Source organism: Lemur catta, chromosome 23, assembly GCF_020740605.2.
Source record: "Lemur catta isolate mLemCat1 chromosome 23, mLemCat1.pri, whole genome shotgun sequence".
NCBI classification, from domain to species: domain Eukaryota; kingdom Metazoa; phylum Chordata; class Mammalia; order Primates; family Lemuridae; genus Lemur; species Lemur catta.
In genome coordinates this window covers 7,506,547-7,650,725 of record NC_059150.1, presented here as the reverse complement: position 1 = coordinate 7,650,725, position 144,179 = coordinate 7,506,547, and the positions used below count along the sequence as shown (strand labels likewise).

The following is a 144,179-nucleotide window of genomic DNA, read 5'->3' as shown; positions in this document are numbered from 1 at the left end:
CAAAGATACATAAAATCAGCTGTTACAACAGATAGGAAACTTAGTCTGTCATATCCCAAACTGTAAACTTCCCAGAAGGTCTATAAATTCTAGCCATCTAACATATAATTTTAAGTGTTAATTCATAGCCATTTCAAGTTCCACAGACAGTATTACTGTTTCAAGTTCCACTGTTGGCAAATCAAAGGAAATAAAATCTATCTTCTTTGAGAAGTTTTAGAAAACAGTTTATGCATCAAAGTTAAATAATGCATGAAAATATTAATGGACCATTGTATCTAAACATATTTACTACCTCTGTTTGTAACCATTTATCTTTTAACATCATGGAGGTTTTCAGCCATTATAAGTTATAGGTAATAATTCCCCAGTATATTGTCCATCATACGTCTAACACGTGTACTTCTCCAAAACATTTAGATAAGAAGTAGCGTAAGTAATAAAATGTGGTCTTGTTCAGAGTGATTAGACATGTAGTTTTCCCCTAGGGATCGTTTTATAAGCCACTGCTACTTCTTCAACTGGTGGTTTTGAAAGCTTAACAGCAGTTATGAAGATTTGTTGATGTACTTTGTAGCACTTTGCAATAGCTACTATTAATATTAATAGCACAGGGGCCCCATGCAGACAGAAAGAGCCCAGTGCTGGGAAGCCTAGCTTGGACTAGACTTCACTTTCTATTAATATTTTAGCTTTTGGGCAGAGCAAAACTGCATAATCACACAAAGGCTTCAAGCCTTAGTAAAAGGTTTTACTGTTGTCCTTGGTTGCTTATTTCTCCCTTCTACTGCATAATTCATAATCATTCTGATGTTATATCACTCTCTCCTTTTAATGTTAGTTTCTTAGACATTTAAAAATTAACTCAATGGTCAGTAAATTTTGTCATGATTCTCTCACTTCTCTGATGCTTCCAGTGCGTCTCGTCAGAAGTCAGTTTGCAGTTTCCACATGCAATAATGTATTTCAGTTTCCTCCTAGCATAACATTTTTTTTCATGGCTAACTTGCCCTCAGTCCTTTTCTTCCTCTCAATATTCTGTGTCTGTATTTACCCCTGTACAAACTATTTTTGCCAGCATTAACATTTTATGGAAGAGAAAGTCTTGTAGAACTTTGAGAATTATTAAGGAGCTCAGTGTTTTTTGTTGTAATACTGATGAATTGAACAGATCACAGTGGGGTCTACAGCATTTGCCTCTCCAGGTGTTACAATCAGTGGTGGAAAATAAAGCTACCAGTATCCGGCTGACAGTTTCTTTTGAAAACATTGTGGCCACCACTTCTCCAGAGCAAGCCTTCTCAAAGGGACTTCTAATTTAATCTACCTCGAAATTCCACATTCATATTAAGTGTCATTCCGTTTATCTTCTGCTTATCTTTGCTTTTATGATTTTTGAAGGGGCTGTAACTTCTCAGAGGTTTTAAAAGCTGAGACTCCAAGAGAACTGGCCCACTCTGCTAACACACGCTGTTCACTTCTGTTGCTATCTGAGAGCCATGTTTCCATGGGTTTAGACACTGAAATAGGATTTATTTTTGAAAAAAATCATAGGCAAGGGCAATGGTATCCTTACATCGTAGTATCTGATATAGTTTGGATATTTCAAATCTCATGTTGAAATTTGATCCCCAATATCGGAGGTGGAGTTTAGTGGGAGATGTGCTGCCCACATGGTAGTGAGTGAGTTCTCCCTCAGTTGGTTCCCAAGAGCTGATTGTTAAAGAACCCGGCACCTCCTCCCCTGAGAGAGCTGGCCAGTGGGAGAGTCAGGAGAACATCAATCTGGGCAGAAATATAGACTAAAAATTTTCAGCCCAGAGAAGATAAGTGATGACTTCTCTTGTTAAGTGCACATACAGAGAGAAAAATGGAAGCACATAGAGTGTGTCTTGACTGATATCCTTTGTTCTATATGAAAGGAACTGTAGCAGAAGATGCTGTAGCTAGCTGTAGGTGACACTTAGCATTCACTTCTACACACCTCAAACTGTTTGCAGCAAACTCTGGGACCCTGTGCCTCACCATGGGACAATGTTGGGCCCATACAGGGCAAGTCAGACCTGCTGGACAGTCATGCCTCAGTAAGCAGTTCTCAGCTAATGACAGGTGTGGAGTTGGTGGGGAAATACCGCAACTTCTTTGTCCCTCTTTTGGGGTAAATTTGAGGTGGGTTCTTCAGTGTCCCTTGCAGTTGTCCAGTGAGGTGGCATGCCAGTCATTTTCAGTGGTCCTAACTGGCATGATAATGCACCTTTATTGGTCTCCTTCCCTTTCCTGTCTCACTTCCCTGGGCCTCTACTAGTATTTCCTGGAATCACTTCCCCTGTAGACTACTTGCATTCAGATCTGCTTCTGGGAGATCCCAAATCTAGATAGGGGAAGAAGCTTGTAAACGGCAATTTAGAAACTTGGAAAATTGAGATGTCTGTGACTTAGAGAAGCGTTTTTAAAATGAGACTGTCCTTAGTTGTTTGTGTTCAAACTGCGTAGGATTTTTATGGTGGAATCAGGACAACCCCAAAACTTCTGCTGAGCACAGACTGTGATAGGACCCTGGGAAGATGAAGAAGGAAGACTCCTCTTGGCAAAACTGGGCATACATGTGCACAGATTTCTTTCCTTGTGACTCTGACACCAACACAAAACCCATGTTCTAGATCTTGTCATTTTTCACAACTTTCCCCAACTATTAATAATTTGTAGTTTGAGAGCCAACTTTGTTGTCCCAGTCAACTGTTCTCGGTCCATTTTCTGATTTTATATTTTAAAAAATTTCACCATTGCTTCGTTTTTTGATAAGTTCATTACACAATTATAGTCTGTATTTTCTTTATGTGTTTTCTAGTCATGGATTACCATCCTGCTTAAAGATTTTATGGCATGGTAAAACTAGATTTGATTCATTAAATTCCTTCTACCAACCCCCTGAAATTTATATTATACATGGGTTGTCGTCTTTGGCCAAGGATTCGATTTAACTATTTAAAACAAATGTTTATTATTTGAATAACTTTACGAAAAAAAATTAGGCCCATAAACCACCCTTCTTAAAACAACAGCTACGTGTGTTCTGTGACCTTCTTAATCTAACTGCAAGAATAATTTCCCTATAGTTATAATAATAATACCTTATACCACTTTAGTATTTAAAATTACTTCTATATCAATTATTTATCAAAAAAATCTTTGATATATGTACTTTTTTCACTTATCTTAGGTCTTAAAATTTCTTCAATGTATTTCTAAAATCTTCATATGTATCACTTTAATATTCACATAATATCCTACTAAACATATTCCAAAATATACTTCATCATTTTCCCGACTTAACTGCAACTCCAGACTCTTATTCAAAAAGATTGAACGACAACTAGTTAAATGCTAGTGTTATAGCATTTCTGTAAACTCTTATTTTGTAATACCTGGTTTGTCCAATTTGAGAAGAGAACCAAAATTCTATTTTCCTTCTTACATGACCCCTCATATTCCCTCCTAGACACTAATTCACTTAAGGACTCTTCTAACCTTTATCCTAACTTTAAAAACTGTTCTATGACTTTAAATTATTTTTAGTGCCACTAGTGTGACACCATGGTGGTGGTAAAGGGGAAACCGATGCTTTCTGTCCAGGTACCATCTTCCTCCCTACAGCTCCCTTAGAAAACCACAGCATGTTCTATGCATCTAAATCTCTTTCTTTAGCGCACTGTCTGCTTCGTATACTAAGTTTCTGCTTCTCCTTATATTTCTTATGTTCTATTGATGATATAAACAGCACCTCAGTAAATACTGACCTAGAGATCTCAGATTAAATTTCCATCCCAATAGCCTGAATTTAGCCTCCAGTTCCTTTCTCCAGGTCCTTACCCTTGAATTACCACAACTGTTGATTCCCCACCACTGTCATCCTACATGCATGTTTTCTGCATGTGCCGTCCAGTGCTCATCGTCAGCACGGGCTATATTGACTGTGAGGTGCGTCTCCCGTCACCAGGCCTGCCTCTGCTTCTGTGGGGCTGCTTTTCCTTCCAGCGGTGTCTGAGGTACATGTTCTTGGAATTTCTTCTCCTATGTGCCTGAGCATGGAAGCTAAGGTTCTAGTCCCAGTTCTATCACTGTCTAAGGGAAAGACTTTGATCAATTCACATTCCTTGTCCATAGCTTCAGTTTCTCATTTATAAAAGGTGGGAGGGTTGAACTCTAAAATCCTTAAGAGCTGTTTCAGCTCTTGTGTTTTATGACTTTTATCTCTCTTCCTAAGCACTTTGAAAACTGATCTGTTGAAAATGGGCCTATAGCCTCGTCTGTAGGAACTCTGTCTGTATTTTCATTTTTATTTTTAAAAAGAATTTTATTCTCTGGAAGAGTTGAATAAATATATAACTTGAAGTTACTCTAAGATATATTCTTATCATAAACAGGGAAATACACACAAAATATTACCAGTGGTCAGTACTACTCACATTTCCAGAGAACTCATGGTTAAAATTAAGATTAAATAATTTCCTGCTATAATGACCATAAAGATACAAATGAATTTTATGCCTCTTAAAAATCACTCCTTAGATTACAGAACTATAGATCTTTAGATTATTCTATTAAACAATAAATTAAGTAGCATTTGAAAACATCTAGAGAGCAAAGAACATCTCTGACCAAAATTATTTGATTCCCAGAGTGCCGGATACTGCACTCTTGACTTAAAACGTTCTCAGTGCATTCTAACTGGAGCTGATGAGCTCCTCCTGAATCAGGTACTACTTGGGACCAACTATAAAATATTCAAAACTAAAGTCTCATTTTTTCTTTTTTTTTTCTTAGTTTCAGAATATTATGGGGGTACAAACATTTTGGTTACATAAATTGGTTTTGTACCATTTGAGTCAAAGTGTGCCCATCCCCCAGATAGTGTGCATTGTACCTGTTAGGTGTCAATTTACCCATCCCCTCCTTCCCCCTCCCACCTGCTTGATTTCCGATGAATGTTATTTCCATATGTGCACATAAGTGTTGATCAATTAGTTGCAATTTAATGGTGAGTATATGTCATGTTTGTTTTTCCATTCTTGTGATACTTCACTTAGAAGAATGGTCTCCAGTTCCCTCCAGGTTAATACAAGAGGTATTAGTTCACCATTTTTTATGGCTGAGTAGTACTCCATGGTATACTTTTACCACATTTTATTAATCCACTCACATATTGATGGGCACTTGGGTTGTTTCCACATCTTTGCAATTGTGAATTATGCTGCTATAAACATTCAAGTGCAGGCGTCTTTTTAATAGAATGTCTTTTTTTTCTTTGGGTAAATACCCAGCAGTGCAATTGCTGGATCAAATGGTAGTTCTCCTTTTAGTTCTTTGAGGTATCTCCATACTACTTTTTGTACATGTTATACTAGCAAACTCTGCCTTTATCCTGCTTTTTCAGTTCAGCAAGGAAACAAATTGCTCTTTAAGGCCCCGGTACCATATATTTGAGTACACACAGTGGAACCCGAATCCGGAAGTAGATAACAGATATCACAGAAGCAATTCTTGAGTGTTACTGGCTTATGTTCATGCTGACTAAAGGACTTTGTGTTTTGTGAAACTTTTAATCATAAGCAATTTTCTAATATGTTTTTTAAATGAGTGCTCATCAGAGAGTACAGTTGGACATCTGGACAAATAACCCTTTTCTCCCTTTTGGAAAACCCCTATATTGAACCAAGAAAGGCCGGTGTTTTCTCAGGATGATAAAAGGGGTATTATATTTGACCAGGGACTTCCATGATATCTGACAAACATCAATATTTTTTAGTAAATCTAGTGGAATAATTAGACAATAAACAAACTAGTGTTTGTTTTTGTTTCTAAATGCTTCCAAATCCTATTTTAGCTCATATTTTTAAGACATTCTTATAAATCAACTAAGGATAAATTAATAAAATATAAATTAAATCTTAACCTCACCGAATATTTTGTTAGGCCATTTGACCAATAGCATAATCTTTTATAAGCACTTGATATTATAGGGTTTCGATTTGGAATAGAACTTTAGAAATAATATGATTCAGTGATCTCTGAACATGGCTAGCCAGCACAATCACGCGGGAGCATGTTAAAGATACAGATTCCTGTGTCTGAACCCAGGCTAGATAACCTAGAAGCCTCTGGTAAAGGATCTAGAAGTTGTGTTTTTAATGATTTTCCAAGTGATTATTTTAATGTTGTCAGCTGTCAGCTTGGTACCAATATTTGAGAACTTTTGGGACCTTTAAACATTTCATTCCTCTGTCTTATGCAAGACACTCTGCTTTACCATTACCCACAAAGAGCTTTACGAGTTCCCTCTTGACTTGAAATTTGCTAAGGCAAATTTCTCCCTACATGTTTTGGCATGGAGACACAACTTGCCTACCTGTTCTTTTCAACCATTGTCCTTTACTGAGTCCTGCCACTTGGAACCACACAGAAGGAATCTAATGCTACTTCACTGTTTGACACCAGCTATAATGTCCCTCTCTTCTACTGGTCAAGTATTTTACTTCTTTAAATAATTATTATGTATTCAAGTTCTTATACCATTTTTTTCACTCACTGTTGGACACAACACATTTTGCTCATGCTCCTTCTGAATTGTGATGGACAAATCTGACCTCAACACAGTGCAAAGAGAAGGATGAGATTATCATTTCCCTGTTCCTGAACACCACACTTGCACTAACGTGGTCCAAAATGTCAGAAGTGATTTAGACAGTTTCATCCCAATCTTTCTCATATTGAGTTAATTACATCCAGGAGTTATTTTTCACATGTGCTGTTCTTAAGCCATTGTTAATATCTATATTGAACTTATACATTTGAACACTTGAAGATTTTTTAAAAATTAGCAAAGTAACAGTATTTAGTTGTATTTGTATTATAATATTTCTTCATGTTACATTTGGCCTAAAGTTTTCCTAGGTTAATATTATTTTGGGTTCTTATCTTTTCAACCAGCATGGTTATTCATCCCTATTTCATCTCGATCATAAATTTAATGCAAAAATTCTTCCAAGTCACTGAGAGGGCCAAAGTAAAGCTTCGATTTGGAGTGAACTATCAATTGCTAGGCATAATTATTTTGCAAAGATTAATGTAAAAATAAAATGAATTTAAGTGAAGCACAAACTCTGATCATGCATGTGCTTCCCAGCAGTGTTTCTGTAGTTGAACTGTATTTCTAAACATAGGGACTTTAAAGGGTTTAATTTCCTCCACTTGGAGTTGGTGAATTTTCTTACTATTTTAACCTAGCTACTCTCAGGTTGATCTGACTTACGTAATTATATTCACTTCCTCCTTTCCCCCATGGGTTTTGTCTTAAACTCTAGTCAGAGTTCCCATAGGAAATAGGAACCAAGGTACACTGCACTTGCTTTTCAATTCTTCTTTTAGGTTAAAGAATGTTTATGACAACTTTGAAAGTTGGTTTTAAGTCTTGGATGGTTTTTTGGTTAAAAAACAAGTAAATATTAGGAATAATCATATAATTTTAAATAAGATTAAATATATTGTCTTTAAACCAAATTTAAAAAGATTTCTACTTTGTGGCACTTAAAGAAGTGAGTAGTAGAAAGTTAGTTTTCAAACTCCTATAGAAATGTGAAGATACCACTTATAATCCCAATTTTTTTTCCATCCTATCTTATAAATCACTTTCAACTTTTTTCTCTTCTTTGGATCCTTCTTGCTATTTTTGTAGTTTTCATCATCATCACCTCTAACCCAGGCTTCTACAATAGCTTCCTACGTTATCTCTCTTTTTTTGTTTTTAAAACTGACATATGGAAGAGAACATAAGACAATAAGAAAACTTTGAAACTGATATCACAAATAATTATACCATTTTACAGTAGAGTCTATCATACAATTATATAATACTGTATAAAATTATTATTATCTCAGTGTTACTATTATAATAGAGAAATTATGAAATAGGTAGCCCCTTTTTAAAAGACAACCAGAAGGTAAAATAATAGAATTGTATTAATATTTTAAAATTATTCAAAATTCACAAATTAACTCCCAAGAAATGTACATTTTGGCTCCATTTGTTTATATATAGTTTGTGGCCCCTTCCTCTAGCACCCAAGTTGGTTCCACTGAGATGTCCAGATCCCAAAATTTGCACAGAGGAATTGAGAAATCAGAGGCAAATCAACTGAGGAATACTTCCCTAACTCTCAGAGCAATGGTTGCCATCCCTGACCAAGTGTCAGAATCACTTGGGAAACTTTTTTAATACACAAATTTTCATGTCCCACCTAAGAACATTGGAACAGGTTAACTGTGGGTAGCCTGAGAATTTATAAATTTAAAAAGGTCACCTGATGATTCTGATGATCAGCCAAGGTTGTGAACCACAGCCTTAGGAAATTCTGGTAAATGGGTAAAAAATTTAAATGCCATCAAGAGGAAGTATGCAACCCTAAATATAAATTTTTACAGGTGCTAGCAGTTGAAGATATGTAAATTAAGTCCATGGGAATGGATTCAGAGATTGAACATGCAAACTTATCCCTATGGATTTATTTTAATAGTATAAACCACAATGCCAAGGTTAAAAATTGATTGTAATTTTATATTGACATTGAAGAGTGAGGTTCAGATTTAGCATGGTTTCAAGTAGATACTTCCAACAAACTACTCCCTTGGTAACACTCTACACCTTGTTATATCCTAATATTGTACCATTTCCAAAATCACTAATTCAAACATCCGTTCTCTGTCCACAACCTCCTCTTCATTCAACTTTCTTATTCAAAGGTCAAACTACTTGACCTTTGTTTGATCTCATTTGGACTTTCTGTCCCCTTTACCCCTATTCTCCTAATCCATCTTCCCACTTTTTCTTCAGTCCTTGTTAATCAGTTTAGAGACTATACTACAAGTTCAATAGCCCTCTTGCTAATAGCGCAAACTCCTTTGCCTTTCTATGTCCTTATAACAAGTGTTTAGAAAGCCCAAAAACTTCATCAACCTTATTTTCTGCTCTCTTTATCTGCACACTGCCACAAAGTCACATAGTAGGTTGCACTGGTGGATAGAGTCAGGGTAACCCATTTCAAATAGGTCCTCAACCTTGCGTAGCAACTTTGCAATTGCTTTCCTCTTTTTAATTCACTTTCTCAGGGATTACTTTCTGCCTTCTTTATATTCCTCACCCTTCCAGCCATATCACCCCTTTCCTGCCTTCTCATCTGCTTCACTGAGAAGGTACATGCTCCCAATTTCCTACTATCAACCCTATGAACCTCCATCTGCACTCATCTTTTCCTTTTTCCACCCTGTCTCTACTCCTATTCAAAGTCAATCCTTTCATATGAGGTCTTGGATTCTATTCTTTCCTGATTTTTCAGAAACATTTCACTATCAAATAATTCCTCTTCCTTGCCTGTATTTTCAACTGCTTTCTAATATTGAATCATTCCCAGTGACATTTAAAAGTGCTAAAAAATGTTTCAAAAAGCTTCTTTCCCCCAATCTCTTCTCCTCAGGCCCTATTCTAGCTACCCTATTCTAGCATCCTTTTCTCCTCACTTTCAAAGTCAAACTTCTTAACCTCTTAAAAGAGTTATAGACGGCCCATTATTTTCAACACCTTTTACCTAATGTTTAACCTACTTTGATTTAGCCCCTGACTGTCTCACTAAGGTTAACAACCACCTCCATATAACCAGAGCCAATGGACATTCTTTAGTTTTTGGTAGAATTTGACGTTAACCACTCATTTCTTCTTGGAACAATTTGTTTGGTTGGCTTCCATGGATATCATTATCTACTGGTTTTCTACCTAGCTCTCTGGCCTCAATAAAATATTAGCAAACCAAATTCAAAAAAATAGTCCTCCTTGACCAAGTGGGCTTCATCGCCGGGATGCAAGAATGGTTCAATGTATGTAAATCAATAAATGTGATTAACCATATAAACAGAAGCAAAATAAAAGATCATATGATCATCTCACAGATGCAGAAAAAACATCCAACAAAATTCAGCACACTTTCATGATAAAAACCCTCAACAAACTAGGCAAAGAAAGAACATATCTCAAAATTATAAAAGCCGTATATGACAAACCCACAACCAGCATCATACTGGATGGGGAAAAGTTGAAAGCATTTCCACCAAGACCTGGAACATGATAAGAATGCCATCGTCACCACTTCTATTCAACATAGTGCTGGAAGCCCTAACCAGAGCAATCAAGCAAAAGAAAGAAATTAAGGGTATCCAAATCAGGAAAGAGGAAACCAAACTATTACTTTTTGCAGATGATATGACCTTATATCTAGAAAACCCCAAAGGTTCCACCTGGAATTGATAAGTAAATTTAGCAAAGTTTCAGGTTACAAAATCAATGTGCACATACCAGTTGCATTCCTATACATCAAAAACAGTCAAGCGCGATACATCTATATTTTATTCTAAACACTGCTTCTATCCATTTGTACTTTCTTTATCTTCTACAACCATATTCTGACCCACCAGCATCTGTAACTTGAAATAACTCACTAGCCTTTTAATTGATTTCCCTTGCATTTTTGTACCTCCCATTCTAATCCATTTTTTATACCACACCAAGAGTGATCTTTTCAAAATGGAATTCTTGTCTTGTTCTTCTTGGCTAAATAAATTCCTCATTGTTATTGAAGTAACAGAAAAAATGTCACCATCACCCCCTCACACACACACACTTTTACCAATCCCTGAAGCTTTAAAAATATTTAAAGTCTTTTCATTGTTTCTAAGTTATAGACCAAAATCCTTAACATCCTTAAAGTTCTTGGTTACAAGATGCTGCATTGTCTGGCCCTTGATTATCTTTCTAGCTCACCTTCTACCACTATCATCCTAGCTTTCTCTCCATTCTAAGTCATGCCTTGGGCTGCAATATTCTTTGCAATGGAGAGGTGATCCAGGTCCCTACAGACTAGAAAAAGAAGATTAGAGAGTTGATATAATCCTAAGTAGAATAGAAAAGATGTGTTTATGGCCCTGCCAGATGAAAGCAAATTGATTTTGGTGGTTTTTACTAATAGACACAGAGAAAAATATTGTCTGTACCAGGTATATAGCAGTTAGAAGAGACTGTGTTGATTGGCTCTATCAGTTGCAGTCAGACTTCCATTAATTTAATGTTAAGCCACTATCATTTACAGTCCGTTTATTTTCTGCATAGGCCAAACAGGTAAGTTGAATGAAAATGTTGTAGAAATCATCAGCTCTGAATCCTTCAGGTCTTTGATGGTTACACCAATCTCTGCAATTTCTCCAGGAAAGTGGCATTGCTTTTAGTTTACACTTTTAAGTAGAGGAAATTCTAAAGGTTTCCCCTTGTCCTTTCCTACTAGAAAAATACATGGAGCAGGGAAACAATCTGGGTATTGACTGGCCCTCAATACACTAATTAGGAAAACAGTATTTGGATTCTCCAAATTGTTATGTGTATTCCAACTATGCATTCTAGAATTGGAAAAGAGCCATTAACTGTGTTCAGGGACCACGTGAGCCCACTGAGTCAAAATTCTACTCATTGTTTATTTATCTGTCAAAGGGACAACCTTAATCCGTTAGCCAATGTCAAGTATATCTGTGGATCAACCATTCTGATTACCGCTTTGCCCTGGATGTTAATTACAATAACCACATCTATCTGGTCTCTGTTGAATAAGTGCTATCACTTGGACTTTACCGCTTCAAGATCCAATCATCTCTATTAAATTCAAAGAGGCCTTTTCAATGGCAGAATTTCTTGCCATCATCTCTGGCCTGCATAAAGAATCTAGTACAGTAGACTTAAAAAATCTGGAACTCCTTTCACCAATGTATTTCTCAAACTTTAGGGAAGGTTGTATCCTCTAGATTCCATGGAACACAATTAGGTGGAAGTTAAATAGCTTGAACAGATTTCACTTCAGAATTCCTATATCCCTTAATGTTTGAATAATAAGAAAAAAACCTTATATGTTTATTTTATCTATATAGTTACCATTTCTGGTGCTCTTCATTCCTTTATAGAGATCAGTATTTGCATCTAGTATTAATATTTTCCTTTTTCACAAAACCTTTCTTTAACTATGTCTTGTAATGTAAGTCTGCTGGTGACTAATTCAGTTTTTGTATATCTGAAAAATTCTTTATTTTGCTCTCATTTTTCAAAAATATTTGCACTTGAATTCTAGATTGGCAGGGTTTTTATTCACTATTTTAAAATGTTGCTTCACTGTCTTCTTGCTTGCACTGTGTCTGACAATAAATCTGCTTTCATCCATATCATTCTTCCTTTGTACATTAGTGTTTATCTCTGACTGCTTATCAGATTTTATTTTTTTAATTGTTTTTAAACAATTTGATTACAATGTGCCTCAGTTTAATTTTTTTCATGTTTCTTGTGCCTGGGGCTCATTGAGCTTCTTTGATCTGTGCATTATGGTTTTCATCAAATTAATAAAACTTTTGGCCATTATTTCTCCAATATGTTTTCCTGTTCTCCCGTCTTTCTCCTTATCTTTGAGGATTCCAATAACATGTATACTACTTGAAATTACCCCAGTGCTCACTGATGCTCTGACCTTTTTTTTTTCTTCTCTCTATATTTCATTTTGGATAGTTTCTACTACGATGTTTTCATGTTTACTAATTTTTTTCTGCATCTAATTTATTGTTAATCCTATCCAGTACAGTTTTCATTTTGGACATTGTAGTTTTCACCTCCAGAAGTTCAATTTAGGTCTTTTTTAAAATACCTTCCATACCTTTACTTATCTTTGTGAACATACACTGTTATTTGTTTTCCATCTCACAGGGATCACTGTCCCTCATTCTCTGATGTCCAATGTCTTCCAAATCATTGTTTCATACACTTTATTCATTTTTTTCTTTATTATAGGTGGAAGGATAAATCTAGTTCCTATTTCTCCATCTTTGCTGGAAGCAGAAATTTGCTTAATGGTTAGATACCTTTCTCTACAATATACCTAGAAGGTTCTGGCATCTCAATTTTATTCAGTGTAGACCATGTTTGAATCCAGGTTTTAGTCAACCAGTGGAGCAAAGTGTTAGAACCATTTCCAGTTATCTCAGCTAATACACCAAATCCGAATGTCTTGTTAGTGAACCTATGCCAAATCTGGAAAAAAATATAACATTATATTTCTTCCAAGCTGATTCAACATGGTTAAATTAAAATCCCTTTTCATATTTCCTAGATTTCTGAGAACATAAATTGGAAAAATCTTGAGATTCTTTTCATGCACATGATACTTCTTCCCAGATCACACATGTACCCAAGCCCAGGGAACTGGTAAAATTTGAAAATGGTTATAGGCTTAGAAGCAATGGGAACTGGTGAAGGTAGGTCTTGGTAAGGATCAGCATTCCCCTACAAGATAAACCACTCTGGGAAGTTCATTAAAGTTTCTTCAAAATGAAAGTATCTCATTGCAACTCTGTCATCCTTAGGATATAACTTTAGGTTTGGTTTTTCAGAAATTTTGGCCCTTTGGCTATAGCAGATAAAGATTTCTTTTGTGCCTTCAGAAAAGTTTTTGTTCTTTGTTCTCTTTAAATTGACGATTTAAAGTCTTGAGCTTATTTTTTTCTTCACATTCTCTGTACATTTAGAATTAATCAATAAACCATATAGTCCTTAGTCTCTTTTCACTTCCATTAAAATTAGCTGTATAGGCTGATGCAAAAATGAGAAATACACTTATTTCCTTCACTGTTGCAGAGAGTACAATGTTGTGCTTGTTCATAGAACTCCTAAACATGGACATTCGCCTTTGTCCAGTGTATGCCAAGTAGCTACAGTTTGTAGCAGAGCTACTTAGGTATTTTCTTGTGAATCATTACGACCTTGTTCCATCAATAAAGCCATTTAAGAATGTGCATTTTAAAATTGTCGCGGAGACTCTTGCCTGGACTTTGAAAAGCTAAATTCCACAGGATTTTGGAACCATAAATTAATACTTTGAGTTATAATATTCTGGTTTAGGTTAGGTTAGGTTAGATTTTGGTCTTGGTTGTATAATAAAAGTTCTCTAGTCACTGTAAAGTTTTTAATCTTTTGAGCTTATTAGAGATGGAACCATAAGTTCTGGCTAGAGCCAATGACTCAAGAACATTTTGGAAGTCTTATTACTAGGCAAAAATCTTAAAAAGGAAAATGTATTATTATAATTAGTAAACACTATGATAATGCCATGTAACTATCTATCCTAAAATTCAGTGTCTTATCAACCAGTATTTTTTCTCATGCTCTTGCTTCTGTAGGTTGACTCTATTTTGGCTGATCTATGATGGACTCAGCTGAGTGACTCAGTTTTAGGAGTTAGCTGGACTTGGCTCCAGTCTATGGATTGGATTCAAATCTGGTCCACATGTATTTCAGGGGACCAAGCTGAAGGTCAGTGGCTACCCACAGTGTTCTTTTTTCGTGGCAGACTATAAAAGTGCAAGAGGGCAAGCCCAGCTACAGAAGCACATTTAACATTCCTGATTGTATCAAATGTGCTGAAGTTCATTTGGCCAAAGCAAGTCACTTGGCCAAGCCCAACATCAATGGGGTAGGAGAAGAGAGTGTAAACTCACTCACAGTGAGAGTGTGCTGAATATTTGCTAAACTATTCTGGATCAAATAATTTCACTTCCAGAAATCTATCTTAGAGAAATAAGCAGAAGTGTGTTCACAAGTTATTAATCACTGTATTTGTAGCATGATAAAAACAAACAAAATGCTTAAATATCTAATAATAAGGTATAGTTAAAGTAGGTTGTAACTATGAAATATTATTATAGACATTCACAAAAAAATAAAGAAAATATTTATGAAATATTGAGAAGTGAAAAAAAGCAGCATGAAACAAGAATTAAAAAAAAAAGGCCATTCATTATAAAACCAAATTTCCCGATAGCTACTTCAGCATTTTAGAAAAATGACAGAATGACACAATTCTCCTTGGAAAAAACGGCTCTTTTGTTTAGGGAAATTTGATGAAGGAGTCTCTTTAGCTCCAGAAGACAAGGCCACAGGCCAGTCTAGATAGAGGGAGGTTTCGAAAAATCAGGAGCCAAATTGCTCAGCATGAGAAAGTAACAAGAGTTTTCAGTTCTTACCTTGGCAGTGTGAAAGATGGAAGGTCATAGCACTTGTTCTGGAAAGAGGGAAGCAGCACAAAGATGGTCAATTTTATGGGAACAGGCTGGGGACTACCTGGGGACTATCTGTAATGACAATAAATATCTACTAATTGCACAAGGACAGTTGGTCATAATTTTTAACTTTACATTCTATATATTTATATCATATGGTGTTTTTAAGTAGAAGAAAAGAGCATAATAGGTACTACAAATCAGATAACATTTGGATAAAATATAGATATTACTCCACCTATCCGTTTTGGAACTGAGGCCTGATTGGTTAACCAGTTGGTTGGATTTATACACTGGGTCAGTGCAGGTTAGTGAACTTGTGCAACAGTGAAACCTGCTATTCATTTTTAAATTGTTTTCCTATTTTTTTAAAAAAGTAATATTCCTCTGCTATTGCTAAACCTTCATAAGATGCTTTTAAAAAAAAAAAAACATAACCAGCAGCAATGTGGTTTTGGTGTTTTGGGGAATACAAGAGTGGGAGCTAGATAATACGAGAAAATGATAGCAGGTATAGGGGAGGGGTCAGATTGAGTTTGGGTAACCTAGAGCAACTATCCAATAAAACTTTCTGGAATGGCAGAATGTTCTAGATATGCACTGTCTAATATGATAGCCACTAGCCACACATGCCTACTGAAAATTTAAAATGTGGTTAGTGAGATTGAGAGATCAATTTTCCATTTTATTTAAATTTAACTAGCTTAAATTTAAATAACGATATGTAGCTTGTGGCTATGGTATTGGAGAGCATAGAGCATCTAGAGAAAGCCAGAAACAGTGGGTAAAAAATGAGTAATCAGAAGAATGTTAGAGAATGTTAGTGTGTTCTCTGTCATTTAGAAAACTCAAAAGTAATAAAGCGAGCCCTGGACTTCTGGCAATCCAATAAAATAGAAGCCTAAAATATTTTATTTGGTTATTTAAGAGAGGGTGACCCTAAAATGTTGAAAAACAAGTAACATATATATTCTACAAACTTAAAGTTATAAAGTACATGTCTGTGCTTACAGAAAAGATTGGAAGGATACATGTATATATATATGTATATATATATATATATCAAAATGTTAACTGTGGGTGGTGTGATTACAAATAATTTCTATTTTTCTTTACACTTACTGCATTTCTCAAATTTTCTCCCTGAGCATGTATACATTTTTATTTTTGTGTTTGCTTAAAAATCTGTTTATTTGTCTGGATATTTTGAAGTATTAATGACCTCCCTGCCCTACCCCCCATAATTTCCCCATTTCCTTCCCCAGTGAATTGTTCAGGTACCTGACTGTGACTGTGCTTCACTGTTTCTGGGAAGATGTGAGGTTGGTGAAAAAGCAGAAGTTATCTGCAAGATTTCCGGCCTTTTATTTGAGGTGTAAAGGTTTGCAAAATTTTTAAGAGAAATTGGGAGTTTGGATAAAACAGAAAGGGCTCAGTGAAACTTCATCCAGAGAACAAAATGATTCCTAGGGGTTGAGAGACAGGTTTGTGCATTTCAGAGTACGGGGGACCAGGAAGGGCTCTCTGGTAGTGCTGGGTCTACATGATCTTACAGAGAGTAGAATTTACAGGTGCTGAGTTTCCCTGACTTACAAGAATGTCCCACGTCTCAAGTGTGGTATGGAAGCCACAGACACCTGCCAACTCTGAAAGTGTCAATCAGCGGCACAGAGCATTTTAGTGGTAACCTTTGTGGACCAAGGGGCCAACCCCCAACACCCTGTGTAAGTCCCTTGGACTTGATACAACCTTGGGGTGAGTGTGGAGGGCACAAGAAGGAATGAAGTAGAATTTTCTACCATCTGGGCAGGAAGGATTTTAAAATTAAAAATTAAGATTAAAATTTAAGATTAATTTAAATTAATTTGCATATTTTTTAAAAGGATGTAGAGAAATTGGAGAGCTTATGTGTTGCTGATGGGAATGTAGAATGGTGCAGGTGTTGTGGGAAACGGTTTGGCAGTTCTTCAAAAAGGTAAGCACAGAATCACCATATAATTCAGCAATTCCACTTTTAGGTACATACTCAAAAGAATTGAAAGCAGCGAATCAATCGAACTGATACTTGAACACCAATGCTTACAGAAGCATTATTCACAATAGCCAAAATGGGGAAAGAACTCAAATTTCCATCAACAGATAATGGATTTGTAAAAAGTGATATATATGTATCATGGAATGTTATTTAGCCTTAAAAAAGAATGATATTCTGATAAATGCCACAACACGGATGAACCTTGAAAACAGGCTGAGTCAAACAAGCCAGGCAGAAAAGGACAAATATTATATGATTCCACTTAGTCAGTAGGAATAGACAACTTCATAGAGACAGACAGTAGGGGTAGGGGTTACCAGAGGCTGGAGGGAGTAAGGAACAGGCATTTCTTACTTAATGGGTACCATTTCTGTTTAGGATGACAAAAAAATCCTGGAAATGGATAGTGGTGATGGCTGTGCAACACAGTGAATGTAACTAATGCCATTGAATTGTATGCTTAAAGATGCTTAAAATGTTAAATTTTATGTAGTGTATATTTTACCATGATAAAAATATCTTAAAGAGAAGCATTAGATTGTTTTCGTCTTCCTAAGTTTTATTAAGCAGGTTCAGAACAGCCTTTAGTCTAGAGCTAATTTAGCCCCAGTACTAAGGCAATACCTTCTTAGGTTTCTACCTGTTATCCTGTGTGTTGTGAGGTCTTGCCACTCTCTCTGGTGACAACACAAATTATTCGCAGAATAGTTAAGCTTCAAGAACTTTCTGGCTGTGTCTTTCTGGTGATTGTATCTCTGGCCTCAAGTAATTTCATCTACATGTGTAGACAGTACTCATCCAAAAACTTGAGAACACCCCTCTGCAGGTCTCTGCCCAGCACCCTCCTCGCTGCTCCTCCTGCCCTGCAAATTCTAGCCAACTGGCCAGCACTGAATGCCAACCTCTGTCTCCAATCCTGTGCCGCCTCTTACACAATGTCTTTCTGAAGGTGACAGATTTCTGGAGCTCTTCCTGTCTGTCACTCTATTATGTATTCTCCCCAGAAAGTTCCTGCCACCTTAGACTGCCCAAACCTTATCTCTATCTCCTGAAGTCTAGGAACCCGCTTCGGTTGGCTTGGGCTTTCCCTCTCTCTGTTGTGATTCCAAATGTGTCTCCATGCAGAAAGCAGGGCGATTGTAGAGGTCAAAAAATTTGTTTCCTTTCTCTCAGGGATCATAGTTCTGTTCTGGCTGTTATGTAGTATATGAAAACAATCGCTTTATGTGTTTTATCCAGTTTGCTCGCTGTTTATGAGAGCAGGGAAAGTGGTACTATGCTACCTGGCTGCATGTGGAAGTGTGAATTACTTTTTAGAATTTCTGTTTCGTTCTTTTGAAAATATATCGGGTCCTTTTCATTATATCTTGCTCCCACATTATGGCTTCTCCTCCTTCCTTCTCTTTGAGCATTGTAAATATCCTTCATTTAAAGTATTTTCATATTTTTCTATCAGCTGTATTTCTTTGATGTGATTTCTTTAGTTCACTGTGCCCCACATCTCTCTCTTCCCTAGTTCTTTGTCTCCTCTTGTGGATTATAAATTTTTACAAGGAACTCGTCTCCAGGGGCGACTGTGTCCACAGGAATCAAGTGTCCTGGTTCGTGTGGGACAGGAGCACATTTGACTCTACCAGGGCCCCAGGGGTTTCAGTTTATATAAGAATTTAACAGTTGGGGTTTTCCATGCAGACAGGTTAATGCAAATTCAAACACCACTCTCAGAAAGGGTCAGAGGTGGGTTTCCTATTTCTTCCCCCCGACCCCAGCCGAGACTAGTTGGCAACCTTTGTTGCTGCCTCAGTGGCTTAGTGGGGAGGGTATTCTAATTTCCATATTACGGACTGGCTGTCGGATTGATTAAAGGGCCCATTTCTAGGTGCTGGTATTACCTGGGACCTTAGGTTCAAATTTACAACCCTGGTGTGTGTTAAAACCCCTTAGGGATTTACCCCATCCTGTTTCCTCCACAGGTCACTGGGTTCAGTTCTTACCCAGTACATTGACTTTGAATATTCTACTCATTTCCTTTAGCTAGGGATTTCTCTTTCTTAATTTTAATCTCAGCTATGTATTTTTTAATTTATAATTGACACATAATTATATATATTTTCAGCTATGCATTTTAAAACTTGATTGGGAATGGAAAGAATGGTTTGCAAAGAGGCAAAAGGAAACTCTTTTTTGAAGGAAATGATAGAAATGTTTATCATCTTCATGGTGATTTCAAAAGTATATACATATGTCACAAATTATCAAATTGTACAGTCTAAATGTGTACAGTTTATTTTATACCAATTGTACCTCAATACAGTTGTAAATAAAAATCAAAATAAGAACATCAATAAAAGAAAAACTTAATTGGGGTTTATTGTATCCAATGTTTCTAATTATTCTGTATGGACTGGGGAAGCTTCAAAAGTCGGCCCAGGAGTCTACCATATTGCTTAGATGTACATATAGTATATTAAGTACATGATACTGCCTCCCCAAGTCATACATTTTCCTGAATTGCAGATAGTTAACTTTTAATGAATGTATGATTTAAAATATGCTTTTTTCCCAAAAGAATTTTAGGTGTTAATATATGAATTTATTACCTTTTTATCTGATTATAAGGTAATTAATGGCAGGGAGCGTGTTATTTTAATTTGTACACTCCAGGACTCCTAATGGAACACCAGCCTAATACAGTAATGAATAAATATCTGTTGAAAAGAACACAAAAAGCCTTCTAAAACTGTATTAAGAACTTGTATTTATTAAGTTCGACTTCTTTAAAATGAAATTTAAGACAAAATCTCACCCTTATTATTTGACTCAAGATAATTGTTAAATATTTAAGGATGCAAATGATCTTTCAACTAGCAGCTATTTTTTATTTTCTCTACTGATCTGATAAGAAAATATATAATTGCACTAGGAAAAAACTCAATAAGAGTTTTGTCCCACCTCAAAGAAGCAATGCTTCCATTAGCTGGAGTGGAAGGTGATAAAATAGAACCAATCCTTTTCTATTTTATTTGCTTTAACTAAGTCATTCAGATATATAAAGAGGCATAGAGAATGATATAACAAATACCTGGCAACCAGCATGAGAAACACAACTTTACAAATGGAGGTGGAGGAGGAACGAGTGGTGTTCTCAGATGGTTGTCATTGCCCACTCAGGCAAGGCATCGCGGCCGGAGCCACAACAGAGTAAGATGCGGTGGTGGGAGCACCCTCCTGTGAGGAGCAGGTGGGAGCTAGTAGGTGCCTGACACGCTTCCCACCAGCTTGTGGCTCCAGAAGGGGTGGGTGTCTCCCTAAGGGCTTGTGTAGTGCTGGACTGAAGGGGTCTCTGGTTGACCTCCTAGCTGGAAACTTCCAGGAGTAGTTGGAAGCATTCCATACCTCCTTGCTTTGAGAAAATCCCTAGAGACCCCTAGCTGGAAATTTAGGCAATTGGATTGCCCCAGACTTCCCTGAAAAAGACGGGACTTCTTGTGGCCTTCTGCAAAGGCATGAATCATTTGGAAAACTTGGGACTCTAAAAATTTTTTTTGGGGGGGGGGCACAAAAAAATTAGGGGAGAACATGACACCAGTTTGAGAAAATTAAGGAATACAACAGGGAAATAATTCCTCTATCAGGCCCTTAGGGAACCTCCCTCCAAAAGGATTCAGGATCCCTGGAGGGCCAAGTAGTAAGGGGCGAGGGCAGGTCTTAGGAATAGCATGGCCCTAGCACAGGGCAGGACAGCCTTGTTGCCTAGTTGAGGACGGAGTGCAACATTCCATCGTGGGCAACTCCTCTTTCCGAGAGAGGGTCAGGAAGAGCACCTTAAAGAACAAAAACTCAAGCTGTATACTGAAAAATAGCTAAAAGAGTCCAAGGGTCTGTGATTTCCATGAAATTTTAAAACCTAGGTTAAAGTTTACTAAGAAAAAGAAAGAGGACCACCAGCAATGTAATGGCGATTCTCCAGGGGTAAAGACACCCCTGAAGTTGTCTATGTTTTTGACACTTGAAAAACCAAAGATTTAATACGTTGACAAACAACACGTTTAACCTAAAAGAAAGGTGAGATCCTTTCTTGGAAGAGCTTGTACCAAGCTGGCTTCAGTGATCTATACGGCAGACTTTTTGGCAAGGATCACTCATAGAATTGATGCATTTCCGTACCAGGGACTTTGAAACAGAGGTCAGCAGTTCATTTCCAGCTCTTGATTAAGTTATAGAATCAGCTTGCTAATGTTAGGAGAAACCTTTGAGATTCTCTATGTTAAACCATTAAATTCTCAGGAGAGGGAGTTAAGGTCCTGAGAGGTAGGTGCCTCACCCAGGAGCACACAAGCCAGGGACAGCTGGGACTGGAATCTGATTTCCTGACACCCAGCCTAATGTCTTTTCTAGCTACAACTCAAAAGCTCTTCTGGGCTGGGAAGCATGCTAAGCATTGGCCTATCTGTGAAATACGATTAAGACAGTATTGACCTCAGGTTAGGAAATCACTTGTCCGGACATAATGAAACCTTTCCCGGGGCAGGAAAAGATGTGCACCAGCTTAGACTTACTTATTGCCTATGGTGGGAAGGGAAGAAAGTCTAGGTTTCCAAAGTCAATTGTAGGCCTTATATTTATCCTAAAATAAAAATCCATGATTAGTTTTGAGTATGCCTGGTTAGGTTATTAGGGCCACAGTAATTCTGGTTCCCTTCTGTTGTCTGTGGTGGCTGAGAAGGAAGAAAGCGAGTATGAGATTAGCTCTTTGGGTTTTGCTTCCCATTGCTTTTAAAGGAATTCATGGATCCGGGGTGGGGAGTGTCAGGAGACAGAAGTTAAGAGAAATTGAGGTTGCGATGCAGCTGCTGTTTACACGGCGTGTATGTTCAGAATCCGGTCTTCTACAGACACACAGCAGGCACTTAGTGTACCACTGCACCTGGACCTGGAGACCACTTGTTAGATGTTATGTTCAGGTGTTATCAGACATAGGAGCAAAAAAAGATGTGACTCAGCTTTTATGTCTGTCTCCCATTCCTGTTGTCTCACACTTTTATACAAGTTAGAATCCCTTTGATGGGAATAGAGTGAAATGGGAAACGGAGGTAGAGGAGGAGGGGAAACAAAAATTTCCTTTAGGTATTACTCTTCCTTACCTGGGAAACGGAGGTAGAGGAGGAGGGGAAACAAAAATTTCCTTTAGGTATTACTCTTCCTTACAGCAGCCTCCAGCCCCAACATACACACTTCTTACACGTAACACCTTATACATACAGTCGGCAAACACAAATGTTTAGGTTGCTTCTCTTTGTTTTTCTTTTTTTTGCTAGTATTAACATATGTTTGTTGAACTGAACTGTGTAGCCTTTTCTCCTTGTTACTGTTCTAATTTACGGCGGAAGCCTTCACTTAGCAATGATTCATCCAGTAGTGTTTTAAGAAGATGGCCACAGCAAGGGAGTGAGAAGACAGAAAAATATATATTTAAATAGATTGTCTGTGTGTCAAGACTTTCAAATTTCTGGAGATTTTTTATTCTGATGGTCAGCTAAACTCAGCCTGATGTATATACTTTGATGAAGTATTTCTCTATCTGATTTCCCCATAAGCTTCTGTAACATTCAAGGATCTCATTATTATCTTTATTATGTAATTTTGCAATAATTTGTTTTGCTATTGGACTTAAGCATTTATACAAATATGAGCTCACTGCATTATAATTGCAAATGAAGGCAAGTCTTACAAAGAGCACTGAACTTGAAAGCAAGAATTCTAGGATAAATTTCCAGCTCTGCCATTTACCTGCTTATAAGGTCTCTTTGAACTACATTTTCTTCATCATAAGACAGAGACAATAAACACCTTCCCTATAGCCCTCATGGGGTTGTGGGAAGGGTTAAATGAAACATTATGTATAAATGCAGAAAGAAGTATAGATTTGTCAAGTGTTTATTGACATTGTTAAGATAAGAATGAAGACTCAAAGAGGTTCAGTTAGCAGATGAAGGAGAGTCATCACAAAAGTGTATGAATTTTATATATAGGACTCTTTATATTTAAGAGGGTCTGAAAGCTATAAATATTAATAAGTGTAGATAAGCCTCAGCTCTAAAGTTCAGGCAAAACTGATAAGATGCCAATATAGCTAATTGGATCCATAAATAAGCACCACCAGTTCCTTTAATACATATATTTTTAATTAGAATTTTAGTCAATAAGAAAAGACACTGTGATACTTCAAAAGATTGATGCTGCTGGCTGTGCATGGTGGCTCACACCTGTAATCCCAGCACTTTGGAGGGTGAAGCAGGAGGACTGCTTGAAGCCAGAAGTTCAAGACCAGCCTGGGGCCGAGCACGGTGGCTCACGCCTGTAATCCTAGCACTCTGGGAGGCTGAGGCAGGAGGATCGCTCGAGGTCAGGAGTTCAAGACCAGCCTGAGCAAGAGCAAGACCCCGTCTCTACTAAAAAAATAGAAAGAAATTACCCAGACAACTAAAAATATATATAAAAAATTAGCTGGGCATAGTGGCGCATGCCTGTAGTCCAGCTACTCGGGAGGCTGAGGCAATAGGATTGCTTGATCCCAAGAGTTTGATGTTGCTGTGAGCTAGGCTGATTCCACGGCACTCTACCCCAGGCAACAGAGTGAGACTTTGTCTCAAAAAATGAAAAATACCAGCCTGGGCAACATAGCAAGACCCCTCTCTACAGGAAAAAAAATTTAAAAATATGATGCTACTAACTTGAATTTAAGAAGATAAAATTGAAATAAAAGTTATCATCAGCAGAAAGTATTCTTTCTTCCCTGAATAACAACAGGATACATTGTGGTGACCCTGACAACATGTACCCAATAATAACCATAGTAACGCCTACGTATTCAGCACTTCGGATGTTTCTTACAGTTTAGAATATATTTCCACCACTAGATGGAGACATAACCATAAGTGGTTGAAGTCCACTGCTGTTTAAAAGAGGAAAAAAAACCCATCTCACCCTCCAATAATTGTATATGGAAAGGAGTACATTCATTAGCAATACAATATAACAACTTTCCTTGATATTTTAATATAATATACTTGTCTGAATTAGTAATATTTCAGAAATATGAAATTTTGTCCTGTATGAAGGTTTCAAGTATTTTCTAGATGCCATATCTATATATCTCAAACTCTGGAACTGGGCAGCAGAAGATAGTCGGTTAGGTATAAAAGCAAAATAAACTAAAACAGCAATGGGAAATTTTTTTCTCCCCCAGAATAAGCCTATTGTGGTTGTATCTGCTTTATCCGTTCTGCCTGAAATTCTGGGACCCTATTCACTCTACAGATTCAAGGCTATCTTCAAACTAGGGACAATTTCCTTTATTATTTCTATATTTATTGTCTACAATGAAAATGTTTTATGTTTATTATTATATACTTATAGATGTACATATGTATATGTAAATTTATATATATATCCTTTTATAGAATAGATATTATAAAAGTCAGATTTCTAGGTTGAACATTACATATATTTATTTAGGTGTTATCAGATACTGCCAGATTACTTTCCAATTACTTTCCCATTGTAGAAATTCACACGTCTACCACTGATGTGTATGTTTTACCAAAATCTTTTCAACATTGAATGTTTAAAATTTTGCCAATTTGATAAATAAAAACTAATGTATAATTTTTTATTTGCATGTCTCTGAATACCTGTGAGGTTGAACTTCTTTCCATATATTTATTATCTATATGTAATTTTCCCTCTGTACATGCCTATTCACGTTTTACCCAATTTTTAATTTGACTGTCTTCTCTTTTCAATTTGTAGACATCATTTTACATTGGATGTTAACCTGTTGTCTATCATTCACAAGTATTTTCTCTCTGGCTCACATCTACAGTGACTTTTGCCACATAACTTTTAATGTAATCAAGTCTTTTCCTTGTATTTTCTGGGTTTCTGTTATTGTTCAAGTTTATTCAATTGTTCTCAATTTTATCATATATATGCAATATATATGATAGAGAATAAAAGTCACATATGTGTATTTAAGTTTTAGACATTTAGTCTACCTGGATTTTCTTTATAGAATGGTGTTTGCAACAATCTTTTTTCCAGAATGATATACACTTATGATGGCCTCGTTTTTAAAATATGCCATTTTTTTCCTACTGAATTGAGATGTCAAGTTCATCCTCAATTAAATTTCCATATAGTGTTGGATCTGTTTTTGTACTGTATGTATGTCTCTCTACTGGTTTGTCTATTATAAAGTATATATTACTATCCTTTATGATGAATTTTACAGTTTGACGAAGTTTGTTTTAAACACTTAACAAAGATATAAACCAATGGCTAGTGTTAAAATTAATGACAGAACTCTCAAATTCAGTATAACCCCTGCACTTCTGATGGTAAAGATAAACAATTTTACTTATTGCTCTTTCTGAGGCAGCTGAAGTCATAAACCAAGATGACTCCTATCTTTCCTGAAACCTAAACACAACACAGTGCTTTTTGTTTTAATAATTTTTCCACAATGAACAGTTTTATTGTTTGGATTTGAATTTTTTTCCTACAGTAAATAATTCTGTTTTCTTGGCAGCAGTGGTGTATTGCCCCATTACAAATTACCTAAACTTAGCTGAAAGGCCTTTTTCTCTGAGTGGGACTTTCAAGAGGGGAAAGCTTGCGTTGGCTGCTTAATCCTGTGCTAGCCTGGATAAAATGTGTCCCCCCACCCCTCCTACAAAGACTCTTGGAACTACTGCTATGTAAAAGTCATTCTATGATTCATAACATATCTCCTAAAAGAATGGGCTTCCGATTCACTGTTTGAATCATTTTAGCCCTGGAGATCACACTTAATTTCCTATATCTGTTTTACCAAAAATATAAATTCTTGTAAGTCTTATTTTTGAGGAAGAGCTTTGAATTGTTCTTCTTTCTTGTTTTCAAAACATAAAACCCATAGCTTTATTTGATTCTTTGTTCAAACAGAAAATTGAGTCCTTGTCTCTTCTAAATTAACAATTGTCTGGGATTGCACGATTACACTGAGATGGGGTGTACACTGACAAACAGGGCAAGTTAACCTCCGTCCGTGGCTCAGAGGGACGACTGCCGGCTGTTGTCAGGCCCCAGCCTGCTCAGAGCAATATTGACCTGAGCCGTCTGGATTTGAGAGCATCTGCAGAGCCATCAAAATAAAGAGAAGCTAGCGGCGTCCCCGGGGCCGTTGCTAGATGTTACCGTGGTCGGATCCGTAGGATCCAGAATTTGCTTTTTCAATGACAGGAGGAAATCTCTACAGCTTTGAACTTAAGGGAGAATGACTAAATTCCAAAAATCTGCGTTTCTGGTTTGAGAGTTCTTTCTGTATGCAAACTCTGGGCCCAGCAGAGGGAGGGGTTTTTTTTTTGTCTGCAGTGTGAGTGACCGGCAGCAGCTGCGGGCCCAGCGGAGGGAAGTCTTGCTTTCACAGCGCTGGTGCCCAGCAGCGAGCGCGCCAGAGCCGCAGGCGAACCTCTGACCGCCTCGGAGTCTGTCCTCAGTACCAGCGCATCACCGCCCCCTGGTGGACACACACAAAGTGACAGCCTGTGCCCTTGAAGTTCGCTCAGCACAGTCATAGGAACCTCCGGGTCGAACCATCCACAAGGTTAGCAGCTACCTGCCCCGTCCTGGTACCTCTCTTTTTCCTGTCTTTTACTTGGACAAAAAAAGATGGCCATAGACTCCATTTTGCCCAAGCATTGGATGAAATTCTCTCGCTAAAGGTGATCAGTTCTTCCCCCTTAAATGAAAGCCCATGAATTAAAAGATGGGGAATGGGGAGTCCAAGTGAAGGTACCTCTGGCACCTCTAGATTATGGCACGTGAGGATGGAGAGGGTGGTAACAGCTGTCTTTTACCCCAGCGGTCCCCAACCTTTTTGGCACCAGGGACAAGTTTCATGGAGGACAACTTTTCCACGGACCGGGGGGTTGGGTAGGGGCACGGGGGAGGCAGGGCTCAGGCGGTGATGTGAGCGATGGGGAGCAGCTGTGAACACAGGCGAAGCTTCTCTGGTTTGCCCGCCGCTCACCGCCTGCTGTGCCTTCCCCCAGCAAGTTTCATGGAAGACAAGTTTTCCAAACACTGGAATGTGTTGGGGGTGGGTGGCAGAGATCTGCAGCCCGGTCCCTAACAGGCTGCGGACCGCCGGTCCAAGGACAGAGGGCTGGGGACCGCAGATGTACCCCGTGTGCCCCCTACTATGGCATGTGGGGCCGTTAATTCCTCCCCTAGCCCGTCCCGGCCGCCCATCCCCCACTGCTGGCTCCAGCCCGTGTGTCAGAGCTTTCTAGACTGTTGCTCCATAACACCCATATGCCCTTCCTCCCAATGCCCTGCCCGTGATCTGTGTAGGTGCAGTCCTGGATCCACTGTCGGCCACGCTGGCGGAGAAATGGACGTTCTTTGTGAGAACAGGTCTGCTCTTTCATTCCTCCCCCGGTCTGTCCCTCTGCTAGTGACAGTGTGTGGAAGGCAGGGACACAGTCCACACTAAAAGAAACCCCATTTTAGGAATGCAGTTATTACAGCCTAAAGAGTACAAGACACACTATAAATTCCAAATAATAAATTTGACAAGGAAAATGAAATATTACTTAGATTTTTCCTTCATGATAAATATTTGTGTTAATATTTGTGGTTATTATCAATGAAGCACGGTGACAACCTGTGAGAGTCATTGGAAGGGAGCCGGTGTTCATGGGTGACACGATAGATGATCAATGTCATGAGTAATGATATAATTAACAATAAATAAATGGCATTAGGGAACCACAAGGGCAAGAAAGTCTGTATCATTTCAACCGGTATAAACAGATTCTAAAGAGCCATAGCGTTGTAACAGCAGTGTTTTCATCTTTTCTGGTGGTAGGAGATATGAAATTACCCAGGAACAGCACGTTGTAGATGTTATTAATGTTTCTAATTCTTCACCCCTTCCATTCTATAGAATTATACCTGGACATCTTTTGCCAGGTGACTTTTTAGTACCTCCCATTATAGTAGGTGGAATATACTTCCCCACTTCATTGATCGTGGAACCCTTTGTCACAGAATGGTGTTTCATTTGTTTAGACCAGTCTATAAACATATAAAATGGTGCTGGAGTGAAATTCCCCAGCTCTGTTGGCCCAAGCAGGTTTATCTGTGGAATATCAATAGGGACTTAGGAATCCGGTGTTCTCTGCTTTATTCTTTATTCTTTATCTGTCTAAATGGAAGTTTATCAATTTTATTGATTTTTTTAGAAGACCCAACTTTGGGTTTTATTGATTTTCTCTATATTTTTCTATTTTCTGTTTCAATGATTTTTGTACTCATATTTATGACTTTACTAATTTTTAAAATGAATAATTTATTTTTATTTGCTTTCTTCTATTTGATTTTCAGAACTTTTTGATTTTAGAAGAGTACAAGTCAGCTATTTTGTAGATTATGCCTGAAATGTTGTTTTTTTTTCTGATGCTTCCTCTTAATTTGGTTCATACTATGCATTTTTGGCAGCAATACCACAGAAATGATGCTGAGTTCTTCTCACATTCTATCAGGAGGAACTAGATGTTATTTGTCCTATTATCAGCAATGTTAATTTTGATCACTTGGTTAAAATATCGTCTGTCAGATTTTTCCACTGCAAAGTTACTATTTGCGATTATTAATAATATTTTGTGGGGGAGGAAATTGGAGACTATGTAATTATCCTATTTCTCACCAGATTTTCACTAATTTGGAATCCAGTGATGATTCTTGCCTGAAATAATTATTGTGACGGTTGCCAAATGCTGACTTTCTCATTGCGCCATTCCTTCTACGTGTAGGTAAGTGGAACCTTGCTGTAAGGACTTTTCCTTCTTGTCATTCATTTATTCATTTATACCAGTATGAACTCAAATTCTTATTTTATTCTATGTTATAATCCATCACCATCATTATTTATTGGCTGTAATTGTCCCAGATTTGGTCAATGGGAGCTTGTCACCATCATTTTTTGAGCACTTACTTTTTTTGTGCAACACTTCATTTCTGGTACCAAAGATATTCCAGGCTTATCTTCTACTTTCATTGCCTCAGCCCTGGGATCAGCCACTTCTTCCAGATACCCTAATTTTCTTTTTTAATTTCAATAGATTTAGGGGGTACAAGTGTCTTTGGTTACCCAGATGAATTGTGTAATGCTGAAGTCAGGGATTTTAGTGTACCCTTCACCAGAATAGTGTACATGGTACCCGATAAGGTAGATTTTTGGCCCTCATCCCTCCCACCTTCCCCCTTCTTCATTTCCAGTGTCCATTACACCACTTTATTACCACATATACCCATCGTTTAGCTCCCACTTGTAAGAGAGAACATGTGGTATTTGTTTTTCTTTTATTGAGAAAGGTCTTTGGAAATCTGGATCCTTGTCAATGGTGAAATCATCATGGGTAATACCATGTTGTTGGATGGTTGGCAGGCAGTGAGCCAGGTTCCAAAGCCCTCAATAGATGTCGGTGAGTGACCAGAATGTAGGGAGATTGCAATAGTGACTGGAAGAGGAACAGTTGCTCTTTTAAAAGTGTGTGGGGAACTGAAATGGAAGTAGTGGCAATGAGGAGCAAGGAAACTACCACCTCCACCTCTCAACAATGAGTCACATGAAGTAAGAAAATAGACCAGCCACCACTGGAACAGGCTGCAAGGGAAGCGGTGCCTTCAGGGAAGAGGCTGTTTTTTGCTCAGGTAAGGAGGAGGAAACATTCAAGGCAGGTGGGTGGAAAATGAGGTATTTGTACATTGGCCATTAACAACAACAACAACAAAAGGCTAGAGTGTGATAAGACAAAAATATTAAAGTTCACGTGTTCCCAGAAATGAGAAATGTGATAGTGAGTTAAATATTATAAAAACCCAAATTTCTGGCCACGTGCAGTAGCTTACACCTGTAATCCCAGCACATTAGGAAGCCAAGAAGGGAGGATTGCTTGAGGCCAGGAGTTCAAGACCAGCCTGGGCAACATAGAGAGAACCTGTTTCTACAAAAACACAAAAACAAAACAAAAAATTCCTATTTCTGTGGTGAGGGAATATAATTTGCTACAGCATATAATCATCAGTCTCAAGAGGAAAAGCAATACAACCTTTGCAATCAAAGTATAATCTCCTAGGAAAGCTTACCTTGAGAAAAAATAAAACTGCTGAATCCCATGACAACAGGATACAGAATAAATATAAATCCTATAAGGAAGTCCCTTTGCCCCCAACATGCCTACTATTTAAATTATTATTTTCTTCAAGGAAACTGTTAAATATTATTTTAGCTGTTACCCTCATCTAAATAATAAGATGGAAAAGCTAACCAAGGTATTATATTGTTAAAGTTCAATATTTGCCAACATCTAAAACTCTTGCTATTATAAACCTGCATCCATTGATTCTAACTTTTAATTTGATCAAGATAGAATAAAAAATCTGGAGTTTATAACTTTTTCTTCTATGCTGAACACTCTGGCCCTCTCTCCAAGACTTTCCTAACTTTGATTGTGCTGCACTATGTGCCGTTCCCAATCCTGCCATGATAATTTCACCTACTGGTCCTTCCTCAATCAACTTCCTGTCTTGAATGTCTCCCTGCCTACCACTCATCCAGTTGGTTAACACAGCTTAAGCACTCACTGTATTCTGGACAGGTGTGCGTGAAAACTATAGCACTTAAAACTGCATTCCTTCTCTCACTATAAGTGTATAGTTTGGGCCTTCTTGTGGCAGACTATCAGCAACTTGAGGGAGACACTGTGTCGTAGTTCTCCTGGTAACTGCGGCACCTAGCATATGGTGACCTGCACATAGTAGGTGCTCAGATATTTTTCTGAATAGTTGAATTGGTGTTATCCTTGCTACCCCAAGAAGCACTAGGTTGTTACAGAATAGGCAGAGCAGGGCCATTGTATTTATGAATGAATGAATGAATGAATGAATAGGGGGATAGGTGCCTATTACTAGAACTTTCAGGAAAGTTCAAAGAATATTCTCATATTAGAAACTATTAGGAAATTATTATCAATCTTGTTGTGATGATTGTGTTTAAGGCAAAAAAAAGTCCTTACTTTTGGAAATGCATATTGAAGTATTTACAGTAGAATGCCACGAAGCATATAGAATCTAAGTACTTCAACAATTACAAAATACGTGAAGCAATATGATAAAATAAAGATTGTTAAATGTAGTTATAGTCTCTATAACCAGGATACAGGAAGTCCTGGGCTACAGAAAAAATATATTCCTGAGAACATCTATAAGCCTGAGTTGCATGTAACTTGGATCCCTGATGAACAGCACATATATGGTAATAATAATACTATACTGGCTCATATGTAGTAATAATAATACAGTGTAATACTGTAATAACAATAATCATACCCCTGTACTGTAATAAGTTACAGAAACTAGTGTGCTCTTTCTTTTAATTCCTACGCTAATGGGAATGTTATGCTTATTTTGATCTTCAAACCAAATCAATAATAACCTTTCCATTTCAATAGTTAATCCACTATGCTGCTTAGTAATAAATGATATTTTTCATTGGAACTCTGCTTTTCACATGTTCCATTATTCTCACTGTAGGGATTCTGGATGGCCGATGCCAGAGAAAGAAAGATGAGCAGAGTTGAAAGGGTTAAGCAAGGAGGCCTTATTGGCGTGGAAAGGACACTATGACCCAGGGTGCCTCCAGCAAGGCCAGAGGCTGCAATGGAGGAGGTTTAAGGTTAATCTCACCACGACCAGTAAGAAGATGGTGCACCTTGGCTGCGATCTTGGGAAGAGCCGCCCAAATTTAGACTCACCGTACAGGGTAAGTTGAGGAACCACCATGACCGGGAAACGGGGCCAACCTATTTGGAGGCGTTTGGTATTTTGCATGCCAGTATAACTTGTCCATGACCCCCGCTGCCCAGCGTTTGTTGTCCTCAAGTGTGACTGAGTTGTTATCAACAAAGAAAGTTAAGTCTGCTGTAGAGAGTGGCTTGTCTGATAGATTGGGTCTAGGGCATCTCTGAACAGGAGTGTGAGGACAGGGTCAGGCAGGGAATGGGAAGTAGAGTGGCAGGGTTAAGAGTTGGGGATTGAGATAGAGTAATGGTGGGATTTTTTTACAAATAAGAGATGGAATTCCTGTAGTCTAGACAGAGTGAGGAGGGCTAAAGAGTGGTGAGTTAGAATGTCTTGTAAACCGTTGGTGGAGAAAACATGTAAGTCCTGTCCCAGGGAGAGTTAAGGGCCTCCCTGGTGAGAGTAGTGGCCGCAGTTAAGGCACAGAGACAGGGCGGCCAGCCACGGACTGTGGTGTCCAGCTGTTTGGATAAGTAGACCACTGGGGTGGAAATGGGAGTAGGTCCCAGAGGTTGGGTGAGGATGCTGAGGGCCAAGCCCTGGCGCTCATCCATGTAGAGAGAAAAGGGTTTTTCAGGATGAGGGAGTCTTAGAGGAGGTGTTTGTAAGAGAGTGTTAAGAAGTTTTAGGAACACGTGGCAGACAGCCTGAGGGTTTAACAGAGGGCCAGCGGAGGCATTACTCACAGCCTCATAGAGGGATTTGGCAAGGAGAGAAAAGTTGGGGATCCAGTGTCGGAAGAAACCAATGAAGCCTAGGAAGGAGAGAGTTTATTCAGCAGTAGTGGGAGGCTGGAGATCACCAAGGGCTTGTTGGTGATCAACAGTCAGATGACGGGAGGAGGAAGTGAGAGACAGTCCGAGGAAGGCAAACAGTATGTTCAGATAACTGAACTTTAGCTGGTGATACCCGGTAGGCCTTAGAGGCAAGAAAGTTGAGAAGGGAGGCAGTCTGTGCATAACTATCAGGGTATGAGGGGCTGCAGAGTAATAAGCCATCTACATACTGAAGGACAGAGCTTGGTTGCAAAGGGCATTGGAGAAGATCTTGGGCAAGAGCCTGACCAAAGAGGTGGGGGCTGTCTCTGAACCCTTGGGGCAGGACAGTCCAGGTGAGCTGTCGAGATGTGTTTGTGTCAGGGTTCTCCCATGTAAAGGCAAAGAGATTGTAGTTGGCCAGGTCTAAAGGGATGGTAAAGAAGGCATCCTTGAGATCTAGGACAGAAAAGTGGGTAGTGGAGGGTGGAATGTGAGAAAGTAAAGTTGTAGGGATTAGGCACTAGAGGGCGTATGGGGATGACTGCCTCGTTAATGAGTCAAAGGTCCTGAACTAGCTGATAGGAGCCATTTGGCTTTTTTACTGGGAGAATGGGTGTGTTACAGGGGGAGTTGGTGGGGATTAAGAGTCCCTCACGCAGCAGACGTTTAATGATGGGCTTCAGACCTCTGCGGTGGGTCGGTGAGATAGGGAACTGTGGCCAGGAAGGGAAAGATGAAGGATCTTTAAGTCGAATGAGGATGGGGATATGGTGTGTGGCCACTACTGGGGTGGAGGTGGCTCAGACCTGAGGATTTACCAGATCTGGTGGGAGAGGGTATGTGGGACTTGACGAAGTGGGAGAGGCTGTGGGTGGAGATGAAAGGTCTGGAGAAAGAGAGAGGAGAAAAGGGCAGAGGTTTTGGAGGAAAAGTGGAGGGTGGTACCCAGTTTAGTTAACAAGTCTCTTCCCAGTAAAGGAGCAAGACAAGAGGGCATGATAAGGAAGGAATGAATGAGAGGCTGGTCTTCAATAAGACAAGTGGTAAGGGCCTGGTGAGGTTGGCCATCAATACCCGTGACCAATACCTGGGAAGGATAAGTGGGACCTGGAAAGGAAGGCAGGACAGAGTAGGTAGCCCCCATGTCAACCAAGAAGGACACTGACTTACCCGCTACCTTGATTGTTACCCTGGGCTCGACGAGGGTGATCGGGGTCACCAAGTCAGGGCTTTTTCAATCTTCAGCAGCCAAACCCAAGACCGTCAACAGCAAGTCTGGGGGTGGAAGGACTGACCCTCCGGACTTCTGTCCCAAGGGGAAGTCTCTCTTCCAGTGTCCCTCTTGACCGCAGGCCGGACAAGGTCTATGGGGTAGACATGGCTACAGGCATTTGTTGGCCCAGTGGCCTTCCTTACTGCACTTGAAGCAGGTGCCCGGTGGAGTACGGCTGGTCGCCTTGGACGAGGTCAATGGCTGCGCAGGCCCTGCTGGCCTCAGGGCTGCAACCAAGGCTTGGGCTTGCAGGTGTGCCTTTTGGCATACATGGAGGTCCTTTTGGGCCTCTGCCTGCTCATCTCGGGAATTAAAGACTTTAAATGCCATGTTCACCAGGTCCTGGACAGGGGTCTGAGGGCCTTCCTCTAGCTTTTTGAGTTTCTTCTGATATCAGAGGATGACTGGGTAATAAAAATGAGTGGCAAGGACAGTAGTCCCCGCAGGGGAAGCTGGATCGAGGCGGGCATATTGGACCAGAGCATCTGTGAGGTGGCTTAAGAAAGCTGCCGGGTTTTCATCAGGCCTTCGAGTAATTTCTCTTAGGTTTTTATAGTTAATAGCAAGGTGAGTAGCGGCCTGGAGGCCGGCAAGAACACACCATAACATGTGGTCTCACCGCTCTCTGCCCTCCTGGCCAGCTGGCATGTTGGGTTGGTACTCCCAGTCTGGCTCTCTGCGAGGGACAGCCCCAGCCCCCCGCTGGCATAGAGCGGCATGTGCCTGGGCTGCCGTCCAGACACGTTCTTTTTCATCTATTGTCAGGGCAGAGGAGAGGATGACAAAAATATCATGCCAAGTGAGATTGTAAGTCTGTGTCAGGTAGCAAAACTCTTTGGTGTAAGCTGTTGGGTCATTGGAAAAGGACCCCATTCGCTTTTCAATCTGAGAGAGGTGGGAAAGAGAGAAGGGGACATGAACATGCACGACTCTCTCAGCGCCTGCCACCTCTCACAAAGGACAGAGGTGAGACTGGTCGGAAGGGTTTGTATGAGAGCCAGTGTGTTGACTGACAGGGGATGTGGGCAGTGAGTGACCGCACGGAGCAGAGGGCCCGGGATATGGTGGTGGCCGGCGTGGTGGTGAGCGAAGGGAGTTGGGGGAATCAGAGAGCTGAAGGAGAAGGTCCAGGTGGAAGAGAGGGAGGCAGTGCAGGCCCTCATGGAAGGAGGATCTGTGCTGGGTGACAGGTTGCAGAGAGAGAAGGACGGGAGTGAAGTAAAAAGCAAGCCTGAACATAAGGTAGTTCCGACCATTTGCCATTTCTGTGACAGAAATTGTCTAAATCCTGGAGGATTTTAAAGTTGAAGGTCCCATTTTCAGGCCCATGTGAGTCATTTTTCAATTTGTACATCAGCCAGGCTGTATTGCAGTAAAGACTGGTCGCTTTGGCCGAATGTCCAAACCCAGACCTTTCAGATTGGCCAGGAGACACCCTAAAGGAGTCTCACCAGGAATTTTAGAAATTTGGCTGCCCATGGTACTGGACTCAGACCAGAAAAAGCGGAATGGATCCAGGATCCCAGTGGTGAGTATAAGCGGAGGGATGTCTCCACTCAGGTTACACTGCCACGAATGACTGTGAGTAGGGAAGAGAGAAATCAGGCATCCCCGAATTTCTCAAATCCCAGGCCAGAGCTGAGGGAGCAGCTCTGACGCAAGCTCTGCCATTTCCGAGAAGGGAGTGAATCCCGAGAAGAAACAGAGGTCTCTGAAAAAGAAGTCTGAGTTAGGCAAACACAGGGAGGACTCACCGTTGATGAGGAATTGAAGAGGGACCCGCCGGCAGTCGGCTGCAGTCCTGGTTCAAGCGTAGAGTCTGTTGGAGGGGTTGGCGTGGCCGCAGGCCAAACTGGCCCGGTGCGACCCAGACACCCCTCCTGGATTTCGGCACCAAATGTAAGGTTTCTGGATGGTTGGCGCCAGAGAAAGATGAGCAGAGTTGAAAGGGTTAAGCAAAGAGGCTTTATTGGGGCGCTCCAGGGTGAGGATAACGGGTCCCAAGGGAGGGACCCCCAGGTGAGGTTCCCAGGTCCCGGGAGAAACCAGGGAATCGGGAAGTCGCAGTCACCTGGGACCGAGGCAAAGGTATTTATATGTGGAGGGGGCTTGGTTTTTAGGTGCTCGTTCAAGTGGATTATCAAGTTCTCAGTAGGCAGGATGTCTTCAGGGTCGGGTAGACAGCGTGGGGGCTGGGTGTGCTGCCAGTCACAGGATGTGGCTGGGCTTGGTGAGGCCAGGTGCTTGTTCAAGCAGAAAAGTGGAGCTGACTCGCTGTTTAGGGCAGAAGGGTTTGTAGCAGAGGAGGGGGCTACACGGCACCCCACCAACCTTACACTCACTTTATCCTTTATAATTGTTGCCATAGTCAAGTGACTGAAGCCAAAGACTTTCCCAATGAATGGCGGCATCTGGCCTTTCTCCAAATGCTTATTTCTAATTTTATTACCACTGTAATAACCTTGCCCTTCGCTGCAGGCTCACTTGGACTTGCAACAGACATTAGCTTTGGAGACATGGTCAAAAGGGTAAACACAGACTCACAAAATTGAATAAAGAAGTTAAGGCAAAAGTGACGCTGTGCATGAGCGACCACATACACAACGAGACTGACCACTGGTGTAAAGACGCCGTGCCAATGGACCGCCTAAGCCATGCGGGTTTGTTGACATGAGCAGAAGAAAAGGGGTCCTGAATTATTAAATTATTAGGTCCTTAAATATGAAACATCCGATTTCGACTCAAAAGTTGAGTTTATTACATCTCAAACAAGAAGCAGTGCAATTAGTCAAAATATGCACCTAAGCTATCCACACAGTTTTGCCATCTTAACAGTAGCTTGTTTAAGCCAGCAGAAAAGAAGCCTGGAGAGCAAGTGGTGATGAAATTTTGAAGGGCGTTTTCCACTGCTTGTTAAGAATTGAGTACTTTTCCTTACAAGAAGTAGTCCAAATCCTGGAGGAAGTGGTAGTCAGTTGGTGCAAGGTCTGGTGACTATGGTGGATGACAGAGTTTCCAAGTCCAGCATCTGTAGTTTGAGCAGAGTTGTTTGTGGTCAAGCGTTGTCTCACAAGTGGATTGGCCTGTCTCTAGTGACCATTCTTGGCTGCTTAATCGCAAGCATCCTCATCACTGAGTCCAGCTGGTTGCAGTAGACATCTGTCGTAATCAACCGACCAGGTTTCATGAAGCTATAGTGGATAATACCAGTGCTGGACCACCAAACAGACACCATTAGCTTTTTCTGATGAATATTTGGTTTGGGACTGTGTTTCAGCACTTCATCTTTATCCAACCATTCTGCTGAATGCTTACGATTGCCAAAAATAATCCGTTTTTCATCACACTTAACAATACAGTGTAGAAATGGTTCACCTTTCTCGTGACAGCAAATAAAGGCAAGCTTTGAGATGATTTCCCTGCTGATGCTCATTTAATTCATGTGGAACCCATCTATGTAGCTTCTTTACTTTGCCCATTTGTTTCAAATGGCCCAATAGTGTTGAAATAGTAACATCAAACCTTGCTGCTAATTCACGCATAGGTTGAGATGGATTCACTTCCACTACAGCTTTCAGCTCATCATTATACCCCTTGGTCTCAGGTTGCCCACATGGCTCATTTTCAAGATTAAAATCACCAGAACAGAACTTCTCAAACCATCGATGTACTGTGCGTTCATTAGCCACATTCTTTCCAAACACTTTGGTGACATTTTGAGCTGTCTGTGCTACATCGGTTCCATGAGGGAAATCATATTTGTAAATAACACGAATTTTTCACTTATGCATGGTGCCAAAAAAATTGCTCTAAAAATAAATTTGACAGATAATTACAGGCCAAAACATGCATTTGTAAGAGTGAGGATGTACCTTCACAATAAAAATAAACAAGAAGTGTCAAAGTGAAATGTCAGAGATATCAACTATCAAACTTAGTACTTAAGGAAATCGGACATTTCATACTTAATAACCTAATATAGAATTATAAATTATCCTCATGGAGAGCCTTGGGAGCCTGTTCGTAAGTATGGAACACCGTTAAGTCAGGTCATCCGTAACCTGGGGACTGCCTGAATTCTAGTCCAATCTAATACTTAAAATGGAATTGGCAAGATGACAAGATTATATGAAGAACCTAGAAATTAATGTGATTGCCTTTAGGTAAATCAATAACATCAACACTCTAATAGGAGAGGATATTATGTGCTTGAGAAAGTGAATATAGTATAATTTAAAAATAACTGAAAATGATTCATACTAGGATAACCAAGGGACACTATTCTAAACTACTTATGGGAGGCAGGAAGCGAGTTATCTTATTTAGAAACCAAATATTCACATTTAAGAAAATAAATTTCAGGCCGGGCGCAGTGGCTTACGCCTGTAATCCTAGCACTCTGGGAGGGTGAGACAGGTGGATCACTCGAGGTCAGGAGTTCGAGACCAGCCTGAGCAAGAGCGAGACCCCGTCTCTACTAAAAATAGAAAGAAATTATCTGGACAACTAAAAATATATATAGAAAAAATAAGCTGGGCATGGTGGTGCATGCCTGTAGTCCCAGCTACTAGGGAGGCTGAGGCAGTAGGATCGCTTAAGCGCAGGAGTTTGAGGTTGCTGTGAGCTAGGCTGACGCCATGGCACTCAGTCTAGCCCAGGCAACAAAGCAAGACTCTGTCTCAAAAAAAAAAAAAAAAAAAAAAAAAAAAAAAGCAAATAAATTTCAAATACTACATGAGACCAAAAACTGTGATAAATTACTTATTTCTATTTGGGAAAATAAATTTTTCTTTACATATAAGTTTTCTTGTTTTACATGTAAAACCAGTATGTTTACTGATGGAAATAAATATAAATAAATTAATCTTAATGTTACAAAAGAATACAATTTACAATTTGGCTGTGGACATCTCACTTCAGAAATATAGAAGCTTTTCTTATGTTAATATTGTAACATCCCTGATACTTTTTTATTTTATTTCAGCTTATGGGGGTACAAAATTTCCAGTTATATATATTCCCTGATACTTTTAAAGAGATTAAGTCAAAGAAGATATCTTTACCAGGACTCATTTTCAAAAAAAAAAAAGAAGAAAAGATTGTAGCATATTCATGTTACACATAATGGGCTGTGTTTATACAACAAAGGAAGAATTAGTCTTTCATTCTATGCTCTTCCCTTGCCACCCCCAACACTCCTTGTTCATTAGCATGTTTTTCCTTCAAAATATTTTGCCAACCCATTCAGGCTCATTTTAATGGAATAAGGAAAGAAGAAAATGCCTTACAGCCAAGGATTATTTTATACTGTGGTTCAGCGCTCTTTGGCAACTTTGCTTAGAAGAGACTGGATTCAGCTTTTTGTTTATTTTTGATACCCTTAAATTTTTTTAATTTCTTTCTTAAGTAAAAATATTACACATCCATTGAAAAAAATCACTTATTTTCTTTTCTTCATGCTCCCATTCTAAGTATGAATAAATGTCTACACCTTGCTACACTTTTAGGAAAATAATCATTCTCAATTCTGTGAGTTGTTCTATTTTCAAGAGGCTTAAGTATGTTAAGTGTGTGATTCCAGGGTGGACTCCTTTCTCCTTGCTTTGTTGAGTTTCCTAATACATGTTAAAGACAATGATAACTTTCAAAAGGAAGAGGACTACTGCATTTATGGTATCCATTCCTGCAGACAGGTCTAAGTAATTAGAAATAATCAGTGTACTTGCGTGCACTTTCTTCTTAACTCTTCTTTGGCTAGGTCAGCTAGCCAGTGGTTACTAGCATCATAAGCAAAACTGTCAATGTTAAATATGTGTGCCCTGAAAAATAAATAAAGAGAAAAAGTTAAAGTTCTTGAAATTAATAGTGGTCAAGCTAGAATCAATTAAGATACATTCAGATTAAAAGTCAATGAATTCCTATTTAAGAGATATGTTAAAAATAGATAAATAAATAAAAATTGAAAAGTTAACGAAAACCCTCTGAAGACTACATGTGGAATAGAGGAAAGAGTCATTAAGAGACTTAGAAAGTTTTTAAGATACATTTACATCAAGCTATTTTTCTGTAATAATTTTGTACAAAGACATGAGATCTTTTAAGATCTATAAACATGACCTATATAAAAGATAACTTAACACATATTGTCATATTCCTCAAACACTGAAAACTCTAAAAGCCAACAAGCAAAAGGAGAAACGTATACAAGATAGGCCAAGCATCTCATGATGTGAACTGTCATAATGTAGGCATTCTTTGTAAGTTCTAATATATCAGCCCTCCCCCTCCCCCAAGTATTTGTGCCATTATAACATTATAATAAACTGAGTGCAAAGCACAGGATGAGATGATAAGCATACTGCTAACAAGTCCAGAACTGATGACGTGTCACAGTAATGAGAGATTTAATGTGTTAGTCATGCATTCAACAAAGAAGACATAGTTCTGGTAAGAGTAGAGATTTAAGCCTCTACTAGCCTTTAGAAGTCATAGAGAAACTCCAAGACAAATGTATTAGTGGATATTTTACAAGATACAAAAATGTGATTCTGTTAACCCACATATACCTTTTATAACTTACCAGAAGATCTTATTTCTGAGGCATCAACAGTCACACTTAAATTATAAAACATAACATTGAGTGTTTTGTTGTTCTTATGTATAAGAGCTGAATAGTAGAGAAGGAAAAAAAATAATTGAATTACATAATTTTAATTTCAATCAAAAAGCAAAATCAAGTATTAATAGCTGCTTACACTCTAATACCTAAACTAAAATTTATCATATAAATGCAATGCTTCTAAAATAAATAAATAAATCCTTTGCTAGATAAACACAAAGAATCACTAGATGAAGTTACATTCTCACTTTCACATTAATTAACTATATCCTTTGTCCTAATTAAGCGGAAATGTTTAATTAAATCAGTATGAGATCAAAAGGCTAACCAGACTTATATAAAGTTAACTCTTACCCTCAACACCTTATATTTCTAAAATAAGGCAACTAGAGTGTTTTTCATACGTACATGTAAAAGGCAAATTCTTTCTTAGACGTTTGCATGAATTTTCCTCTGACTCAGAAATAGAAAAGGTTTACTGCAAAATCCCAACAAGATAATTCAAAACAAATATAGTAGTCCCCTCATTCGTGGCTTCAGTCACTGGGGGCCAGGCGCACCCTGAAAATAGGTGAGCACAGTACAATAAGATATTTTGAGAGACAGACCACATTCACATAACCTTTATTACACTATTTGGTTATAATTGTTCCATTTTATTACTAGTTGCTATTAACTTCTTACTGTGCCTAATTTGTAAATTAAACTTTATATCATTGGTATGCATGTATAGGAAAAACACACATTATATACAGGGTCAGGTTCTATCTGTGGTTTCAGGCATCCACAGGGGTTCTTGGAACGTATGCCCTACAGTAAAGGGGGGATACAGTATTCTCCCTCCTTCTACATTCTAGCACTTTCTGTCCTATTAAAAGTATCATGGCCAATCACTTTACCAAAGTAGGTGAAGAAACTGACAGAAGCCAGAGAAGACCTGGCAAATCTCATTCCGCCCCTTCCTGACCCACAAAACCCGAAAGCACTAGCTTTGGTAAACTGGTAATACTCTATAAATCGGTAATTTATAATTTGATAAATCGATAATACTATCTCAAAAAGAGATCTGGAGCAAATGCAAAAATGTACATAAGATTGGTGGTTTAATTTTTTTTGGAGTGGTTTTGCTGAGGCATCTCTACCAACTTCACTCACTTCATGTGACTTAGAACTCTTGTTAGTTTTTGCTGGGCTCTAAACCACATTCCTAAAAAGTTTCTAAAAAATCTAGAGAAAAAGTTATCTCTTACTATATTTGCTATTGTAACATCTAGAATATTTTATTGGTATTAAACAAATACCTGTAAAAATTATTAACCACCACTCCTCCCCCTGGACCTAATGGTCAAATATTTTACTAAAAGACTGACCCATTTAGTGATTTAAAAAATATTTTCATACTGTAGCTTATACCAGGCTTAAGTAATATTATAAATTTAAGGAGAAAGGAAAGAGTGATAGGGGTGAAATAGCTCACATCATCCAAAGAATTAAAACAGGCAATTTAATAACAGCATTAAAATGTAGTTTTTCTTGTTAACTAATGAAAACAATGAACAGTCATGGGCAGCCTGGAAATAACTCAAGGTTGTATGAACTCCACAATTAGTGTTCTGAACAGTTAAATTGACAAAACAGAAGAGCGTCAATTTAAATGTTTGTTTGTTTACAGAATACATCAGAGCCAACCATGACATTTATACTTAACATAGGTAGATTCAATGCAGATTAGATATTTCAAAGAATACTGATTTCGTGTGTGTGTTGCTGTTTTAATATCTGAGTGCTTACTATGCGCCAATTAATGTTCTAAGCTCCTCACAGGTGGCAACTCATTGTATCCTTACTACAATCTCATGAGGTAGATACTATATTGCCTCCATTTTACAGATGGGAAAACTGAGGCACGAAGAGGTTCAATTGCTCACACTCTCATAGCTTCTTAATGGTAGACCCTGAATTCAAACTAAGCAGTCAGACACCAGAGCCTGCCTTCCCAATCACTGGGCTGTTTGGGCCTGGACTGCCATCTATTTATAAATATAACTCAGAAAAAGGCCTAATCACAGGCAATTTCACAATATGTTTGAGGCTGACATTCCTAGCTTTCTTTACTTCTGTATAACACAAAGACACTATGATAGATAATAGTGAGTAGAAAAAAGGGTGAGTTGGTTAGTAGATCACAAACTGAGACTTTGGCTTTCAAGTCACTTTCCTTTCAAATGTGGTTAGTGTTCTTGAATATAAAATATTCAAGTCTACTCATCCAGGATAGTAATTATAGGTATTAGCAATGAAGAGTCAGCATGTCAAAAAATGCAATAAAGCTAACAGAGTTATGTACTGATATTAGCATAAAATTTTACTGGAAAGAAGCTAAGAATAAAGTGTTAAAAATCATCAGAATATCTGCTCACCCTGTGTTTCCATAGTCCCATGCCTACACCTATGGCACCAATGATTACACCACCAGCAACAATTCCTTGACGGGGGAAACATATGGTAACACAGTTAATAGAAATATGAGCAATTACATATTTCATTACATTAGTATGTTATAGTTTCACATGACATACATATTGGTTCTGAAGTTCAAGAAAAAGTACAAGACATGAATTACATTTTGTATATGGCTTCCTTATGTCACAAGTGTGACAACAACACTGCGTGTTATTTGTCCTGTTTTCTTTGAAAGAAAAAGAAATGAAGTATTTAAAGTAAAGGGTGACAATGCTCAAATACAAATTTTTTTGCAGGTTTAAAGAATTCTAAAATGTTTTGACCCAACCATGCTCAATTTTAAATGTTCTGATCATTGATCATTCAGATATGATGATGGAATTATATCACTGTAGAACAGAAGGTATCATAAAGTTCACTCTCATTCCGTAGATGAGTAAACCACGTCTCAGAAAGATGGAAGTCACATATGTGGTGAATGGGAAGCCCACTTACTCAGCTCACAGTACAGGTGACAGATATGTAGGCATTTCCCCATCATAGAAAAGATGCCTGTACTACTATCATCTGACAGTTAGAGGGCAGCACAAGGTTCACCCATAAGGCATATCAGGAAGTTCTCTGAAGATCAATCTCTCTCAGCAGAATTAAATGGGGGAAAAAATCAAATACTTCCAAAGTTTGAAGATTATGTGTATCATTCACTTATATTGCAGTGTAATCACTAAAACAATTTTCTTGCAGTAGTTAACTTATCTTTAAAGTGAGAAAAGTAACCTGATTCACACCATAAATTAGTGAAATAAAGATAATTTTCAGATTTATATCTTACAAGTATAGGACCACAAAACAATGTTGCCATATGTCTGATTTAAGAAGGAAGGAGCTCCTTTTATTTTTAGCACAAGCTGGAATTACAAGGAACACTAAACAGAGTTTTCCTGAAAGTCACAGAGACTTCAAGAATTTCAAAGGAAAAAAATAAGTACTTCAAAGCTCCACTGAATGCCACTGAGCAGATGAGGCAATGCTCATCTATTAAACTCATCACTTTTGTGAACATTAAATCATTAAAACATAAAATTTTCATTTGGAATATGTTTATTTCTGCTTAAAATACAGAATGAGCAAAGTGAATTCCAACTGTTGCAATCCTTCAAGATAAATCTTTTCACTTACACGAAGTGCAAAGTGTAAAATAACCATAATAAATAACAGTAATAACAGTAATATTGTTATTATTGTTTTCAGTTTTACCATCTCTTGGCTCATTCATGCATGCATAGGATGGAGGACTTCAGCTTATAAGTACATATTTTAAGAATATGCATTTTTCTAAAAGTGTATTTTCTATTGGACATTACTTATTGGTATGCCAGTGTAGCTGTATTGCTGCTTAAAAACATTTCTCTTACCATCTTCTTTAAGAGTTTTTTAATCTTAATTCATAACATTAAATAATATACTTATGGACAAAAAACTGAACGAAATTCTAGAAGAAATTGCAAAACAGGTATGTCGCTGGCCTCATGGCTACAGCAACAGAATTTTTTAAAGGTAACTTCATTTCCAATTGCTAAGAAGCACTAGGAAAGGAGGAAGATGTAATCAAAGGAGGCACTCTGCCTTACTTGGGATAGGACAGAAATCTGGAAATGGTTGAGAAGTAGTTTATGATTAATTATAAAATACGTGAGGATAGAAACTGTATTGATAACTGTTTCTTTCTTGTGGTCCATTAGCCCCTGGAATGATGCACTGAGACAATGGGCACGTAATAATGACTAAGTGGTCAAATGATGTGAAGTTGTCCTAAAATTACCTTGGAACAGGAACATAATTGGGAATACACAGGAACATATCAAGTGCCTAATGGTGTCCACAAAACATGCTGATGAAATATATTTACCCGTTTTCCCCTAGGTACCATAAACACTGCATTTTGATAGTTTCCCTAAGATAGTTAAAAGATGATATTCTGGGGAGGGGCTTCAAGGTGGCTGACTAGATGCATCTGGTCCTCATCTCGTCCATGGAGAAGAACCAAACTAGCAAACAGATAATCACGCTTCGAAAAGATCAAACAGAGAACACTGGAATTCAACAAAGAAGTGACAGGAAGCACTGAAAGGAAGGAGAGAGAGGAAGTGAGGCAGCCTGCTCAGCTGGCATCAGCTGGGAACCGGGAGAGGCTCCCTAATGCGGGGAAAGGGTAAGGAAGGCTTTCCCCTTGTGGGACCGCTACTAGCCCAGCCACAGGAGGGCCCATCATTCCTCATGGGCCCTGAATCTAACACAGGGGGCTGCCTAGAGACTGCATGATGCTGTTGCTCCAGAGAGGGTGCTCACACTGAGTCCCACAAACCCCCAAGTCCTAAGCATTGCAGCACAGTACCTTTCTGAAAGCCCAGCCCCTGCCAGGCTGTGTCCTGCCCTGGGGCTGCTGCTGCCAGGCTGAAGCAGGAGCCACTGGTAGCAACCCCCATTGCCCCAGCAGAGCAACAGCTGGGCATTTTCATATACCCAAGGACAAATCCCACAGCCCACAGCCACAGTGGGCTGCTGTGGGGCAAAGGCATGAGCACACCAGATGCCCCCCAGCTGCTTGCCTGCAGCTGCTCCCACTGAAACCAACCCTGCCCTGCCCTGTAGCAGGGCTGCAGCACAGTGAAGGCTTGTCCTCACTTGAGTATTCTGCTGGTGGCCTGGGGATCATCCTGGTCCTTCCTACCACAGCCACTGCTTCCATGCGCCACCCAGCCTAGGCCCAGCCTAGCCGCAACCCCCTTGTACCCAAGCATACTGTCCAGGGGCTTGGGGATCACCCAGCCCAGTCTACGACTACTGACACCTAGGTTGGGCCCACTGAATCCACCACTGTCATCACAGCTGGCACCCATCCATACGTACCACCTTTGTACTTAGGGACTGGCCTGCTCAGCCCATCACAGCCAATGTGGAACACATGAGTCCTAAAGGGTTGCCCCACCTCTGCTACTGCCATTGCCCATGCCACGCCTGCTGCCCAGTGGCCCAAGAACCTGCCCAACCGACCAACCCACTGCTTCCATTACCAGTACTCAAGCAAGCTACTTGCAGGCCCAAGAATAGGCCCTCTAACACCAGTGCCAGCGTGCACTGCCCTGGGATGCAATGACAGGCACACTCAGCTCACTGCTGCCACCACTGAGGCTTGAAGGCTGGCCCACATGGCATTACAGATTACAGCAAAACTTCGCCACAGCCTCCACTAACAACCGCATCCTAAACCACCAAGAAAATCACAGACACCACTGACGCTATTTACAGCCGAAGATCACACAGAGACTACACTACTGCATGCACCCAGAATCAAACCCAAAGTGCCATAACCAACCAACACCGTACATTTACCTTCAGGAAAAAGTCCTCCCTTAAGACAAATTCAAAAAACTAGAATAAGTAACTGTTACACCAACTGTGCAGATGTCAACTTAAGGACACAGGAAACAGGAAAACAAGAAAATGACACACCAAGGGAACGTAATAATTCTCCAGTGATGGATCCCCATCGAAATGAAATTTACAAAATCCTAGAAGAAGAATTTAAAATATTGATATTAAAGAAGTTCAGTGAGATACAACACAATACTGAAAAATACAAGGAAATCAGAAGAACAATTCGGGGTAAGAATGATGAATTTACCAAAGAGATTGATATCATCAAACAACAAACAAACAAATTCTGGAACTAAAGAATTCATTGAATGAAATACAAAATACATTCAAAAGCTTCAATAAGAAATTACATCAAGCAAAAGAAATAATTTTAGAACTTGAAGATGGTCTATTAAAATAACCCAGTCAGATAAGAATAAAGAATAAGTTGTAAGTTTGAGTTACAACTAATGGACTAGTGAGCATTATAGGAGGGGAAAAGTCACGACTCAAATCATGGTTTGGGTGTGGCAAAGTCATAATATTTAACCAAAATATTTGTACCCCCATAATATCCTGAAATAAATAAATAAACAGAAAGAAAACAGAACTCTTTAAATTAGAGCTAGTATGTAAAAATTGATTCTAATGATTTTAACTATCATCTAATTGAATAATTTAAAGAACATACATAATTATTTCAATTCCTTTTATAATTTCCTGCCTATACAAAGTTTTGAATGATTTTATATGTTTTGCTGGGATCACAAATATTTTAAAATAAAAAATAAAAGAGTCCTATGTAGGATTGGGGAATCTTAGAAAATGAAAAAAAGGAATTCTGTAAAAGCTTAATGTTAAATCAATGAAAAGAGAATAAAATGAGATGGTGATTAAAAAAAAAAAAAGAATGACAAAGCCTAAGTGAACATACAGGACACCATAAATTTTCAGGGTCCCAGAAAGTGAAGAGAAAATGTTAAGGGTTACAAAACCTATTTAACAAAATAATATGTAAAAACTTCCTAAGTCTAGCAAGAGATTTAGAAACTCAGATATAGGAGACCCAGAGATCCCAAATAGATACAATTTACAAAGGTCTTCTTCATGGCACATGAGTCAAAATGTCAAAAGCCAAAGCCAAAGAGAGAATTCTACAAACAGCAAGAGAAAAGCATCTAGTCATTTATAAAGGAACCCCCAGCAGACACACAGTGGATTTCACACCAGAAACCTTACAGGCCAGAAGAGAATAGGATGATACATTCAAAGTGCTGAAAGAAATACACTCCCACTCAAGGATACTACATCCAGAAAAGTTATCCTTCATAACTATAGGAGAAATAAAGTCTTTCCTAGACAAGCAAAAGCTGAGCGAACTCATCACCACTACACCAGGCCTATAAGAAATGCTTACGGGAGTCCTACATCTGGAAGAGAAAGATCAATACCTACAATCATGAAAACATGGAAGTATTAAAACCACTGGTAGAGCAAACAAAGAAACAAGAAGACTCAAATGTTACCATGACTGAACACAACCAAACCACAAGGATAAACAATCAGAGAGAAAGAAAGGAACAAAACAACCAGAAATCAATTAATAAAATGACAGTAATAAACCTTCACATATGAATAACAACCTTGAATATAAATGCGTTAAACTTTCCACTTAAAAGAAATAGACTGGCTGAATGGATTAAAAAAAAATGACCCAGCTATATGCTGCCTGCAAGAAACTCAACTTAAGGACACATGTAGATTGAAAGTAAAGGGATGGAAAAGATTCTTCAAGCAAACAGAAACCAAAAGCAAGCAGGAACATCTATCTTTATATCAGATATAACAGACTTTAAGTCAAAAACAGCAAAAAGAGACAAAAGAATGTTATTATATAATGATAAAGGGATCAATTCAACAAGAGGATATAACAATGCCAAACATATATGCACCCAACACCAGAGCACACAAATATATAAAGCAAATATTATCTGATCTAATGGAAGAGATAGACTCCAATACAATAAGAGTTGGAGACCTCAACACCCCACTCTCAGCATTAGGCAAATCATCTACCCAGAAAATTAATAAAGAAACATTGGATTAAGACTGAACATTAAACCAAATAGACCTAACAGACATTTACAGAACATTCCATCTAACAGTTACAGGATACACATTCTTCTCATCACCACATGGAACATTCTTCAGGATAAACCATATGTTGGAACACAAACTTTAAATTTTAAAAAATTGAAATCATGTCGAGTATCTTCTTAGACCATAAGGGAATAAAGCCAGAAGTCAATAACAAGAGGAACTTTGCAAACTGTACAAATACATAGAAAGTAAATGATATACTCCTGAATGTTAGGTCAAGGAAGAAATAAAGAGGAAATCAAAACATTTCCTGAAACAAATGAAAATGAAAACACAATACACCAAAACCTAAGTAATACAGCAAAAGCAGTGCTAAGAGGAAAACTTATAGCAATCATCCCTTCAATCAAAAAAGTAGAAAGATTTCAAACACACACTCTAACAATGCACCCCCAGGAACTAGAAAAGGAGGAACAAACCAACCCAAAATAAAAGAAAAAAATAATAAATATCAGAGCAGAATTAACTAAAATAGAGACTAAAAAAAATAGAAATGATCAAGAAAACAAAAAGTTGGTGAGTACATGTGGTGCTTGCTTTTCCATTCTTGTGATACCTCACTTCGAAGGATGGACTCAAGCTCTATCAAGGAAAATATAAGGAGTGCTAGATCACCATTTTTTGTAGTTGAGTAGTACTCCATGGTATACATATACATTTTATTAATCCACTCATGCTTGATAGGACTTGTGTTGTTTCCACATCTTTGCAATTGTGAATTGTGCTGCCATAAACATTTGAGTACAGATGTCTTTATTATAGAATGTCTTTATCTCCTTTGGGTAGATGTCTAGTAGTGGGATTGCTGAATCAAATGGTATTTCTATTTTTAGCTCTTTGAGGTATCTCCAAATTACTTTCCACAGGGGTTGTACTAATTTGCAGCCCCACCAGCAGTGTAAAACTGTTCAATCTTTCCACATCCACACTCCTTCTGACAATCAACTGTAAACAATTAAAATTTTAAAAATCATGGAGACTTAAGAAATTTAAACACTTGATAGATATTATAATAAGCAACTATGATTAATTTTTAGGTGTGATGTGGTTATGTTTTTTAAAAATTTAAATTTACCTTTCAGATGTATGTTCTGAAATATTTATGGGTGAAATGATGTGATGTCTGGGGTTTGCTTCACAATAAGCCACTCAAATTGGGATGGGATGGGTGAAATATATTAAAGAAGAAAGTTGTTTTTTTAAAAAAGAGAAACAAAATCAATAAATCACCTGCTAGACAAACCAAGAAAAAAGTAAAAGCCCAAATAAACAAAATCAGAAATAAAAAAGACATAACTGATACCACAGAAATACAAAAGATCATCAGTGACTATTATGAATAATTATACACTAACAAACTGGAAAACCTACAGGAAATGGATAAATTCCTGTACGCACACAATCTCCAAAGACTGAATCAGAAGAAATAGAAAACCTCATCATTCATGCATAATAATATTGAATCAGCAATGAAAAGTCCCCCAATAAAATAAGTCCGGATTGGATGACTTTACTGCTGAATTCTATTAAACTTTCAAAAAAGAATTCATATCAATTTTCCTCAAACTATTTCAAAAAGTTTAAGAGGACGGAATTTTCCCAAACTCACTCTACGAGACCGGCATTACCAGAAATGATATGTCTGATACTGTCTTGACAATAACCCGGTGGGGGCAGGGGGAAGAGGGTATCCATGAGTCGATGATTGTTGAATTAGAGTGCGTACACAGGGATTCAATGTACTGTTTTCCTTACCTGTATGATGTTTAAAGTTTTCCATAATAGTCAGTTTAAAAATAAATAAATAAATGGCAGGAGAAATTAAAAAGAAGAAGACAATATTCTCTTCCAGAAATATGGATTGTTCATCCCAAAATGATAACAATCACTGCCTGAGAGCCAAACTTACCAGCTATAAGTAAGGAAGAACCTACAGAAAAAGAAGAGGAAAAAAAGAATTACAAAAATAAAAATTTTAAAAAGTCATTGATTTGCTTAGCAATTTAATCTAACATCAATAAGTTACACTTGAAATCTCCAGAGCAACTCAAATTTCTGTAAACCAAAGAACTGTAAATAAATTTATGAAAATAACTACGCATTACCTTAAATAAAAAACACCAGTGTCTATATCTGTTCAACAGAATCAACGCTATAAACATAAACTATGATAAAGAGTTACTGAATGCCAAAACAAACACCATCTAAATTTGGTTGTACAACTTGATGGCAAGAAAGAAGTTTGAGAAGCTTAAATAGTAAATAACTGCTGATTCAATCCTACTATCAAGAAACTATAAGACGCTCAAGTCCCTTTCAGCAGACTCTATCAAAACTCAAAATTCCTGTGTCACCTTACTATTTTTATCTTTCAATGACTATGGATGAGGCACTGTAAAATAAACCTTACTTTCAAAGAAGTACATTCATAATAAATAAGCTGCTCTCCAGTGAGGTGAATAAACTTACTCAGTGTACCGTTTAGAACAGGCAACATTACACAGCAGAAAAAGCACCGGATGTGGAGTCCACCAATATGTGTTTAAATTTCCCCATTAACTATGCACTGGACGTGAGCTGTGCAAGTTATTCTCTAAGCTCTAATTCTTCATCTATGAAATGAAACTAAATATATTTATTTTGCAAGGTTGTTGTAGGGACTAATGTCAACAAATAGGCAGTACAAGGTATATGACACTATAGTATATACCCAATAAGTGGTTACTACTATAATTTCTCAAAAAGTACTAAATATGCTATATTATATTGTGCCCTGAGAGAATAAATTAATTTTACATGAGAGAAAAACTTGATATAATTATAGTTATTATATATTTGTATTATTTTATTATATAATTATGTTTATTATATTTTTATCACACTAATTGACTCATTAGGTTTAAATTTATTAAATTATCTTGTACTTTTTACAGAAAGAAATATTTCAAAAGTTATATCTACAACAGATTTATGTAAAGTGAAATTTATTTCTCCTTGCCTTACCTTATTAAAATTTGGGCACATACAATCTAAACATTTTAGATCCAGAGATGTCATAAAAATTTTAAGAGGTCAAAAACTCCATATAAGGGTTAAAATTAGTGAACTAAATCTAAACGAATGAATATGAACCTCAAAACCAATGTTGAGTGCTAAAAGTTAGATAATGAAGCATATGACATACTGTTTACGTAAATCACAAAAAAAATCACAAAACAATATTATGAACTATTTATGGATACATACATGTAGTATAAGAATGAAAACATAGATAGTTAAGTAAGCTCACCAGCCTCAGGGCAGTAATTGTCTTAGTGGGAAAAAAGTGGGGGTAGGGAAATGTACAAGTAAACTTTAACAATAATATCTGTAACGTTTAAATTCTTAAAAATCTGTAGGTAATGGCAAAATAGGCTTCAAGATAACACATATGAAATCCTTAAAAAATACGGTTATAAAGTATAAAAATATAGTTAAAAACAATTATTTGATACCACTGGAAAGTGCCCAAAAGCAGGAATTGAAGTTCCTCTTTTAAAGAGGGGACCTAACTGGGGTGTACAAGGCAGGACTTAGACATGCACACGAGCAGTGAAGGGCCCTCCCTAAGCACCTGGTGTGGGTAGCAGACAGCCCCAGGCTCACTAGCTTGCGAAGTCAGAGGATGGAGTTCAGGCCCAACAGAGCATCTGGAGAACAAGAGGGCAAATCTGAGGGGTTAGTTATATTTCTTGACATTTGTGGTAGTTAACACAAACAGTTGTTTTGGAAAAGTTACTGAACTGTACATTTCCTTTTTATGCAGTTTTCTACTTCTGTGTTGACTTCGATTTAAAAATTAAAACAATTTTTAAAAAATTATCTCCTGATTCAGTCCTGTTGATTATTTTCTAAGAAAGATAAAAGTAACAACTAGTCTGCATTGGAGCAAGAATGTCTATAAAAATGGCTATACATTAGGCAAGTTGTGAGGCAAGAAGTCATACTGGTGGCCTGAAGCAGCATCACTCAGTAAGGAGGTTTCTTTCATTCATTCAGCAGGTATTCTAAAGCCTAAAGCATACTTTACCCTCACAAAATTGTCATTTGTAGAGCCTTCTAATAACATAAACTATTTGAAGAATTGCTGTATTTTCAATTACTTAGAAGACACTGCTGAGATGCTTTACCGCATTAGCAACTTCAGAGAATCAACAGAGATCCCTTAATATGCTTTGAGGGATGGGTCTCTCAACGAACCAGACCCAGGACTCAACCTCAAGGATGGTACATATTTGGATCTTCGAAGAGGTCTTGACAAATTTAATGACTCCCTAAAACTGGTATAGAAAACAATTTCTTTATCAACCTTAATTTAACATTGTTCTTCAATGGGGCCACAATCTTTTTCTGTATTATTGTAAATGATTTCTTTGTAAGAATTTTCCCTAGCACAATCTAAGTCTGCCTCTGAAGAAAGTCAAAAGCATTAGTATGAAAAACACTGGCTACAAGAAATAGAGACTATTTAATTTTACAAACTTAGGCAAGTTCATCCTTCCACCACAGCAAATTAGATCCATACTCAGGAAACCTGAACAGTGTCAACTGACCTAAAGGGATCTTTCCTCCTTTAGGTACACTTGTGGCATGAGAACTCATGGTTGTCCTGGGAAGAAGTTCACCCTGGGTTGCTGTAATGTGAACAGAAGTGAATCTTTGTATAACCTGCGGACCCTTAGTCACTGGGACATGTACAGTGGTGGACTTTTGTGCTGCTGGAAGACTCTGTGTAAGTGAACCCTTTGCTGCGGTGAGTCTTTGGGCTGTTGGTGTGGCCAGTGTAGCAGAAGCATTAGTCATGATGGGACTCTGAGCTGCTGGTAGAGCCTTTGGAGACAGGGTATTTGATGTGAGAGATGTCTGGGCTGTTGCTGGGGCCTTTGTGGCTGAATTATTTGCTGTGGCAGATTTCTCAGGAGTTGGTGTGACTCCTGTAGCTGGAACATTTACTGTGGTGGGGTTCTAAGGAGTTGGTGGGCCTTCTGTAGATAGAATATCTACCGGGCTAGTTTTTTGAGGAGTTAGTGAAACTCTTGTAGGTGGAAAATTTACTGTGGTGGGTGGGTTTCTGAGGAGTTGGTGGACTCATGTAGCTGGACCATTCACGGTGGTACATTTTGAAGACTTAATAGGGCTTCTATACCTTTAGATACCTTGTGTTTCTGAAAAGGTTTGTTTGGTGTATCTGAAATACTTCCAGTGGGAGATTTTCCTGTGGAGAAAAAATGTTGAGAAAAAATTAGTTATATATAGCTGACCAACTTAAGATTTCTTAGCCATTCCTTGCTCTATGGCTATTGTCTTTCCCTCTCCATAAACACCTAGATATGACTTTTAAGAAACCAAGTCTTACTGCGTATTTCCCAAGGAGCTGAAAGGCTCCACTGCTTTTCGTTTGATATAAATTATACCTAGAGGTGACTAAAGCAGAGTTATGTCAAAGTAGGATTGAGGCCCTTAAGGTGTTTTTTTGAGAAAAAACAAAACCAAAGTTGGAGACAGGGTGATCTTATTCCGTGCCACATCTCTCTTTATTTTCTCTCTCAAATTGCCTGCGTTCGCTCATGCCGGGACCAAAGAAACACAGGATGCCATCATTGGACCAACAGAGAATCACAGCATAGTTACATTTCCCCCTGCTTTCAGGACTCGTTAGTGAGCTTGACAACTTGTTGTGTTGTACTCCTTTTTTAAAGTAATCTGTCAGTCTGGATAAAAACCACTCCCTTTTCTCCTGTGCTAGTTATCAACTTTACATGTATTAGATTAGTTCCTCTTTAGATTTCAGATGAGATAACCATTCATGTCAAACTTCCATTAAGAACATATTCTCAGAATAACAAATCTAATGACACAGCACTGTTCTAGTCTTCAGAGCCAGTTTGTCTTTGGGTCGCTTAGACCCAAAGTCTGTTAAGGCACCTATTAAGTGGTGCTGAACCCTCGTTTCAACACATCCTAGTGACCTTGGGCAAGTTCTCTAATCCCTCTGAACTTTAGTTTTCTCATTTGTAAAATGAGGATAAAAATAGAGCAGATTGCACAGCAATCTGGTTTAAGGTTTAAGGAAGTAATTCAGTAAGTTTTTCACACAGTGTCTGTCCCTGAAGCAACAGGTTGTACCATCCAGTACTACTGCTGCCAGTCCCATCACGCCCTCGTTTATAGACACCACCGATGGTGCATGTTGTTGTGTTCTGCTTCCTTACCTGTCTCTTAGGATGCTGTAAGGAATAACTCCGGTAAAATACCTACCGGGTAACGCAGCACTTAGCAGGCACTCAAAACATGGTGGATATTATGATTAGGGTATAAAGGGAAGTTTTTGTATGGACTTTTCATTCTAAAGCCCTCATATATTCTTTGTTCTACTAAGTTAGTTCTCATTTTTGATCCAGAGAATTTACATACTACCATAGAGTTTAAATTTCCCAGAAACTAATTTTTTAGTTATCTTTTCATTGTTGTTGCCTAATTTAATCCCACTGTGGTCAGAAAGCATGCTCTGAATAACTTCAGTCTTCTGTAATGCACTGCAATTTAGACCTCAGCGAACGGTCACGATTTGGTAAATGTCCCATGTATACTTGAAACATGCCATCTGTCATTATGAGGTTCAATGCTCTTATATGTAAATTTAATTGTTGCACAGACCTTCTATGTTCTTAGTGAAGTTTAGTTGCTTGCTTGTTCAATTAGCTATGGAGATAAGTGTGAATTCTCCAACTATGAATGTGGATTTGCCTCTCTTTCTTTCTGTTCATTTTTGCTACATACAGATTGATGCTATTTTATCAAATGCATACAGATTTTAGCTTGCTATATCTTCCTGTTTAGGTTGGCCTCTTTATCATTATAAACTGTTTCATCTCAATATATACACTGATAATAATATAACTATATAAGTATTTGGGGGGGTAATGTATGCATGATGTATTTCTTCATTCTTTACTTTCAACTATTCTGTATTCTTATAATCAAACTGTGTCTCATGTAAATAGTAAATATGCTTTCTTTTTAAATCTAGTGTGACAGGATTAGTGAAAGTACACTTCATACAATTACTGATACAGTGGGGTTTTATAGCAACCACCTAATTATTAGTTTTCTACTCCACCCATCTATTTTAATGTTCCTTTCTGTTTCTCTTCCTCTCTTGTTCCTTTTTGGATTAAATATTCATTATGATTCCTTTATTAGCTTGTGATTTATACATTCTTTTACCATTCTTTTGTGGCAACCCTTGACATTGCAATATTTATTAGACCATAAGTCAGTTATGCAAATTTTCACTCTTACCACTTTTTCAATACTGCTAGAATCTTGTAACTTTTACATTGAATTTACCTCTTTCTGCCTTTTGCTTTATTAATATGGTACATTTGTATTCTAAATAGAATTCAAACCCAAAACACATCACATTCATTGTTCTGTAAACTCAGTGTTCATATACCCCTGTCACTCATCTTCATTTCCTCTTGCATTTTTGTGTTTTTGTTCTACCTGGCATTATTTCCACTCTACTTGAAGAATCTCCTTTAGTTTTTCACTCTGTACAGGTCTGGCCTGCTGGTGACAAGTTCCCTCAGTTTTTTTCTGAATACATCTATATTTTGCATTCAGTTTTGAAGAATATATTCATTTAGTATAGAATTCTTGACGAACAGTAATTCTCTTCCAGTATTTTAAAGATTTCTTCTTGTCTTTTGGCTTGCACCATTCTTTTGTTGAGAAAGTGATCAGTTTTACTGCTGTTCCTTTGAAGGTTTTCTGTTTGTTTTTAATCTGGAAGTAGTCTTATCATTGCCTTCAAATTTTCAAAGTTTTGCTATGAGGCACCTTTTTTAGTAGTTCGTTTTTATTCTGCTTAGGGTCACAGAGCTTCTTGAATGTGTTGGCTGATATATTTCATCAGATTTAGAAAACTGTCAGTCATTATCTTTCTGAATATTTCTTCTGCTTCTATTTCTCTTTTCTCCTCCTCTTCCCCGTTTCTTGTCATCGTTCACCTTCTCTCTCCTCTCTTTCTAACATGTGTTACAACAGCTTAACATGTCTTCAATGTCTCAAACTTTTTCCTGTATTTTACATTTTTTTTCTCTTTCTGCTTCAGTTTGGACACTGCTTCCACTGTGTCCAAGTCACTGTTAAAACCTATCTATTGTGTTCTTAATTTCAGATATTTTCCAGTGACACACTGTTCATTTACTCCATTTTTATATATTCCTATTCTCTGCTGAAGTTCTCTAAATTTCCTTTTATTATCTTAAACATATTAATCACTTATTTTAAAGTCCTTGTCAGCTAACTCAATTATCTGGATCTTCTTTATTTGATTTGGTTTTCTCTCGATTTGGTCGTATTTTCTTGCTTCTTTCCGTACCTAATAGTTTTTTATTGTATGCCAGGCATTGTATATAAACATCCAGATGGTACCATAAGATGTGCTTTCCTGACAGGCAGACTGTATTGAGATGATCATCTCTTCGACCTGTCAGGGACTGAGCTGGGTTACAGTTTTAGTAAGATTCAGGCTACCTCTGCTCTTGTCTCTGTTCCCTGGGAGTGGCCCTTCGGGGCTTTGGATTGAGAGCCTGATGGATCTTTGTTGCCTCAGCCCAGAAGGACTGCAGAGATCCAGGTCTGTGCTTCAGAGTTCCTCCAGCCCAGCCAGCTGGCCCCCTTCCCCACACAGCTTCAAAATGAGCACAGGAGTCCTAAGGAGGACTGTGGACGTGTGCTTGGTAACGGCCTGGTCCTCTGATGGGCACTTCTTGTCCAAACACTATCAGGTTCTGAGAGATCTTACTGGGCAGGCTAGAATCATCGGATCCAGCTTCCCAGGCTCACATGTAGCCCTAGAAATCAGCTAATGGCCGGTGGAAGAAATTGGCTTTGCATGTGAGGACCTCAGTTTCCAGTGTACTACTCTAGCCCTCCACAACCACTGAAAAGCTTTGCTGGTTTCTCTCTTTCCTGGAACGGGTCTTTTGTCTGGGTCAAGATGGATCCTCAGCCCACAATCAGGAAATGTCCCCAGGGAAAGATATGACTGACTCCGCTCAGAGTGGTCTGCCTTCATTCCCTATCCCCAGGAATTTTACTTCATTCAGACCTGGTTGTTTCCACAGCTGTATCTTATGTCTTTAAAAATATGATTTTTTAAAAGTATATTCAGATTTTGTAGCTGTTTTAATGGAAGTATTACCTGCTATGACCTACTTGGACACTACTGTATAGTTTTAAGATCCAAATAACTGACAATTTGATGACTAGGGAAAATAAATACAAAGTGGATCAAATAAATTGCCTAATTAAAAACACCTACAACACCAGATTTTGTCATAATGAAATGAGTACAAGCAATAAAATTTTCACCACTTACACTGTCAAATCTCCATACCATAATAATCATTATCACCAAAGGTACAAATAGCACAATGGTGTAATATTAGTGGGAGAGTAAATCGGTATAGTCTCTTTGAAAGCAATGTTGCTAACAGCTATGAAAAATGTAAATGGCCCAGCTGTGGTGGCTCATGCCTGTAATCCTAACACTTTGGGAGGCCAAGGTGAGACGATTGCTTAAGGCCGGGAATTCCAGACCATGCTGAGCAACACAGCAAGAGCCTGTTTCTACAAAAACATATAAAAAGTAGCTGGGCATGGTAGCGCATGCCTAAGTCCCAGCTGCTCAGGAGGCTGAGGCAGGAGGATCATCTGAGCCCAGGAGTTTGGGTTTGCAGTGAGCTATGATGATACCACTGTACTCTAGGCCGGGAAACAGAGACCCTGTCTCAAAAAAAAAGTAAAAGCATTTACCTTTGCTATGGTAATTACACTCAGAGGAATTTATTGTACAAATGTACTTGCACACGTGTGCAATGACAGGTGTACAATATTTATTGTAGCAACATTTGTAATAATGTATAAAAAACAAACTAGATCCAAAAACCTAAATTCCCATGGAGCAGTAGTTACATAAATGTTATCTCTATACAAATTATATGATAAATAAAAGAAGTATCTGTATGTTTATAATCTAGAATGAAACATGAGAACTTACAAAAATAGTTATTGATATTTTCAGGGCCCACGCAAGAAAGATTTTTACTTCTCATTTTATACTTGTCTACATGGTTTTAATATTACATCACTATATTTACGTAGGACATTTATAGTAAACTATTTTCAATAAGCAATAATTTTGAAAAATTCATGCTAATAGAATTTTAATTATAGTTATGAAATTAGTATCATATTTTTGAGACATGTTGGCATTCATCACTACTTAAACACATGCCACCTATTGGTACTATGCAATGTTTAATCCAGCTTCACTGATCTTTTAAATATCCCTTTGAAATATATATTTTTTTTAATTCAGGAGATTATAGGAGTATAAACATTTTGGTTACATGTAATGCATTTGCCTCACCCAAGCCAGGGCTACAAGCGTGTCTTTCCCCCATACAGTGAGTGCTCTCTGCTTCCATTAGTTGTAGGTTTACCACCCCCAACCACCCCACCTGACTGGCACCCAGTAAGTATTACTACCATATGAACGCCTTAGTGTTGGTCAGTTAGTACCAATTTGTTGGTGAGTACATGTGATGCATGTTTTTCAATCCTTGTGATATCTCACTTTGAAGGATGGGCTCAATCTCTACCCAGGATAATATAAGAGGTGCTAATTCACAATTATTTTTGTAGCTGTTTAGTATTCCATGGTATGCAAATACCACATTTTATTAATCCACTCATGTATTAATGTACACTTGGGTTGTTTCCACATCTTTACAATTATGAAATATATCTAAAAAGCAGTTCTAAGTATTCTGAGAGTACAGACTAGGTATAAAGAGATGTTGAGGAAAAACGTCTAGAAGGATAAAGAAGAGAGAATGGTCAATAAGAGAGAAATTCTGGAGGCAGAAAAAAATGAATGTAATGCAATGACATCAACAGCTAGGCAAGAGTTTCTCAGTTGTCACAACATGTATATCACTATCCCGGAGCCCTCAGTTCAATCTAAGATTCCTCCTCCAATTTAATAAATCACTTTTTACACTCTTTTTATAAACAAAGAGCTATCTTTATTAACTTACTGAAAGTAACATGGTATGAAACAGCAAATTTAAGCTAATTTGATAAAAATGAGATATTTTATATTTATACATCATATATATGTTTGTGTGTGTGTACATACGCCACAGACCCCTCTGAGAATGTGATAAAAAACTGTGTCCCACAGAAAAATGCAAACATGCACATGTCAAACATTTTACATTCATTTCTCAGGGAGTTCATTGAATCTCTGCAGCCCCTATGTAGATCTAAAGGTAAGAATAAAGGAAAAATATGACCATACAAAACATGATTACCTTGGCATTTAGGTGGTGGGCCACTCCAGTGTCCTTCCTCGCCTGTTGCAGTACAATAAATAGAGTCCTCTCCAACCATGGTAAAGCCTCTATTACATCCATACCTTACAGTGTCTTTATACACATAAAATCCACCTTCTCCTACAATTATTCTTCCATTCTCGACTTTTGGTGGTGGTGAACAATAAATCGCTTAAAAAAAAATTCCAACATATTTTAAATAAATACAACTGGTAAAGTGTTTTAGAAATAAGACTAAAACATGTTAATGATTTTTATCTTAAAAAATCAAAATCTACCATTTTTCTAAATTCAGCATTATCAACAAGAGAAGCTTATAAATGCCCATGAAATAACTGGTAGTATATTTGAAGCTTTCAATGCAAATATTGTAGAACATGAATGCTAAATGTGAGACCAATTCATAGAAAGAAGATTTAGAACATGTATGTAAAACAAACATTAGAACATGTTAGATATCAAAATGGTGTTAGAAAAAGAAAATACTGCAGGTGTTCAGAGGTGAAAATAGACCTGTCAGAGAGACTTTAGGGAAAGAAATGGTTTTAAACTTCAGTTTAAATCTAAGAGGTACCATTAGTTTGACAGAGAATAGAGAAGAAAGCACTGCTCCTCATTCTCAGGGGAAATGATACAAATGAAAGGAGTTGGGAATTGAAGTGATATGCTTGAGAAACCCATTTACAACATTTCCCATAGAGTAAAGCTCTTAAATATCAAAATTACACTTAGATTTCTAGAGTAACATTTTTTAGCACATATTGACTCAAAGAGACTTTTATTTAAAATAAATCTTACTGAGCAGCTGAATTCCTAAAATAAACACAAACAGATTATGCTTTAGTTATATTCTAAAAAATGGCCTCTCCCTGGCAGTTGCCCTGAGAAAAAATTCAGTGGCTCCAGATTCTCTAGAGTCATGAAATTGTTTTTCCTTTTTTTTATGAAGGAATGCAATGTAATCACATGTGTACGCCAAATTATATTACACCAAATGTACCTAAGTACCAAGAGAATACTAGCAAATTTATAAATTACTCTTAAGCCTTTGATCAAAATAAGGAGCTATTCTGATTTATACCAAGTTAGAGTGTGCAGGGACTGTACACATACCATCAGTTCAGTGCAAACACTTTCTGAGCACATAATACATACCAGGCATTGTTTTATAAATATAAGCACAAAACTGAACAACATAGAGTTCCTGTCTTAAAATCCAGTGGAGAAAGAGATTCAAAGACACAATTGCAATACAAATGTGAGGGTTATCATAGAAGTAACCAGCCTGGAAGCCTTCCTAAAGGACTAGAACTGCTTCTTAACGAGGAAATTATAGCCAAGTAGAGGCTGAAAAACATTCCAGGCAGATGCACCAACATAAGGAATCATGCAGGGGCATGCAAAGCACGAGGTCCATGGAAAACAACAAGCAGTTTGCATGGATAAAACACAAAACCTGAGTGCGGAGAAGTAGGTAGACCATGGCTGCCTTGTAGAATACACTAAAGAGTTTTGACTTAGTAAGTGATGGGAGATACTAATAAGCTTTAAGAAGGAGAGAGACAAGTCATATCTGTGTTTCAGATAGATCACTCTGGGTAAAATATGAATGAAACCTTAACCGAATGGAAGAATAAGGCTGTTGCCTCAGTATCACCCTTGAACACAGGTAACTGAGACTCCTTCCACAGGCCCCACACTTTAAAAGGCTGTGCCCTGGCCCTGCCTTGGGTGTGTCTCTCCCCAGTAGGTGGGATATCTGTAGGGCTGAGAGGATATGTTCCATGAGACCCCGTCTTACCACCCCTTCCTCCATTCCAGAATATGCTCCAGGAACTAGCACCCAGAATTCCCTGTGCCAACACCCCTTCCAGTACCTGAGAGGTCCATTCCCTGGGTCCATGTTATTGAGGGTGGTCTATACTGCTTATATACTCACCTCTAAGCCAAAGGACAATGGAGTTGGGTGAGCATCATGGGGGACGTGGTGGACATGACTTGGCTATGTAGGCAGAGTTGTTGACTTAGATATACCACAGACCCCTCACAGTGGGGGAAGAGGGAGGGCTATTAGAGGGAAGATGGGTTATTTATACTTTTGTGTGGGCCCTGAAAATATCAGCAGTGGCCCTGATTGCAATAGTCCAGATGGGGAATGATAAACTATGTTAGAAGTATACAGATGGAGGGTAAAAGATAGGTTTGAAAACTATATTGAGGAGGGAAAGCAAAATGAATTAGTGATTACATGTGGGAGTTAAGACAAAGAGAGGGGTCTGGGATGATGGTCCCTATATACCAGGAAGTCATTCCAGCCTAGCAGGTACCAGCAGTTCACTGAAAGTAATTTGGAGAAAGAAAACATTGGCAGAGAGATAAGAAAATGTGTCCTTCTGATAGTGAGGCGTCATTCAGAGGTGAACAAGTGCCACTTCTGTTTGATGTGTAACTAGGGAAATTCTTGAACATGTGCACTGTTCTTCCCTTCTTCATATCTTCATCTTCATACCATATTCACACATGGACTTTAATGCAACTTCAAGTGCTTATAGGCCAGGGCTGCATACTTGAGGTAAAGCAGCTCATTAAGAATTTACTGGCCGGGAGCAGTGGCTCACGCCTGTAATCCTAGCACTCTGGGAGGCCGAGGTGGGTGGATCGCTCGAGGTCAGGAGTTCGAGACCAGCCTGAGCAAGAGCAAGACCCCGTCTCTACTAAAAATAGAAAGAAATTATCTGGACAACTAAAAATATATATAGAAAAAAAAATTAGCCGGGCATAGTGGCGCATGCCTGTAGTCCCAGCTACTTGGGAGGCTGAGGCAGTAGGATCGCTTAAGCCCAGGAGTTTGAGGTTGCTGTGAGCTAGGCTGACGCCACAGCACTCACTCTAGCCCGGGCAACAAAGTGAGACTCTGTCTCCAAAAAAAAAAAAAAAAAAAAAAGAATTTACTTTCCACTCAATCTTTTTGGTATGACCAAAACAAAAAGGTAAGTTTCATGGAAAAATCAAAACTAGATCCTAAAAGAAGTAGGGCTTTCTAGGGACAGTTGAAGACACTGGGGTTGCTTCGGAAAAGGGGCTCTTTCCTGCAGAATGCAGATGTCAGTGGTTGCCAAGTTGGAGAGATGGATAGAAGGGTCTAGGAGGAAAACATGAACATCAGGATATTCACCATGGAGTTCAAGACACCAAACACGGAGTAGAACTGTGGCCTAGATGCAGACAAGCACAAAAACGCAGTGGATTTGCAGCACAAAAGCTCTTTTGTGCGAGAATATATGTTGGTGTCCACATTCCTATGAAATTCATGACACCAGTTGCTGGTGAAAATACTGGCCTCAGATGGGAGACTGCTTATCTGGACCTTGTGACACGTTGCCTGGCACAAAAAATAATATGGTCCAGCTCCTCCTTGCTTTCCATCTTTAATTTACTATCATTGACAACGTCTTTTACTGGATAGTGGATGTGGGAATGGCAGTAATGGGTAGTAATGGTGACAATTTAAAAACAGGAGAAAGCAACAGTAGATCTAGAAGGGTGGGGCACATGGTGGGGGTCACAGCAGACTCCTTGATGGCAAGGTTCCTTTTATTTGCCTTCATATCAGTTAATCACAAATGATGCCTATTATACAGTGTCAATCAATAAATTCTTGACAAATTACCCGAACTCTACTCAAGCTTCCTATTCCTAGTAACACAAAAAACTTGAACTTAGGAATGATTTTGACAATAGGGTTTTCAGAAGTCATTTGCAGAAAGGTAAGTTGAGTGTAAAGAAAAAAGGATGGAAGAAATAAACCTACATTTAAAAGTCTTGCATGTTTTTTCTCTTCTCAATTTTCAGGAGACGTGTCTCTAATGGACATAAATTTGACTGGATATATCCATTTATGATACTATTTCTGTGTCCTATCTTTCTTTGGGAAGTTAAGATTCTCAAGCGCAGAAACCATACTTCTTTTTTATTATATAGTCTTACTTCTCTAATGAAAAAAATATATCATACTTAAAACACTTCTAGATAATTATCTCAGTGGATAATTATAATCCTAAGAAGATGCATGGAGATAACACTGGGTCTTAGAAAAATGATGGATTTGAAGTAAGAATCCTAGCTTAAACACCTTCTATTGCCACATTGTTTTAGGATGCGGGGTCAAATGACATTGACTGTCTGAATGGTAGTATTGTCTTCCATAAAATTGTGGTGGGAATCCCCTATGGAACTTACTTGACTTTAGAGAGCATGGTTAGATAGGCAATGACCAAGCACAATACAAACCTAACTTGGTTTCAGTTTTCATCCTGTAAGTAAGAATAGCTTAATGGTTTATCTCCACAGGTAATACATTAAGGAACATCACTAGAAAAGGTCTTTAAATTAGGAAAGACACTCACACACTCAAAGGTGAGGGTGCTACAAATATACACTGTGGATAATTCTTAATTAGCAGAACGTAATTTATTATTGATCATTCAGGCCCACAACCTGAGTGCTTAGATTTTTAAAAAGTTTACCTGTGCAATATGGAAATGGGTGACTCCACCCAACAGCGGTAGTGTTCTGAAGAACACAGTCAAGAGATTCTTCACCAATTAGTTTGTACCTAAAGTAATAATAGGGGCAGAAAAAGAGTGTGTTACATTCACACGTTTGACTTTCCTCCAGTTCTCCACAATATTATCTTAAAATACTTACTGCAGCAGATGGATAGAACTAAGAATAGCTTATAAAGTTCATACAACAATTTAAAGGAAAAGAAAAAATTAAGTCTAAAAAGGTGACAACCAAAGGGTAAAACAGTATGACACGTGGAACATTTTTTACGTGCATGAGGAAAATGTTAGAAAATATAGAAGTATTTTAAAACATTATTAAATGATATAGATGCTTGACTATTTTATATTTCTGAGTTCTAAAGGATTAATACAGGCTTCATAGAATAATAGAATGTACTTATATTTAAAGGGCTCAGGGTTCTTCCTAGATTTTGTGTGTGTGTGTGTGTACAGTCTCGCTATGTTGCTGAAGCTGGTGTTGAACTCCTGGCCTCAAGCGACCTCCCACCTTTGCCTCCCAAAGACCTAGGATTACAGGTGTGAGCCACCATGCCTGGTCCAAGATTTTATGTTAATGACCCAATTGAAATTTGTTTTTAGTATAGGAGACAAGTGATACTGATGTTTTTATCTTATAAAGAATAGGGACACACACAGAGTAAAATAGCATAATTCAATTTGTGTATATTAAATGAGAAAATAAATGTAACCTGTCCGGAGCCTTGAGGCCCGGCTACAGCATTGCCTCTGAACTTGAGCTCAGTAGTTTTCCACTCCACAAGCAGCAGCACAGTTATCTCCACCGTGGGAGGAACTGATGCTTCCCGCCTTGTTAACGGCTGCTTTTTGTCTTTACCCCGCCTTCTCTTCTCCCGCCTTGCTGACCTATATAACCTGCCATTCAGCGTACAATAAATGAGACTTGATCAGACTCCTGTCTTGTCTCCATTTCTCGCGTCTCTTGTTCCCCCAATTCCCACTCCCTCTTCCAGGGTCCGTGTTGACAGTCCTGCGGGTCGGGACAGTAACCTTTTCAAAAGTGTCTGAGACATTGATGGTACTCAATGAGTTCCTTTTCTCTGCATAGAGAACTTATAAAAGAACTTAGGTTAGAATAATTCCCACTAGGAATAAATGTCTTTGGCCTATGATATTTCATAAGTTTGTTTGCATATAGAAGAACGCATAAGCAAATTCATTATTTAGGTCACTTAAACGTTGGTTTCATATTTAACACTTGAAGGTTTATTTTGGCAAGTATCATTAACATCTCAAATTTCTGTCTTTTCCTGTAAAATTTTATATTGAATCACATATGTACTGAAATCTAACAATTTAGAGAATTTGGTGGTCTCAGAAATCTTCCTTTCCTGCTCCATTTTACTAAATTTAACTGTGATGAGTTCCTGACAAAGGATCTTTGAAGAAAGGGGTTGTTTTCACTGCTACCAGCTTGTGAATGCCAGTCATGAAAGTAACAATTTCTGTCTTAAGTCCTAACTTGTTTTCTCATTTCTTTCATATAGAGTTTCAGTATGCCAAAACTTACCCAGGAATACATGTGAAGACGATGTTTCCACCAAATAATATATCAGTTGTTACAGTGATTTCACCATCTATTAATATTCCAGGATGACCACATGACATTTCTAGGAAAGAATATAAATTTTTTTTATTAAATTATTAGGCACACACACAAAAAGGTCAATATGTGAGGTAGTGGATATGTTAGTTAGCTTGATTATGATAATCATTTCACAATGTATACAAACATCAAAAATCATGTACACCTGAAATAATATAATTTTATTTTTCAATTGTACCTCAATAAAGCTGGAAAAAAGTTTTTAAAAAGTTATCAGACACACATATGCAAATTCATCATCTGAAACACTGATACTTTCTATGCTTACACTTCTTTATTTCCACCTTTGTAACTTTAAAAAAAAAAGCAACATATATATACTTATTTTGAGTAACCTCAAATTAATTACATGTGAAATTTGTGAATGAATAAGTATCCCTACCACACATTTCGTTTCTCTAATTTAAAATAAATTATCATGGTTCTTTGAAAAATCATTCTGAATAATAATATACATACACAGAATTCTAGCATGAACAAAGGAAGATATACTATTTCCCCCAAACACCAAATGGTTGAGAATACTTTTTCTGGGAGGTGGGGGGCCACGTTTCCAACACAGGGAATACTTTTAAAAATTATACTCACTTGCACAAAACTGAGCTGGTTTGGTCCATTGTGAGGTGTGATAGCAAGTTAATGTTGCTGATAGAGCAGGGACACGATAGTGGCCTGGAGCACATGCATATTGCACAGTAGCGCCGATATCAAATCTATTCTGGTTCCTATAACGCTCTTCAAGCACTGCAAACTCTAGTTCGGGTGGAGCACCACAGTCACCTAAAAGTATTAACAAAAGCAACAACAAAAAAATTAGCATCATTTTTTTTTTATAATCTATGTTTAACTATCTGGAATGATCTGGACCTTAAATCACCCGCTCTTCTTTACTTCTTTGCACATATTTGGTATTTAAGTATATTTATATCACTGGCATTTGCAATGTATCAAATGTCTTCACATGTATACTTTACTTCCTAGTTATAGAGGTCTGGGAAGAATATTTGGTAAACAGATGTTATTATCCCCACTTTTCCAAAAAATGTAACCCATTTAAGTTGCCAGGCACAGTTCTGGCATTCCATAAATGTTGGTTCCCTTACCTGCCCTAAGAAATTACAGAGCACCATAAGGTATAGGGATAGATGAGAATGGATATTTCCAGACCCCTGGACCAACGTCAGGCACAACAGCAATAAGAGTAATAACAATAGCTAATTTTATTGAATACGTCTTGATGTTTTACACATAAACTCATTTAACTCCCCCAAGAAGCCATGGGGACAAGGATCAGATGAGCCAATTGGGTACATAAAGTGTTCACAAACTGTAAACAGCCAGGCAAATGTGAATCTAGAAAGGCATGGTAGAGTGAAAGGGGCCCTGGATTTGTAGTCAAAAGGCCCAAGTTTGAGCCTTGGTTCTTTGGCATAAAAGCTCCTGATCTCGAGGAAGTTATTTACCTTCCGGAGACCTGTTTTCTCAACTGTAAAATGGAGATAAAAGTCCCTACTAACCTCATGAGGTGGTTTGGAGGATTAGATAAAGTAACACGTGGAAGCGTTATAAACTCTGAAACATGATACATGTGTAAAGGCTTATGTACTTCATCATACTGTCTCTATCATGCATAGACAAAAATAAAAAGTTAAAGCCCATTTCACACATGGTTTCAAAAAGTATTTGTGGCAGGTTGCTATATTTACTGTAGCTTCCCAGCTATTCAAAGGCAGGTATCAAGTCTTATCTCCTGTTTTCAAGTGTTACCTTTATCTTTACTTGTGTATCTCAAAGCTAATATAGGACTATGTATATAATAGATTTTTTTTTTCTCCAAGATAATGCTAACATGTATTTTACTGAACAAAAAGGCCCATGAGGTCTGGATGATGCAATGTATATTTACCCAAACCAAGAAAACTTCATTTATTTCTACTGGCTATCACAATATTGAAAACCATTATTGTTTTGACACTAAAACAACTCTTCACTGGGCCTCCTGTTAATTTTTTAAAATTTATACATATATTTCAAAGTGGTCAGAAGAGGCGGGATGTTCTCAACACAAAGAAATGATAAATGTTTTAGGTGATGGATATCCTGATTACCCTGATTTGATCATTACACATTCTATGTATGTGTCAAAATATCACATGTACCTTGTAAATATGTGCCATCATTCTAATAGATTCTGAACTAAATATTAAGAGCTTTTAAAAATGCCACCATAGATTTGCTAAGGCCTACTTTACAAAATTGAATTTAAGAAAACAGATCACCTATGTTATGTGTTTCAAGGTAATTGCCAAATATGTTCATAAATAATTTACTCTCTAAGCAGTACCTTTTGTTTATTTGCTCTGTTAGCCTGTTCAGGAGATACACTGTTAGGAAGAAAAACTCTTAATGAAGAAGCATGGGGTTCTCATGAAAGTAATGCCTTCAATTAGCTGGAGTGTTAAGTATCAAACTGGTATCCCTTGGGGTTTAATAATGCTAGAAAACTATCAATTACCAATCACTCCAAAGAGAGAGAAAAATAAACTTAACAAGATACATTCTAATTCCATAAATTTTCTAAAAAGAAATGAAGAACTTACGATTACAGAATTCTGAAATCTCTGACCACTGATCATTCTCAAGACAGATCACTGAGTCTGTCTGGCCAAGAACTTTTACAAAGCCTTCATTACATCTGTATGTGACTGTGCTATTCACAGGGAAACTTGAAAGACCTCTCAAGTCTGCGTGGGCATTAGGTACCTCTGAGGGAAGGCCGCAGTCACCTAGGCAGGGAAAAAGCAGAAATGAAGGAAATACCTTTTTTAAATGCATGGCAACATTGTTTCCCCAAGACTTAGAATAAAGGAAGCAGCAATGGCTTCTGATAAACATACAGGATTTCCACCCAGTGCTGAACTGACAAACATCGAGAACATGCTAGGCTTCGTGTCTTGTCAAATAATTGAAGACTAAAATAAGCCCAGAGTAAATAAACCCCTCCTCCCCCTTCGTTATTAAAAAAAAGTGGTTTAGAATTTATCCAGTGTCCACGTAGATACCTCTGCTAGGGACACGCTAAGACAGACGACCCCTTGGTATGCTGTACCTGAAGGAAACGACAGGAAAGTTGGGAGAGCCATGAGTGCCGCCTGACTAGACTCTGGGCTGAGAAGCGGGAGTGCTCAGCTATTTGTCCTCCCACCCTTTTAGACCAGCTTGTTGGGGGCTGGGAATTCACTCTCCGAGCCCTCCCTTTTGCCTTTCCCAGGTGTGGCTGCTGGGCCAACTCAGCCCACGCTTCCTTAACCCTCCACGCCGACCCCTAAAGCCAGGCCAGCTGGCTCTCCCAAAAGCTGGCCGGCAGCGGAGCTTCCCTGCGGGTCCCAAGGAAGTCGGAGCCCTGAGCCTTAAAGCTAGAGGATTACGGGAACAATTACCGTGTCCACTGTCCTTACCTCCCGGTCCCCGGCCCCTCTGTGTAGTCACGGAGGCCGACCCTCCCCTCTACTCGCCCCGCGTCCCCCACACACACACAGCCTAAGGGCTGAACCAGCCTGGCTGGGTCCCCGGACCCCACCCACCCCTTGCAGCTGGTGGCCACAGCAGCAGCAGCAGGTGTAGACCGCCAAGGAGACGCGGCACTACGGAGGCGCTCGGCAGTGCAAGACGCATGACGGGCGGGGACAGAGACCCGGCTCCGGGACTCCGTCCCGTCGGCAGCAAGAGGCAGCCAGCGCGAGCGAGGAGTGACTCCGCGTGCAGTTAAATTAGCGCTTTGGGCGGCGCCGGGGCTCTGTGTTATCAAAAGGGTGGGGCAGAGAAGAGGAGCGCGATAGGCTTTTGTTGAGGTCAAAGGTGCTGGGCGGGGCTCTCGCGTCACCCGCCCCTGGGGGACCCAGACTGGGGTAGGCAGGTACTGGGCAGGTGGGAGAGTACTCAGGTACCAGATGCAGTGAGTTTTCATTTCCGCTGCTGGGTGGGGCCTGTAATGGTCTGCCGGCTGGGTGTGTATTATAGATATCTGCTTGCTAAGTAAAAAAAAAACAACAAAAAAACCGGAAGCCGACATGGGAGACTGTACTGGTTCAAATAACGGGCTGTGCTCCCCTGGACTCTGAATTGTTTTTAGGGGACCTCAGTGCCACTGAATGCAGCCAAGCTTAGCAGTGAAATTCAGGAGCTGAGAGATGATGACCATGTGCCTTGAAGTGGGAGGTCTGTCAAATGTCAAGGTCAGGGTTGCGGAAAAAACAACGGAGGCATGCCTCCTAAGAGGCTCCATAATCTAAAAACAGCAAGTGTGAAACTACCTAAGAAAACAGGTCCAGCCACATGGCGGGGAGTGATCATTGCTCATACCGTTTTTGGGCAGGAATCACGTTCTTCACCTGGGTTTTCCTTATTTAGCAAGGACACCTCTTGAATTCCACCTTAGGATTGTTCTAGTCTGACTGTAGAGAGAAATTCTCCACCCCAGGAGGGTTTGTGTGCGACGCGTGGGAGATGACAATAAAAACAAACTAGCCCCAGAAAGCTAAAGGGTGTGGTGATGGATTTTAAGAAGAAGGTTTGTTACAAGACCCTAAGAACAGCCTGCCGTTTGCAAGGCTGGCCACATATTAGCATCACATGGGGAGCTTTTTAAAAATCCAGGCATCCAAGCTGCACCCCACACAAATTAAATCAGAATCTCTGGCAATGGGACGGGGTATCAGGATGATTGACAGTGCTCCACTGTGCGGCTAGGTTTGAGAACCACACATCTATATAGTACTGGTCAGAGTAAAGGTCTGTTCACTGCCCTTGTCAAAAACGCTAAAGGATACTGATGGCAAGATGGGTTGCTCATCTTCGTGGAGAATAGCTCGAGAATATGTTTCCCTTTAATAATTTACCTAGGTCTGGTTAACAGAGTCCTAGGCTAGATTCTTTTCCCCTTAAATGCTTTACCTGAGTAGGTGAAATCCCTCACTTGGAGTTGTGCCTTGGTCCACAGCTCAGCTGTGGGAGTGTTTGTTATATCCTATCATGTTATTCTTTCCTGAATGCTTCCTGGTACGTCTTATGGTTAGTATGACCTTCATAAAGAGGAAAACAACAGTATCCAAAAATAGGGTTTCATGCTTACCTTACTGAACCAGACCCTGTGTTGTCTAGTGCTGGAACCAATCCTACAGGGATTCCTTACAAGTGGTACCAGGTCTTCATTTATTTACCCTAAGATCCTCTCATAACCTTAACCATCACTCCCTTCTACCATGCTATTATAGACAGGTAGTCTTCATTCGTACGTGAGCTCATAGAGTTGGTGTGAAAGGCAAGGTGGCATTTTGAAAAAGACCTGAAGGTCAAGACCAGTTATGGAGCTGTTGGAATACTTAACATTGAAGCCTGTTAGAACTAAGTGTTTATTAAGTGAGTGTCATAGCTTTTTAACTAGAGAAAACAATGAGATCTGTAAAGTGTCAAAAGAATTACCTCTATCACCCTGCTTAGCCACACAAAATGTTCTAAGCAATCACCTTCCTAAACAATCAGTTCTTCACGATTTTTTTTTTTTTTTTTTTTTTTTGAGAGAGAGGGTCTTGCTCTGTCTCCCTGGCTACAATGCAATAGTGTCATCATAGCTCATTGCAACCCCAAACTCCTGGGCTCAAGCAATCCTCCTGCTTCAGGCTCCTGAGTAGCTGGGATTACAGGTGTGCACCACCACATCTGGAAATTTTCTTCTACTCTTGTAGAGTCAGGTCTTGCTCTTGCTCAGGCTGGTCTTCAACTCCTGAGCTCAAGGGATCCTCCTGGCACTCAGCCTCCCGAGTGCTACAATTAAAGATGTGACCCACACTTCCTGGCTGGGAATTTTTTGTTTTTAAACAGAGCTTTTATCACAAATAACTGGGTGGACTCTTAAGTAATACTTAGAACCACCCAAATAGTTTCACCATTCTGAGGGGAAAGTAAAAAAGAAATCTACTATGCATTTATTCAGTTTAGAAAAGGGACCTATGATAAAAATCTAGCATTAAGATAAATCAAACATGCAAATTTGTAACTTACTGAAGTTTGTTTTAAAGAATGGCCTCAATTTGTCACATTCCAATCACTTCATTCACATTATAGCATTTCACCAACACAACTTCATGAAGTGAAGATAACTATTAACATCTCCATTTTACAGATGAGGAAGTAGCTGAGAAGCTGTTTCCCAAAATCTGTGCAGCTAACAAGTAACCAGGACAGAATCTAAACCTAGTTTGCTTCTAAAACTTATACTTCTTCTACCCTACCATACTACATTCTTTTTACTGGAATCAGTCAGCAAAAATTTCTTCTCTGTGGAAGACACTGAATAGGTATTTTAGCAGATGACTTGGAAACCCAGGTGCTTTGCGTGTGAGCAGCAGTCCCAAGGCTTCATGCTTCATCTGTTAACAACTAGCTATGTGTTTTCAGCTAAGCCATCACTCTCCCCTTCAGAGGCTCATTTCCACATCGATTTAAAAGATTTAGCACTAAAATAGTCCCCATAGAGCTTTCTAATCCAAAACAAAAAATTTATGTAATTAGGGCAAAAAATAGTAAAGAAAATGGGCTTATGATTTTGTCAGAGCTGGGGAACACAACTCTCATGGTTGTCCCAGGAACCATACAATGACTAAATCAAAGACTGTTTCGTAAACTAGGGAGTGCTTAGTACTGAGAAGCACACTAAGAAAGTGTCAATACTTGCATTCAAGAATCCATAATCTAGTAGGGAGGTTCTCTGTGATAAAGGCTGTGCAAATGCCATAGGCAGAGTGGTGTGGGGCTTCAGAAAAAAAGAGAATGGAGCCTAGCAATTGGGGAGGGCAAGGCTGATGGCCTAGTGATTCACCTGAATGTGACAGTGAATATCAGCACTATAGAGCAAAGTGTAGGAAAAGAGACAATGAGCAAAGCTTTGAGGTCAGAAAAAGCTCTCTTGATTCCAAGAATAGTAAGGAGTGTAGGGAGAATATAGGAAACTGAATTGGAGCAACAGCAGAAGAGGCTGAGAGGCTGGAAAAAGACTTGAGACCACCTTAAATGCAAGACCTTTGCCTTTCATACTATTTAGAAGAATTTAAAAAAACTGTTGAAGGTTGTAAGCAGGGAAGCACATGGTTACTTTGGAACTTGTATACAAGATAATGGAATGGGAGTAACTCTGTAAGCAAAGACCTAATATGGCTACCTGTACTATAGTCCATGCATTTAAGATTAGCGAGTAGAAATGTCTTTAATTTTAGAATTTTAAAATTACTAAATCTATATTAAGAAGTAAGTCATATTACTCCATAAAGACCCGTGACACAATAATTATAGGCCTTGGAATTTCCATTGCTGCTCTGCCAGAGAAGTTTCAAAGTAAAAACCCATAGAATTTGGTGACTGATTAGATAAAGAACAAGATAAAAAGTATTAGAGATAACTGAGAAGTTTGGAGTTTGTGAACCTGGGAGCCCCATTGAAAAGGACTATCTATTCCAAAGTCAGGAGGTGGAGGAAATAACAAATTTGACTTTATGCATGTTGGATTTATAATGCCTTGGCAGGGTGTCCCCGTGGAGATGTAGAGCAGCGATTGAAATAGAGGCAAGACTGAGCTGGAGTGGACAGAGACCTGGCTGCAGGTGAGGTAACCAAGGGAGAGTGGAAATAGAAACACAGAGAGGTCCAAGGGGTGAGCCTTGAGGAACCCCCACATTAGACAGCGCAAACAATAAAGGGAAAGGAGAAAGCAGTGGAAAGGGCATGAGACAATGCAATTTTGTGAATGCCAAAGACCACAAACTGTGAGCCAAATACGAATCACCTTTGTTGTAGGTCAGGCACTTGATGCTTAAGGAAGATGTACTCACCATCAAACTGACACTGACTGATCAACACTAAGGTGCTCACACAGTAGTAATATTCTTTGGGGTAGGGGCATTGGGGGTGGATAAACTCACAACTAATGGATGCAGTGAGCGTTGTAGGGGGGGAGAGGGCACGTCTCAAATCATGGTTGGGATGTGGCAAAGTCATAACATATAACCAAAATGTACCCCCATAATTTCCGGAAATAAAAAAAAATTAAAAAAAAACTACATCGAATGCTTGTGTATATATATTTCTTGCATCAGCAGGTTTCCATGAGTTATATGAGGAAAGAGAGGCTTGACCTTGACAGAAATGCAGAAATATAGAAATATTTAGTGGAAACAGAACTGATCTGGGAGGCCAAATACATGAACCCCTTAGTAGTTTAGCCATGTATGTGAACTTGGGTTTTCTGAGGGAAAGTTATGATGTAAATTTACAGCATTCTTCACTTGAGCCAGTTTGAACTCTTGAACTTTATTCAGTTCCTGAATATACCAGTCTCTCTCTCACTTCCTAGTCTTGGCGTGTATATATATTTTTTTCACTCTTTAGGTCTCAGCATGAGTGTCAGACTTCTTCACAGAAGTTTCTCTGATCCCCAAATCAGATCAAGTGATTTCATGGTCTGCATACTTCCTCATCAAAGCACTGAGGTTTAATTTCTATTTACTAGTTCAAATTCCCCTTAACACACTTTAAGCTCTATGAGAATAAAAGCCATGTCTATTTTAATTGCTTTATATCTGCTGTCCTAGAACAGAATCCACATAGTTGATCCTCAGCTATGTTTGTGGAGTGAATTAATACCATGAATGAGCAAGACTGTGTAAAAGTCTTTTTATTCAAGGAAACGAGTTAAGTAAGACCTTGCTCCTATCTTGAAAGAGCACACAGTTAAGGTCAAACTAGAATGTGTGTAATACAGGCAAACTAAGCTTCATAAAAGAGAGACAGAAAATTCTGTAGGAATTCAGAGGGAAATGACAGCACATTAGAGATGAGAAGAGGCTTCTTGAAAGAGGGAGCATTTGAGACAGGCCTTAAAGGAAAACTAGAACTTCCATAGGCAGAGATCATTCATATGCAGTGAACATTCAATTGATTGTCAGCCTAGCATGTACAGGAAGATATTAAGAATTGTTTTAAGTACTGAGCTAGTATTAGTGAGAAGACAAGTAAGACATGGTTCCTGCCTTAAAAGGGCCAGAGATCTAATTGGGAAACATACGGATATACTAAAAACTACCGATAAGGCAAAATGTATGTCGTGCTGAAGTTAACAGTGTAACCAGAGTGAGTTGCAGCTCAGAGGAGAGAGGGCCAGGGTAGAACCAGAGAGGAGCTATCAGTTCTGATTGGGTGTCTCTTCCACTAGGGTGGAGAACATTACAGTAAAGCCCTGTGGCTGTGGATTTTAATGAACTTCTTGGAAATTGCCTTTGTTTCTCTTGTTGCTTGGCAACTCTCAACTAGCTCAGGAGAGGGTCACCACTGGGAACAATTTTTCTAAAGGCTAAACTTTAAATCTCCCATTTACACACAGACCACATTGTAAAAGTTTCCTCCAGTCGGTTGCCTGTTTGGGCCAATGACCTTGGTGGTATTAGGAGCATCTCACCCAAATTTTACCCGACCTATATGTTTGCTGTACCCTCATGCGGTAATCACTGGACTCAACTCAACTCCCAGGGACATTCTGAGCTGATTTCTTCCAGAGGGAGCTGTGACTGGTTAGAATGTACTTTAAGTGAGATCTATTTATTTCCCCTTTCCCTCGCATACTCTCACTCTGGGAATTACGGGCTGTCTGCTCTGAGGATTCCCCATGGTGTATAAGCCAAATGGCTTGCCTGGCCCCACTGGCCGCCCCAGCCCTTGGGATCCTCAGAGGTTGCTCAGCAGCAGCCTGAGTGGAAGATTTAAGGGAGAGTGAAGAGGTTTTTTTTTGTCTTCAATTAACCTGAAGCTGATACATGGATTCAAACTCTTACCATGAGCTCAAATGCACCGTGTGCACGTGAGTATCCCAGGGATTGGAGCATCAATTTCAAGAGTACCTGTTGACATCACAAATTTGAGGTTCCTTGAATCATCATCATCATCACCTTTAGTTAATGACCTTTGATGCAGAACACTGGAAGGAATCGTGTCAGTATTAAATAGCAGCTTCTGAAAAATCTTTGGATACATCAAGGCCCATACACTGTTGTACAGTTTATAGGATGTCCTCCCCAAAATATTCCTGGAAAGATGGGAAAGTTGGTAGTGAACTTATTTTTTACTGGAAGAAGGGGGCTATTGGAGAGAAGATATGTTGTTAAATTACCCGTTGACCGAGTACTACAGAATGGTATGTGATAATGGTATCATGTCTAAATGCCAAATTCATCTAGTCCTTATCAAGGGGAGTAATTCAATGTACAAACACCAGGTGATGGCTATTGATCCGTGCTATCAGCACCAAATAAGTTTGGAATCTCTCCCCATTCTACAACAAATTTTCTGCTTTGCAGATGAATTTTGTTGCAATGCCTAGAAGCATTATTAGTTTAGAGAAGAAGCTATACATACTAATGACATGAAAATAGTCATTTTCTTGTTAATTTACGCATACCTCATGCAAAGTTATCACATCTGGTATAAAATATTTCACAGCAGAGATAGCACTCTCCTTTTGTTTCTGGCGCCCCTGAATGTGACCAGCCCACCCGGAGACAACTATGCTGAGCGAGTTCTTTCTAATTTGTAAACCAGATGAAAATCTGTAGGAAAACATCTTTCCCATAAAAAAAAAAAATCTGTGACTTTTATAAAAGGTTAATTCATGGGGAGAGTTTGTTTCTTATTTATAATCCTTCAAAACAGAGACACCAAAATATTAATCTCTTATCTCTCAGATGTGTTGTAAATATCTCCTCACATTGTACCATTTGAGTTACTTTTACCACATAAGTTTTTAATCTTTATGTAACCTTGGAGTTATAAAACTTTGGTGTTTATCATAGGCACCCTGAGAACTTGTTAAACCGGATTTCTGAGCCAGACACTCAGAATCTCTTATTCAGTACTTACAGGGGGTCTGTTGTCATTTTCTTCCCCTGAAAAAGAGTTTGAGCCTCTCTTTCATAAGGTAAAGGAAAATGCATGCATTGTTATCAAAAAATTTCTCTAAAGGGCAGTTCATGAATGTGTTTATATATACATTGCAGTGAATTTGACTAGGAGTCACATTAAAGAGAAGGATGACTGGAGAGAACCAATTTACAACAGCATAGGCATGTGAGCAGTAAAACACATAAATAGTTCAGTGGGTAAAGAGCATGATAGTACCCAATTGTATCTGCAATAGGAGGTAAATTTTAAAAAATACATATATATATATATATCCTCTTACAAACCCATTGGCTAAGCTAATTGTTATAGGATGTGCAGCGTATCCGGGGCGTGGTCCGGATGCAGGCAGCCATGGGACTACTTGCTCTTTGCAGACTCTGTGCTTAGTGCATCCTCACCCCTGTATTCTTGGCCCATATAATGGCTACAATTTCTAAATAGATTAGTTTTGATATTATAGTTCATAGAGTGAAATTTTTTATGTGATTAGTAAACATGTAGTACTTTGATATTTAGTTAAGATTGTATATTAATATTGAAAATAAATATCCAACAAATTCTGAATGTATTTCTTAATATTCCTTTTAAACTATTACTAACATGAATCTTCTGAACGTCTGAGAAAACAAGGAAGAGATGATACTAATGTACTATGGTCTAGAACATCCTCTGATACTGTACAAAATATACAGCGAAAGTCTTAAGTCAGAAACTTGTTAGATTTCATCAAGGCAGGACTGTAATTTTTTGTTCAGGTTTATACTCAAATAAGGAATAGCTGTAATCATTAGGAAGAAAAATGTAAAAGCACATATTAAATAAATTCTACTTTAAAATATTTTAAATAAAGTTTCTGAAATAAATTTTATCAATGTATTAGTAAAATAAATGAAAAAATAGAATAAACCATCATAATTTTAACCCTAGGATTAAGTAGTTTAAAATACTAAAGCATTTCCATGGTAAAATACTTTATAGCTTCAAAAATTATCGATAAAGGCTTTTCATTGTCATCTAAGTTTATGGACCACTTATCACAATATATACTCTACCAAAATGAGAAAATAGCTTTTATGAAAATTTACAAAGCATTACTGTTTTAATCAATCAATTATGGCAGCACTATGAATTAAATAAACCACACTTTCCATACCACAATCTATTATGTCTTCATCATATATTAAGATCTCTCACAGAACTGAGTCTATTCCCAAATTTTACTTGACATAAATATATTTTATTTACTTACTTCAAATGTAAAGTTTCCTATAATTTAATGATTTTGGTAGAGCTTGAATTAACATAATTAATATAAATAACTTCTGGATTAACATAACATATATTTATGTCCTGATACTAATGGTTTCAATTACAAACATTTATTTAAAAATGTCACTGAATTCTGTACAGACAGCACCAGTGTCATACTAGGAGGAATGTCTGGAACTTGGGCTGAAATTTTAGAAAAACTTCCAGAATTTTTAATTTAGCATTAAAAGTAAACACATTTAACTGATTCTGAATGATTCAATCCAAGACTTAAATCACTTCTCAAAAATTTTTTAGATTCACTTCCATACACCCAATAAACATTAGATAAAATAGTAACAAAATAAAGAGGTTAGCATCTAAATAATGAAAATTGAAAGATTATTTGGATTTTGGTGAGCAGGCTGAGGGGCTAGAGCTGCAAAAGCCACTCTGAAGTCATGCAAAGTCTGTGGATTCACGTTAATACTGACTTGGAATGAGAGCACTGAAACATTTGGAAAGGGAATTCTTAAGAGATGTAGCTTTAGCCCATGAAACACCAAACGCAACGTCAAAAAGTCCTTTATGGTTATAAGAAAAATACAGTTACTACAATGAAAGATTAATTCAATAAAAATATACACATAAAACAAAGAAAATTATGAGACGTGAAAGCCATTATCGACAGAAATAGATCTGATATACACTTTAGAACAGAACTAAATAATCAAGTTTAAAAGAAAAACTATAAAAATGTCAAATGAATTTCATGTAAATACATTTGTTTGATGACAAAAATAACAAATGGAATTAACTCTTAAATTCTTCCAAATTGGTGAATCTTAAAGTATCCAATGAAACTTAGGGATGAAAGGTGAGCCACACTTTTAAGTAAGCCAGATAACTAAATATGTCATTTCAATAAAAGGCAGAACCCTCTCCTTCATAGATGGATGGCTGTTCCTCATTACAAGGAACTGCCACCAACTAGAGGATGAGGCAAGTGAAGTTCTGATTTAGTGGACATGGAAGTTCAGGGCTGCTGAGTGAAAGGATTTTTTTTCCTTCTGAGTATGTGCTTCCCTTTTGGGCCTTGTGCCAAGCAGGCAGGAGGAAAGGACCCTCTATCAGCTTACATAAACTTATGCAGAATATATACAGTTCGTTCTTTTCCATGGAAGAAAAGTTTTGTAGTCATCGTCTGAGGGTAATTGCTCCTTACTCTTTATGGATGCCAATGTGAATCGAGAGACAGGGCACGGCCAGAGGACTTAACCTTAATGCCAATGCTTCAAGGGACTTTCCTTGCATAGTCCCTTCCAAGGCAGTAGAAACTAAATTTGAATTCATAGTTTCGTATTTTTTCTTAAAACGTATCCCTCAGGTCCAACAAAATCCAAATCCATCCTGAGGAATGGGAGATTCCTGCCTTTGACAATGAAGCACTATGACTGTCTGTGCTGCTGATATCTTAAGAAATGAAATAATCCCAGGGTACAGGCTGTGCTTGGAAGATTTTTTAACACCTAGACTAGTTTGAGTGTTTTTAGATATTTCTGAAATTTAAAGGCAAAGGAGTCTTTTACACAATAAAATTCCTAATTTAATTTGCAATAAAAATCACTTAATCTAAATTTAGAATGACTGTACAAACTTGCAGAAAAATTAAGAAATTAAGCAAAACTTTCTAGTTCTTCATATTTGGTTGTCCTAAGAAAACACATGCTGGGAAAAAAGTAAAGGCTCTGCAGTTGCCCAGTCACTGTAATTTTCCTATCTAAAATAGGTTAATTAATGTAATCAACTCTTATCTCAATATTCTTTTCCCCTTCGAAATAACTTCCAAATTCATTTGAAAAGAACATTATTCAATTGAGTTTTAAACCCTTAGTTAATGGTATCTAGTTGAAGATGGATATTTCAATTTTGACAAGAAAAAAGAAAAATACTCGTGAGTCTATGCATAAACATCTAAATGACTAATTGAAAAATTATTTTCCCGAATTTAAACTTTTTCTATCCTTCAAAAAGTATTTGAATAAAAGGAAATTGAGCTTTTCTTTAATGGCCTCAATCTCTCTACCTCAACAGTATGAAGAAATATATAAAGATATCAAAAGGAGAACAGCCAGTAACTTAGTAATCATAAAAAGTGTAAGGGGAAAAGTATGGAAGACTATAAGCCCGCATCCTTTTTCCTGTAAAAAGGTAAATCTGAAACCCAAATTTATATCCTTAAAGGCTGAAAAGTTCTGAAATAAGTTTTAAACCAAGAATTATGAAGCTGTACACATGCCAAATAAATATAATTAAATCTATAATCCTAGTTCATTCCTAATCCTAACTCAAGACAAATCATTTGATAAATTACATTGGTTTGTGAATTCAGAATATGAAAAAAAAGCTGTCTTCTCTCTGATGTTTCATGGAATAAAGATCAATACAAACATGCCAGGTTAGTCAGGGTTGGCTTCATGGGCATGTAACCTATATAGGGACACATGCTTTGCTGTCACCTTCTTGAAATTCTTGCATTTCCGTATTGAATTGGGCTTTATAAATTATGTAGCTGTTCTTGATTTTAGTATATGCCAAGATTTTTTAATAAAGGCTAAATTAAATGAAACATAGATCTTTGATAAGTTATTATCTATACTACTATTTGAATTTATGTAAATGTTCATATCAGTACTCAGCTAAACTGATTAAAGATGCTGCGCCAATGAACCGCCTATGCCATGCGGGTTCATTGACGTGCAGAGGAAAAGAGGTCCTGAATTATTAATTTATTAAGTCATTAAATATGAAACATCCAATTATGAATCAAAAGTGTAGTTTAATATATCTCAAACAAGAAGCAGTACAATTAATCAAAGTATGTGCCTCAACTATCGACACAGTTTTGTCATCTTAATGGTAAGCTTCCAGACGATTTCTCTTCTGATGCTTGTTTAATTCATCCAGTATCCATCTGTCCAATTTCTTTACCTTGCTGATTTGTTTCAATGGTCCAGTATTGTTGGAATAGTAATGTCAGGCCTTGCTGATAATCCATGCATAGATTGAGATGGATTCGCTTGCACTACAGCTTTCAGCTCATCATTATTCCTTTGGTCGCAGGTCACTCACATGGCTCATTTTCAAGATTAAAATCACCAGAATGAAACTTCTGAAACCATCCAAGTACTGTGCATTCATTAGCCACATTCTTCTCAAACACTTCATTGATATTTTGAGCTATCTGTGCTGCATCGGTTCCATGAGGGGAATCATATTTCAAAATAGCACGAATTTTCGACTTATCCATAGTTCCAAAAAAATTGCTCTAAAAACAAATTTGACAGATAATCACAGGCCAAAACATGCACTTGCAAAAAGAGGTACCTTCACAATAAAAATAAAACAAGAAGCATCAAAGTGAAATGTCAGAGATATCAACTGTCAAACTTATTAGTACTTAAAGAAATTGGACATTTCCTACTTAATAATCTAATATATAAATTATCCTCATGGAGAGCCTTGGGAGCCTGTTCATAAGTATGGAACACTGTAAGTCAGGTCATCTGTAACCAGGGGACTGCCTGTATTCTAGTCCAGGCTAATACTTAAATTGTAATTGGCAAGATGGCAAGAATATATGAAGAACTTAGAAATTAATGTGATTGCCTTTAGGTAAATCAATAGCATCAACATTCTAATAGGAAAGGATATTACATGCTTGAGAAAGTGAGTATAGTATAATTTTAAAGTAACTGAAAATGATTCACACTAGGATAACCAAAGGACAGCATTCTAAACTACTTATGGGAGGCAGGAAGGGAGTATCTTATTTAGAAACCAAATATTCACATCTAAGAAAATAAATTTCAAATACTACATGAGACCAAAAATTGTGATAAATTGTTTATTTCTATTTGGGAAAATAAATTTTTCTTTACATATAAGCTTTCTTGTTTTATATGCAAAACCAATATGTTTACTGACAGAAATAAATATAAATAAATTAATCTTAATGTTACAAAAGAATACAATTTACAATTTGGCTGTGAACATCTCACATCAGAAACATTGAAGCTTTTCTTATATTAATATTGTAACATCCCTGATACTTTTAAAGAGATTAAGTCAAAGAGGATATCTTTACCTAAAGGACTCATTTTCAATTAAAAAAAAAAGAAAAGATTGTAGCATATTCATGTTACACATAATGGGCTGTGTTTATACAACAAAAGAAGAATTAGTCTTTCATTCTATGCTCTTCCCTTGCCACCACCAATACTCCTTGTTCATTAGCATGTTTTTCCTTCAAAATATTTTGCCAACCCATTCAGGCTCATTTTTTATACTGTGGTTCATCGCTCCTTGGCAACTTTGCTTAGAAGAGACTGGATTCAGCTTTTTGTTTGTTTTTGCTACCCAATTAATGTTTTATATTTTTTAAATTTCTTTTTTAAGTAAAAATATTACACATCCAGTCGGAAAAAATCACTTATTTTCTTTTCTTCATGCTCCCATTCTAAGTATGAACAAATGTCTATACCTTGCTACACTTTTAGGAAAATAATCATTCTCAATTCTGTAAGTTGTTCTATTTTCAAGAGGCTTAAGTATGTTAAGTGTGTGATTCCAGAGTGGACTCCTTTCTCCTTGCTTTGTTGAGTTTCCTAATACATGTTAAAGACAATGATAACGTTCAAAACGAAGAGCACTACTGCATTTATTGTATCCATTCCTGCAGTCAGGTCTAAATAATTAGAAATAATCTGTGTACTTGTATGCACTTTCTTCTTAACTCTTCTTTGGCTAGGTCAGCTAGCCAGTAGTTACTAGCATCATAAGCAAAACTGTCAAAGTTAAATATGTGTGCCCTGGAAAAAAAAAAAAAAAAAGTTAAAATCCAAATGATTTTATTTACTAGTGAGAAACATTGATTTTTAGTTACTATGTGATAAATTGTCAAAAAGAATCAGTTAATGTGAGGTGCAAAACAAATGAAAAATTAGTAAGTTATAGAGAATAACAACTTTCTACAGGTATAGTTTAATAGGTACAGCAACAACTAAAATGTGACAGTTGAGTTTTTAGTTTCTTGAGATTAATATAGTGGCCAAGCTAGAATAAATTAAGACATATATTCAGATTAAAAATCAATGAATTCCTATTTGAGGGATATGTTAAGAAATATTTAAATAAATAAAAATTAAAAAGTCAACAAAAACCCCCTGAATACTACATGTAGAATAAAGAGTCATTAAGAGACTTAGAAAGTTTTAAAGATACATTTACATCAAGTTATTTTTGTGTAATAATTTTGTATAAAGACATAAAAGAGGTTTGTTTTAAGATCTATGAACATGACCTACAAAAAAGATATCTTAACATATATTGCCATATTTCTTAAACGATGAAAACTCTAAAAGCCAACAAGCAAAAGGCAAAACATATACAAGATAGGCCAAGCATCTCATGACACAAATTGTCATAATGAAGGCATTCTTTATAAGTTCTAATGTATCATCCCTTCCCCTCCAACATATTTGTGCCATTGTAACACTACAGTAAACTGAGTGCAAAGCACAGGATGAGATAAGCATACTGCTAACAAGTCCAGAACTAATTACGTGTCACAGTAATGAAAGATTCAATGTGTTAGTTATGTATTCAATAAAGAAGAAATAGTTCTGGCAATAGGAGATATTTAAGCCTCTGTTAGCCTTTAAAAGTCATGGAGAAAGCCCAACACAACTGTATTAGTGGATATTTTACAACATACAGAAATATGATTTTATTAAACCACATATACCTTTTATAATTTACCAGATCTTACATCTGATGCACCAACAGTCACACTTAAATATAAAACATAACATTGAGTATTTTGTTGTTCTTATGTATTTTATAAAAGCTGAATAGTAAAGAAGGAAAAAAATAACTGAATTACATGATTTTAATTTCAATCAAACAGCAGAACCAAGCAGTTGCTTACACTCCCATCCCTAAACTAAAATTTATCATACAAATGCAATGTTTCTAAAATAAGTAAATAAAATCCTTTGCTAGACAAACACAAAGAATTGCTAGATGAAGTTACACTCTCACTTCCATATTCAGTAACTATATCCTCTGTTCTAATTAAGATGAAATATTTAATTAAATGAGTATGAGATCAAAAGGCCAACCAGGCTTATATAAAATTAACTCTTACGCTCAACACCTTCTACTTCTAAAATAAGGCAAGTGGAGTGTGTTTATATGTACACGTAAAAGGCAAATTCTTTCTTAGAGGTTTCCAAGAATTTCTCTCTGATTCAGAAATTGAACAACTAGGTTTACCGCAAAATCCCCAAATACAATGCAAAAGAAATACAGTAGTCCCCTCATCCATGGTTTCAGTTACCGGCAGCGACGATGATAAGCCTGAAAATAGGTGAGCACAGTACAGTAAGATATTTTGAGAGAGACAGACCACATTCACATAACCTTTATTACAGTATATTGTTACAGTGGTTCTATTGTACTATTAGTTGCTATTAACCTCTTACTGTGCCTAATTTATAAATTAAACTTTATATCATTGTTATGTATGCATAGGAAAAAAACACATTATATACAGGGTCAGGTTCTATCTGTGGTTTCAGGCATCCACAGGGGTTCTTGGAACGTATGCCCTACAGTAAAGGGGGGGATACAGTATTCTCCCTCCTTCTACATTCTAGCACTTTCTGTCCTAGTAAAAGTATCATGGCCAATCACTTTACCAAAGTAGGTGAAGAAACTGACGGAAGCCAGAGAAGACCTGGCAAATCTCATTCCGCCCCTTCCTGACCCACAAAACCCGAAAGCACTAGCTTTGGTAAACTGGTAATACTCTATAAATCGGTAATTTATAATTTGATAAATCGATAATACTATCTCAAAAGGAGATCTGGAGCAAATGCAAAAATGTACATAAGATTGGTGGTTTAATTTTTTGGGGGGTAGTTTTGTTGAGGCATCTGTACCAACTTCACTCACTTTATGTGACTTAGAACTCTTGTTAGTTTTTGCTGGGCTCTAAACCACATTCCTAAAAAGTTTCTAAAAAATCTAGAGAAAAAGTTATCTCTTACTACATTTGCTATTATAACATCTAGAATATTTTATTGGTATTAAACAAATACTTGTAAAAACTATTAACTGCCACTCCTCCCCCTGGACCTAACGGTCAAATATTTTATTAAAATACTGACCCATTTAGTGATTTAAAAAATATTTCCATACTGTAGCTTATACCAGGCTTAAGTAATATTGTAAATTTAAGGAGAAAGGAAAGAGTGATAGGGGTGAAATAGCTCACATCATCCAAAGAATTAAAACAGGCAATTTAATAACAGCATTAAAATGTAGTTTTTCTTGTTAATTAATGAAAACAATGAACAGTCATGGGCAGCCTGGAAATAACTCAAGTTTGTATGAACTCCACAATTAGTGTTCTGAACAGTTAAATCGACAAAACAGAAGAGCATCAATTTAAATGTTTCTGTTTGTCTACAGGATACATCAGAGCCAACCATGACATTTATACTTAACATAGGTAGACTCAATGCAGATTAGATATTTCAAGTAATACTGATTTCATGTGTGTGTTGCTGTTTTAATATGAGTGCTTACTATGTGCCAATTAATGTTCTAAGCACCTCACAGGTAGCAACTCATTAGATCCTTATTACAATCTCATGAGGTAGATACTATATTGCCTCCATTTTACAGATGGGAAAACTGAGGCACGAAGAAGTTCAATTGCTCACACTCTCATAGCTCCTTAACGGTAGACCTTGAATTCAAACTAAGCAGTCAGACACCAGAGCCTGCCTTCCCAACCACTGGGCTGTTTGGGCCTGGACTGCCATCTATTTATAAATATAACTCAGAAAAAGGCCTAATCACAGGCAATTTCACATTATGTTTGAGGCTGACATGCCTAGCTTTCTTTGCTTCTGTATAACACAAAGACACTATGATAGATTACAGTGAGTAGAAAAAAGGGTGAGTTGGTTAGTAGATCACAAACTGAGACTTTGGCTTTCAACTCACTTGCCTTTCAAATGTGGTTAATGTTCTTGAATATAATATATTCAAGTCTACTAATCCAGGCTAGTAATTATAAATACAAGCAATGAAGAGTCAGCATGTCAAAAAATGCAATAAAGCTAACAGAGTTATCTACTGATATTAGTATAAAATCTTACTGGAAAGAAGCTAAGAATAAATTTTTAAAAGTCATCAGAATTTCTGCTCACCCTCAATTTCCATAGTCCAATGCCTAGACTTAGGGTAGAAACTATTAAAATACCAGCAAGAATTCCTTGAGGGGGAAAAATATAGTAACACAGTTAATAGAAATATGAGCAATTACACATTTCATTACATTAGTGTAATTTCATATGATCTATATATTGGCTATAAAGTTAAAGAAAAAATAGACATGAATTGCATTTTGTATACTGCTTCCTTATATGACAAGATTGAACAATAATACTGCATGTTATTTGTCCTGTTTTCTTTGAAAGAAAAAGAAATGAAGTATTTAAAGTAAAGGGTGACAATGCTCAAATACAAATTTTTTAACAGGTTTAGAGGATTCTAAAATGTTTTGACCCAACCATGCTCAATTTTAAATGTTCTGATCATTGATCATTCAGATATGATGATGGAATTATATCACTGTAGAACAGAAGGTATCATAAAGTTCACTCTAATTTCGTAGTTGAGTAAACCATGTCCCAGAAAGATGGAAGGCGCAGCCGGGCGCAGTGGCTCACGCCTGTAATCCTAGCACTCTGGGAGGCCGAGGCGGGTGGATCGCTCGAGGTCAGGAGTTCGAGACCAGCCTGAGCAAGAGCAAGACCCCGTCTCTACTAAAAATAGAAAGAAATTATATGGACAACTAAAAATATATATAGAAGAAATTAGCTGGGCATGGTGGTGCATGCCTATAGTCCCAGCTACTCGGGAGGCTGAGGCAGTAGGATCGCTTAAGCCCAGGAGTTTGAGGTTGCTGTGAGCTAGGCTGATGCCACGGCACTCACTCTAGCCGGGCAACAGAGCGAGACTCTGTCTCAAAAAAAAAAAAAAAAAAGAAAGATGGAAGTCACATATGTGGTGAATGGGAAGGCCACTTACTCAGTTCATAGTACAGGTAACAGATATGTAGGCATTTGCCCATCATAGAAAAGATGCCTGTACTACTATCATCTGAGAGTTAGAGGGCAAAATATATTTACTTTGCCTACAGAATATGCTTCTCCATGTTCAGTCTATTGTATTAAGAGATGAAATTTCATTTAGGAAAGGTATATTTACTTTTAAACTTAAAAGCTCTTTTTTGAGTCAAACAATAGCAAATAATTTGTCAAATACATTGCTCAACATCAAATCATTTTTGCAGTTAGCTTTATATTCTTTTGTCTTATAACCCCCATTTGCCCTCTTCTCTTACCATCCTCATCCTCCTCCCTTTCCTTCCCCAACACCTCCCACCCCGCAAATAACCCTGGACTCTACCCCTTTGATCTGTACTACAAAGGAAATTATAGGGGACACTGGAAAAGCAACTGCAGCTAATGTTACTAATGAGTATACAATTGTCTAATTTCACTTGGGCAATCTCTTGGCCTGTCACTAGGATGAGAATCTTTCTATGCTTTAAAGTACCTGGTACTAGAGAAACTACTCATCGGCCTCTATTTACTGCTTACTAGCTCCGTGACATTGGGCAAGTTACTAATCTTGTAAAACTCCCGTGTTTTTAGCTGAAAGTGGGGTATAAATGCTACATTATAGGATTGTTGTGAGAAGTAAATAAAATAATATGTACAAAAATCTCAGTGCTATAGTATTTGCCACAGAACAAACATGAAAATGTTACCCAAATAAAAGAGCATTCTTATTCTTTGGTGTGGCCAGAGGAAATGACAAAATTGTCAGAAATCCACCTTAGGAAAATAATAGTGACTACATGCCATAAGTCCTTGAAGCTAATATTTATTCAACTTTTACCACTGTGCTAGGAGTTTTCATTTCATATCACATTAAGCTTCAAAAACTTTAAATAGGAATCACAAGGTCCATCTCATAAATGAGAAAACTGGAACTCAGAGATTAATCAGTTGGCTTGAATAATTACTAAATGAAAACAAAGAAAAACAGAATTCATCCATCATGAAACTGGAGGTGATGAAGAAAGATGGACGGAAGGAAGGAAGGAAGGAAGGAAGGAAGGAAGGAAGGAAGGAAGGAAGGAAGGAAAAAACAGAATTCAAACCAAGGTCTAACTGCTTTGACTCCAAAGGACAAGTCTGTCTTCTACATGGTACTATCTTAAAAACAGCAGCAGCAACAGCAACAAAATCATGTAACACATATTCTCGGTGGGTGTGATATGTGAAGGTGAAAACACATTTTACTTTTTAAAATGTATAAAGTATAGATACATATGTGGTACATAAACAAATTACAGCACATGCGTGGTGGGGGAGGATTGAGAAAAAGTATCTAAACAGGTCCTTGGTGAAGAAAGGGCAAGAATGAAAAAACAAACTGAGCAACAACGAAACAGAGCCAGTGGAAGAAAACCTTTACAACTCACAGCACAAGGTTCAGGCATAAGGCAAATCAGGAAGTTCTCTGAAGATCAGTCAGTCTCTCTCTCTCAGCAAAATTAAATGGGAGAAAAAATCAAATACTTCTAAAGTTCGAAGATCATGTGTATCATTCACTTATATTGCAGTGTAATGACTAAAACAATTTTCTTGCAGTAGTTAACTTACCTTTAAAGTGAGAAAAGTAACCTGATTCACAGAATAAATTAATGAAATAAAAGATAATTTTCAGATTTATATCTTACAAGTGTAAGATCAGAAAACAATGTTGCCATATGTCTGATTTAAGAAGGAAGGAGCTCCTTTTGTTTTTAGCACAAGCTGTTACAAGGAACACTAAACAGAGTTTTCCTGAAAGTCACAGAGACTTCAAGAATTTCAAAGAAAAAATAAGTACTTCAAAGCTCCACTGAATGCCACTGAGCAGATGAGGCAATGCTCATCTATTAAACTCATCGCTTTTGTGAACATTAAATCATTAAAACATAAAATTTTCATTTAGAATATGTTTATTTCTGCTTAAAATACAGAATGAGCAATGTGAATTCCAACTGTTGCAATGCTTCAAGATAAACCTTTTAACTTACAAGAGGTTCATTCAAAGTGTAAAATAACCATAATAAATAATAATAGTAATAACAGTAATATTGTTGTCAGTTATATCATCTCTTGGCTCATTCATGCATGCATAAGATGGAGGACCTAAGCTTATAAGTACATATTTTAAAAATATGTATTTTTATAAAAGTGTACTTTCTACTGGACATTACTTATTGGTATGCCAATTTAGCTGTACTGTTCCTTAAAAAACATTTCTCTTGCCATCTTCTTTGTTTATTAATATTCTTAATGTGTAACATTAAATATTATATTTATGGACAAAAAAATGAACCAAATCCTAGAAGAAATTGCAAAACAGATATATGTTTTTGGCCTCATGTCTACAGCAACAGAATATTTTTTAAAGATAAGTTCGCTTCAAATAGCTAACAAAGCCTGGAAATGGAGGAAGATGTAATCAAAGGTACCACTCTGAATTACTTGGGATAGAACAGAAATCTGGAAATGGTCAAGGAGTAGTTTATGATTAACTATAAAATACGTGAGGATAGAAACTGTATTGATAACTGTTTCTTTCTTGTGGTCCATTAGCCCCTGGAATGATGCACTGAGACAATGGGCATGTAATAATGACTAAGTGGTCAAATGATGTGAAGTTGTCCTAAAATTACCTTGGAACAGGAACATAATTGGGAATACACAGGAACATATCAAGTGCCTAATGGTGTCCACAAAACATGCTGATGAAATATATTTACCCGTTTTCCCCTAGGTACCATAAACACTGCATTTTGATAGTTTCCCTAAGATAGTTAAAAGATGATATTCTGGGGAGGGGCTTCAAGGTGGCTGACTAGATGCATCTGGGCCTCATCTCGTCCATGGAGAAGAACCAAACTAGCAAACAGATAATCACGCTTCGAAAAGATCAAACAGAGAACACTGGAATTCAACAAAGAAGTGACAGGAAGCACTGAAAGGAAGGAGAGAGAGGAAGTGAGGCAGCCTGCTCAGCTGGCATCAGCTGGGAACCGGGAGAGGCTCCCTAATGCGGGGAAAGGGTAAGGAAGGCTTTCCCCTTGTGGGACCGCTACTAGCCCAGCCACAGGAGGGCCCATCATTCCTCATGGGCCCTGAATCTAACACAGGGGGCTGCCTAGAGACTGCATGATGCTGTTGCTCCAGAGAGGGTGCTCACACTGAGTCCCACAAACCCCCAAGTCCTAAGCATTGCAGCACAGTACCTTTCTGAAAGCCCAGCCCCCGCCAGGCTGTGTCCTGCCCTGGGGCTGCTGCTGCCAGGCTGAAGCAGGAGCCACTGGTAGCAACCCCCATTGCCCCAGCAGAGCAACAGCTGGGCATTTTCATATACCCAAGGACAAATCCCACAGCCCACAGCCACAGTGGGCTGCTGTGGGGCAAAGGCATGAGCACACCAGATGCCCCCCAGCTGCTTGCCTGCAGCTGCTCCCACTGAAACCAACCCTGCCCTGCCCTGTAGCAGGGCTGCAGCACAGTGAAGGCTTGTCCTCACTTGAGTATTCTGCTGGTGGCCTGGGGATCATCCTGGTCCTTCCTACCACAGCCACTGCTTCCATGCGCCACCCAGCCTAGGCCCAGCCTAGCCGCAACCCCCTTGTACCCAAGCATACTGTCCAGGGGCTTGGGGATCACCCAGCCCAGTCTACGACTACTGACACCTAGGTTGGGCCCACTGAATCCACCACTGTCATCACAGCTGGCACCCATCCATACGTACCACCTTTGTACTTAGGGACTGGCCTGCTCAGCCCATCACAGCCACTCTGGAACACATGAGTCCTAAAGGGTTGCCCCACCTCTGCTACTGCCATTGCCCATGCCACGCCTGCTGCCCAGTGGCCCAAGAACCTGCCCAACCGACCAACCCACTGCTTCCATTACCAGTACTCAAGCAAGCTACTTGCAGGCCCAAGAATAGGCCCTCTAACACCAGTGCCAGCGTGCACTGCCCTGGGATGCAATGACAGGCACGCTCAGCTCACTGCTGCCACCACTGAGGCTTGAAGGCTGGCCCACATGGCATTACAGATTACAGCAAAACTTCGCCACAGCCTCCACTAACAACCGCATCCTAAACCACCAAGAAAATCACAGACACCACTGACGCTATTTACAGCCGAAGATCATACAGAGACTACACTACTGCATGCACCCAGAATCAAACCCAAAGTGCCATAACCAACCAACACCACACATGTATCTTCAGGAAAAAGTCCTCCCTTAAGAAGACAAATGCAAAACACTGGAATATGTGACTGTTACACCAACTGTGCAGATATCAACTTAAGGACACAGGAAACAGGAAAAGCAAAGAAATGGCACACCAAGGGAACATAATAATTCTCCAGTGATCTCTATCAAAATGAAATTTAAAAATCCCTGGAAAAAGAATTCAAAATATTGATATTAAAGAAGCTCAGTGAGATACAACACAATGCTGAAAAATACAATGAAATCAGAAGAACAATTCAGGGTATAAATGATGAATTTACCAAGGACATCATCAAAATGTGAAAATCAGAAATTCTGGAACTAAAGAATTCATTGAATGAAATACAAAATACATTCAAAAACTTTGACAATAACTTACATGAAGCAAAAGAAATAATTTTAGAACTTGAAGATGGGTTTTTGAAATAACCCAGTCAAATAAGAATAAAGAAAAAAGAATACAAAAGAATGAGGAAAACCTAAGTGACATACAGGACAACAGAAAGCAACCAAATATATAAATTTTCAGAGTCCCAGAAGGTAAAGAGAAAATTGAAGGGCTAGAAAACTTATTTAACAAAATAATATATAAAAACTTCCCCAGTCTAGTAAGAGACTTAGAAACCCAGATATGGGAGGCTCAAAGATCCCAAATAGATTCAATTTAAAAAGGTCTTCTCCATGGCACATAAGTCAAAATGTCAAAAGTCAAAGACAAAAAGAGAATTCTACAAACAGCAAGAGAAAAGCATCCGGTCATTTTAAAGGAACCCCCACCAGATAAACAGCGAATTTCTCACCAGAAACTCTATAGGCCAGGAGAGAATGGGATGATATATTCAAAGTGCTGAAAGAAATACCCTGCCATTCAAGGATACTATACTCAGAAAAGTTATTCTTCATAAATATAGGAGAAATAAAGTATTTGCCAGACAAGCAAAAGCTGACCGAACACATCACTACTACCCCAGGCCTACAAGAAATGCTTCAGGGAGGCTTACACCTGGAAAAGAAAGATACCTGCAATCATGAAAATATGGAAGTATTAAAAGCACTGGGGGAGCAAACAAAGACACAAGGAAAAGACTCAAATGTTACCATAACAGAAAACAATCAAAACAGAAGTATAAACAATTAGAAAGAACGAAACAAAACAACCAGAAATCAATTAATAAAATGACAGGAATAAGCCTTCACCTATCAATAATAACCTTGAATATAAACAGATTAAACTTTCCACTTAAAAGAAATAGACTGGCTGAATGAATAAAAGAAAAAAATGACCCAACTATATGCTGCCTACAAGAAACTCCACTTAAGAACACATATAGACTGAAAGTTAAGAGACTTTAAGTCAAAAACAGCAAAAGAAACAATGTTATTATATAATGATAAAGGGATCAATTCAGCAAGAGGATATAACAATTCCAAACATATATGCACCCAACATCAGAGCACCCAAATATACAAAGCAAATATTATCAGATCCAATGGAAGAGATAAACTCCAATACAGTAACAGTTGGACACCTCAACACCCCACTGTCAGCATTAGGCAGATCATTCACACAGAAAATTAACAAAGTAACATTCGATTTAAAATGAACATTAAACCAAATAGACCCAACAGACATTCACAGAACATTCCATCTAACAGTTAGAGAATACACATTCTTCTTATTACCACATGGAACATTCTTCAGGATAAAACATATGCTGGAACACAAAACAAATCCTAACAAATTTAAAAAAACTGAAATTATGTCACATATCTTCTTAGACCATAATGGAATAAAGCTGGAAGTCAATAAAAAGAAGAACTTTGGAAACTGTACAAATACATGGAAATTAAATAATATACTCCTGAATGACTGTTAGGTCAAGAAAAAAATTAAGGAGAAAATAAAAAATTTCTTAAAGCAAATGAAAATGAAAACACAATATATCAAAACCTAATGGCCTGGTGCAGTGGTTCACGCCTGTAATCCTAGCACTCTGGGAGGTTGAGACGGGTGGATCGTTTGAGCTCAGGAGTTCAAGACCAGCCTGAGCAAGAGCGAGACCCCCATCTCTGCTAAAAATAGAAAGAAATTAGCTGGACAACTAAAAGTATATAGAAAAAATTAGCCGGGCATGGTGGTGCATGCCTGTAGTCCCAGCTACTCAGGAGGCTGAGGCAGAAGGATTGCTTGAGCCCAGGAGTTTGAGGTTGCTGTGAGCTAGGCTGACACCATGGCACTCTAGCCTGGGCAACAGAGTCAGCCTCTGTCTCAAAAAAAAAAAAAAAAAAAACTTAAGGAATACAGCAAAAGCAGTTATAAGAGGAAAACTTATAGTAATAAATTCCTGTATCAAAAAAGTAGAAAGATTCCAAACACACACTCTAACAATGTACCTCAAGGAACTAGAAAAGGAGGAACCAACCAACAGAAAATTAAGGAAAAAAAATAATAAAGATCAGAGGAGAATTAAATGAAATAGAGACTGAAAAAAAAAATAGAATGGAGCAAGAAAACAAAATGTTGGTTTTATTAAAAGATAAACAAAATCAATAAACCACTTGCTAGACAAATCAAGAAAAGAGTAAAAGCCCAAATAAACAAAATCAGAAATAAAAGATATTACAACTGATACCACAGAAATACAAAAGGTCATCAGAGACTATTATGAACAATTATATACTAACAAACTAGAAAACCTAGAGGAAATAGATAAATTCCTCTATGTGCAGAATCTCCAAAGACTGAAACCAGAAGAAACAGAAAACCTGATCGTTTATGCATAATGATATTGAATCAGCAATGAAAAGTCCCTCAATAAAGACAAGCCTAGATGGCTTTACTGCTGAATTCTACTAAACTTTCAAAAAAGAATGAACACCAATTTTCCTCAAACTATTTCAAAAAATTTAAGAGGAGGGAATTCTCCCAAACTCATTCTACAAGGCTGGCATTACCGGAAATGATATGTCTGATACTGTCTTCACAATAACCCAGTGGGGCCAGGGGGAAGAGGGTATCCATGAGTTGATGATTGTTGAATTAGGATGGGTACACAGGGATTCACTGTACTGTTTTTCTTACCTGTATGATGTTTACAGTTTTCCATAATAGTCAGTTTAAAAATAAATAAATGGCAGGAGAAATTAAAAAAAAGAAGACAATATTCTCTTCCAGAAATATGGATTGTTCATCCCACAATGATAACAATCACTGCCTGAGAGCCAAACTTACCGGCTATAATTGAGGAAGAATCTACAGAAAAAGAAGAGGAGAAAAAAGAATTACAAAAATAAAAATTTTAGAAAGTTATTGATTTGGTTACCAATTTAATATAATATCAAGAGACTACACTTGAAATCTCCAAAACAACTCAAAATTCTGTTTAGTCAAAGAATTGTAAATAAAGTTATGAAAACAATTAAACATTAAGTAACATAAACACCAGTGTCTTTATCTGTTCAACAGAATCAATACAATAAACATAAATTATAATAAACAGTTACTGAATGCCAAAACAAACACCATCTAAATTTGGTTGTATGACTTGATGGCAAGAAAGAAGTTTGAGAAGCTTAAATAGTAAATAACTGCTGATTCAATCCTACTATCAAGAAACTATAAGACGCTCAAGTCCCTTTCAGCAGACTCTATCAAAACTCAAAATTACTGTGTCACCTTACTATTTTTATCTTTCAATGACTATGGATGAGGCACTGTAAAATAAACCTTACTTTCAAAGAAGTACATTCATAATAAATAAGCTGCTCTCCAGTGAGGTGAATAAACTTACTCAGTGTACCGTTTAGAACAGGCAACATTACACAGCAGAAAAAGCACCGGATGTGGAGTCCACCAATATGTGTTTAAACTTCCCCATTAACTATGCACTGGATGTGAGCTGTGCAAGTTATTCTCTAAGCTCTAATTCTTCATCTATGAAATGAAACTAAATATATTTATTTTGCAAGGTTGTTGTAGGGACTAATGTCAACAAATAGGTGGTACAAGGTATATGACACTATAGTATAAACCCAATAAGTGGTTACTACTAGAATTTCTCAAAAAGTACTAAATATGCTATATTATATTGTGCCCTGAGAGAATAAATTAATTTTACATGAGAGAAAAACTTGATATACTTATTATAGTTATTATATATTTGTATTATTATATAATTATGTTTATTATATTTTTACCATACTAATTGACTCATTAGGTTTAAATTTGTTAAATTATCCTGTACTTTTTACAGAAAGAAATATTTCAACAGTTAGGTCTACAACAGATTTATATAAAGTGAAATTTATTTCTCCTTGCCTTGCCTTATTAAAATTTGGGTACATACAATCTGAACATTTTAGACCCAGAGATGTCATAAAATTTTAAGAGGCCAAAAACTCCATATAACGGTTAAAATTAGTGAACTAAATCTAAATGAATCAATGTGAACCTCAAAACCAATGTTGAGTGCTAAAAGTTACACATGAAACATATGACATACTGTTTATGTAAATTATAAAAAAATACAAAACAATATTATGAACTACCTATGGATACATACATGTAGTATAAGAATGAAAACATAGGTAAGTAAGCTCATCAGCATCAGGGCAGTAATTGTCTTAGGGGGAAAAATTAGGGGTAGGGAAATGTACAAGGGAACTTTAACAATAATATCTGTAACATTTAAATTCTTAACAATATGTAGGTAATGGAAAAATAGGCTTCAAGATAACACTCATATGAAATCCTTAAAAAATATGGTTATAAAGTATAAAATATAGTTAAAAAACAATTATTTGATACCACTGGAAAATGCTGAAAAGCAGGAATTGAAGTTCCCCTTTTAAAGAGGGGAACTAACTGGGGTGTACAGGCGGGGTTTAGACATGCACACGCGCAGTGAAGGGCCCTCCCTAAGCACGTGGTGTGGGTAGCAGACAGCCCCAGGCTCACTAGCTTGCAAAGTCAGAGAGGATGGAGTTCAGGCCCGACAGAGCATCTGGAGATTACAGGAGCAAATACAAGGGCTTGGTAATGTTATATTTCCTGACATTTGTGGTAGTTAACACAAATATTTGCTTTAGAAAAGTTACTGAACTGTACATTTCTTTTTTATGCAGTTTTCTACTTATGTGTTGACTTCAATTTAAAAGTTAAAACAGGCTGGGTGCAGTGGCTCACGCCTGTAATCCTAGCACTCTGGGAGGCCAAGGAGGGAGGATCGCTCAATGTCAAGAGTTTGGGACCAGCCTGAGCAAGAGCGAGACCCCATCTCTACTAAAAAATAGAAAGAAATTATCTGGACAACTAAAAATATTTAGAAAAAGTTAGCCAGGCAGGGTGGCGCATGCCTGTAGTTCCAGCTACTCAGGAAGCTGAGGCAGGAGGATCACTTAACCCCAGGAGTTTGAGGTTGCCGTGAGCTAGGCTGATGCCATGGCACTCTAGCCCAGGCAATAGAGCGAGACTCTGTCCCCCCCAAAATAAATAAATAAATAAAAGTGAAAACAATTTTTAAAAAATTATCTCCTGGTTCAGTCCTGTTGATTATTTTCTAAGAAAGATAAAATAACAAATAGTCTCCATTAGAGCAAGAATTTCTATAAAAATGGCTATACATTAGGCAAGTTGTGAGGCAAGAAGTCATACTGGTGGCCTGAAGCAGCATCACTCAGCAAGGTTTCTTTCATTCACTCAGCAGGTATTCTGAAGCGTAAAGCGTACTTTGCTCTCACCAAACCTGAACAGTGTCAACTGACCTGAAGGGATCTTTCCTCCTTTAGGTACAGTTGTTGTATGAGAACGCTTGGTTGTCCTGGGAAGAAGTTCACCCTGGGTTGCTGTAATGTGAACAGAAGTGAATCTTTGTATAACCTGCGGACCCTTAGTCACTGGGACATGTACAGTGGTGGACTTTTGTGCTGCTGGAAGACTCTGTGTAAGTGAACCCTTTGCTGCGGTGAGTCTTTGTGCTGTTGGTGTGGCCAGTGTAGCAGAAGCATTAGTCATGATGGGACTCTGAGCTGCTGGTAGAGCCTTTGTAGACAGGGTATTTGATGTGAGAGATGTCTGGGCTGTTGCTGTGGCAGATTTCTGAGGAGTTTGTGAGGCTCCTGTAGCTGGAACATTTACTGTAGTGGGGTTCTGAGGAGTTGGTGTGACTCCCGTAGCTGGAACATTTATTGTGGTGGGGTTCTGTGGAGTTGGTGTGACTCCCATAGTTGGAACAATTACTGTGGTGGGGTTCTGAGGAGTTGGTGTGACTCCTGTAGCTGGAACATTTACTGTGGTGGGGTTCTGTGGAGTTGGTGTGACTCCTGTAGCTGGAACATTTACTGTGGTGGGGTTCTGAGGAGTTGGTGTAACTCCTGTAGCTGGAACATTTACTGTGGTGGGGTTCTGAGGAGTTGGTGTAAGTCCTATAGCTGGAACATTTATTGTGGTGGGGTTCTGTGGAGTTGGTGTGACTCCCATAGTTGGAACAATTACTGTGGTGGGGTTCTGAGGAGTTGGTGTAACTCCCATAGCTGGAACATTTACTGTGGTGGGGTTCTGTGGAGTTGGCGTGACTCCCATAGCTGGAACATTTACTGTGGTGGGGTTTTGAGGAGTTGGTGTGACTCCTGTAGCTGGAACAATTACTGTGGTGGGGTTCTGAGGAGTTGGTGTAACTCCCATAGCTGGAACATTTATTGTGGTGGGGTTCTGAGGAGTTGGTGTAACTCCCATAGCTGGAACATTTACTGTGGTAGGGTTCTGTGGAGTTGGCGTGACTCCCATAGCTGGAACAATTACTGTGGTGGGGTTCTGAGGAGTTGGTGTGACTCCTGTAGCTGGAACAATTACTGTGGTGGGGTTCTGTGGAGTTGGTGTGACTCCCATAGCTGGAACAATTACTGTGGTGGGGTTCTGAGGAGTTGGTGTGAATCCTATAGCTGGAACATTTATTGTGGTGGGGTTCTGTGGAGTTGGTGTGACTCCCGTAGCTGGAACAATTACTGTGGTGGGGTTCTGAGGAGTTGGTGTAACTCCTGTAGCTGGAACATTTACTGTGGTGGAGTTCTGAGGAGTTGGTGTGACTCCCATAGCTGGAACATTTACTGTGGTGGGGTTCTGTGGAGTTGGTGTGACTTCTGTAACTGGAACTTTTACTGTGGTGGGTTTCTGAGGAGTTGGTTTGACTCCTGTAGCTGGAACATTTCCTGTGGTATGTTTTTGAAGAATTAATAGGGCTTCCGTACCTGGAGCTTTTGAGGGTTTCCGAGAAGTAGGTGTGACTTTTGTACCTGGAACTGTGGTGGGTTTGTGAGAAGTTGATGTACCTGGAACTTTTGCAGTGGTAGGTTTAGGATCTGGTGGTGGGAAGGTGGCAGGTGGAGATCTTCCTGTGGAGAAAATATGTTGAGAAAAAATTAGTTATATATTGCTGGCCAACTTAAGATTTCTTAGCCATTCCTTGCTCTATGGCTATTGTCTTTTCCTCTCCATAAACACCTAGATATGACTTTTAAGAAACCAAGTCTTACTGCGTATTTCCCAAGGAGCTGAAAGGCTCCACTGCTTTTTGTTTGATATAAATTATACCTAGAGGTGACTAAAGCAGAGTTATGTCAAAGTAGGACTGAGGACCTTACGGTGTTTCCTTGAGAAAAAAACAAAACCAAAGTTGAAGACAGGGTGATCTTATTCCGTGCCACATCTCTCTTTATTTTCTCTCCCAAATTGCTTGTGTTCGCTCATGCCAGGACCAAAGAAAAACAGGATGCCATCATTGGACCAACAGAGAATCACAGCATAGTTACATTTCCCCCTGCTTTCAGGACTCGTTCGTGAGCTTGACAACTTGTTGTGTTGTACTCCTTTTTTAAAGTAATCTGTCAGTCTGGATAAAAACCACTCCCTTTTCTCCTGTGCTAGTTATCAACTTTACATGTATTAGATTAGTTCCTCTTTAGATTTCAGATGAGATAACCATTCATGTCAAACTTCCATTAAGAACATATTCTCAGAATAACAAATCTAATGACACAGCACTGTTCTAGTCTTCAGAGCCAGTTTGTCTTTGGGTCGCTTAGACCCAAAGTCTGTTAAGGCGCCTATTAAGTGGTGCTGAACCCTCGTTTCAACACATCCTGGTGACCTTGGGCAAGTTCTCTAATCCCTCTGAACTTTAGTTTTCTCATTTGTAAAATGAGGATAAAAATAGAGCAGATTGCACAGCAATCTGGTTTAAGGTTTAAGGAAGTAATTCAGTAAGTTTTTCACACAGTGTCTGTCCCTGAAGCAACAGGTTGTACCATCCAGTACTACTGCTGCCAGTCCCATCACGCCCTCGTTTATAGACACCACCGATGGTGCATGTTGTTGTGTTCTGCTTCCTTACCTGTCTCTCAGGATGCTGTAAGGAATAACTCCGGTAAAATACCTACCGGGTAACGCAGCACTTAGCAGGCACTCAAAACATGGTGGATATTATGATTAGGGTATAAAGGGAAGTTTTTGTATGGACTTTTCATTCTAAAGCCCTCATATATTCTTTGTTCTACTAAGTTAGTTCTCATTTTTGATCCAGAGAATTTACATACTACCATAGAGTTTAAATTTCCCAGAAACTAATTTTTTAGTTATCTTTACATTGTTGTTGCCTAATTTAATCCCACTGTGGTCAGAAAGCAAGCTCTGAATAACTTCAGTCTTCTGTAATGCACTGCAATTTAGACCTCAGTGAACGGTCACAATTTGGTAAATGTCCCATGTATACTTGAAACATGCCATCTGTCATTATGAGGTTCAATGCTCTTATATGTAAATTTGTTTAATTGTTGCACAGACCTTCTATGTTCTTAGTGAAGTTTAGTTGCTTGCTTGTTCAATTAGCTATGGAGATAAGTGTGAATTCTCCAACTATGAATGTGGATTTGCCTCTCTTTCTTTCGGTTCATTTTTGCTACATACAGATTGATGCTATTTTATCAAATGCATACAGATTTTAGCTTGCTATATCTTCCTGTTTAGGTTGGCCTCATTATCAGTATAAACTGTTTCATCTCAATATATACACTGATAATAATATAACTATATAAGTATTTGGGGGGGTAATGTATGCATGATGTATTTCTCCATTCTTTACTTTCAACTATTCTGTATTCTTATAATCAAACTGTGTCTCATGTAAATAGTAAATATGCTTTCTTTTTAACTCTAGTGTGACAGGATTAGTGAAAGTACACTTCATACAATTACTGATACAGTGGGGTTTTATAGCAACCACCTAATTATTAGTTTTCTACTCCACCCATCTATTTTAATGTTCCTTTCTGTTTCTCTTCCTCTCTTGTTCCTTTTTGGATTAAATATTCATTATGATTCCTTTATTAGCTTGTGATTTATACATTCTTTTACCATTCTTTTGTGGCAACCCTTGACATTGCAATATTTATTAGACCATAAGTCAGTTATGCAAATTTTCACTCTTACCACTTTTTCAATACTGCTAGAATCTTGTAACTTTTACATTGAATTTACCTCTTTCTGCCTTTTGCTTTATTAATATGGTACATTTGTATTCTAAATAGAATTCAAACCCAAAACACATCACATTCATTGTTCTGTAAACTCAGTGTTCATATACCCCTGTCACTCATCTTCATTTCCTCTTGCATTTTTGTGTTTTTGTTCTACCTGGCATTATTTCCACTCTACTTGAAGAATCTCCTTTAGTTTTTCACTCTGTACAGGTCTGGCCTGCTGGTGACAAGTTCCCTCAGTTTTTTTCTGAATACATCTATATTTTGCATTCAGTTTTGAAGAATATATTCATTTAGTATAGAATTCTTGATGAGCAGTAATTCTCTTACAGTATTTTAAAGATTTCTTCTTGTCTTTTGGCTTGCACCATTTTTTTGTTGAGAAAGTGATCAGTTTTACTGCTGTTCCTTTGAGTTTTTTTGTTTGTTTTTAATCTGTGAGTAGTCTCATCATTGCCTTCAATTTCCAAAGTTTTGCTATGAGGCACCTTTTTTAGTAGTTCGTTTTTATTCTGCTTAGGGTCACAGAGCTTCTTGAATGTGTTGGCTGATATATTTCATCAGGTTTAGAAAACTGTCAGTCATTATCTTTCTGAATATTTCTTCTGCTTCTATTTCTCTTTTCTCCTCCTCTTCCCCCTGTTTCTTGTCATCGTTCACCTTCTCTCTTTCTCCTCTCTTTCTAACATGTGTTACAACAGCTTAACATGTCTTCAATGTCTCAAACTTTTTCCTATATTTTACATTTTTTTTCTCTTTCTGCTTCAGTTTGGACATTTTTAATTAACCTGCCCTCCAGTTCGTAATACTGCTTCCACTGTGTTCAAGTCACTGTTAAAACCTATCTATTGTGTTCTTAATTTCAGATATTTTCCAGTGACACACTGTTCATTTACTCCATTTTTATATATTCCTATTCTCTGCTGAAGTTCTCTAAATTTCCTTTTATTATCTTAAACATATTAATCACTTATTTTAAAGTCCTTGTCAGCTAACTCAATTATCTGGATCTTCTTTATTTGATTTGGTTTTCTCTCGATTTGGTCGTATTTTCTTGCTTCTTTCCGTACCTAATAGTTTTTTATTGTATGCCAGGCATTGTATATAAACATCCAGATGGTACCATAAGATGTGCTTTCCTGACAGGCAGACTGTATTGAGATGATCATCTCTTCGACCTGTCAGGGACTGAGCTGGGTTACAGTTTTAGTAAGATTCAGGCTACCTCTGCTCTTGTCTCTGTTCCCTGGGAGTGGCCCTTCGGGGCTTTGGATTGAGAGCCTGATGGATCTTTGTTGCCTCAGCCCAGAAGGACTGCAGAGATCCAGGTCTGTGCTTCAGAGTTCCTCCAGCCCAGCCAGCTGGCCCCCTTCCCCACACAGCTTCAAAATGAGCACAGGAGTCCTAAGGAGGACTGTGGACGTGTGCTTGGTAACGGCCTGGTCCTCTGATGGGCACTTCTTGTCCAAACACTATCAGGTTCTGAGAGATCTTACTGGGCAGGCTAGAATCATCGGATCCAGCTTCCCAGGCTCACATGTAGCCCTAGAAATCAGCTAATGACTGGTGGAAGAAATTGGCTTTGCATGTGAGGACCTCAGTTTCCAGTGTACTACTCTAGCCCTCCACAACCACTGAAAAGCTTTCCTGGAACGGGTCTTTTGTCTGGGTCAAGATGGATCCTCAGCCCACAATCAGGAAATGTCCCCAGGGACTGAGTCCCCAGATACGACTGACCCCGCTCAGAGTGGTTTGCCTTCATTCCCTATCCCCAGGAATTTTACTTCATTCAGACCTGGTTGTTTCCACAGCTGTATCTTATGTCTTTAAAAATATGACTTTTTTAAAAGTATATTCAGATTTTGTAGCTGTTTTAATGGAAGTATTACCTGCCGTGACCTACTTGGGCACTACTGTATAGTTTTTAAGATCCAAATAACTAACAATTTAATGACTAGGGAAAATAAACACAAAGTAGATCAAATAAATTGCCTAATTAAAAACACATACAACAACAAACTTTATCATAATGAAATGAGTTCAAACAATAAAATTTTCACCACTTACATTGTCAAACCTCCATACCATAACAATCATTATCATCAAAGGACAGACAGATAGCACAAATGATGTAATATTAGTCAGAGAGTAAATTGGTAAAGTCTCTTTGAAAACAATGTTGCTAGTAACTATGAAAAATGTAAATGGGCCCAGGTGGTTGCTCATGGCTGTAATTCTAACACTTTGGGAGGCCAAGGCGAGAAGATCGCTTGAGGCCAGGAATTCCAGACCATGCTGAACAACACAGCAAGACCCTGTTTCTGCAAAAAATATAAAGATTAGCTGGGCGTGGTAGCGCGTGCCTGAAGTACCAGCTGCTCAGGAGGCTGAGGCAGGAGGATCGCTTGAGCCCAGGAGTTTGAGGTTGCAGTGAGCTATGTTGACGCCACGGCACTCTCGGCCGGGAAACAGATTGAGACCCTGTCTCAAAAAAAAAAAAAAAAAAAAGAAAGAAAGAAAATGCATTTACGTTTGCTATGGTAATTACACTACAAGGAATTAATTGTACAAATGTACTTCCACACGTGTGCAAAGACAGATGTACAATATTTATTGTAGCATCATTTGTAATAGTTTATAAAAATCAAACTAGAAGAAAAAAACAAATTCCGAAAGAAGACCAGTTAAATAAATATTATATCCATACAATTGATATCATAAAAGAATTTTGTGTATATTTATTTATAATCTAGAATAAAACACAAGTATTTATAAAAAATAGTCATTTTTGTGAGTAGGACTAGGGATAGAGAAGAGATTTTCACTCCTTATTTTATACTCATTTACATGGTTTTAATATATCACCATATGTATGAACATTTATACTAAACTATTTTTAATAAGCAATAATTTTGAAAAATTCATGCTAATAGAATTTTAATTATAATTATAAAAGTAGTATCATACTTTTGAGACATGTTGGCATTCATCACTACTTAAACACATGCCACCTAGTGGTACTATGCAATGTTTAATCCAGCTTCACGGATCTTTTAAATATCTCTTTTGAAATGTATTTAAAAAGCAGTTCTAAGGATTCTGAGAGTACAGACTAGGGATAAAGAGATGTTGAGGAAAAAAAGTCTAGAAGGATAAAGAAGAGAGAATGGTCAATAATAGAGAGAAATTCTGGAGGCAGAAAAAAATGAATGTAATGCAATGACATCAATAGCTAGGCAAGAGTTTCTCAGTTGTCACAACATGTATATCACTACCCTGGAGCCATCACTTCAATCTAAGATTCCACCTCCAAATTAATAAATCACTTCATACACTCTTTTTATAAACAAAGAGCTATCTATATTAACTCACTGAAAGTAACATGGTATGAAACAGCAAATTTAAGCTAACTTGATAAAAATGAGATCTTTATATATACACACGTCATATATATCTGTGTGTATACATGCTATAGCCCCCTCTGAGAATCTCATGAAACACTGACCCCACAGAAAAATGCAAATATGCACACATCAGACATTTTTACATTCATTTCTCAGGGAGTTCACAGAATCTCTGCAGCCCATATAAGGGTAAGAGTAAAGCAAAAATATGACTATACAAAACATGATTACCTCGGCACTGAGGTGGTGGGTCACTCCATTCTCCTTCATCGCCTCTTGCAGTACAATGAATGGTGTCCTTTCCAATCAGGGTAAGGCCTCTATTACACGCATACATTACAGCCTGATTATATACATAAATGTCGCGTTCTCCTCCAATTATTCTTCCATTCTCAATTTCTGGTGGTTTTTGACAATGAATTTCTTTAAAAAAAAAATTCCAACATCTTTTAAATAAATAAAATTGGTAAGGTATGTTTTACAAACAAGACTAAAACATGTTAATGATTTTATTTAAAAATCAAAATCTACCATTTTTCTAAATTCAGCATTATCAAGAAAAGATGCTTATAAATGCCTATGAACTGGTAGTATATTTGAAGCTTTGAATGCAAATGTAGAACATGAATGCTAAACGTGAGACCAATTCACAGAAATAAGATTTAGAATACACATGGAAAACAAAAATTACAACATGTTACATATCAAAATGGTGCTAGAAAAAGAAAATACTGCAGGAGTTTAGAGATTCCAAAGTAGACCTGTCAGAGAGATTTTAGGGAGCAAATGGTTTTAAACTTCAGTTTAAATCTAAGAGGTACCATTCTTTTGACAGAAAACAGAGAAGAGAGCACTGCTCTTCATTTCCCAGGGGAAATGATGCAAATGAAAGGAGTTGGAAATTGAAGTGGCATGCCTGAGAAATCCATACAGAACATTTTGGACAGAAAAAAGATCTTAAATGTCAAAATTACATTTAGACGTCCAGACTAACATTTTTTAGCACATATTGACTCAAAGAGACTTCTATTTAAAATAAGTCTTACTTAGCGGCTGAATTCCTAAAATAAACAAACAGATTATGCTTTAGTTATATTGTAAAAATTGGCCTCTCCCTGGCAGTTGCCCTGAGAAAAAATTCAATGGCTCCAAATTCTCTAGAGTCATGAAGTTATTTTTTTCTTAAGAAGGAATGCAATGTAATCACATGTGTACGCCAAATTATATTACACCAAATGTACCTAAGTACCAAGAGAATACTAGCAAATTTATAAATTACTCTTAAGCCTTTGATCAAAATAAGGAGCTATTCTGATTTATACCAAGTTAGAGTGTGCAGGGACTGTACACATACCATCAGTTCAGTGCAAACACTTTCTGAGCACATAATACATACCAGGCATTGTTTTATAAATATAAGCACAAAACTGAACAACATAGAATTTCTGTCTTAAAATCCAGTGGAGAAAGAGATTCAAAGACACAATTGCAATACAAATGTGAGGGTTATCATAGAAGTAACCAGCCTGGAAGCCTTCCTAAAGGACTAGAACTGACTCTTAATGAGGAAATTATAGCCAAGTAAAGAAGAGGCTGAAAAACATTCCAGGCAGATGCACCAACATAAGGAATCATGCAGGGGCATGCAAAGCACGAGGTCCATGGAAAACAACAAGCAGTTTGCATGGATAAAACACAAAACCTGAGTGCGGAGAAGTAGGTAGACCATGGCTGCCTTGTAGAATACACTAAAGAGTTTTGACTTAGTAAGTGATGGGAGATACTAATAAGCTTTAAGAAGGAGAGAGACAAGTCATATCTGTGTTTCAGATAGATCACTCTGGGTAAAATATGAATGAAACCTTAACCGAATGGAAGAATAAGGCTGTTGCCTCAGTATCACCCTTGAACACAGGTAACTGAGACTCCTTCCACAGGCCCCACACTTTAAAAGGCTGTGCCCTGGCCCTGCCTTGGGTGTGTCTCTCCCCAGTAGGTGGGATATCTGTAGGGCTGAGAGGATATGTTCCATGAGACCCCATCTTACCACCCCTTCCTCCATTCCAGAATATGCTCCAGGAACTAGCACCCAGAATTCCCTGTGCCAACACCCCTTCCAGTACCTGAGAGGTCCATTCCCTGGGTCCATGTTATTGAGGGTGGTCTATACTGCTTATATACTCACCTCTAAGCCAAAGGACAATGGAGTTGGGTGAGCATCATGGGGGACGTGGTGGACATGACTTGGCTATGTAGGCAGAGTTGTTGACTTAGATATACCACAGACCCCTCACAGTGGGGGAAGAGGGAGGGCTATTAGAGGGAGGATGGGTTATTTATACTTTTGTGTGGGCCCTGAAAATATCAGCAGTGGCCCTGATTGCAATAGTCCAGATGGGGAATGATAAACTATGTTAGAAGTATACAGATGGAGGGTAAAAGATAGGTTTGAAAACTATATTGAGGAGGGAAAGCAAAATGAATTAGTGATTACATGTGGGAGTTAAGACAAAGAGAGGGGTCTGGGATGAGGGTCCCTATATACCAGGAAGTCATTCCAGCCTAGCAGATATCAGCAGTCCACTGAAAGTAATTTGGAGAAAGAAAACATTGGCAGAGAGATAAGAAAATGTGTCCTTCTGATAGTGAGGCTTCATTCAGAGGTGAACAAGTGCCACTTCTGTTTGATGTGTAACTAGGGAAATTCTTGAACATGTGCACTGTTCTTCCCTTCTTCATATCCTTATTTTCATACCATATTCACACATGGACTTTAATGCAACTTCAAGTGCTTATAGGCCAGGGCTGCATACTTGAGGTAAAGCAGCTCATTAAGAATTTACTTTCCACTCAATCTTTTTGGTATGACCAAAACAAAAAGGTAAGTTTCATGGAAAAATCAAAACTAGATCCTAAAAGAAGTAGGGCTTTCTAGGGACAGTTGAAGACGCTGGGGTTGCTTCGGAAAAGGGGCTCTTTCCTGCAGAATGCAGATGTCAGTGGTTGCCAAGTTGGAGAGATGGATAGAAGAGTCTAGGAGGAAAACATGAACATCAGGATATTCACCATGGAGTTCAAGACACCAAACACGGAGTAGAACTGTGGCCTAGATGCAGACAAGCACAAAAACGCAGTGGGTTTGCAGTACAAAAAAGTTCTTCTGTGCTAGAATATATGTTGGTGTCCACATTCCTATGAAATTCATGACACCAGTTGCTGGTGAAAATACTGGCCTCAGATGGGAGACTGATTATCTGGACCTTGTGACACGTTGCCTGGCACAAAAAATAATATGGTCCAGCTCCTCCTTGCTTTCCATCTTTAATTTACTATCATTGACAACGTCTTTTACTGGATAGTGGATGTGGGAATGGCAGTAATGGGTAGTAATGGTGACAATTTAAAAACAGGAGAAAGCAACAGTAGATCTAGAAGGGTGGGGCACATGGTGGGGGTCACAGCAGACTCCTTGATGGCAAGGTTCCTTTTATTTGCCTTCATATCAGTTAATCACAAATGATGCCTATTATACAGTGTCAATCAATAAATTCTTGACAAATTACCTGAACTCTACTCAAGCTTCCTATTCCTAGTAACACAAAAAACTTGAACTTAGGAATGATTTTGACAATAGGGTTTTCAGAAGTCATTTGCAGAAAGGTAAGTTGAGTGTAAAGAAAAAAGGATGGAAGAAATAAACCTACGTTTAAAAGTCTTGCATGTTTTTTCTCCTCTCAATTTTCAGGAGACATGTGTCTCTAATGGACATAAATTTGACTGGATATATCCATTTATGATATTATTTCTGTGTCCTATCTTTCTTTGAGAAGATTCTCAAGTACAGAAACCATACTTCTTTTTTTATTGTATAACCTTACTTCTCTAATGAAAAAAATATATCATACTTAAAACACTTCTAGATAATTATCTCAGTTAATAACTATAATCCTAAGAAGATGCATGGAGATAACACTGGGTATTAGAAAAATGGATTTGAAGTAAGAATCCTAGCTTAAACACCTTCTATTGCCACATTGTTTTAGGATGCGGGGTCAAATGACATTGACTGTCTGAATGGTAGTATTGTCTTCCATAAAATTGTGGTGGGAATCCCCTATGGAACTTACTTGACTTTAGAGAGCATGGTTAGATAGGCAATGACCAAGCACAATACAAACCTAATTTGGTTTCAATTTTCATCCTATAAGTAAGAAAATGGGGCTCAGAAAAGCTTAATGGTTTATCTCCATAGCTAATACCTTAAGGAACATCACTAGAAAAGGTCTTTAAATTCGCAAAGACACTCACACAATGAAAAGTGAAGGTGCTACAAAAATACTGTGGATTAATTCTTAATTAGTAGAAAGTAATTTATTATTTATCATTCAGCCCCACAACCTGAGTGCTTAGATTTTTAAAAACTCTTACCTGTGCAAAGTGGAAGTGGGTCAGTCCACCCAACATCATCACCCACAATAATACAGTGACTAAATTCTGCACCAACTAGTTTGTACCTAAAGCAATACGACAGAAAAAGAGTGTGTTACATTCACACGTTTGACTTTCCTCCGATTCTTCAGAATATTATCTTAAAATATTTACTGATGCAGTAGATGGATACAAAAGAATAGCTGATATAAGTCCATATAGCAATTTAAAGGAAAAGAAAATACTAAGTTTAAGAAAGTGACAACCAAACGGTAAAACAGTAGAACAATTTTTTATGTGCATGGGGTATATGTTAGAAAATATTAAAGTGTTTTAAAACATTATTAAATGATATAGATGATTGACTATTTTATATTTCTGGGTTCTAAAGGATTAATGTAGGCTTCATATAATAATAGAATGGACCTATATTTAAAGGGTTCAGAGTACTTTCCAGATTTTGTGTGTGTGTGTGTGTGTGTGTGTGTGTGTGTGTGTGTGTGTGTGTGTGTGTGTGTGTAGATGGTCTCACTATGTTGCTGAGGCTGGTCTTGAACTCCTGGCCTCAAGTGATCCTCCCAATATGCCTCCCCAAAGTCCTAGGATTATACCATGCCTAGCCCAAGATTTTATGCTAATGACCCAAATGACATCTGTGTTTACTCTAGGAGACTAGTGACACTGATATTTTTATTTCATAAAGAGTAGGGACACACACAGAGTAAAACAGCATAATTCAGTATGGATATATGCAATGAGAAAATAAATGTAAATGTTTCAACAGTGTCTGAGACATTGATGGTACTCAATGAGTTCCTTTTCCCTGCATAGAGAACTTAAAAGAACTTAGGTTAGAATACTTTTTCACTAGGAATAAATGTCTTTGGTCTATGATATTTCATAAGTTTGTTTGCATATGGAATAACCCAGATGCAAATTCATTATTTAGGCCACTTCAAACATTGGTTTCATATTTAACACTTGAAGGATTATTTTGGCAAGTATCATCAACACTCAAATTTCTGTGTCTACCTGTAAAATTTTATACTGAATCACATATGTACTGAAATCTAACAATTTAGAGAATTTGGTCATCTCAGAAATCTTCCCTTCTTGCCCCATTTTACTAAATTTAACTGTGATGAGCTCATGACAAACGATATGTCAGGAGAGGGGTTGTTTTTGCTGCTACCCGCTTGTGAATACCAGTCATGAAACTAACAATCTTCATCTTAAGTCCTAATTTGTTTTCTCATTTCTTAAATAGTTTTAGTATGCTAAAACTTACCCTGTATTACATGAGAAGTAGATGGTTGCACCAAATAAGAAGTCAGTTGTTACATTGATGTGACCATTTAATAATTCTCCAGGATTAGTACATGATTTTTCTAGATAAGAATACAAATATTTTTTCATTAAATTATCAGGCACACAGACAAAAAGGTAACTATGTGAGGCAGTGGATATGTTAATTAGCTTGATTATGGTAATCATTTCACAAGTAAACATATATGTTGTACACTTAAATAATACAATTTTCATTTGTCAATTATACCTCAATAAAGCTGGAAAAAAAGGTTTGAAAAAGTCATCAGGCACATATATGCAAATTCATCATCTGAACCATTGAGATTTCCTATGCTTAGACTTCTTTATTTTTACCTTTGTAAGATTCAAAAAAAGCAACAGATGAAGAATATATACTTATTTCATTTAGGATAACCTCAAACTAATTACATGTGAAATTTGTGAGTGCATAAATATTTCTACTACATAAATATTTAATTTGTTGAATTTAAAATAATCACGGTTCTTATAAGAGTCATTTTAAATAATAACATATATAGAGTTCTAGTATTAACAAAGGAAGAGGTATTATTGCCCCGAAACACCAAATGATTGGGAATACTTTATTTGGGAGGCAGGGGGCCAAGTTTCCAACACAGGGAATACTTTTAAAAATTATACTCACTTGTACAAAAGTCAGCTGGTTCAGACCATTTGAAATTCTGAAGGCAAGTTAGTGTTCGTGATAGACCAAAGACCCTTTTGTACCCCAAACGGCACTCATATTCCACAGTGGACTCGGCTGGAAAATAATTCTGGGTGCTATAAGGCCTTTTGAGCATTGCAAAATGTAGCTGGGGTGGAAAATCACAGCTACCTAAAAGTATTAACAAAAGCAACAACAAAACAAGTAGTATCACTCTTTGTTTTATAATCTATGTTTAACTATTTGGAATGATCTGGACCTTAAATCACTCCCTTTTCTTTACTTCTTTGCACATATTTGGTATTTAAGTATATTTATATCACTATGGCATTTGCAATGTATCAAATGTCTTCACATGTATACTTTATTTCCTAGTTATAGAGGTCTGGAAAGAATATTTGGTAAACAGATGTTATTATCCCCACTTTTCAAAAAATGTAATCCATTTAAGTTGCCAGGCACAGTTCTGGGATTCCATAAATGTTGGTTCCCTTACCTGCCCTAAGAAATTACAGAGCACCATAAGGTACAGGGATAGATGAGAATGGATATTTCCAGACCCCTGGATCAACGTCAGGCACAACAGCAATAAGAGTAATAACAATAGCTAATTTTATTGAATATGTCTTGATGTTTTACACATAAACTCATTTAACCCCCACAAGAAGCCATAGGGACAAGGATCAGATGAGCCAATTGTGTACATAAAGTGTTCACAAACTGTAAACAGCCAGGCAAATGTGAATCTAGAAAGGCATGGTAGAGTGAAAGGGGCCCTGGATTTGTAGTCAAAAGGCCCAAGTTTGAGCCTTGGTTCTTTGGCATAAAAGCTCCTGATCTCGAGGAAGTTATTTACCTTCCGGAGACCTGTTTTCTCAACTGTAAAATGGAGATAAGAGTCCCTACTAACCTCATGAGGTGGTTTGGAGGATTAGATAAAATAACACGTGGAAGAGATATAAACTCTGAAACATGATACATGTGTAAAGGCTTATGTACTTCATCATACTATCTTTATAATGCATACATATAAATGAAAAGTTAAAGCCCATTTCACACATGGTTTCAAAAAGTATTTGTGGCAAGTTGCTATATTTACTGTAGCTTCTGAGCTATTAAAAGGCAGGTATCAAGTCTTATTTTTTTTTAAGTCTTATCTTTATCTTTACTTGTATATCACAAACTTAATGGAGGCCTGTATGTATAATAGATTTTTTCCTCCAAGATAATGCTAACGTATATTTTACTGAACAAAAGGGCCCATGAGATGTGGATGATGCAATGTATATTTACCAAACCAAGAAATCTTCATTGCTTTTATTTCTATTGGCTATGTTAGCATTGAACACCATTACTGTGTTGACTCTAAAATGACTCTTCACTGGGCCTCTCGTTCATTTTTTAAAATTCAAATATATATTTCACAGCAATCAGAAGATGTGGAATGTTCTCAACACAAAGAAATGATAAATGTTTTAGGTGATGGATGTCCTAATCACCCTGATTTGATCATTACACATTGTATGTACATGTCAAAATATCACATGTACCTCGCAAATATGTACAAATTATTCTAACAGATTTTAAAGTAAATATTAAGACTTTTTAAAAATGCCATCATAGAGTTGGATTTGGTAAGTCCTACTTTACAAAATGAAATTTAAGAAAACAGATCACCTATGTTACGTGTCTCAAGGTAATTGCCAAATTTGTTCATAATTTACTCTCTAAGCAGTACCTTTTGTTTATTTGCTCTGTTAGCCTGTTCAGGAGATACACTGTTAGGAAGAAAAACTCTCAAGAAGCATGGGGTTCTCATGAAAGTAATGCCTTCAATTAGCTGGAGTGTTAAGTATCAACTTGGTATTCCCTGCGGTTTAATAATGCTAGAAAACTATCAATTACCAATCACTCCAAAGAGAGAGAAAAATAAACTTAACAAGATACATTCCAATCGCACAATTTTTCTTTAAAATAAAAAACAAACAAACTTACGATTACAGAATTCTGAAATCTCTGACCACTGATCATTCTCAAGACAGATCACTGAGTCTGTCTGGCCAAGAACTTTTACAAAGCCTTCATTACATCTGTATGTGACTGTGCTATTCACAGGGAAACTTGAAAGACCTCTCAAGTCTGCGTGGGCATTAGGTACTTCCGAGGGAGGGCCACAGTCACCTAGGCAAGGAAAAAGCAGAAATGAAGGAAATACCTTTTTTAAATGCATGGCAACATTGTTTCCCCAAGACTTAGGAAAAAAGGAAGCAGCAATGGCTTTTGATAAACATACAGGATTTCCACCCAGTGCTGAACTGACAAACATCGAGAACATGCTAGGCTTCGTGTCTTGTCAAATAATTGAAGACTAAAATAAGCCCAGAGTAAATAAACCCCTCCTCCCCCTTCGTTATTAAAAAAAAGTGGTTTAGAATTTATCCAGTGTCCACGTAGATACCTCTGCTAGGGACACGCTAAGACAGACGACCCCTTGGTATGCTGTACCTGAAGGAAACGACAGGAAAGTTGGGAGAGCCATGAGTGCCGCCTGACTAGACTCTGGGCTGAGAAGCGGGAGTGCTCAGCTATTTGTCCTCCCACCCTTTTAGACCAGCTTGTTGGGGGCTGGGAATTCACTCTCCGAGCCCTCCCTTTTGCCTTTCCCAGGTGTGGCTGCTGGGCCAACTCAGCCCACGCTTCCTTAACCCTCCACGCCGACCCCTAAAGCCAGGCCAGCTGGCTCTCCCAAAAGCTGGCCGGCAGCGGAGCTTCCCTGCGGGTCCCAAGGAAGTCGGAGCCCTGAGCCTTAAAGCTAGAGGATTACGGGAACAATTACCGTGTCCACTGTCCTTACCTCCCGGTCCCCGGCCCCTCTGCGTAGTCACGGAGACCGACCTAACCCTTCCTGCCCACCCCAAACGGAGCCCAAGGGCTGAAGAGGCCGGGCGGGGTCCCTGGGCCCCCACTCACCCCTCGTAGCTGGCGGCCACAGCAGCAGCAGGCACAGACTGCCGAGGAGACGCGGCACTGTGGGGGCGCTCGGCCGCGCGAGACTCATGGCGGGAGCAGGGACCCGGCCCCGCGACTCCGCCTAGTTTGCTGTCAGCGGGAGCGAGGAGCTAAGAGTATCAGCGCCGCCGAGCAGCCCTCCGAGGGCCGTTCTACTAACGCTTTGGGCGGGGCCGCGGCTCCGTGTCACCGACAGGGTGGGGCAGGGAGGAGGGGTTTGTTGACGTCGGAGCTGCGGGGCGAGGCTCTCGCGCCACCCGCCCCCGGGGAACCCAGGCTCGCGAAGACTGGTTCCGGGACCGGGCGAGAATGCCCGCGCACCAGACCCTGACTTTCTATTGCTCCTGCTTGGTGGCGCCTGCAATGAGCTGCTGGCTGGATAGGTATTACAAATATCTGCTTGCTAAGAAAAAACAAAACAAAACAAAACAAAAAAACCCGGAGCGGACATGGGAGAGGCCAGTGATTCAAATAACGCAGGCATCGCTTACCTGGACTCTGAATTGGTTTTAGGGACCCTCAGCGCGCCGTAGTGCAGCGGAGCTGAGCAGTGAAATTCAGGGGCAGAGAGAAGGCGACCACCCAGGGCCATGTGCCTTCAACTGGGAGGTCTGTCAACTGCCAAGGTCAGGGTTGGGGAAAAAACGACTGAATGCGTTGTCTGCTAAGACACTCCATCATCTAAAAACCGCGAGTGTAAAACGACCTAAGAAAACAGGTCCTGACTCCGGGCAGAGAGTGATCATTGTTCATACCGTGTTTGGGCAGGAATCACGTTCTTCACCTGGGTTCTCCTTATTTAGCAAGGACACCTCTTGAATTCCACCTTAGGATTGTTCTAGTCTGACTGTAGAGAGAAATTCTCCACCCCAGGAGGGTTTGTGTGCGACAGGTGGGAGAAGATGACAATAAAAACAAACTAGCCCCAGAAAGCTAAAAGGTGTGGTGATGGATTTTAAGAGGAAGGTTTGTTACAAGACCCTAAGAACAGCCTGCCGTTTGCAAGGCTGGCCACACATTAGCATCACATGGGGAGCTTTTTAAAAATCCAGGCATCCAAGCTGCACCCCACACAAATTAAATCAGAATCTCTGGGAATGGGACGGGGTATCAGGATGATTGACAGTGCTCCACTCTGCGGCTAGGTTTGAGAACCACACATCTATATAGTACTGGTCAGAGTAAAGGTCTGTTCACTGCCCTTGTCAAAAACGCTAAAGGATACTGATGGCAAGATGGGTTGCTCATCTTCATGGAGAATAGCTCGAGAACATGTTTCCCTTTAATAATTTACCTAGGTCTGGTTAACAGAGTCCTAGGCTAGATTCTTTTCCCCTTAAATGCTTTACCTGAGTAGGTGAAATCCCTCACTTGGAGTTGTGCCTTGGTCCACAGCCCAGCTGTGGGAGTGTTTGTTATATCCTATCATGTTATTCTTTCCTGAATGCTTCCTGTTACCTCTTATGGTTAGTATGACCTTCATAAAGAGGAAAACGACAGTATCCAAAAATAGGGTTTTCTCTGACTCATGCTTACCTTACTGAACCAGACCAGTGCTGGAACCAAGCCTACAGGGATTCCTGGAAAGGGACATCCTATAGGCTTTCATTGAAACCTAACAGTATTGAAATATTTTAGAGTTTAGAAGTTGCAGGGGTGGGGGACAGGTGCTTTTAAAACCATCTAGTATGATCCTCATATTTGATATTAAAATATCTTTTACTCCCATATTTGTTATAAACAAACTATGTCAGGGCCCGGCAATATTTTAGAAGTGGTATCAGGTCTTCATTTATTTACCCTAAGATCCTCTCATAACCTTAACCATCACTCCCTTCTGCCGTGTCATTATAGACAGGTAGTCTTCATTCCTACATGGGCTCATAGAGTTGGTATGAAAGGCAAGGTGGCATTATGAAAAAGGACTGAAGATCAAGACCAGTTATGGAGCTGTTGGAATACTTAACAATGAGGCGATTTAACACTAAGTGTTTATTAAGTGAATGTCATAGCTTTTTAACTAGAGAAAATAATGAGATCTGCAAAGTGTCAAAAAAATTTATCTCTATCACCTAGCTTAGCTACACAAAATGTTCTAAGCATTCACCTTCCAAAACACTTTGTTGTGGATATTTTTTTTTTAGAGAGAGAGAGAGTCTTGCTGTCTCCCTGGCTAGAGTGCAATGGTGTCATCATATCTCACAGCAACCTCAAACACCTATGGTCCAGACTGGCTTCCTGGTTGGCTTGAGTATAAGGTTATTGGTTTGGGAACTTGACAGTGTGGGAAGAAACCCCATATGTTATCATATGAAAGTATTTTCTCTCAGACACATTTATTTCCATGAAAAGAAATCCTCTGAAGTCTTGCCTGAGGTGGAACAGAGTGGTGTAAGCCTTGCTACCAAAATTCCGGGATCTTAGTCTCACGAGGAATCAAGGGTCTCACTGTTCAATGTTTGCCTTTCCTGCCCCTCTGCCTTCACTCTCTGGCATCCTAGAGTTGGGAACTAATTCTGGTTTGGTTTTTCCACTTAGTGGAAAACCTTTAAAATACCTTTAAAAATCCAGGTATCCAAGCTGCACCCTTCTTTCAGGGTAGGGGAATATAGTCACCTGAATGCTCGGCATGTGAGAAGGCTCCTTGGGTCTGTCTACTTTATATCGACTTTCAACGAAGCCTCCTATTTTCAGTTTAATCCCTCATCCTCAACTTCAGAGGTTCTTGGTGCCTCTAATTCCTCAGGCTTTCTGGGGTTCTGCAGTATAAACAGACTTGCTGCAGGTGGTAGATTTTGGCTTTCTGTACTCCACTAAATCAGTAACCATCCAACCACCTCTCTGCACCTCTTCTGCTACTGTCATTCTCTTGTGTTTTCATGCTTTTAAAACATTCTTTTGCTTTCACCTTCACTCTCATTTTAGTGGCATTTTAGGAAAGAGTAGCACTAGACATGACCATTCATCATTTTTAAATGGATGTCACTATATATAGACTGTATACACACACACACACACACACACACACACACACACACATGTGTTACTACTTACCCATTTTATGTCATGCTCTCTAGTATCACCTAAAGAACAGAGACTCCCTTATTATATAATATTTATTTAACATCTAGTTAGGAACTTTGAACAAACTGGATTTTTCCAAACAGAGAGCAGAGGCATAAGAAAAATCTTTTTTCCCGCTAGGATAGAAATATCTAACAAATAAGGCAAACTGTGAATCAGCTCATTCCTTTCAACAGCTTGGAGAGCGGGCTCTTCTTATCCAAAATGCTAATCCTGTTTTTCTTTTTCACAAAGAAAACTTTCAAAGTAATATGGAGGAAATAAAAGAAGAATAATAATCTCATTTGTGTCTGCTTCATGGGTACTCTAAAGTTCATCTTGGGCTTGTAGGCTGAACATCTGTGCTCTGTGCCTTCTTTCTAGGTAATTATCTACTTTCATATCTTTGCTGGACACTTATATGATGGCTTCTAAATTATGCTTTCAGCCTGAACTCTTTGCTGAGTTTCAGACCCACACAACCAACTACTTAACAGAGACCACCACTGGGAGTTCTCGGAGCCATCTCTCAGATCCACCCCAGAAAAATATCATTTTCATCTCCCTCCCTGACTAGCTACTCTAGCCTCTTCTTCATCCCCCAAACAAAATTTCATTTCCTTTGCTGTTTCTTATCATAATTAATGGACCACAAGACACACAGTAAATTTGGGCCAGACTCTTGGAGTCCTTCTAGAATTACTCTACTTCTCTCTGCTCCCCAATGTGCACTTCCTTCACTAAGTCTTAGGAATTCTACCTCCTAAACCCCTTCTATCTTTTTCTATCTCTTTTTTTCTTTCCACAGCATTTCCCCCCTGCCCCCCTGCCTTGGTCTTTTGTAATACTCTCTTAAGTATTCTGGCCCAACTTCCCCCTACCCTCACCCCAACTCCATTCTCATCCATATTCCTAGCATTACCATCTAAAAAGATTTACTTGAAATCCTGCATAGCCTTGACTTTTTATAGATTAGAATGCAAACCCCTTACCAAGGCATTCAAAGCCCTTCCAGATCTGCTCCCTGTCTACCTTCCCATTTATGTCACTCGCTGCTTCCCTCTACACACACTGTGCTGAAGCACTGAAGAACTTGCAGGTTCCTATGTTCTGTGCTCTTTTCACCTCAACTGCTTTGCGTTTTGCCTACGATGCCATTCCCATACATATCTGCCTAACTCCTTTTGACTTTAGAATGCAGATTCACTATTCCCAGCTTCATGAAGTTTTCCGTGACCTTCATGCACACCTTGTACAATATTCTGCTACAGCATTTAACAAAGATATGTAATTATTTGTTTATGCCACTAGACCATAGCCTCTCAAGGGCAAAGATTAGAAATGAATCATCTTTATATCTCTAGCAACTAATGCAGTATGTGACATATGAGATACATTCAATAAACATATGCATGAATGGATAAATGAGTGAAGCTTCCAGGGACAGAGATTTGGTTCAGTTCTCTTTCTTTTTGTTAATGATCTCTGTCTCAGGGGTTGTATACATAATAGCCATCATCGTATAGCTTTATAACAATAAAATAATACAGTAACAGATCGCTTAGCTATAAATGAGTGATTAAATGTCTCTCAATCTTTCCTAGGAATTGTGAGTCATAGGATCTGGACATATATGCTCCATCATAATATTAATTATATATATATATAGATAGATAGATAGATAGATGTGTACAAATAAGTAACCCATTCTACCAGGCACAGAGCAGAACAGTAGAGAGCCTAACACTAACATTAACTCAAGGGGCAGAAAACATGACTCAAAGAAACTATGCAAGCAAGAGAATTACATGCCATTCACAAGATGCTAATTCATTTTCCATTTAAGATTTTCTAAAAGGAAAAGTTAAAAATACCAACCCAGCCTCACCAATTCTATGGTTTCTATTATGAAATGGAAACTCTATGTTTGTTCCCCACTTTCTGTTTCAGATCATTTCTCTTCTACCACTGGTGAAAATGTGTCCCTGCTCCTAGGGAGACAGGGACAATACTATTCTGAGCTCTACTATCCTACTATTCTGAGCTTCTGCTTGCCGGCAGTTAAGGACCTCTCTTTACCACTGCTCTTGATTCATGAAAGACTGGTACACTTATAGTCTTCCTGTCCATCCAACATCCACCCATTTTTTAGGGTGACATCATATCCTTGTTTGTCACCCTGGGCACTTACATCCCTGACTTACTCATTTCCAGTGACCGCCTCTACTTCCACCCCTCATTCCCATAGACACACCCTGGAACTTGTTGTCACTTGGAATGGCTCCCACTCTGAAAACATGTTTTTCAGACATCAGATTCTCTGAGCATAACCTTTAATCAGTTACTTTCAACCTACCATTCTTTGTCCTCACTGAGACCTCCAGTTCATGGATTTCCTACTTTCTCTCTGCCTCTCAGTTCCTGTCTGTCCTCATTCTTTCCTCTCATGATTGACATTCTATGGCCCTTCACTTCTCCCTCTTTCTTTCCGATGCCCTTAACTTTCCTACCTTGCTGTTCTTCCATCATTCCTGCCTGGCAAAATACCGAAACTGGATGAACCCACTGTTGCCCATTTCTGAATCTTCAGATGCTCTGCTGGAGAAAAGAAGAGAACTAAATGGACACTAGTCCATCTTCACTGAACTTTTAGTTTCTTCATCAACTCTCTCTCCCATCCTCCACCTCACCCGTTTCATATTTTTTGCCCTTTTCTCAAGTCTCCACCCTTTCCCGCAACACACTTTGCTCTGACCCTTGGTAGAAGATTTCCCCTTCTAATTAGCAGATGTAAGGCAAGCACCTGCCTTCCCCACTTCAAGATCCACTTCCCTAGTGTTGTAGAAGGAAGGCTTGTCTTGGGCCCCTGTGAGCTGCTTTTGTGCATTGCCCGCTTCTCACCTTTCCCAACTCCACTGAGGGCAAGTCTCTCTTTGCTGCTGGCGACCTCCTGGAACACAGGGGCCCGGCCTCCTCACAGTCACGCATATGGTTCCTCAGAGGAGTTCACGTTCATAAGGCAGGCCACACTTTTCCTTTTTTTTCTTTCTTTAACTTCATCCATTTATTCCTTGCAACATTCTCATGTAAAGTCATCTTGATATATCAGATTATTCTGAAGAGTTGGTAGTAGATAGAGATTTTATTGTATGAGAGAAAGTTTTTTTTAAAAAAAAAAACAAATAAAAACAAAACAATAACAAAAAACTCTTGCTAAACATGACTGTACCATAGTCCCAGAGAAGACTAGGAAAAGGTCAAATTATTTTCTGTGCCCTCATGAACAGATCCCATTAATAGCATCGGTTCCTTGTCCTACATGGCTGCAGATCAGTCCTGCCTTCAGAGAGCTCCTACTTCCTCAAACCTGTGTAAATATCCACTCCAAAGTAAGGAAGCTCAACCCCCACCCCCCAATTTGGGCTTTGGTTTGGCCATGGGGTCCTCCTCAGTCCCCAGGCAATGCATGTGTGGACATAACTAGGAGCCCCGGCAGGTCCAGAAGGGAAGAGGTCATGTCTGGTCTGTTCACCCTTGGAATCTAAGACCTAGCACAAAGCACAGAAGATAGTAAGATTTCAATTAGTATTTGAGGCAGCAGAGAAAGAAGATGTAAACAGTCTCCATGTTGACTTTGCCTAAGTTGTGTATTGGGTATGTTTTGTGTTTTCTTCTGACAAATGCAAACAATCCTTGACTTCATCTCCTTTTCCTGAGCTTCCCATCTAGTCCCTTTGGAATTCAAATGAGCCTCCTACAGATGTCCCTTTATTAATATTTTTCATCCTGGAAGTTCTTGGTCTACCTGTGACTAGCAGAGTTAGTGTGGACTCTGTCATTTATCTGTCATCCCTGCCGAGAGCTGTATTGCTGATGTTTACCACAGGCACTATAGCAAATTAATGTTAACATTCCTCCATAATTTGTGTGGTCTGTCCCCTCCCGTACAAACACATCCTCATTAAAGAAGCTTAACATTTGGAGAGGCAGCAGTTCTTTTCCATTTCTAACTGAGAGACGAGCTAAGAGAAGGGAGAAAAGGAGTCATTAACAGCATTACACACACTAATAGAGCCCATAGCTTTTGACTCCCAACTGCCTGCTCTAACTGCAAGACCAGAAACTCCCACTGTGGCTTGCCAGGACCTGTGCAGAATAAACAAACAACTTTGTAGCTCAGAGGAATGAGCTGAGCCCATCTCTGTATGAGACAGAGACAGACAGGGATTGCCCTTCTGCACTCTGGGCTTTTCAGTATCTGTGTTTTCTGATTACTCCCTCTGACCACCATTTGTGTGACGTTTCAGTTTCTTCTCTGTCTTAAGACCATTTTTGGCCTCAATATGTCCCTGTGTGTAGTTGCTATATATTATAAAAATTGATGTGACACCATTTCCACATTGTTGATATGGGGAAATTTTAAATTTTCATACATAAATATGACAAGTTAACATACAATTTGTGCATGCTCTTATGAAAATGTATTATTGGACTTACTGAGAAACACACTGACTCTCATAAGTTGACTCAAGGATGTTCTTGGGCCAGCGTGGTCTTCTACTAGGTTTCATAGTCATTTCCTCAATTGCTGTCATTCTGAACCAGTGGTTTCTAGCCCTGTGCTACAACCCTTTTTGAGTGTCAAAACCTGGATCTTAGTATTAAATATAGATAGTAGTTTTACTTTTTAGTATCATTTGATTAAAAAATACATAAGGATAAAAAAAACTACCATGAATTCAAATATCAATTTGTCCTGCAGAAAAGGGTTTCACTGAATGAAGATCCATAGAACCCTTAAAACCCCTTGCAGCCCCTCATTGGGACTCACTTTGCATTCCTGCCAAGCTTGCCCTCTTCTTTCCTTGTTGTCTCAGTCTTCGTTTACCTCTGAGATATTGGCAGCCTCCTTCATTCCAACTACAAGGCTACATTCCTCCTTATTTCTGATAATTATTCTTCAGCACTTTCTTCATCCAAGAAACTTCTCATGCCCATTCTTCAGTATGTGCCTTTAACTTCAGTAAGTTGAGATTTAACCAACTTTATTTAGCACCTGTTATAGGCCCAGTACTATGCAAGGCACATCCATGCAGAATTACATTTAACCTTCACAATGAGTCCTCACAATAACACTTTGAGAATACTATTGTTACCACCACTTTACATAGGAAGACATTGATGCGTTGGTCAGGTTGCAAAGTTTGTAATTAAAAGAACCTGGATTCTGAACATGTCTTGGAGGCCTCTAATTTTTCCACTGCATAGTGTCTGCTGTCATCTGTCCTAGTCCTGTCAGCATCTGTATGGCTCACACATCATGTAGCACCCCTGCTGTAACAATTTCTATTCCATGTGCCGAATGAAGGCAATAAGAACAAGCTCCATACCTCAAGGTGCTTATAACCTAATAAATATAGTAAAATGGTAGATATTTTAATAGCTGAATTAGCACCTACAAAGGTAACTCTTTTACCTTTACTGCAAATGGAATGTATCCAACATTTTAAAAAATTAGTCAAGTATATTTCCCTCTTACCCAAATAATAGGGATTTACTATATATTAATACATCCAGATTCATTGACTAAAGCAAGAAGAATCAAATTATAGTGATGCTATAGTTATTTCTATTTCGGTGTCTGCTAAAACCTTGCCAGGAATATATTGGCCTCTGTGGAAGTCCTCGTAACCAGGCAAACATGACATTGCTATGGCATTGTCTCTTGGAACAAAATAAGGCCCCAATGTCTTGAGGGAGCTGAGGCCACTTTGGACTTCAGATCAAATTGGAGTTTAAAGAAGTCAACCATAAAGTACACGAGAGGCATGTAAACACCAATGCAACCACAAATAGAAATACTTGGCTTCTAACACTAATATCCTACAGGTATAATTTGCTCTTTTGCTAGGTAGTATATTTTGTCTTTTGACAGAATATTGGAACTCCAAGTGTAAATATTTCTTTTGGAAAGCAAGATTGACTTATTTTAACAGAGCAAACAACTAAAAAGAAATGAAGGACGTCTAAGAGGTGGAAAGCCGTGTTTCTTCTGGCACGAGGAAAAGCTTAAGTATGGAGGATTGTGAAAGAGAACTGAGCCAACAGCAGTAATTGGGTGCAATTACAATTGTGAAAGCACTTTCATGTCTGAAGGTAGAAATCATTATTCATGCATTAGCACTCTGGAACAAACATTGCTAAGGCCATTGTACTGAGATTTTAGGTCTGTGTGAAAATGCTGCCAGTAGAAAAGGACAAGGACATTTTTGCACAAATGGAACTTTCATTTATCTTACAGCAAGGTTCTCCTACTTCCTAAGCACTTCTGGCCTAGCACAAAGTCCTGGGCTGAGAATCAAGAGATGTGAGTTCTGGTATCAAACCTCACATTAACTAGTAGGCCAAAGAAGGCCTTTGACCTTTATAAAGGCCAAAGAATAATAGAATTACAGCCATGAAAGAAACTTTAGAATTTTCTTGATCTCATCATTTCATTTTACGGCAGCTGAAAAAACCAAAGCTGAAACCCACCTGTGCTTTGGTTTTTCCAGTCTGTTGACTGTGTTCACCACTTCCTGGCCTTTGCCTGTATGTATATTTTTTTCACTCTTTAGGTCTCAGCGTGAGTGTCAGACTTCTTCACAGAAATCTTCTCTGATCCCCGAATCGGATCAAGTGATCTCATGGTCTGCATACTTCCTCATCAAAGCACTGAGACTTAATTTCTATTTACTTGTCCAAATTCCCCTTAACACCTTAAGCTCTACGAGAATAAAAACCATGTCTATTTTATTTGCTTTATACCTGCTGTCCTAGAACAGAATCCACATAGTTGATCCTCAACTATATTTGTGGAGTGAATTAATACAATGAATGAGCAAGACTGTGTAAGTCTTTGTATCCAAGGAAACAAGAGTTAAGTAAGACCTTGCTCCTATCTTGAAAGAGCACACAGTTAAGGTCAAACTAGAATGTGTGTAATACAGGCAAACTAAGCTTCACAAAAGAGAGACAGAAAATTCTGTAGGAATTCAGAGGGAAATGACAGCACATTAGAGATGAGAAGAGGCTTCTTGAAAGAGGGAGCATTTGAGACAGGCCTTAAAGGAAAACTAGAACTTCCATAGGCAGAGATCATTCATATGCAGTGAACATTCAATTGATTGTCAACCTAGCATGTACAGGAAGATATTAGGAATTGTTTTAAGTACTGAGCTAGTATTAGTGAGAAGACAAGTAAGACATGGTTCTTGCCTTAAAAGGGCCAGAGATCTAATTGGGAAACATACGGATATACTAAAAGCTACCGATAAGGCAAAATGTTGTCGTGCTGAAGTTAACAGTGTAACCAGAGTGAGTTGCAGCTCAGAGGAGAGAGGGCCAGGGTAGAACCAGAGAGGAGCTATCAGTTCTGATTGGGTGTCTCTTCCACTAGGGTGGAGAACATTATAGTAAAGCCCTGCGGCTGTGGATTTTAATGAACTTCTTGGAAATTGCCTTTGTTTCTCTTGTTGCTTGGCAACTCTCAACTGGCTCAGGAGAGGGTCACCACTGGGAACAATTTTTCTAAAGGCTAAACTTTAAATCTCCCATTTACACACAGACCACATTGTAAAAGTTTCCTCCAGTCGGTTGCCTGTTTGGGCCAATGACCTTGGTGGTATTAGGAGCATCTCACCCAAATTTTACCCGACCTATATGTTTGCTGTACCCTCATGCGGTAATCACTGGACTCAACTCAACTCCCAGGGACATTCTGAGCTGATTTCTTCCAGAGGGAGCTGTGACTGGTTAGAATGTACTTTAAGTGAGATCTATTTATTTCCCTTTTCCCTCGCGTACTCTCACTCTGGGAATTACGGGCTGTCTGTTCTGCGGATTCCCCATGGTGTATATGCCAAATGGCTTGCCTGGCCCCACTGGCCGCCCCAGCCCTCAGGATCCTCAGAGGTTGCTCAGCAGCAGCCTGAGTGGAAGATTTAAGGGAGAGTGAAGAGTTTTTTTTTTGTCTTCAATTAACCTGAAGCTGATACATGGATTCAAACTCTTACCATGAGCTCAAATGCACCGTGTGCACGTGAGTATCCCAGGGATTGGAGCACCAATTTCAAGAGTACCTGTTGACATCACAAATTTGAGGTTCCTTGAATCATCATCATCATCACCTTTAGTTAATGACCTTTGATGCAGAACACTGGAAGGAATCGTGTCAGTATTAAATAGCAGCTTCTGAAAAATCTTTGGATACATCAAGGCCCATACACTGTTGTACAGTTTATAGGATGTCCTCCCCAAAATATTCCTGGAAAGATGGGAAAGTTGGTAGTGAACTTATTTTTTACTGGAAGAAGGGGGCTATTGGAGAGAAGATATGTTGTTAAATTACCTGTTGACCTAGTACTACAGAATGGTATGTGATAATGATATCATGTCTAAATGCCCAAATTCATCTAGTCCTTATCAAGGGGAACAATGCAATGTACAAACACAAGGTAAGGAATCTCTCCCCATTCTACAATAAATTTTCTGCTTTGCAGATGAATTTTGTTGCAAAGTCTAGAAGCATTATAAGTTTAGAGAAGGAAGAAGCTATACACACTAATGGCATGAAAACATTCATTTTCTTGTTAATTTAAGCAAGCTGATGCAATGTCAGAAGACAAAATATTTCACAGTAGAAATAGCACTCTCCTTTTTTTTCTGTTGTCCCTGAATGTGACCAGCCCACCCTGAGACAACTATGCTGAGTGAGTCCTTTTTAATTTGTAAACTAGATGAAAATCTGCAGGAAGAATATCTTTCTCTTAAAAAAAAATCTGTGACTTTTGTAAAAGGCTAATTCATGGAGAGGGTTTGGTTTTTATTTGTAATCCTTTGAAACAGATATACCAAAATCCAGAAGAGAACAAGTAAGGAGAAATAAACACTCCGTAGGAGGGAATTTAAAGGGAGAGACACACCCGTATTGTGTCTGTATAAATACTTTATGAAGCCATGTTTGGGATCTGCAGTCTTAACTGCCAGAAGTGGAAAGCTGAGAATGTGGATACTATTGACTCTGAGCCACAAACAAATTACTGTCCAAGTGACACATCCTTCCATTTCACTGATGCATTTTCTCATGACTGCAAATTTTTTATTGTCTGTCTGAGAAATCCCTTACCACAAATACTTAAAGTGGGAAGCTTTGGGGAGGGCAGATTCTGGCCAAAACAACCAGGCCCACTTAAACCAGGCATCTCACAGTGGCTCAGTCAATGCTGAACCTGATATGTTCCTGGCAGACTCGTAGCTCTGGGGCTTGCCAATAAAATTACAGGAAAGAAGTATGAGTTGCTAGTGAAGGTGGGGAGAGAGGCACAGAGCTACCTGTTATTAAGGGAAAGTGGTTATAAAGTGTACTGTGCATAGTACACACATCTGAATAACTCAACCCTCTACCTGGTTTCCTTATTATAACTAGAGAGAAAACCACGCAGGAAGATAAAGGCAGGTGTACAGCGAAGAACTATGATACCAGTGAGATCATTACTTCCATGTGGCAATCGTTGTTCTAGAAGTAAGAAAGAATCCACAGGCATTCCCTCTGCTGAGCAAGTCATTGTTGTGTTTTTTTCCATACTTCTTTCACTCTCTACATCTGTAGAATTCCCATTGCCTGTGCCCACCATGGAGTTATGTTCCTTTTCTGCATATTTCTTTCTAGCATCTGGAGAGCATGCCTTTTGGCAGGCTCAAGTCTGCCCAGTTTCACATGGGAAGAGGTTCCTGTGAAAAATACAGAGAAGCATCTGATCTTAATTCCCAACTGTGGAAAGAGACACTGCTGGGCATCTTAAAATGCCTTTGGCTGAGTTCAAGGCCTAGCTGGATGAAGCTGAGATAGAAAAGCTCCAGCAGTATACAATTATATTCCCAGAGTCAAAAAACACAGATTTTTGCTTTGTCCCGAATCCCCCTCAGAAGAAAAAAATTGTGTTTTCCCCCTGAGGTTTGAGCATCAACAGGGCTCAGTAAATATAAAATAATCATGTCAGTGACAAATAATCTTCTTCCACCCATCCCATTGACCCACAGGAGTGCCATGTTGCTTCTGTTCTGTCTTTATTTGAACTAAGAAGGGTCTCAAAAAATTACAATATTCAAAATTCTTAGGCACAATCAAGGGAAAGAGGCAATTATCAAGTGTAAAGTTCAAGGCCAAGAAAACCCTCTCCTTCACAAAGCCTTCCAACTAAAATAGTCTCTCTTGGCCCCCAATTCCTATATACTGCACTGACATTCAACCAAAACATCTCTGAACTTCCACTTCATTATTCTGCTATTGGTATCTTGTCTGTCCAAGTGGATTTCAGTTGTGAGAGGGTGGAGGGCTTGTTTTAGCTTTCCCTTTATGTCCTAGTGACACCTGCTTCAATAAGCCCATATTAAATGCTCTTTAATACTTGTTTAATTAATGAACGATTCTCCCTCCCTTCCCTTCCATCAGTCCCATCAGACTCCATTGATTCCCTCAACATTTTACACTCTGGAGTCCAACTAGCAAACTGTTTTTGTGGCCCTGGCTATTAATCTCCCCAAGACTGACTGCAGTAAAATTAAACAGGCATCGTCTGGGGAAGAGCAGGCCACTAAGGTTCTCAACGTGAGACACGCAACTTGCTCTTTCAATTTTCATCCTTTAACCTGGCAACAACCTTTAGAGGAAGGAAGGTGACAGAACTTATTTTCCAGCTCCAGTGACATTGAAAACAAAGTAAAACAGATAATATAGCAGTTACATAAATTATGATAAAAGTTGGGTTAAACGCTTATTAAATGATATTCTTCCTATGTCATTCTGATTGCAATCTAAAGGTTGTTCCCATTTATAAAAAAGAAATTTGGGGTAAAAAAACAACTATGACCAATTCTAGGCAGACTAGACTTAAGGAAAGTTTGTCCTAAGTACACCTCACATACTCTTCCATTCCTGCTCTCAATTCTGTTGCTTCCTTTACCACAAATTGGCCGGTATTTAATATTATTCTTGATTATTTTAAAAAAAAGCACTTGTTGTTACAAGCAAAGGAGATTTGATAACTTTTCCCCTGTGAGGAAAAATCCTTTTAAGAAGATGCAGAAGAGTGATGATGAACACAAATACATTGTTAATGACAGTAATTCAAGCATTAGTCCAGTCCAGATGAAAATATATCTGTTTTTTATTTGAAGATAAGCAACTACTGACAGTAAGACCAGCTGTAATCATAATAAATATTTCTTGCAAAAATAAGATGGCAAATACTACTGCCCGAATCCCTTAGGGTTGCTTTACTGTGAAAGGGAGAGGTCAGCTCACCCAGCTGTTTGATGACCTGGTATCCCGGAATGAAAACAACTAAAAGGTCAGCAATGAATCTTAGTCCTGAGCCTGTAATGATACTTTCACTTTAGAGGTCTTGGTTTGCCTGGAAAGGGAAAACTAAATCCCTTAGTAAAAGGAAACCCAGCACTTCTATGCTTTTATAAGGGAATCTTCGAATGGGGCCCGACAGCTGGCCTCTCCCTCCACCTTATGCTAAGGCTCTCACATTTCCATTGTTTCTGCCACCCAGTACTGACCCCTGATTAAACTCTGTGCCCTTTAATTTTGGCCAAAGTGTAGACACAAATACACAAACATAGACAGATCATAACTTTCATGAAAGCTTTTCTAAATACTAAGTAAAACAATAATAAATAAAAGGAGCATAAAATATATAAATACATGAAAACTCTCTGGCACATAGATAGCAATTTCTGATTTTATATAAGCTGGTGTGCACCCAGGGCTTATAGACCTTGTTTTATTTTATGATTTCCCTGAGATGGTTTTACTTAACCCTAAATGGCTGGCACAAATTTATAGCCTTCTACCTGTGTTCATATTTCCAAAGTTCTGGTTCCACTTCCTATGGAGGGAATCATCTGAACATCCCGAAACTCCTGCTAGACATCTTGGCTACATTGTGGAAAAGATCAAGAGAGACAGATTTCCACTCATCCACCGAGGCCTACCTCTTCCCCTCCCCAGCCAGCACCAACAGGGCCTCCTTGCAGGGCTCTGGCCTTGGAAACACATATTTTAGCCAAGTGATGGATGCCACGAATGACCCTACCCTTTAGGTGAGATTACCCCAACCCACACTCCAGAAGATGCCTTCATCCCGTAAAGATTCAATAACATAAAATACCATAAACTATTAATAAACGTGACATTCCCATGTCCATACAGTGAGAGTGAGTATGGACATGGAGCCACTCAAGAACTGCACTTTGCCCTACAAAAATCTGGATAAGCGATCCCTCACCCCCAAATTAACATTGAAAAATACCTCATTTTTCCTTTCCCATAGCTCATCAGTGAGTTTATGTCATTAGAGTGCTTATTAAAGCTAAGAGGCTTGCTGACTTTTCTACTACTATATTTTTTTATACAAAATGACTGCTACTGATTTATTTGCATAAGATTTCCACCACTAACAGTCTTTACTGTTCTATATTCTCATGAGATCAGCTTACCCAAACCTACACAGAATCCTGAATCTATCTGATAAGCTAGGGTAAGCCTTTGCAAGGAGGAGACGGGAGTCAGGAGAAATTAGGCTTGCAATAGACAAGGTCAAGTTACCAAAATAGAGGATTTGATATTTTTGTTATTAGTGAGGGTGGGTATATTTGTCATTCCAAATCCAATTATTCTACCTTTATGACAAATGTCAGAAAGCTCACGAGTAGGAAATGGAACCCATCGAATTACCGCAAGAGCTTCCTCTTTTGAAAACGGTGACAACTGAGCTGGAATGAAAGGCGTTATTTCTCATGTCTGGCCCCTGAAACCTGAGAACAGCAGAATATGACCCATGACCCCACAGAGTTCATAAACATGAATTCAAACAAAATATTTTCTATTCATCAGAAAAGGAAATAGCTTCAGAAAACATTTCCTGCTTAGCTGTTGAATATCGACTCACAGGGAGTGTCTATTTGCAATAAATTATGTGTCCACGAATCAACTTGCCATTTCCCTGCCACTCACAGCAAACTTCCTTAACTCATAGGATATGCTCTGGCTGCTTCCTGTCTGCCCTCGTGCTGAATTTTGTTCCCAGCCTGCTCCTTAAGCCTTCAGTTTCTTTCATTTCTGCTATCTATTCTTACTCCCTAAAAAAACAGAACCAAAAACAAACCCACCAAAACCATCACTCCTGCTTTCCCTTTAGAATAATCCAGGTGACTCCAGACCAGCTCTCCAGCTGTGAGGCCCACTCTCACACCTCGTCTGCTGAACACGTCTGCCTGTCTTGCCTCTTATCTTACAGATAAAGCAGAAACCCAGGTGTCACCACGTTCCTTCCTGGCTGCCCTTTCCTGGGAATTCCCACCTTTCACTCCCACATGTTTTATGGTGGAAGAAAAGTTGATATCCTGTTGTGCCTTTCAGCCCATCAACCTAATTTTATTCAGTCCATCCAGCCCTTCCTACATTTACTTATTTTCAGAATATAAATCCGTGATCCCCATGACTTTGACTGGGATTTGCTCTCCCATTTTCCTCCTCCATGCAGATTCCTGCTATTATCATTGATTTCATGGAACAGCCTTTTTAAAGCACCCCCCAGGTGCCAAGACTATTTGCATCCACTGTGTTGGCCTTTCTGACACCTTGCTGTCCCAGTTCTTATTTCTCAACTTGCTGATCTTCGTCTGCTCTGCACTTGACATCAGCATGTCCACTCTAACCCTAATCATCTCAAAGCCCCAGAATTCCATCTCCACGTGCCTCTCTTGAGCCATCCCCTGGCTTCTTTCTGTCTTTACCCACAGTTGCGCCACTTCCCCACCACCACTGAACCAACTCTTGACTGTTACTAGGATCACTGATGTCTCAATTTTTTTTTCACTCAATCTATTCGAGTTACACAATTCCCAGTTTAACCCTGTGTCCATGTTTTTCAACAATTCCCTATAATCTGCACATTCATTTTTTTTCTTGTAACATATATTTTTTGAGCACTCACTAGGTGCCAGGTATTAGGCTAAGTGCTGGGATATGGCTCAAAAAGAAAAGAGACGTGATCTCTGCCTTCACGAAATTTATAGTCTAACAGAAGAGCCATATTAAACAAGGAAATGTGTAAATAAATAACAAATTACAAATGACGATCTATGAAGGCTACCAAGAGAAGATAACGGAGACTCACTTTAGATTAGGGGGGTTGGCTGGTCATGGAAGTGCTCTCTGAGGAAGTGGCATTTAAGCTAAGGTATGAGAGATGAGTAGGAAATATCCAGGTAAGAGAGAGGACAATAACTACAAAGCAAGAGGAGTAGCATGTGTGCAGGGCCTGAGATAGGAAAGTGCTGGGTGTTTTTCAGGACAGGAAAGGCCAGTATGGCAAGAGCAAGCAAGGGAGTGGTTCTGGATAAAGTTGGAGGGGTGGACAGGATTCTGATCTTACAAAATCTTGCCGCCCACGTTATGGTGTTTGGAATTTGTTCTGCAATGGAAAGTTAATAGGGGATTAAGCAGCAGGCTAATGTGACGACCTTTACATTTTAAATAGATCTCTCACTATGCTTTGTAGAAAATGAATTAAAGAAAGCAAGAGTAGAAGCAGGGAGAACCATTAGGAGGCTGTTGCAGATATGAATCAGAGATCACGGTGGCTTGGACTAGAGAAATGGCAGAAGAGATAGAAAGAAGTGAAAGTATTTTAAATATATTTTAGAGGTGGAAGCAACAGAATTTGAGGATAGATTAAATGGAGAATCCAGAAGGGAAGAAATCAAGGAGGATCCCTAGGATTCTCAGTTGGGCCTGGCTGAGATTTACTTACATGGTCATGGTTAGGGAGAAAAGTTGGTGTCCATAGGCTGGGCATTGCAGGCAGAGTAGGTAAACGACTCCTTTTGTGACACTAAATTTGATGTGCCTGTGAGATTTCCCAGATAGAGATGTCAAATAGGCAGTTCTGCCCACCCTCTGCCATATGTGCCCTGTCATTTCCTAACTGGATCACCCCTAGTATTGTACCTATGTCTGCGTACTCTGCACTTGGGAAGGATCCAGAGTCATGAAAATCTGCCTCACTTGATGTGTGACAACTGTGACCCCTTTCCTTAGAAAGCAGTATTAGCCGTGGAGCAACTGCACTAATAGCTTCAAAGACAAGGGAATGTGAACATAGGTGAGGTGTGCTTCTTCCAGGGAGAGGTGCTTAAGAAATAGGTCTATCTTCTTTACATGCTCTCTTTCCCCTTCTGACAGCTCGATGCAGATAAATATGGTGACTTTGGAAGCCACACGCTGAAAATGATGGAGATTTAAGAGCAGCATCCTGAGTTCCCAAATCACTCCCTAGAGGAAAGCTGACAAAGAACAACCATTTTAGACTTTACAAAAGGAAAAAAGAGGCCAGGTATGGTGGCTCGTGGCTGCAATCCCAGCACTTTGGGAGGCCAAGGTAGGAGGATAGCTTGAGCCCTAGAGTTTGAGACCAGCCTGATCAACATAGCAAGACTCTCCCTCTCTACAAAAAATTTTTTTTTAAAAATTAGCTGTGCATAATGGTTCATGCCTGTAGTCCCAGCTACTCCAGAAGGTCAGGCAGGAGGACCACTTCAGTCCAGGAGTTTGAGGTTGCAGTGAGTTATGATAATGCCACTGCACTCTACCCAGGATGACAGAGCGAGACTGGGTCTCAAAAATAAATAAATAAATAAATAAATGAAAAAAAGAAACTTCGACTGTGTTACACCATTGAAATTTAAGGGCTTAAATTCAAGGGTTTAACTTATATCTAGTTAACATCCATTTCCCATTAGAGTTTGATTATTGCTTAAATATCTTTTGTGTCAGGAGTTGTAGTGGGATCTGACTTAGATATTTTGGGGGGAACTCAGGGACATCAAGACGGAATGCATACGCCTAAAACCTAAATAAAAAGTGGGAGGCTGCCCTTAACACGGATTGCAGCCATGAGGAGAGCTCAAGTTGTATGAGAGAGTGCTTTAATACAAGTATCCCTCACTCAGATTCATTCTCTAGGGGGATTTGTTCATGGTCAGAAGGGGCTAGATCTTTTCAAAAAGCAGGGCTACCTTTTCAGGATCAAAAGAGATATGATTGCCTGAGGTTGAATTATCTAAATTGGACTTTAAAGATATGACGCTTCACGGGGAAATGTTCATCCACTTAGAGTAGAGGGAATTGGGGATCTCAGTGGAGGGGTTATTGATTAGCAACGTATGGAACAGAAACTTCTAGCAGAATGGGAACTGTGGGACATGTGACCAGGGCAGCACTCTGGCAAAGTCCACAAGATCAGCAGTGGCCACCCACGAGGAAAATCAGCACTGGTGGTTAGAAGTCAGTGTCTAAGATAGGAAAGCAGGGCTGAGGAAAGCAACAAGAGGAAGAGTTGTCCAGAACCCCATGGGTATATTCGTTCCTCAACCCTGACTCTATTATATAGCCCCTTCTAAGAAAAGCTTGCAACCAATGAAAGAGGAAAGAAGGAAAGGGTAGGAAAAAAACAGCTTTTATGGAGATAGACACCAGACAGCAAAAATTAAAGTATTTGGCCAATTTTTGTTCTGGGATTGTAATACAAATGCTCTGGTTTTTCTTAATCCTTTTTTTTTCCCTGTAGTTTATCGGTTTTTCAAGACAAAGGTTATGCATTTTTCTTGAGTCTGTGTATTCTCTAAGGCACTTCCCATCATTTCTTGCTGTAGTTACACTATGACTCTGCTCCTCTTACCCAACCCATTCTTGGGTAATCTCACCTCCTACTTAGTAGATGTGGAATGTGGTCAGTGTTGCCTCACCCAGATTCCTTCCTGAGATTGTTTCTATGTCTATAACCACACTCAAGCGTCTCACCCTGAGCTCACGTAACAATACCTCTCTCATTTCCTTTCTCTTGGGCTTCCTTTTGGAGCTTTGTCCCTCCATTAACTGCCTTTCCTTGACTTTAAAACATTCTATAACCTGAAATCAATTTTGTTTGACCTGGTGCCCACTCATGTATTATCCTATTTTTCTTCTTCCTTTCAATATAAAACTCTTTAAGTGCTGCTTTTATTTTTCTTTATAGGTCTGGAACCGAACTATTAATTTACTCCCAAATGGGTGTCCATTATCCTGGTAATGGTGCCATTTCCAAACAGGCTTGAAATCCTAGTTGTTGTTGCTGTCTTTACTCCTCTTAATCCTCATTTCCCAACCCATTACCCACAATTTACAATATAGAGTCATCAATTCTCATAAATTGATTACTGAATTGGTTACTAATTCATGTTTATTTTTATCTACTTCTGGTTATTAGTCTCATCAATTCCTTCTAGAACTGTTCATCATAATTTGGGGAGGACTATAACTTTGATTTTTTAACACATTGACTGCCACACAAAGAACAGAAACTTTTCCTTGGGAGCACAGCATTTTATTACAAAAATAGAATAAAAACTTTGAGTGTAATTTAAAGGTAAACATAAATAGAAACATGAAATTTATTGACTTGTATTCATTTAATCCATGTTTTTACAATTAAATTGTCAATATTAATTGTAATAAGAAGAACATCAACAAGATTTTATATATGCTTCACACGGCCCTGGGGTCAAAACTAGAGTGAGTTAGATACAACTCTCATGGCAGTTAATGTGTTAGAATAGTACACTAAAATATTACTTATCTCGGTTACTGAGTTTTGATGCCCTACCCCCGCTTAAATTTTATGCCCTAAAATCTACTCTCTTAGTGAGGCCTCACTGGCCTCACCCTGGTTCTAGCCTGTAGCTCAGAGAGCTACAAGACCAGAAGTCCGTTGAGTGAACTATTCTGCTCTCACCAAGTTGTATTCTACAATGCATACGTGCAAAGAGGAGAGTCAATGGGTTTTTGGACTGGGTTCCTGTCCTTCAGGTTCTCGGTGACTAAATGTATTATTCTTTGACTTTTTGCAGAATACTCTGAAGATATTCCAGAAAGATCTAGCAGGTGTTTACAGGAAGCTGAGGATTTGATGGTATTCATTGGTTTGGCAAAGTATGAAGGATGAAAATATTATTTTATATAAAATATAAAATATTTTATATTTTATACTCCTATCCTGAGTGATAGGATAAAGATGATGTACAAAAAAATACTATGGTAGCAAGCTGAAACCCAATGGTTGTTGCCTGTACAGTGGGAAGCAGTGAGGGAATTATTTCAGGATGCATTTGATACATTTTTGTCTGTCCTTGTTCAATGAACACAGATGTGGAGAGCAAGGGAGAGGAGCTTTTAAAAGCAATCTTGACTCTTTTAGATTCCACATGTAAGTGAGATCATGCAATATTTGTCTTACTGTACCTGCCTTATTTCACTTAGAATGTACGCCAAGTTCATCCACATTGTCACAAATGACAGAATCTCATTTTTTTTTCAAGACTGAATAATACTCTTATTGCATATTTTCTCTATCTGTTCATCCACTGATTGGCATTGAGGTTGACTCATGATATCTTGTATATCATGAATAATTCTGCAATGAACACGAGAGCACAAAGAGATCTAAAGCATAATGTGAGGACTACAGTTGATGTACATATTTATGGAGTACATGTGATATTTTGATATATGCATATGACCTGTAATGATCAAATCAGGGTATTTAAGATAGGCATATGACCTGTAATGATCAAATCAGGGTATTTAAGATAGGCATATGACCTGTAATGATCAAATCAGGGTATTTAAGATATCCATCACCTCAAACATTTGCCATTTGTGTTGGGAACAATTCAAATCTTCTAGCTATTTTGAAATATACAATTAATTATTAAGTATAGTCATCTTCCTGTGCTGTCGAACATTGAAATTACTCTATCTAACCATATCTTTGTACCCATTAGCCAACCTCTCTTCATCCCTCCACTCCACCCTCCCCAGCCTGTGGCATCTATCATTTCACTCTCTACCTCCATGAGATCAACCGTTTTAGCTCCCACATATGAGTGAGAACATGCTGTATTTGTCTTTCTATGCCTGGCTTATTCCACTTTACATGATGACTTCCAGTTCTATACCTGTTGTTGCAAATGCCAGAATTTTATTCTTTTTTATGGCTGAATAGTTTTCCATTGTGTATATATACACCACATTTTCTTTACACATTAATTGATTGATGGACACATAGGTTGATTCCCTACCTTGGCTATTGCAAATAGTGCTGTAATAAACATGGAGGTGCAAGTATCTTTTAGATATACTGGTTTCTTTTCCTTTGGATAAATACCTCGTAGTGAGATTACTGGATCATATATTAATTCTATTTTTAGTTTTTTGAGAAACCTCCATAATTACCTTAGATTACTCTCTAATATAAATTCTGCAGTTTAGAGTAGGGGTAGCCCTGGAGGGTAGACAACAACAAGGAATGTTGAGAGGGCTGTGAAAAGCAGTGCTTGTGTGAGAGAGAAAATATCTCCCACAGAACCTCTGCTAATTAGCCCTCAAGGGCTGTTAGCTCCGGGAGGGCCGAGGCTTGATCCTCTCTTGGTACCATATTTTATAGGGGCAATGAGTAGACAGTGACCATAAACGAGACCTGGGAATTGGCATGATAGAGGAAACAGAGATTTACAGCAAAATATCTGAGCCCTCCTCTTTCAGGGACCTGAAACCCTGATCAATCAGGCCAGTGATGGAATTTTAGGTCCCAGAAGGCAGGAGGGAAGGCAGGAGTTCTGATCTTGAGAGGGCCAGGGATCTCATTATTAGACACTACACAGGGATTTAGATGGCAATAAATAGCAATATGACCATAGGACTCAGAAACAACTGAATTATGCCCTGCCAAATAACCTTCCCTCCCCTGTCATCACTCTGTCCTCATGCCTGCTCCTAACTGGGAGACATGAGGTCAGGCAATGACCCCAGCCAGAGCCTGGCCTTTTAGTTCCTTTCAGCTCCACAGCTCCAATGATATCCTTTTGCTCACTTAACACCCACCCCAATGACCATCGTAGACTTTGTCATCACCTAGGACTGTTCCACTTGAAGAGTGAAATATTGAAGTACCCCACCCAATCACCCAACCTTTGTCTCTAGAGTTTTTTCACTCTGAATAATCCCCTGCCACCAAACACTTTCCGTTCAACATCACCGTCCACCAGCCCCTCTCTTTTCATTTCTTTTCTTCCCTCCCCAACTGAAAGGCAACGGTGCAACATTTTGATCTTTTATCAATATTATAAACTTCTTTGTTCCTTTTGTCCCTTCATCGTGTCCATCTAACAAAATCTGAATCCTAAACGAATCAAAGATTTTCTGTTCTGTGCTAACAGAGCTCTGGAAAAGAAACCCTAAAATTAAGTAGATTGGTACCACTCTAAGTTCACCTAGACCCTCAATGCTGCCTCTCTGGGAGTTCTAACTCCCTTTAGCGAGGCCACTCTTGCACTTTCTGCAACATTTTCAACCCTTCTCTACCTTTCTTGAAGTGTAAACTTGCCTGCCTCTTCCTTCTCTCTGAGGGGTGTTCTCACCTCCTGCCTCATGGGAGAACAGAAGCCATCAAAGAGGAGGCTACAGACATCCAAACAGCATCCACACCCACTCTTCCTTTGTTCCCCCTGCCATAAAATGGAGATTTCCATCATCCTATCTGAGGTCATTTCATCCAGTGAGTCCTGAATCTCATCCCCTATGGCTTTGTCGGAAAAACGTGCACTATTCTCCCATCTCCGTCTCCTCTATCCCTCCTCTCCCATCCATTGTAGCAATGTGTCCCCAACCTGACGTCCTGCTCCAGCTACTGCCGACCCCCCGTCTTTCCTTTCTTGAGCAGCCAAATATAACATTTATTGGTCTTTAAAATTATTTTATGCTAGTGTTTTCTATTATTATTATAAAGATAAAAATGAAAATTATTATCTAATCTATATGTTACACATAAAAACATGCTCAGGTTACAAATAGTACATAAGAGTATAAAGTGTCAAATAAATCCTTTCTCTTCTCTTTCACCGCCCCCTAAATACTAGGATAATCACTGAGATAATCACTATGAGATTATGTGCATATATGTGTGTAGTATATATAGATGTGTACACAAATGGGATCATATGATCCATGCTGTTCTGCAACATGTTTTTTAAATTTTATACATTTTAGATATGTTTCCACATCAGTAACATAAATACACCTCATTCTTTTTAATGGCTGCTTTTGATTTTAATGGCTTTTTAAGGGTCAGTGCTGTGTCCCCAGTGCCTAGAACAGTGCCAAGCAGATAGTAGATACTCTATGAACACTTGGTGAATTAGTGAATGATTAAATTCCACTGTTTGTAAGCACATCATATTTAAACGATTCTCCTATTGATAAACATTTGGGCTTTCTTCAGTTTGTTGCTACTACAGATAACTTGGCCTGAACTGCTCTGAGCAAGGCCACGGCCTCTGTGTTGCATCCTCTGGTCCTTACATCCTCCTGACTCCCTCTGCCTGTGTTCCTATATCCATCTTTGCTACAATCGGCTCTTCTTCCTGTGCTGATCAGCTGAAAACCTTGATTGGTATTCACAAGAAACCCAAATAAAATGAGCATATATGAGTGTATGTGTCCTGCTGGAAATTTCTGTAGTCCTAGTGTGGTAGTCATTTGTCTGTTACACCGACGATTCTGATTCTTCTCCTTCTAGGCCCATAGTAAAATTGTTCTTCCCTCTTCCTTTTACACTTCCCTTAAAGTGATTTGCTTTTGGCAGTAACATGTGAAGTTCTAAAGAGCTGGCATGGGATCATCGTGTTCCTTCCCCCAAAGCAGAGGCTCCCTCTGTGTGGGGTCCTAGTGCAGAGCCCACCCTTGCTCCCAGCCAGCCCAAGATGGGCGTGTAGTGTTAATAGTGTTAACAAGAAATAAAGCTTTATGTTTACAGCTCCTGAGATTTGGGGATTGTTTTCTGTGGCAGCAAACCTATTTCCTCCCAACTGTCATACACAAAGGTAGGACCACGTGCCCACTTTGTAGCACTTGAAGACATCCTGTGGACCCTGGCCCTGCTCACTTCCTCCCGGGGCAGGGCTGGGCGCAGCACTCTGGGCCCCTTCTGGAGGGAGGCCCACACTCTGAACACATGACCTTATAATTGCAGCCTACACCTTCTCTGACTGACTTCCTGGCAAAAGCTTCTCTAGCCATTGCTATCTTGCTCCAAAAAAGTGCTTGTTACTCCAACAAATCTATTACACAATTCTCTCTCAGAGAAATTAGAAGTCAAATATAAAAGTTACTGTGAGGCGTACCCTCATCTCCCCCGTCAGCCCTGCTCTGAACCACGTTCTTTCAGGACGTTGCAAGGAAGGTCTGTGAAACCCCGTCTTGTTTCCTGTTTTCTCGCTTGGCCGGATTCGGTAGAACCACCTCACTCTCCCCTCTGGAGCCCCTGGCTGACTCACCCCAGAGAGCAGCTCTGCGGTTTGTAGCAAGAAGGGCGTGTAGCAGCAGTAGGAAAACAAGCCCCTGCCACACTTCCTTTCCGTCCTCCCTCAAGTCCTGGTCAGGGTCTGTCCCCTGTGGGTGGCTCCCACACCCTGGAAAGAGTACACTGGTGAGCGCCCTGCCTCAGTCTCTTCTTCCAAGGTCGCTGTCATTTTTTTCTCAGGTACAGTCTGACACAAAGGCCACACTGACGACCACCTCAACAAGATGACCAAAGTGAGTTATTTCATGTGTCAAAGCCCAGATCGGTTCTTTGTAAGCTGCATCTGTCCCACACCTGAGGTGCCCTGCAAGGTGCCTGGGGCTGATAACGCTGACAACTTGGGGGCCACTGTAGTCCTTTCTTATGGTGCCTTAGCTTAACAGACTGCAAACAGCCTTGAAGAGTGTTTTGATTGGCTTCTGTTGCAAAACAACCCCAATATTTTTAGTAGCTTAGAACAACTATTTATTTAAACAAGGACTGTTCTGCACAGTCTTTCTGGTGTGGCCCAGGCTCAGCTGATCCCGGTTAGATGTGCTCATGCGCATGTAGTCAGTCCAGGAGTTGTTTGTGGACTGACTAGTTCAGTGGCTTCTCTCAATTTTCTGGCAATCGGCGGGCTTATCTATTAGCTGGGGCAAAGAAGGATCATGTGTCTTTCGTCACCTAGCAGGCTAGCCCGGTGGTGGACACAGAGTTCCAAGTGCAACAGCAGGACAAGTCCCAGAGCACAAAGTGCTTTGCAAGTCTCTGTTTGTGTTATATTTGCTATTGTCCCATTGACCAAAGCAAATCACAAGGCAGCCCAAGCAAGAGCAGGGATACAAGAACAGGAAGCATTTGTGGTCATTTTTTTACCCTCTACCCTAAGGGAGTAGTCTCCAACATGGGCCTCAGGCTTTCTCTGAAAAACCTCTGATCAGGAACATTCTACTTGTTCTGCCCTAACAGCCATTTGACCAAAAGTGAGGTCAACCTCCACAGGTCAACTCCTTCATGAAAGGTTTTGGACTGCGTAAGAACCGAAGGGTGCTGTTTCTTGGATATTTGTAATTAAACACTGACTGACATCACGCAGGCTCAAGCACAGAACCACTATGACTCTGCCTCCGGCTGGGAGGATCCTTTCTCTCCGAGTCACTTCTGAGTCGCTCTACTGCACTGATCTGCCAGGGGAGCCTGGATTCCCTTAGGAGTTTAAGATGATCGTTCTATAAACCTACAGATTTTAGCTGTTCCAGAGCCTAACCTTCCTCATATTCATACTGCACCACAGTTACTGATATCTTCATAGTGGCCACGTGTAATCCTGGTAGGTGAACTGTGGCCTTGGATAGTGAGGGCAGGAGGGGAGGAGGAAGGACAGAGGGAGGGAGAGGGGAGAGGGAAAGTTGTTTGATTCATTAAAGAAAACACAGAACTAAGGGGATTTATTAGAAGATTTTACCCTTCCTGATCAATTTCATTGCCTCCAAGATAACATGGCCTCATACACAGAGTGGGGGTTCCCTCCTTCATATGACCATGTGGCTGAGAATTAAGGAAAGTGGGTATTGTGTATGTGTTTTGGGGGGAAAGCAGAATGGACTCCTCACCTGGTATAGAACTATTTTTCCAATAATTTTAAATATTTAGCAACAAGTATTAATACAAGGGCTAACTGTGGTGTGGCAGGCAGTGTTTTAAGCATTTAACAAATATAAACTCATTTAATGCCCCTCCCCACAACAACATCATGAGGTAGGTTATTATCCTCATTTTACAAATGAGCAAACAGAAGCACAGAGAGGTGAAGTCACTTGCCCAAGGTCCCACAGCTACTGAGGAGAACAGTTGTTTTGCTCCGACAGCCTGTGCTCTTCACAGCATACTGCCTGTGCTGCTTGGGGGTAAAGAAGGGCCTTTAGACACGCTTGAAGCTCTGACTGGGGGCTGGGGGGAGCATGGGCAATATACATAACCTAAACTTTTGTACCCCCATAATAAGCTGAAATTAAAAAAAAAAAAAAGAAGGGCCTTTAGGTATAAAGCCTAGAGTCTGCAACAGAAGCGTCTTTTTTTAAAACTGAAGTTGTTCAAAAAACATTTGTGATTAAAAAATGTTGCTTTGTGAAAACTTCTAAGGACTGTGCAAATCCAGAATTTCCAAGTATCTCCCCACCCACCAACCCCAAGAATACTCTGTGTTTTTGAGTCATTTATAGAAAAGAACTTTAGGAAAAAAAAATTTTAATTACTTGAATAATGAAAATTACTTACCAAACTGCAGAAATAAAACCTTATATTTATATAATGTTTTATGGTTTACAGGGAATTTTTATACGCATACCATAAGAATTTAGGTTCTAGTTAATTTTCTCAGAATTTTTGACAACAATAACAGTTTCACTTTTGCTTGAGAGATGGTAAAAATTTGACAACCAATTAGTAAACCAAGCATGGGAAAATGAACTTATTTAAAAAGTGAACGAGTTTCAAGGATTTTTGCATTTATATTTATAGGTAACAAAATCAAGTTACAATTCATTCTTATCTGTTTACTAGAGTAGAGCTCTAGGAATATATACAAACCAAGTTTTTTTGTCTAGTAATGGAAATAGTATATACTTAAAAATATTAAAACCTTTAAAAAAATTTTGTGAACTTTTCCATTAATAAAATGGAAGTTAATAAACCATTTATTATACCACTAATAAAATAATTAATTTGTTCATTGTTAATAAATCAGTAACATTCATGAAAGCAATTCATAAGTACTCCCACAAATTGGTGTAAATTGCTACAGTTTGACCATACCTTTAAAATTCTTAATGAAACTGCTCTTTACAAACTAATAAAGGGTGCAAGGCGAGAGCTGTGGTAAGTGCCTAAACTTTACAAAGGCACAGGCATAGATAAAAATAACGATAATAACCAGTCACTGTCCCCTAGTTTACTTTTCTATGATTGCTACTCAGGAATCACATAGTTGACAGTCATAACGATTCTTAACTTTCCCCATCAATAACATCACCCCGTGAAACCCAGGGTTTTTGAGCTATTTTCCAGGCCCTGCATTCCAGTGGATTGGCTGACCCACCCAACCCAGTGGCCCATGTGGAGGAACTGACTCAACTGGTATTGCAACCCCCACCCAAGCACCAACCCAGAAGAGAAGACAATTTCTACACCCCTATGGTTCCACCCCAAACCCAACCAATTAGCAGACCCAATTGCCTAGTCTTTTGCTGGCCAAACTATCTTTAAAAAAACCTTTCTCCCAAAATTTTCAGGGAGATAGATTTGAGAAATTCCTCCCCTCTTGCATGACGCCTGTGATATTTAATTCTTTCTTTGCTAGAAACCCCGCTGTCTCAGTGTATTGGCTTCCTCTTGAGCAGCAGGCAATGAACCTGGTTGGGCTGTAACACTAATATGGAAGAAATGCCTTTGCAATGGGTTGGTCTAAATTACCTTCCCTCCATTGATGGTACAGTTCACTCATGCTTTCCTGGGGTCCAGTGCATCAGCAACTGCCTTGCTCACTCCGTAGGCTGGGTAAGCATAGTAGCAAGGTCAGAACTCCGAGGAGGCACAGAGATGGGGAGTTGCTCCCTGACGCAGGCCTTGGTATGCATTGACGTCACACCAACAGAAGCTGAAAGATCACAGATTCCACCTGGAAATATCTGGAAGAAAGACAGTGAACTAGCAGCCACACCTGCCAAACTGGAGGTTGGTTGTACAAGAGTCTGCAGCAGCTACACCTGGGGCAAAGTCAGGTCAAGACTGAGCTCTGAATTAGGAAGACACTCAGGGGAAAAAGGTGGAATTAGGATTTCTGGAATCAATAAAGTCAAAGGACACTCAAAACCTCAATTCTAGCATCAAGGTTCTGATGCCAGAAGCAAGTAACTTTGTGGAACTTTGAGAATATTTAGAATTGTAACCCCAATCTTTTCTTTTCACTGTAGGAGTACAACTTAAATAGTTATCTAGAAATGTAAGTAATTCATTTCTGAGTGACAAAACAAACAAAGAATGGACAAAAAGGACTTTGGTTCAAAGTGGGCAAGCTTAGTCACC

General features: G+C 38.7%; 1 protein-coding gene across 8 annotated transcripts; it reads right to left on the bottom strand.

Annotated features, from left to right (window-relative positions):
- Positions 1–82,617: 82,617 nt before the first annotated feature.
- CD55 (CD55 molecule (Cromer blood group)) lies at positions 82,618–143,631 on the bottom strand. 8 transcript variants are annotated; one of them, XM_045535969.1, is made up of 13 exons: positions 114,508–114,712; positions 113,533–113,718; positions 111,517–111,708; positions 110,833–110,932; positions 109,545–109,630; positions 105,348–105,539; positions 99,427–99,570; positions 97,945–98,025; positions 95,414–95,434; positions 87,007–87,071; positions 85,125–85,144; positions 84,531–84,576; positions 82,618–83,595 (listed from the first exon to the last, which is right to left on the bottom strand). In XM_045535969.1, the coding sequence occupies exons 1-12, from the start codon at positions 114,593–114,595 to the stop codon at positions 84,534–84,536; spliced, it is 1,218 nt and encodes a 405-aa protein (XP_045391925.1). In that variant the 5' UTR covers positions 114,596–114,712; the 3' UTR covers positions 82,618–83,595; positions 84,531–84,533. The 8 variants fall into 8 exon arrangements, 7 of the variants coding, with proteins under 7 accessions (XP_045391925.1, XP_045391929.1, XP_045391930.1 ...); XR_006731001.1 differs by lacking the exon at positions 84,531–84,576 and having other exon boundaries at positions 85,061–85,144; XM_045535970.1 differs by lacking the exons at positions 82,618–83,595; positions 114,508–114,712 and adding an exon at positions 143,568–143,631 and having other exon boundaries at positions 84,550–84,632.
- Positions 143,632–144,179: the final 548 nt, after the last annotated feature.

Coding starts and splice junctions, on each gene's coding strand:
- CD55 (XM_045535967.1), bottom strand. CDS start 114,595: ATGAGTCTCGCGCGGCCGAGCGCCCCCACAGTGCCGCGTCTCCTCGGC. Junction 105,540..109,544: donor CCCACTTCCACTTTGCACAG/GTAAGAGTTTTT, acceptor TTTTTTTTAAAG/AAATTCATTGTCAAAAACCA. Junction 84,633..85,124: donor GCTTATCATCGTCGCTGCCG/GTAACTGAAACC, acceptor TTTACTATTCAG/CTTTTATAAAATACATAAGA.